At 44.1% G+C, this 132,549-nt stretch overlaps 3 protein-coding genes and 1 long non-coding RNA gene across 6 annotated transcripts; 3 read left to right on the forward strand and 1 right to left on the reverse strand.

Moving 5' to 3' along the window:
* The first annotated feature begins 26,262 nt into the window (after positions 1-26,262).
* LOC102969051 (cytochrome P450 2E1) lies at positions 26,263-35,367 on the forward strand. Its single transcript, XM_007079713.3, has 9 exons — positions 26,263-26,448; positions 27,387-27,546; positions 30,544-30,693; positions 31,116-31,276; positions 31,706-31,882; positions 32,906-33,047; positions 33,298-33,485; positions 33,918-34,059; positions 34,927-35,367. The coding sequence occupies exons 1-9, from the start codon at positions 26,272-26,274 to the stop codon at positions 35,115-35,117; spliced, it is 1,488 nt and encodes a 495-aa protein (XP_007079775.1). The 5' UTR covers positions 26,263-26,271; the 3' UTR covers positions 35,118-35,367.
* Positions 35,368-74,267: 38,900 nt separating this feature from the next.
* Positions 74,268-86,802, forward strand: LOC102955686 (zinc finger protein 883). Of its 2 annotated transcripts, none has more exons than XM_042960769.1 (5): positions 74,268-74,357; positions 75,550-75,706; positions 82,159-82,285; positions 82,520-82,612; positions 84,474-86,802. In XM_042960769.1, the coding sequence occupies exons 2-5, from the start codon at positions 75,614-75,616 to the stop codon at positions 86,270-86,272; spliced, it is 2,112 nt and encodes a 703-aa protein (XP_042816703.1). In that variant the 5' UTR covers positions 74,268-74,357; positions 75,550-75,613; the 3' UTR covers positions 86,273-86,802. The 2 variants fall into 2 exon arrangements, with proteins under 2 accessions (XP_042816703.1, XP_042816704.1); XM_042960770.1 differs by lacking the exon at positions 74,268-74,357 and adding an exon at positions 74,614-74,759.
* Positions 86,803-89,656: 2,854 nt separating this feature from the next.
* SYCE1 (synaptonemal complex central element protein 1) lies at positions 89,657-98,483 on the reverse strand. 2 transcript variants are annotated; one of them, XM_042960786.1, is made up of 13 exons: positions 98,345-98,483; positions 94,764-94,826; positions 94,075-94,134; positions 93,653-93,727; positions 92,973-93,020; positions 92,661-92,715; positions 91,883-91,972; positions 91,553-91,616; positions 90,678-90,765; positions 90,482-90,605; positions 90,290-90,400; positions 90,047-90,134; positions 89,657-89,803 (listed from the first exon to the last, which is right to left on the reverse strand). In XM_042960786.1, the coding sequence occupies exons 1-13, from the start codon at positions 98,412-98,414 to the stop codon at positions 89,723-89,725; spliced, it is 1,017 nt and encodes a 338-aa protein (XP_042816720.1). In that variant the 5' UTR covers positions 98,415-98,483; the 3' UTR covers positions 89,657-89,722. The 2 variants fall into 2 exon arrangements, with proteins under 2 accessions (XP_042816720.1, XP_042816721.1); XM_042960787.1 differs by having other exon boundaries at positions 90,678-90,744; positions 98,345-98,481.
* Positions 98,484-102,573: 4,090 nt separating this feature from the next.
* Positions 102,574-119,967, forward strand: LOC122231931. Its single transcript, XR_006209225.1, has 3 exons — positions 102,574-102,673; positions 119,078-119,231; positions 119,928-119,967. It is a non-coding gene; the product is annotated as an uncharacterized LOC122231931 (long non-coding RNA).
* Positions 119,968-132,549: the final 12,582 nt, after the last annotated feature.

Raw genomic sequence — 132,549 nt, forward strand, 5'->3', positions numbered from 1 at the left:
TTGAGGGTTTTTTTTTTAAATCAAGAATCGATTCTGAATTTTGTCAAATGCTTTTTCTGCATCTATTGACAGGATTATATGGTTCTTATCCTTTCTCTTATTAATATGATGTATCATGTTGATTGATTTGCAGATTTTAAACCACTCCTGTGACCCAGGAATAAATCCCACTTGATCGTGGCGAATAATTCTTTTAATGTACTATTGGATTCAATTTGCTGGTATCTTGTTGAGAATTTTTGCATTCATATTCATCAGGGATATTGACCTGTAATTCTCCTTTTTATGGGAGTTGTATCTGGTTTTGGAATCAAGGTAATGCTGGCTTTATAGAATGAGTTTGGAAGCTTTCCTTCCATTTCTGTTTTTTGGAACAGTTTGAGAAGAATAGGTATTAACTCTTCTTTAAATGTATGGTAGAATTCCCATGGGAAGCCATCTGGCCCTGGACTTTTGTTTGTTGGGAGATTTTTGATTACTGATTCAATTTTTTTGCTGGTTATAGGTCTGTTCAAACTTTCTATTTCTTCCTGTTGCAGTTTTGGCATTTGTATGTTTCTAGAAATTTATTCATTTTTTTCCAGATTTTTTGGCCCAATTTGTTGGCATATAATTTTTCATAATATTCTCTTGTGATTTATTTCTGAGGTGTTGTGATCTCTCCTCTTTTGTTTGTGATTTTATTTATTCAGTTCCTTTCTCTTTTCTTTTTGAGAACCTGGCTAAAGTTTATCAATTTTGTTAATTCTTTCAAGGAACCAGGTCTTAGTTTCGTTGGTCTGCTCTGCTGGTTTTTTGTTTGTTTGTTTGTTTCCATATAATTAATTTCTGCTCTATTCTTTATTATTTCCCTTTGTCTGCTTTATTTGCTTTTCTAGCTCCTTTAAGTCTAAGGTTACATTATGTATTTGAGCCTTTTCTTGCTTCTTAAGGTAGGCCTGTATTGCAATATACTTCCCTCTTCGGACTGTCCTTGCTGCATTCCAAAGGTTTTGGACTGTAATGTTTTCATTTTCATTTGCTTCCATGTACTTCTTCATTTCTTCTTCAATTTCGTGACTAACCCTTTCACTTTTTAGTAGGATGTTCTTTAACCTCCATGTATTTGTGGTCTTTCCAAATTTTTTCTTGTGGTTGCCTTCAAGTTTCATAGTGTTGTGGTCTGAAAATATGAGATCAAGCATGGCATGATCTCAATTTTTTGTACTTGTTGAGGGCTGATTTGTGGCCCAGTATGTGATCTATTCTGGAGAATGCTGCATTTGCACTCGAAAAGAATGTATATTCTCCTGCTTTAGAGTGGATTGTTGTGAATATATCTGTTAAGTCGATCGGGTCCAGTGTGTCATTCAAAGCCATTATTTCCATGTTGATTTTCTGCTTAGATGATCCGTCCTCTTAAAGCAATGGTTCCCTACTATTGTTACATTATTATCAATGAGTTTATTTATGTTTGTTATTGGTTATATATTTTGTTGGTTATTGATTATATATATTGTTATTGGTTTATATATTTAGGTGCTTTCAAGTTTGGGATATAAATATTTACAATTTTGTTAGATCTTGTTGGAGAGACCCCTTTATTATGATGTAGATTTCTCATCCCTTGGTACAGTGTTTGGTTTAAAATCTAGTTTGTCTGATTTTAAGTATGGCTATTCTTGCTTTTGATGTCCATTAGCATGATAGGTGGTTTTCCATCCCCTCACTTTCAATATGCAGGTATCTTTAGGACTAAAATGAGTCTTTTGTAGGCAGCATATAGAAAGGTCTTGTATTTTTATCCAATCTCTTCCCCTATATTTTTTGATTGGAGCGTTTATTACATTTACATTCAGAGTGATTATTGATAGATATAATTTAGTGTCATTGTATTACCTGTAAAGTTGGCGTTTCTGGTGATGTTCTCTGTTCCTTTCTAGTCTTTGTTGCTTTTGGTCTTTCCCACTCAAAGAGTCCTTTTTAATATTTCTTGCAGGGATGGTTTAGTGGTCATGAACTCCTTTAGTTTTGGTTTGTCTGGGAACTCTTTATCTCTCCTTATATTCTGGATGATATCCTTGCTGGATAAAGTATTCTTGGCTAAAGATTTTTCCCATTCAGCACATTGAATATATCGTGCTACGCCCTTCAGGCCTGCTAAGTTCCTGTGGGCAGATCTTCTGTGAACCTGATCTGTCTTCCCTTGTAGGTTAAGGAATTTTTTCCCTTGCTGCTTTCAGGATTCTTTCCACGTCTGTGAATTTTGTGAATTTGACTATGATGTATCTTGGTGATGGCCCGCTTTTGTTGAATTTAATGCTGGTTCTCTGCTTTTTGGATTTAGATGTCTGTGCCCTTTCCCAAATTAGGGAAGTTTTCAGCTACAGTTTGCTCAAATAAATCTTCTGCCCACCTTTCCCTCTCTCCTTCTGGGTCTCCTGTAGTATGAATGTTATTATGCTTTAAGGAGTTGCTGAGTTCCCTAGGTCTGCCCTCATGATCCAATACCTTTGGTTCTCTCTTTTTTTCAGCTTTATTATTTTCCATAATTTTATCTTCTATATCACTATTTGCTGCTCTGCTTTGTCCATCCTTGTTGTCATGGCATTCTTTCAGGTTAGTATCTTGGTTATAGCATTTTTAAAAAAATTTCAATCTGACTAATTAGTAAGGGATTCTCTAGTGTCTTCTATGCTTCTCATAGCCCAGGTAATATCATTATGATTGTTGTTTTAAATTATGGTTCAGGCATCTTATATCCATTCTGATTAAATTCCTGGCCCTTACTTCTTCCTATTCTTTCTTTTGGGGTGAATTCATCCATCTTGTCATTTTGTCTAGGTCACTGTGTGTGTGTGTGTGTGTGTGTGTGTGTGATTGTTAGGAAAGCCTGATATATTTCCTGATCCTGAGAGTAATGGCTATATTAAGAAGACGTCCTACATTGTCCAGGGTGTGGTGCTTCAAGAGATGTTTCAGAGCATGCACTCTGCTGCTGTGTTTTGCCTTTCCTTCCCTCAGGTCTATTCGCTGTAGAGTTTCTCCTTGTCTGCAGTGGGGGGTGTTTGGACCTTGTCCAGTATGTGGCAATTTTTAAATAAGTGTGTTTTGGTCTTCTTGTTAAAAGAAGCTAGATCCATGGGGCGCCTGGGTGGCTCAGTCAGTTGGACGGCCAACTTTGGCTCAGGTCATGATCTCATGGTTCACGAGTTAGAGCCTCACATTGGACTCTGTGCTTACAGCTCAGAGCCTGAAGCCTGCTTCAGATTCTGTGTTTCCGTCTCTCTCTCTGCCCCTCCCCTGCTCATGCTCTGTCTCTTTCTTTGTCAAAAATAAATTTAAAAAATATTTAAAAATATTTTTTAATAAAAAAGAATCTAGATCCTATTTCCCCTATAGCTGAAGTTTTGCTGTACTCTATGATCAGTAGCCTAAGCGTGTGGAAGGGATTTGTGGTAGTCTTCCGGGGGAGGGGCCTGCTGCATTGATTCATCAGGTGCACTTGCCCTAGTGGAGATGCACCTGCAGGGCTCAAGGGTGCAGGGCTTGGTGTAATTAGTCCCAGCCTCCACTTGGGGTCGCTGTGTTGCTCACTGAAGGTGGTCAGTGTTGATGGTCTGGTGGGGGTGGGGGGAGGTTGATGTTGCCCTGCTTTCTCCTCCCTGGAATGGGGAGCTTGCTCCCACCACTCTTCAGGAAGCTCTCAGAGAAGGGCAAACAATCTCCCCACTTTTGTCCCCAGCTTCTGTCAGACCCCTGCCTTCTTCTGTCTGTGTCTAAATTATCTGCCTACCAGGCAGCCCAGTGCTCCTGTGCTTTATCTCAAGGGTTGGGCTGGGTTTAAGAACTCCAAATTCTAGGGACCCTCACTGATCCTCTGGGGGAGGGTCTTATGGTGCTGTGGCCTATGCTGGTTTGTCCTAGAAAACCAGTTGCACCCCCATGAAGCAGTCTGGAGTTTATGGTAAAGTGCAGCAAAAAGTTGGACCAAAGTTCTCTGCCTTTGGAGGATGTCTCTGTTCTTGTGCTAATGAACAGGGAAATACGTGGGTGCTTGCCATCTCTTTTGTCCCCAGGGGGGCTGTGCCACCTCTCTCAAATGCACCCCAAGTAGGGGAACTATTTCTCCCCATGCAACCCTGGGAATCCTCAGACCACACTGTCCTAACCTGGGCCTCTGCCCTTCTTCCCCAGCAGAGCACTGCTAAGCCTGCCAGGCTCCAGCCCGGTGATGGCATGGACTTCTAAAACTTCAGACTTTGAGCTCTGCTGCTTATAAAAACTTGTGCTATTTGCCTCTCTCCCTTTCCCAGAAAGTGGTTTTCGGGAAGAGTTTTTCTTGTGCAATCCCCTGCATGTGTTTTCACTCTTTCTCCCTCACTTTCTCTCTTGTTCCTCTCTCTGTGATCAGGGATCCCTCCCCTCTGTAGCACCCGCAGCTCTTTTCTCTCCCAAATCAACTCTGCAGCCCCTACCTTCTATAAGGTGGCTACTTTTCTACCTCTAGTTGTATGGTTTTTTTCTTTCAGATATATTTCCTGGGTGTTCAGAAGGATTTATAATTAGCTGTGTTCAAGGGACAAGGCAAGCTTAGGGCCCTCCTATTACTCCCCCATCTGAATTCCTCCCACTCAATATCAAGACTCACATTTAAAGTATAGTAAATAAGATAGTATGGGATTGGTGCAAGAAAAGACAGATAAACCAATAGAGACACACAAGGTTCAGAAGCAACCTATACCTGTATGAAACCTTGATTATTATGTGTGCTTACCTTATGCTCCAGCAATTTCACTTTAGATATATAAACAACAGAAATGTGCACACATGTGCATGAAAAGACAAGTGCTATAATTTTCATAGTATCATGGCTTGCAGTAGCTAACAAGTGGAATAAAAAAATATCACTTGGGGTAGAACGTATATATCATGCTATAGTCACAAAATGGATTCTTGTGCAGCAATGAAGAAGAATGAGCTTCTTGTGCAAATAACATGTGTGAATTGCACAAACATGATGTTGAGTAAGAGAAGCAAGACACAAAAGAATACATACTGTATAATTGTATTAATGTTAAACAAAAGTACAAAAATAGACAAAATTAATCTAATCTATGGTATTAGAAGTTAGAATAAAGTTACCTTTGCCTGGGGGAGGAGTTAGTGGCTGAAGAGGGTCAGGAACCCTTCTGAGGTGTGGGCAACACTCATTTCTTTTGTTTTATTATTATTATTATTAATTATTTTAATTTACATCCAAGTTAGTTAGCATACAGTGCAACAGTGATTTCAGGAGTAGATTCCTTAATGCCCCTTACCCATTTAGCCCATCCCCCCTCCCACAACCCCTCCAGGAAACCTGTGTTTGTTCTCCATATTTAAGAGTCTCTTATGTTTTGTCCTCCTCCCTGTTTTTATATTATATTTGCTTCCCTTCCCTTGTGTTCATCTGTTCTGTGTCTTAAAGCTCTCATATGAGTGAAGTCATATGATATTTCTCTTTCTCTGGCTGACTAATTTCGCTTAGATACCCTCTAGTTCCATCCATGTAGCTGCAAATGGCAAAATTTCATTCTTTTTGATTGCCGAGTAATACTCCATTGTATATATACACCACATCTTCTTTATCCATTCATCCATCGATGGACATTTGGGCTCTTTCCATACTTTGGCTATTGTTGATAGTGCTGCTATCAACATGGGGGTGCATGTGCTCCTTCGAAACAGCCTACTTGTATCCCTTGGATAAATACCTAGTAGTGCAATTGCTGGGTTGTAAGGTGGTTCTATTTTTCATTTTTGAGGAACCTCCATACTGTTTTCCAGAGTGGCTGCACCAGTTTGCATTCCCACTAACAATGCAAAAGAGATCCTCTTTCTCCACATCCTTGCCAACATTTGTTGTTGCCTGAGTTGTTAATGTTAGCCATTCTGACAGGTGTGAGGTGGTATCTCCTTGTGGTTTTGATTTGTATTTCCCTGATGATGAGTGATGTTGAGCATGTTTTCATGTGTCAGTTGGCCATCTGGATGTCTTCTTTGGAGAAGTGTCTATTCATGTCTTTTTCCCATTTCTTCACTGGATTACTTGTTTTTTGGGTGTTGAGTTTGATAAGTTCTTTATAGATTTTGGATACTAACCCTTTATCTGATATGTCATCTGCAAATATCTTCTCCCATTCCATTGGTTGCCTTTTAGTTTTGCTGATTGTTTCCCTTGCTGTGCAGAAGCTTTTTATTTTGATGAGGTCCTAATAGTTCATTTTTGCTTTGTGTCCCTTCCCTCTGGAGACATGTTGAATAAGAAGTTGTGGCGGCCAGGGTCAAAGAGGTTATTGCCTGCTTTCTCCTCAAGGATTCTGGTGGCTTCCTGTCTTAAATTTAGGTCTTTCATCCATTTTGAGTTTGTTTTTGTGTGTGGTGTAAGAAAATGGTCCAGGTTCATTTTTCTGCACGTCCCTGTCCAATTTTCTCAGCACCACCTGTTGAAGAGACTGTTTTGATCCCACTGGATATTCTTTCTTGCTTTGTCAAAGAATAGTTGGCCATACATTTGTGGGTCCATTTCTGGGTTCTCTAATCTGTTCTATTGATCTGAGTGTCTGTTCTTGTGCCAGTACCATACTGTCTTGATGATTACAGCTTTAAATATAGCTTGAAGTCCGAGATTGTGATGCTTCCTGCTTTGGTTTTCTTTTTCAAGATTGCTTTGGCTCTTTGGGGTCTTTTCTGGTTCCATACAAATTTTAGGATTGTTTGTTCTAGCTCTGTGAAGAATGCTGGTGTTATTTTGATAGGGATTGCATTGAATAGATTGCTTTGGGCAGTATCAACATTTTAACAATATTTGTTCTTTCTATCCAGGAGCATGGATTATTTTTCCATTCTTTGTGTTTTCTTCAATTTCCTTCATAAGGTTTCTATAGTTTTTAGTGTATAGATTTTTCACCTCTTTGGTTAGATTTATTCCTAGGTATTTTATGGGTTTTGGTGCGATTGTAAATGGGATTGGTTCCTTGATTTACCTTTCTGTTGTTTTATTGTTGGTGTATAGGAAAGCAACCAATGTCTGGTATTTATTTTATATCCTGCCAATTTGATGAACTCATGGATCAGCTCTAGCAGTTTTTTGGTGGAATCTTTTGGGTTTTCCATATACAGTATCATGTCATCTGCAGAGAGTGAAAGTTTGACCTCCTTCTTGCCAGTTTGGAAGCCTTTTATTTCTTTGTGTTGTCTGATTGCTGAGGCTGACTTCCAACACTATGTTGAATAACAGTGGTGAGAGTGGACATCCCTGTCTTGTCCCTCACCTTATGGGGAATGTTCTCAGTTTTTCCCCATTGAGGATGATATTAGCATTGGTTTTTCATATATGGCTTTTATGATCTTGAAGTATGATCCTTCTATCCCTACTTTCTTAAGAGTTTTTATCAAGAAAGGATGCTGTATTTTGTCAAATGCTTTCTCTTCATCTATTGTAAACTCTGGCATTTTAGATAGAGATTTACTTCTGAGGCCATTAACAAAACTGCGGCCTTTCTGTTTATAAATCCTCTGAATACAATAGATATATTGAAAGCCTTGCAACTTGCACATGATTTAAGTCCAGAAAATGATATGCCAATTTTCTAAGAGTGTCTTAATGAATATTATCATTGCTATTACTATTACCATCATTGCCACTGCTACCATCACTATCACCATCACCACCGCAATCATCATCACTACCATCATTACCATGAACATCATCATCACTGTCCTCACCATTGCCACCATCATCATCACCATCATCATCAACATAATCACTATTATCATCACCACCACTAACACCACCATCATCACCATCAACATTATCATCATCACCATCACCATCACCATTTGCATTGTTGCTGTTATCATCACCATCATAGGAAAGAAAGTGGTGATGTGGTTGCACTCTGGTCCTCCTTTTTCACTTAGACTCAGAGGACCTTTATAACTCTTGTCTCCATCTCTTAACTACACTCTTCCTCCATGCTTGTTTTTATTCTTTGAACCCATTGATCCTCTCTCCTCTTTTCTTTCATCAGTCCTTTATGCTGTGTCTTCACTTCATCTTTCCCCTTTACTCAGGGCCATTTGCACAGTCTCCATGTTCTTCATTGAAGAGTCCCTTGCAGGTATCACCTATGAGGCAGTGCTCTCTGTGCAGGCAGCACTCTGCTTCTCCCTCATGCCCATACCCCAAACCCAGAGATCTTAGTGTAATTGTTTTAGGGAGTTCTGGACATCAGTGTTTTTTGAAAGCTCTCTTGGTGATTTTGATGTGCAGCCAGGATTGAAAACACTGAGTTTGGAAAAATTTAATTGCAACTGCATGTAGTTAAGTTCCAGACAACTCTATCTTCTAAATTAGAAAATGCAGGTTGTAGAGCTAAAACATTATATAACCATGGGATGTCTCAGCTCCCTGCCATTTAACCAGGGACCTCTCAACTCTCCTCCTGGATGACATTTAAAAGTAAGGAAGGCCAGAGAGCTTCAGTCCCCAATGTTCCTATGTGCACTTTTACTGTAAGGATATTTTAACTCAGGTGACATTTTCTCATAAATATGCGCTTTACAAACAGAATTGTGCCAACATTGATGACTCTTCATTAAAATTCAGTTACTATGATCTAATATGTTGGCCATATTCCTATGTAGAGTAAACTATGTCTAATTTTTTTCTATTTAATTTTACTTAAATGTTTTTCATCTATATTAGTTTCTCCATTTAAATTACCCAATGAAGATTTGATTTATCAATTAGTTTTTTTGTTCATACCTATTATTTTTATCTCATCGCTTCTACCAATGTGAGTTTTTCTTAGTGGTCAATATTTCTCCAAATCTTATCTTCATGTTTCCATTATTTCTCAGCTGAATTTATGAGAGAACTGAGAGTTATTTTGTGAGCCAGAGATGGAAGGGAGAAGGCAGGCTGTCGGCAAGGTGGGTCAGCACTTAGAGGTCATGCTGTGGGTGGTGGGTGGCACTGCTATGACAAGTTCATTACCCATATTTCCTCTGCTCCCATGTTTGAAAGTGGGTGCTTAGTTGTGATCCTGCCTTGGGTGGAGAGGTGTGAAGTTGAAAGAAGATTGTGTGTTGCCTGACAGGGCAGTTGTTTCTTGTGACATGTGTGAGTCCCTTCCAAAAACCGTCCATCCCTGAGTCAGGCTTCAGGTGTACACAAACCCCACCCATGACCCTTTGGTCTCATAAGTTACTATCAACCACGTTGGGTTTAATGCCTTATATAGGAAGCCTGGGTAGTTACATTAACACCAAAAAACAAAATTGGCTCTAAGACAGAAGGTGTTATCAATGCATCCAAAAAAATATTCTCAAGATGCATAAAATAATAACTGATAGACCTTTGGGGGAGATGTGGAAGGTTTTAACAGTCCTCTGTCCAACACGACATCAAGTAAACAAACAAACACAGTTTTTTAAAAGTAGGAAAGACATTCGAATAATCCTACCATTATAGAACATGCAACTTTTTAAGCATTAGCTGGACATTAATGTAGATGGGCCTCTTCTAGGCCAGTGATTCTCAGACTATCTGTAGTGAAGAGTTTGTTTATTTTATGGTTTCTGTTGTTTTCCAATCCAGTACAGGCCAATATTTTTAAAAGAAAAATAAAAAAGAATTACTAGAAAAAGGTTCATGTGCTTAGCACAGTGACGTCAATGTGGATGAGTTTATACTTCCTTTCTGTTTCTGTAAGTTCTCATCGCAGATGGCACTGGTCTGTGCACCACATGGTAAGCAGCATTGTACTAAGCTGCAAGGTTAGTTATTTGTCCTGGGACAATTTATATCTATATGGGGAAAACAAATTTTATACTTAACCCTTACCATACACAAAAATCAATTCCACATAGATTTAAGATGTAAATATGAAACGCAAAATTTTTAAAATGGGCAACTATCTTTCTGATCTTTCTGGGATAAGGAGAGATTTTTTTAAATCCCCAAAAGTGCTAACCCCAAAATAAAAGATTGATAGTTTTAAAACAGTTGTTAATAAAAAAATATCATATCATGTGAAAAGGTAGCCCAAAGAGTGGGAAAAAAATCATTGCAACACAGAAAACTAAAAAAGGAACATTAACCAGAAGATATAAAGCATTTCAACAGTGAGAGAAAGGCAGAAACCCCAGTAGGAGAGGAGAACTGAATATACAAGTAGGCACTTTATAGAAGAGGAGACAACTTTGATGAATAAACGTGTATAAAGAGATTCTCTGCTTTATTCACAATCAGGGAAATGTAAATTGGGACCACACGTAAATACCACTTTGTACCTGCTAGACAAGCAAAAATTAAGCAATCTATTTGTATTAATCGTTGGAGAGGTAGTGAATCAGCAGGACCACTTAGACACACTGGTAAGAGTGTAAATGGCCTCAAATACGTGAGAAATAATATGGTATTATGTTGCCATGTAATTAATCAGCCTAGAGATATCCTTGCAAGGTGTTCCAGGAGGCATGCATGAACATGTTCTGAGCAGCACTCTGCAACAGCAAAACTAGAAAATAATCTGATAGGATAGTGGATAAGTCATGCTGTCAGTGCAGCCACATCTCACAATGGGCACAGAGAGTTGATGGTGAATAAAAAATTTAGGCCTCAGAGAATATAAATACTATGAAATATCTTTTAGAAAGTCAACAATAAGAAGAATTAAACCATATATAAATGTAAGAAAAAACCACAGAGAATATTAGAAGCAAAGTCAGGACAGTGGTTGCTTCTGGAGGTAGACCGTCAGGTGTGAGCGAAGTGTACCGGTAGCTGAAGTTGGAATTGGGGGTTGAGGTTTTTGGGTTAGGAATGGGTTGTTCAGTGTTCGTGATATTATTACACCCTATAACATGCAAAAGAAATACCTCACACATTCTTTTTGATGTGTCAAATATGACATTGAAGATAATAAGACAAAGTTACTTCAGAGATCTTTTGTCCTTGCTCTTCTCCTCTGCTGCTGTCTGGTGGGCACCACAGCTGCTGTCCCTCCCTCTGCATCCACAGTCTTCCACAGACATCCTGCCCCTTGGGAGACCCTTCTCTTGCCAAGCTCCCCAACCGCTGGTGTGTTGGCGTCTCTTTTTGGGGTCCTGGTGAGCTGAAACTACCCAAATGGAATTCAAGGGGGCTTCTTCCACCCAGCAGGACTGACGCTTTTGCATGTCAGTTAACAGTGTAGCTTGCTCCCAGAACCTTGAACAGCAGCTCACAGATGTAGGCAGGCAGAGCCAAGGGACAGATAAGAGAACACACATATATTGTCCCCAGTCCCTTTGATGTGGAAAGCAATCCTGGGCCAAGCCAGCTTGCTCTTTGGACATTGTGATGTTGTGTGTTCTCTACTTTTGTTTACTTGGAGAAGATTTTGGCTTTTGTGAAGGTCATTATTTCTAATCAAGAGTTCATTAGACATTACATACTTAGCTGCCCTAATTTTTATTTTGGTGTTCTCAACCCTTTTACCCTACAAAATAAGAGGAAATTTCCAGCAGATATTTCTTTTATTTTTTTTAAGATTAAAAAAAATTTTTAAGTAATCTCTCCACCCAATGTTGGGCTCAAACTTACAACCCGAGATCAAGAGTCACATGCTCCACTGACAGAGTCAGCCAGGTGCCCCTTCAGGAGAGATTTTTTAAATCAACTCTTCTGAGAACATTTTCAACTCCATTCCTACTCCATTCCCTTCCTGCATATCCACTGCCTTTATGCTGCCCAGAGAAGTGATATTCTTCTCCCTTTCCCTCTATGGTCTAAGGATTTATGGCCACTGTGTTGCCCTAAAGAACTTCTGAGATGGTTTACTTCTTTCCTGTGAGTGTGAAGGAAGAAAAAAATCAGGACACCGAGTCAGCCTGACAGAAGGTGTTTTTTCCCCATGATCTGCTACTAAAGAGAATGACTCAATGGAAGGCAGTCAAGGAGCAATGGCCTGACAAGCATCTTGAGAAGGAGGGCTCAGTGGATAGTCAAAGTGTCCCCTCATGTAGTCCATCCTCTCTGCATTAAATCTGGCTGAGTGTAGGAGATTTTTGCATGTCCAGGAGAAGAGATCCAAGATGGAAGATATGACGTTGAAGTAACAGGTGAACAGACTAGTGAAGCACATATTTGAGGGCAAATAATCACTTGATAAGGTGGCTATAAATATTAATGCAATTGCTAAAATTTAACTTATAAAATAGAAGAAAATGTATTTGAACCAATTTAAAACTAATATTCTGAAACTAAAATTCCTGAGAGTTGGGGTGGTGGTGTATTGTATGGAGGTAGAAATATGCTAAAGGTCTCTTTCGGATCAGAAGAAAAGATATTGATTTTTGAAGTTTATCAGTAACTATACATCTAAATATACTTTCGGACTTAAGGGTGACCACGAGAACAACAACAACAGGACACAGACATGCCAAAGTGTCAGGGGAGATCAGGATCAAGCTAAATGTGACCAACCCAGCAAACAGTAGGGAAAGGGCCAATACCTCATGATGCCACATTTACCAGCAATCATGATAAACACGATGTCAGTTCTCCTGTTAAAAGGAAAAAAAGCCTTTCAGATTGTGTCAAGATGTAGAATATATCCCAGGCTTTCATCAAGAACAAAATGACACAGAGATACTTCAAATGCTGGAATGCGCAGAAGAAAACCCAGGATGCAGTGGTTACCGAAGGGACAAAAAAGTGTTTGTGCTGCTAAGAGGCACAATTTGTTAGAAGACAAATTGTCAAGTCTTAATGTGCATTAAATATGTCAAAGTAGGGGCGCCTGGGTGGCTCAGTTGGTTGAGCATCTGACTTCGGCTCAGGTCATGATCTCGCAGTTTGTGAGTTCGGGCCCCGTGTCGGGCTCTGTCCTGACAGCTCGGAACCTGGAGCCTGATTCGGATTCTGTGCTTCCCTCTCTCTGCCCCTTCCCCACTCATGCTCTGTCTCTCTCTGTCTCTCAAAGATGAATGAACGTTACAAAAAAACAAAACAAACAAAACAAAACAAATATGTCAAAGTAAACTTTTTTAAATAAAGGAAAATTTAATGAAACATGATTATAGTAGGAGAAATCAACATCCTTTGCTTAGTAATGACAAGGTCACATAGACTTTTTTTAAAAACAGGTTTTAAATTACACAATTCAAAAGTAATTAACAAAGACAAAAATATAAGATAAATGTTTTGTAATTGCTAAAAAAGACCTTTAGATGGAGAAAGTCTTTATTAGCAAGATCTAAAATCCAAAAGCAATAAAGGAAAGGTTTGAAAATGTCAACTATATAAGAACCTAAATTTCCATATGGCAAATCAAACAAGAGACTGGAAAAAATTATTTCCAACACATAAAACAGAAAAAGAACTAATGTTTATTTCATATATAAAGAGTCCTAAAAATCTGATAATAAATATGTAAGGGGTGCCTGGGTGACTCAGTTGGTTAAACGTCTGACTCTTGATTTCAGCTCAGGTCATGATCCTATGGTTCATGGGATTGAGCCCCACATTGGGTTCTGTGCTGACAGCATGGAGCCTGTTGGGGATTCTCTCCCTCCGTCTCTCTGCCCCTCTCCAGCTGGTGCTGTCTCCTACTCTCTCAAAATAAACAAACAAACAAACAAAAAGAAATGTGTAAAATCCCATTATAAAAGGGGAAGTATATATAAATAGTTATTTCATTTTATAGAGAATTCAAATAGCTAACAAATGTATGAAAAGCTGGTGGTTTTTTTATTGATCAGAGAAATGCAACTCACAGTAATGTGACATTTCTCACTAATTGGTAACTGACAGCATCCAGTGTCAGGAGAAGATGTGTAGAAACTGGCCTTCTATACTACTATGGGGGGATTTTAGCATAGTTCAGCCTTTTCACAGAGCAATTTTATATACCTGTTGATATCTTTTTTTTTAAATTATTATTATTTTTTTTAACGTTTATTTATTTTTGAGACAGACAGAGACAGAGCATGAATGGGGGAGGGGCAGAGAGAGAGAGGGAGACACAGAATGGGAAGCAGGCTCCAGGCTCTGAGCCATCAGCCCAGAGCCCGACGCGGGGCTCGAACTCGTGGACCGTGAGATCGTGACCTGAGCTGAAGTCGGATGCTTAACCGACTGAGCCACCCAGGCGCCCCTACACCTGTTGATATCTTAAGTCTGCATACCCGTTGATCTAACAGCCCCACTCTCACAAAACTAACTGATGGACATGCATGCATGTCTGAACAAAAATGCCTCTATAAGAGTATCACTGCATCACTATTTGTCGTTTTATTTTATTTTATTTTATTTTATTTTATTTTATTTGAGAGAGTGAGCAAACGTGTGAGCAGGGCAGGGGCAGAGGAAGAGGGAGAGAGAGAATCTCAAGCAAGCTTCACTCTCAGCGCAGAGCCCAACATGGGGCTCAATGCTATGACCCTGATCATGACCAGGGCCAAAATCAAGAGTGGGATGCTCATCTGACAGAGCCACCCTGGTGTCCCAAGGTGGTAGAGACATTTGAACAATGTTTATTCTTCCAACCAAGAGTATGAAATGCTTTTTTAAGGTTTATTTTGAGAGAGAGACTGAGCACGAATGGGGAAGGGGCAGAGAGGGAGGGAATTGGAGAGAAACCCAAGCAGTCTCCACAGTGTCAGTGTGGAGCCTGATGTAGGGCTTGAAGTCACAAACTGTGAGATTATGGTCTGAGCCAAAATCAAGAGTTGGGCACTCAACCAACGGAGCCACTCAGGCGCTTTTCCATTTCTTTCAGTCCTCTTCAAGTTCTTCCCTAAGTGTTCTGTAGTTTTCAGAGTACAGATCTTTTACCTCTTTAGTTAGGTTTATTCCTAGGTACCTTATGGTTTTTGGTGCAATTGAAGATGGGATTTATTCCTTGATTTCTTTTTCTGCTGCTTTGTTATTGGTGTGTAGAAATAAAACAGATTTCTGCGCATTGATTTTATATCCTGCACCTTTGCTGAATCCATGTATTAGTTTCAGCAATTTTTTGGTGGAGTCTTTTGGGTTTTCTACATAGAGTATCATGTTGTCTGCAAATAGTGAAAGTTTAACTTCTTCCTTTCTAATTTGGATGCCTTTTTATTTCTTTTTGTTGTCTGGTTGCTGAGCCAAAGACTTCCAATACTTTGTTAAATAGTAATTGTGAGACTGCACATCCTTGTCTTGTTCCTGACTAGGGGAAAGGCTCTCAGTTTTTCTCCATTGAGGATGATATTAGCTGTGGGCCTTTCATATATGGCCTTATGATGTTGATGTATGTTCTGTCTATCCCTACTTTGTTGAGAGTTTTATCAATTGATGTTGTATTTTGTCAAATGCCTTTTCTGCATCTATTGACAGGATCATATGGTTCTTATCCCTTCTCTTATTAAAGTGATGTATCACGTTGATTGATTTGTGTATTTTAAACCACTCCTGCAGCTCAGGAATTAATCCCACTTGATCGTGGTGAATAATTCTTTTAAGTACTGTTGGATTCAATTTGTTAGTATCTTGTTGAGAATTTTTGCGTTCATGTTCATCAGGGATATCAGCCTATAATTCTCCTTTTTAGTGGGGTCTTTGTCTGGTTTTGGAATCAAGGTAATGCTGGCTTCATAGAATGACTTTGGAAGCATTCCTTCCATCTCTATGTTTTGGAACACTGTGAGAATAGGTATTAACTCTTCTTTTAATGTCCGGTAGAATTCCCATGGGAAGCCATCTGTCCCAGGACTCTTGTTTTGGGGAGATTTTTGATTACAGATCCAATTTCTTTACTGGTTATAGGTCTGTTCAATTTTTCTATTTCTTCCTGTTTCAGTTTTGGTAGTTTGTGAGTTTCTAGAAATTTGTCCATTTCTTCCAGATTGCCCAGTTTGTTTCTATGTAATTTTTCATAGTATTGTCTTATAATTGTTTGCATTTCTGTGGTGTTGGTTGTGGTCTCTCTTCTTTCATTCATTAAAATAATTTTTTAACGTTTATTTATTATTGAGAGACAGAGAGAGACAGAGCATGAGCAGCGGAGGGGCAGAAGAGAGGGGGAGATACAGAATCTGAAGCAGGCACCAGGTTCTGAGCTGTCAGCACGGAGCCCGACGCGGGGCTCGAACTCACAAACCGCGAGGCCATGACCTGAGCCGAAGTCGGCTGCTTAACTGACTGAGCCACCCAAGCACCCCATATTCGTTTTTCTAAACCCATTTGGGTCCCCTCTCTTTTCTTTTTAATAAGTCTGTCTAGGGGCTTATCAATTTTGTTAATTCTTTCAAAGAACCAGCCCTTAGTTTCATTGATCTGTTTTACTGCGTGTGTGTGTGTGTGTGTGTGTGTGTGTGTTTATTTCTATATCATTTATTCCAGCTCTCATCTTTTTCCAGCTTCCTTCTTCTGCTGGCTTTAGGCTTTATTTGTTGTTCCTTTTCCAGCTTCTGTAGGTGTAAGGTTAAGTTGTGTATTTCGGGTCTTTTTTGCTTCTTGAGGCAGGCCTGTATTGTAATTTATTTCCCTCCTAGGACAGCCCTTGCTGCATCCCAAAGGTTTTGGACTGTCTTGTTTTCATTTTCATTTGCTTCCATGTACTTTTTTATTTCTTCTTTAATTTTCTGGTTAACCCATTCATTCTTTAGTAGGATGTTCTTTAACCTCCATGTATTTGAGGGCTTTGCAAAGTTTTTCTTGTGGTTGACCTCAAGTTTCATAGTGTAATCTGAAAATATGCATGGTATGATCTTGATCCTTTTGTACTTGTTGAGGGCTGATTTGTGACTCAGTATATGATCTCTTCTGGAGAATGTCCCATGTACACTTGAAAAGAATGTATATTCTGCTACTTTAGGATGAGATGTTCTGAATATATCTGTTAAGTACATCAGGTCAAGTGTGTCATTCAAAGCCATTGTTTCCTTGTTGATTTTCTGCTTAGATTATCTGTGTATTGCTGTAAGTGGGGTGTTAAAGTCCCCTACTATTATTATATTATTATCAATGAGTTTCTTTATGTTTGTTAACAATTGATATATATATTTGGGTTCTTCCAAGTTGGGGGAATAAATATGTACAATTGTTAGATCTTTGTTGGATAGACCCTTTTATTATGATACAGTGCCCTTTTTCATCTCTTGGTATAGACTTTGGTTTACAATCTAGTTTATCTGATATAAGTATGGCTACTCTGGCTTTCTTTTGATGTGCATTAGTTTGACAGGTGGTTCTGCATCCACTCACTTTCTCTTTTTTTCTCTTTCTTTCTTTCTTTCTTTCTTCCTGTGCTTTATTATTATTATGTTTTAAATTAATTTATTTAAATTCAAGTTAGTTAATATACATAGTATTATTGGTTTCAGAAGAAACCCAATGATTCATCACTTACATATAACATCCAGTGCGCATCCCGACAAGTGCCTACCCAACTACCCTCCAGCAACCCTCAGTTTGTTCTCTGGATTTCAGAGTCTCTTATGGTTTGCCTCCCTCTATTTTTATTTTATTTTTCCTTCCCTTTTACTACGTTCATCTATTTTGTTTACTAAATTCCACATATGAGTGAAATGATATGGTATTTGTCTTTGTATGATGGACTTATTTCGCTTAGCATAATACACTCTAATTCCCTTGGGGCACCTGCTGGCTCAGTTGGTTGAGCGCCTGACTCTGGCCCAGGCCATGATCTCATGGTCTGTGAGTTTGACCCTGGCATCGGGCTCTGTGCTGACAGCTCAGAACCTGGAGCCTACTTCTGATTCTGTGTCTCCCTCTCTCTCTCTGCTCCTCTGCCACTCATGCTCTGTCTCTCTCTCTCTCTTTCAAAAACAATATAAACATTAACAAAATTAAAAAATACACTCTAATTCTATCCATGTTGTTACAAGTGGCAAGATTTTATTCTTTCTCATCGCCAAGTAGTATTCCATTGCGTGTGTGTGTGTGTGTGTGTGTGTGTGTGAGTGTGTGTATGTATACCACATATTCTTTATCCATTCCTCATTTGATGGACATTTAGGCTCTTTCCATAATTTGGGAATTTAGCAGTTGGTAGCACTGCTAAAACATTGGGGGTGCATGTATACCTTCAAATCAGATGTTTTGTATCCTTTGGATAAATACCTAGTAGTGCAATTTCTGGATCATAGGGTAGTTCTATTTTTCATTTTTTGGGGGAACCTCCATACTGTTTTCCAGAGTAGCTGCATCAGTTTGCATTCCCACCAGCAGTGCAAGAGGGTTCCTCTTTCTCTGCGTCCTTGCAAATCTGTTATTTCCTGAATTGTTAATTTTAGATATTCTGACATGTATGAGGTAGCATTTAATTGTGGTTGTGATTTGTATTTCTCTGATAATGAGTGATGTTAAGCATCTTTTCATGTGTCTCTTAGCCATCTGGATATCTTTCTTGGAAAAGTGTCTATTCATGTCTTCTGCCTATTTCTTCACTGGATTTTTTTTGGGGGGAGGATGTTGAGTTTGATAAGTTCTTTATAGATTTTGGATACTAGCCCACTATCTGATGTGTCATTTCCAAATATCCTTTCCCATTCTCTCGGTGCTTTTTAGTTTTTTGATTGTCTCCTTTGCTGTGCAGAATATTTTACCTTGGTGAGGTCCCAGTAGTTCATGCTTGCTTTTATTTCCCTTGCCTCTGGAGACATATCTAGTAGGAAGTTGCTGTGGACAAGTTCATTAGGTTGCTGCCTGTGTTCTCCCCTAGGATTTTGATGGTTTCCTGTCTCACATTTAGGTCTTTCATCCATTTTGAATTTATTTTTGTGTATGGTGTAAGCAAGTGGTCCAGTTTCTTTCTTCTGCATGTTGGTGTCCAGTTTTTCCAGCACCATTTGCTGAAGAGACTGCTTTTTTCCCTCCCATTGCATACTCTTTCCTGATTTGTCAAAGTTTGGTTGGTCATACATTTGTGTGTCCATTTCTGGGTTCTCTATTCTGTTCCTTGATCCATGTATCTGTTTTTGTGCCAGTACCATACTGTCTTGATGATTACAGTCTGTAATACATCTTGAAGTCTGGAATTGTGATGCCCCCAGCTTTGGTTTTCTTTTTCAACATTTTCACTATTTGGGATATTTTGTGGTCCCATACCAATTTTTGGATTGTTTGTTCTAGCTCTGTGAAGAATGCTGGTATTGTTTAGACAGGGATTGCATTGAATGTGTAGATTGCCTTGGGCAGTATCGACATTTTAATAGTGTTTGTTCTTCCAGCCCATGAACATGGAACGTTTTTCCAGTTTTTTGCGTCTTCTTCAATTTCTTTCATAAGTTTTCTATAGTTTTCAGCATACAGATCTATGACTTCTTTGGTTTGGTTTATTTCTAGGTATCTGATGGTTTTTTGTGCAACTGTAAATGGGATCAACCTCTTGGTTTCTCTTTCGGCTGCTTCATTATTGGTGTATAGAAATGCAACCGATTTCTGTGCATTGATTTTATATTCTGCGACTTTGATGAACTCGCGTATCAGTTCTAGCAATTTTTTGGTGGAGTCTTTTGGGTTTTCCATGTAGAGTATCATGTCATCTGCAAAAGGTGAAAGTTTGACTTCTTTTTTGCCAGTTTGCATGCTATTTATTTCTTTTTGTTCTCTGATTGCTGAGGCCAGGATTTCCTGGCCTGTTGTGTTGAACAACAGTAGTGAAAGTGGGCATCCCTGTCGTGGTCCTGACCTTAGGGGGAAAATATCTCAGTATTTCCCCCATTGAAGCTGATATTAGCTGTGGGTCTTTACTATATGGCTTTCATGATGTTGACATATGTTCCTTTTATCCCTACTTTCTTGGGGTGTTTATCAAGAAGTGTGCTTTATTTTGCAAATGCTTTTTCTACATCTATTGATAGGATCATATGGCTCTTATCCTTTCTTTCATTAATGTGATGTATCATGTTGATTGATTTGGAGGTATTGAACCACACCTGCAGCCCAGGAATTAATCCCACTTGATCATGGTGAATAATTCTTTTAATGTACTGTTGGATCCAATTTGCTAGTATCTTGTTGAGAATTTTTGCATCCATGTTCATCAGAGATATTGGCCTGTAATTCTCCTTTTTAGAGGGGTCTTTGTTTTGTTTTGGAATCAAGGTAACTCTGGCTTCATAGAATGAGTTTGGAAGTTTTCCTCCATCTCTATTTTTTGGAATAGTTTGAGAATAATAGGTCTTAACTCTTCTTTAAATGTCTGGTAGAATTCCCATGGGAAACCGTCTGGCCCAGAACTCTTACTTGTTCGTAAAATTTTGATTACTGACTCAGTTTCTTTGCTGGTTATAAATCCATCTTCCCACTTTCAATCTGCAAGCATGTTTAGGTCTAAAATGAGTCTCTTGTAGCCAGCATATAGATAGAGCTTGTTGTTTTTTTTTAATTCGTTATGATATCCTATGTCTTTTCATTGGAGCAGTTAGTCCATTGACATTCAGAGTGATTATTGAAAAGTATGAATTTATTGCCATTGTGTAGTCCATAGAGTTAGTGTTTCTGGTGATGTTTTCTTGTCTTTTCTAGTCTTTGTTGCTTTGGTATTTTTTTCCTCCACTCAAAGTGTCCCCCCTTAAAAGTTCTTGCAGGGTGGTTTAGTGGTCACAAACTCTCTTAGATTTTATTTGTCTGGGAAACTCTTTATCTCTTCTATTCTGAATGACAGTCTTGCTGGGTAAATAATTCTTGGCTGCATATTTTCCCGTTCTGCACATTGAATACTTCCTGCCACTCCTTTCTGGCCTTCCAGATTTCTACACAGAAAAGTTTTAACCCCCTCGCGTTGCACATACTATTAATTGATAATCTAACATCTATTCCCAATTACTTCCTTCTTTGCACATATCTATTTATAAAGTCTGGAAAAAGTAAATACTCACTCTCAAATCTCTCTTACAGATAGGTGTGCCCATGTACTAACCAGTAATAAAACAATTTCAGGTTTCCTGGCAGTTTCTTGGAAAATTCCTAAATAAGTCTGACAAAGGGGATAGGAATGGTAGAGTAAGAACCTCCAAATCTGCTTCTCTATAAAAACAATGAGGAACAAGGAAAATTTGTCAAAATCAAGAATAAACATAACATCAGAGACCTATGGGACATCATCAAGATATCTATATATGCATGATGGACATCCCAGAAGTAGAGAAAAAATAAAGGAACAAGAAAACTATTGGAAGAAGAAGTAGCTGAAAACTCCCAAATTTCATGAAAAATATTCATCTACATATTCAAGAAGCTTAACAAACTCCAAGTTAAATAAATTGAAGGAGGGCCACACCCAGATACTCATATTCAAACTGTTAGAAGACAAAGACAAAGGGGGAAACCTTGAAACACCAAGAGAAAAGGGAGTCCCTATATATGAACAGTCTTCAATAAAAATAACAGTTGACTTCTCATCAGACACCATAGAGCTAGAAGGCAGTGAGATGATATATTCAAAATTCATAAAGAAAAATACTGACAATTAAGAGTTCTATATACAGAAAAGCAATTCTTCAAAAAAAGAGAGACTGAGACATTCTCAGATACACAAAAATTGAGACAATTCATTACTAGCAGGCCTGTCTTGCAAGAAATACTAAAGGGCATCCTTCAGGATAAAATGAAAGGACACTAGACAGTAATTCATTCCACGTGACAAAATAGAGAGCAACACTAAAAGTAACCACATAGATGAATAGAAAAGGCAGCATAAATGTATTTTCACTTGTAACTCTTCTACCTTATTTAAAAGACAACTGCATGAATCAATAAGTACAAAATCGTATTGATAAGCTATAATGTATAATAGTGTCATTTGTATGACAAAAAAAATAAGAGGAGGAGAGGAAAAAGCTATATTTGGGTGAATCTGTATATGATTGAAATTGTTTGTATTAAATACAAACTAGATTGTTTTAAGTTAAGACGTTCATTGTAAACTCTAGAGCAAGCAATAAAATAACCCATAGCATAGTATAATATTACACTTAACATAATTATAAAATAATATATTATATTACATAAATATATTATAATTTAATATAATTTATTTGAATATATAAGTAAAAATGAAATTAAAGTATTAAACTTGTAAATATTGATTTAACACACCCACAGAAAATAACAGAGGAAGAGAGAACCAAAAAAGACATAAGACACACAGAAAACTAATAACAAAATAACAGATGTAAATCCTACCATATCAGTGATGATATTAAATATAAATGAACTACACACTCCAAACAAAGGCAATGATTGTCATAATGGATTTTTCAAAATGGCCATCTTACATTTATCTATAAGACACATACTTTATTTTATGTTTTTTTAGAAATTTAATTTTTTTGAAGTTTATCTATTTATTTTGAGAGAGTGTGTGTGTGAACAGGGGAGGGGTAGAGAGAGAGGGAGAGAGAGAATTCCAAGCAAGCTCTGCAATGTCAGCACAGAGCCTGATGCGGGGCTCGAACTCACAGACCACGAGATCATGACCTGAGCCGAATTTGGACACTCAACTGACTGAGCCACCCAGGCGCCCTATCTTAAACTTTCTGAGGAACCTCTACATTATTTTCCACAGTGGCTGCACCAGTTTGCATTCCCACCAATAATGGACAGAGTTCCCCTTTCTCCACATCCTTGCCAACATCTGTTGTTTCTTGTGTTGTTCATTTTAGGCAGGCAGCCTTTTTAAAAAGAAGACTGGGCTATTTTCCTAGGACTTTATTTCACGTTCCTGCCTCTAATTCTGCAAGAAGTGTCGAAGGTGTGGCTCCCACCTGGAGCGAAACGCCATGGCAGCACACAGGAAGCTGTTTAAAGTTCACTTTACCCAAAAGATTTGTTCACATTTCCCTTTTAAATGTATGCATGGGATTGATACACAGAATTAATACGTGCAAAAGAAATCATTTAAAAAGTATAGCAAAAATCAGAAACAACAAGAAAGAATTAGCAGCAAATTTTCTTTCTTAATGGGGTTTAAAATAGGAAAGCTACCTCCATGACGAGAGTCTGAGACTCTCACTCTTTGCTTTATCCAATTCTGCATTGCTTGAATATGTTACAAAGAACATGCTTTACTTTCCTAATTAAAATGGTCTCTCTCTCTTTTTTATTTTAGAGAGAGAGAGAGCAACTGGGAAGAGGGGCAGAAGGAGAGAATCTGAAGCAGGATCCACACTCAGTGTGGAGCCTAACATGGGGCTCGATACCACAACACTGGTATTTCAGCTCATGTCCTGAGCTGAAATCAAGAGTCCGATACTCAACCCACTGAGCCACCCAGGTGCCTCTAAAATGGTCTATTAATCTTTACACACAATTGTTTAACTTCAATAAAGTGTCTCCATATTGTTTCCTGACAGGTAAATTCCTGATAATTTCCTGACAGTTGATGTTATTTGGGTGCCAACAGCCCAAGTGGACTGACGACCTAGAGCAGGGGGACCTGGCCCCAACCACAACTGCACCCCTGTGAGGTCCAGACTTCCCAGCACCTGCCCTCAGCCTCCCTTCCTGGCAAGATGCACAGGCACAGCTGTTCTCAGCCAGTGGGAGCCAGGAGGCCTGCTCTACCGCACACACAGCCTGTTCTCACCCCAGCTTGAATGAGAGCCTGAGAGGAAGCTGACTCTGCCCCCTCCTCCAGCAGCAGCAAGTGGGACAAGCAAACAGGAGAAATGTTGTGTGAACTCAGTGGGTGTCTGACCCAGCTGGGCCTTAGGGCAGATTAAGAGGGTAGAGGGTCCAGACAGCTCAGTTTCCATCCTGAGGGGTGGACCTGCCCCCACACTAGCTCTTGGAAGGGATAGCAAGGCCAAGGGAAACTCACACAGGGTCTACCGTCCAACCCACAGTGTCAGTTCCCACACAGGGTCTACAGTCCAATCAGCCTTGTCGGTTCCCCCACAGGGTCCACGACTCAACCAGCCTGGTCTGTTCCAGCTCAAGGGGCACAGCACAGCTGAGAGGAAGAAAGACAACCTCACCCCCCAAATGCTGCCAGAGACTCACACCCTTTCCCAACACAGAGTTAACAAGTAAAACACAAGTTACATGGCTGCGGTTCTAAATACAGAACAATCAGGGGCGCCTGGGTGGCTTAGTTGGTTAGACGTCTGACTTTGGCTCAGGGCGTGATCTCATGGTTGGTGAGTTCAAGCCCCCTGTTGGGCTCTGTACCGACAGCTCAGACCCTGGATCCTGCTTTGGATTCTGTGTCTCCCTCTCTCTCTGCCCTCCCCACCCCCCCACACACACTCTCTCTCTCTCAAAGATAAATAAGCATTAAAAATGAAAAAAAAAATACAGAACAATCAATAGATTGCCCACATGGCTAATAATTTGAGAGAAAGAAAATGGATTAGAATTAGGTATATAAGGTACATCCTCATTTTCATATAAATGAAAGTATAGAAGATGGTTTTCATTTTTTTCATCTTTTATCCTACTTTCCATTATACAAAAAATTCATTACCAACATAAAAGTATAAAATTACAATTAAGATCTTCCCTATATCTTCAGTTAGAGGACAGAATGAAAAGCATTCTCTTAATTCTAAACACACATGTGTGCACAAAAGCTCAGTGAAATGCCTAGAAACAGCCCAATAGGCAGGTGGAAGTTCCCTGTGAAGGACTAATGGTGACCAGAGGAGCAGTGGAGCCCTGCAACATTCATGGATAAACAGACAAGACATTGCAAGAGTATAAAATCTGCTCAAGTTAATTCATTGATTTGAAACAAATCCAGTAAAAATCCTAATGTAATTGTTTTTATTTCTCCTTGTGATACATTTATTTCCCAAGCTGCTGCTTCTTCTTCTTCTTCTTCTTCTTCTTCTTCTTCTTTTAAGATTTACATCCAAATTAGTTAGCATATAGTGAAACAATGACTTCAGGAGTAGATTCCTTAATGCCCCTTACCCATTTAGCCCATACCCCTTCCCACAACCCTTCCAGCAACCCTCAGTTTGTTCTCCATATTTATGAGTCTCTTCTGTTTTGTCCCCCTCCCTGTTTTTATATTATTTTTGTTTCCCTTCTTATATGTTCACCTGTTTTCTCTCTTAAAGTCCTCATATGAGTGAAGTCATATGATTTTTGTCTTTGTCTAATTTCACTTAGCATAATACCCTCCAGTTCCATCCTGTAGTTGCAAATGGCAAGATTTCATTATTTTGATTGTCGAGTAATACTCCATTGTATATATAAACCACATCTTATTTTATCCACTCATCCATTGATGGACATTTGGGCTCTTTCCATACTTTGGTTATTGTTGATAGTGCTGCTATAAACATGGGGGTGCCTGTGTCCCTTCGAAACAGCACACCTGTATCTGGTGGATAAATGCCTAGTAGTGCAGTTGCTGGGTGGTAGGGTAGTTCTATTTGTAGTTTTTTTGAGGAACCTCCATACTGTTTTCCAGAGTGGCTGCACCAGCTTGCATTGCCACCAGCAATGCAAAAGAGATCCTCTTTCTCCGCATCCTCGCCAACATCTGTTGTTGCCTGAGTTGTTAATGTGAGCCTAATGTAATTTTTTTTAGAATTTGATAAAAATTATTCTAAAGAATAATTATTCTAAAGAATAATTTTCCCTTAATTTTCTACAAAAAATACACTTTTATAATAGATATTAACTTTTTCAAAATTGGTAAATTCTTTTTCTTTCTTTTTTCTTCTTCTGAATTTTCCAGTTGCTTTGACCAAGTGGAGTGGAATTCAGCTCTTGAATTTCCCTGTTCTAGTCCTCATGAGTTTCACTGCTAGTGATTCAGGTACTACTGGAGGCTGCTCAGGCGAACCTGATCAGATGTTCAGAGACTTGCGTTATGAGATCTAGCATTTGGCCATGGAGACAGCACATAATTGATGCAGCACATAGATCCTGCCCCCAAACAACACGTGTAAACTTAACTTGAACCCTCCTGTCCAAACCAGTGTCCATGGTCTGACCTATGGGCTGGTGATATTCCCCTGGATGTTGTGTCGGCTGACTTTGGTGCAGATGCCAGCATTCAGTGTTGACAGACCCTGGGGATCATAAAGTGGGTACTGGGATGGAGCTTCTTGGATGCAACTGCTACAGGAATCAGCCTTTGAAATGATGGCCAACAGTAGTTAATTATAAATTAATATCTTGAGCCCAAGGAAAAGGAAGGTGGCATTGGTTGGATGGTTACCCTCCTTCCTGAGGGTGTGTTATAAAAGCTTTGTTTTTTTTCCAGATCATTCTCACAAGTCAGTAGTGACCCCAAAGTCACCATGGCTGCCCTGGGCATCACAGTTGCCCTGTTGGTGTGGATGGCCACCCTAATGCTTATCTCTGTCTGGAAGCAGATCTACAGCAGCTGGAAACTACCCCCTGGCCCTTTCCCACTGCCCATTATTGGGAATCTTCTCCAGTTGGATTTCAAGAATGTTCCCAAATCTTTAACCAAGGTAGGAAAAATATCATTGATTTGGGGGAGGAGAATTCACGGATTAGACATAATATGTGTGCACTCAATTAATTGTCAGACAGGTTGCTATTCAATACAAGCCTGTTATGAATGAACTGACTGAACAGTAGTATCCAAGAGTGACATTAAAAATATTTAGCTGGTGGTACAGCATGGGCGTGGAGCCCTTGAGTGGGCATTGGCCATGGTCATCCCCAGAGGCCTCTGCTTGAGCCCAGTGTTAACTGCTCTGTCACTGGATGTCTTGGTGAGGCCAGTGTGGCTGGGGTTGCTGCTGCTGTTTGCCACTGCAAAGCACGGAGAAGCCATATATTCATACCAGGTACACACTGTAGATGCCAGACAACAGGGTGAATAGTGGTCAACCTGTGTGGCACCTCCACCTACAGTTGTTGTGAACAGTGAATGAGCTAAAGAATCTAAAAACTGAATGAGTTGCTAAATCTGTTACATGAGTTCATAAAAGAATGCCCAAGAGCCTAGTGTTTGCAATAGGGAGATGTTGACAGTGGTTTGTGCACCATGGAGGACGGACTTGTGGAGGTCAGGACAGTGCTGGCTCAGGGTCCTCCAGTAGCACCCTGGGGTCCAGAACTTAGACTGGGGATAGCAGACAGTGGGGGTGATGGCACAGATGTGGTCAAAGGGGCCACAGGGGAGGAGCAGGAGTCAGCCCACCAAGTTAACTGTGTTCAGGCACATGTGTCCAGGTGCCTAGGTGTGCTGGAACCTCCCTCCCTGCAGAAGAAAGCCTCTGTGGGGAGAGTCTTTCCAAACTGGGCTGGACAAAGACTGTCTTTTCCCAGATCCCTCTGTCTTCTCTTGGTGAATAACAATTTTGGGGGTCAGTTTAAAGCCTGTCCGACTTCTTCCATAAGTTCCCAGTGGCCTCACTTATCTGCTTGCTGGTCTCTGCAGTTGGCAGAGCGGTACGGGCCTGTGTTCACCTTGTACCTGGGCTCCCAGCGCACCGTGGTTCTGCATGGCTATAAGGCAGTGAAGGAAGTCCTGCTCGACTACAAGAATGAATTTTCTGGCAGAGGAGAAATCTATGCCTTTGCGGCACACAAGGAAAAAGGTGAGCCCCACTTCTCAGAGCACCCCCATGGTGGGGGACCAGCCAGGTCCTGAAATACCAGTGATGACAGCCACATAGTAAATAGTACAAGATAGAAAGGTAAAGAGACCCTCGGACAATTCAGGTGCTCATCACATACTGTATTGAAAGCTACCATGACAGACTTGCTCTAGAAAATGTAGGACCGCAAGCACCCACGCACTGGTGAGCAGGACAGATGTGTGCTTGCAGAGAAATGCCACAAAGGAAAATGCCTCCAGCAGTTGAGCTGTGCCTTCCTCCTGCACACGTTGTAGCCTCCCGGGTGTAGCCTCAGTCCAGAGAGCCTCCACTCACAGCCCCACCTGCTCCTGGGTGTCGAGGCTCCACCCTCCAAGGTCCCTCACCTAAGATGAGGCACTGACACCACGGAGCAATCTGCTGGTCTGTGGGGCTTAGCTCAGCTGCGGTTCGAATTCTCCAATGAGGAGGCCTCTGACACCCCACCTGGGATGTTCTTGGACCAGGAAGGGTGCTGAGCGCACCCCAGCTCACAAAGGGACCTCCACATGATCCTGTCTTGCCAGCCTCACCTCTCTTTCTTCAGCAGCCCATGTCTCCAGCGCCCTGGGTTCCCCGTATCTAGAACAAACGCTGTCACCTCCTGTTGGGGTCTGGGGACCTGCCTGATTTTTATCTGAGTGATGTCCAGACTGTTGACTCCAATCCCCACTTCCTGTGTCTCCTGGGACATCCTGGAGATCATGGGGGCACCTGCTCACATCCCTGTGAGCTCCCTGCCTGCCCCTGCTTGCTCCTCTGGACTCGCGTGCTTATTCCTTTCTACTTGCTCACTGTCATTTAATGAGATTCTAAAGCAGATTAGAAATGAAGCCATGTCCCATCTACCCTACAAAACCCTGCAGGCCCTAGTTTCTCCTGGCTTAGCTTTGGTGACAAACCTCTAGAAAACCTGTATCCATTTTATGTAGAAATTTCAAATCAATGTGCTTCCTGTTGTGTGCGCTGTTCTCATGGTGCTGTCCCCTTATTCCTTTATACATTCCCAAGGTCATACCCTGTCACTATCAGTGGCATTTGACTTTCTCTCTTGGATGTTGTGGATTTTGCTTCTTTGGGGTTGTCAAAAGCAAAGTTAACTAGTCAGTGTTTGTCATTAACACCACAGGAGCTTTGCTGCCCCACGAGAACAGCAGTTGTGGGTCAAGGAGCTCTGTCTAGCTCCAGGGAGACCTTATCTGCCACCCCTGGTCCAAGTCATGTGTCCCTGAATGCAGCCAGGCCAGGGCCACTTCCCATTCCATGGGCTGGACTCAAAGGGGGCTTCATCCCCTCCTGATAGTGGCTCCTAAGTCATATTTTCACATGTACCATGTGGCCCAGGCTCTGTACATGGCATACATCTGGTTCCCCAGGGATAACAACGCAAATGTTAATTATCAGCATAATAGTGAGCACAAGGTGTATGTTAATGAAAAAAATTTTTTTTTCATTTCAGTAAATGTTTATAAACCTGTGATGGAGAATTGTTATTGTATCCATTTCAGCCTGTTTTGGACCCCAAAGTCTTGGCTCCTCTGGAATCTCTCCTTCTGTCTATCTCTGTCTTTGTCTCTGTCTCCGTCTCTCTGTACCATTTAAAACAAAATTTTTTAACGTTTATCTATTACTGAGAGACAAAGAGACACAGAGCATGAGCAGGGGTAGAGAGAGGGGAGGCACAGAAACTGAAGTAGGCCCCACGCTCTGAGCTGTCAGCACAGAGCCTGACGTGGGGCTGGAACTCACGAACTGTGAGATCATGACCTGAGCCAAAGGTGGTCGCCTAACCAACTGAGCCACCCAGGTGCACCTCTCTCTGCCATTTTAAAATTATCTACCTCCTTGACTGTCTGTCCTCAGTTGCCATGTCAGAGCCATTGGCTGGGGGAGGGGGCGAGGGGATGTCCACTGGGCACTCCCTCTTCCTGCTTTCTCTGCAGCTTCCTGGGTCCTCAGGACTGGGGACCCAGCTCACAGCTCTGTCTTCTGGCCTCCTGAACACACATACTCTGGTCCCCTCACTTGTCTGCCCTGCATCCTGGGTCAGCGAGTCTGCTGCTGCCACTGGAAGGTTGAGGCTGCCCTCCCCCTGAGGCTGTCAGTGGTCCCACAGACACGTGGGAGTGTGGTCACGTGTGCCCTGAATTCCCTCTGGGCTCTGAGCTGTGTCCCTGGTATCCACCCAGCAGCCTCTGCAGCGTCCAGCAGGGATCGAGAGCTCAGCATGCACAGACTTGATCCCAGGACCCCCAAACTCCATCCCAGCTGTGTTTTTAACCAAATCTAACCCTAATGTCTAAGTAGGGCCTTGGGTGCCGTGCACTCTCTGTGCACCCACACCTAGTAGGGGGCCATGCTGTCTGTCAGTCCACCTGTCCTTCCCCACCTCATGCTTCCCTGCAAGGTGGAACTGAGACCCTCAGTCTGGTCTGTGCTTCGTCATCTCACTCCTCCCTGTCCCTCCCGTGCAGCCACACTTCCTTCTAGAACATACCTTGCCTTGGCCTTCCTCAGATCTCTTCCCTCCAAGGGGAACATGAGTGAGGTCTTCCCAGATCCAATGGTGGGCAGAGTCTGGGAGCTGAATGACAGCTCAGGTTTTAGTGAGGACACTTTCTGAGAAGCCACAAAGCTGCAAGTTAAGGTATTTGCAGTGTGGAGGTTAAAAATCAGTGGAAACAGGACAGCTTCTTGGGAATTTTGTGAACAGAGGGAAAAGGGGTGGGGGCTCATCTTGCTGTGCAGCTGAGGCTCTGTGTCCCCTGGGGAGGTCTCCAGGCAAAGTGGAAGGAGAAGGCACACTGATGGTAAGAAGGGCGCCCCTGGGAGGGGACATGCAGTAGGGAAAGGAGCAGTGGGGAGTAGCCGAGAAGGCTTCTCCGAAGCTGGGCAGCCTGGGCTGTCACCCTGCCTTCGGCATGTATTGTGACTGGGTGCTTGTCCCCTCTGCCCTAGGAATTACGTTCAACAATGGGCCGAGCTGGAAGGACACCCGGCGCCTGTCTCTGAGCATCCTCCGGGACTATGGCATGGGGAAGCTTGCCAATGAGGAGCGGATCCAGAGGGAGGTGCCCTTCCTGACGGAGGCATTCCGGAAGACCCAGGGTGTGTGTGGGCCAGGTCCTTGTGTGCACTGCCTGGGGCGGGGCGCAGGGGCTGGATTGGTGCGCACTGCCTGGGGCAGGGGAGGGGGTCAGGGCCAGGTTGTCAGGCTCACTGAGTGGGGCTGGGGGGGGGCAGGGCTGGGTCCTCGTGCGCACTGTCTGGGTGGGTTGTTGGGCCCCAGAGTCATCAGCAGCCGCTGACCCCGACAGGGTGGCGTTACCCTCAGGACCCTCTGGCAGCTAGGGGTCCTCTCCACCTCAGGTGGAGCAAGGGCGCCAAAAAGAAGGGGACCCCCAGTAGCTCTCACAAGGCTTTCAGAGTTTGGGCTGTGTTCAGGGCCACTGCTCCCAGGTGCTGGAAAGCCTTAGTGGGGGGGGGGTAGGTTGGGGTGTAGGGTCCCTGACAGCTCACCTGTGGTCCAGGACAGCCCTTCGACCCCACCTTTGTTCTGGGCTACGCCCCCTGCAACGTCATCTCGGACATCCTCTTCCACAAGCGCTTTGACTACACGGACCAAACCGGGCTGAGGATACAGAAGCTGTTCAACGAGAACTTCCACCTGCTCAGCACCAGCTGGCTCCAAGTGAGGCCCCCCCACCCCCTAGTCTGTACCTGCCCTCTGAGTTTGGCACAGGACAAGGTGGGGGTTGGGGGATGGGCGGGGGCCCCAGGCGCTTGCGCCTGGATGTTGCTTCTGGAGACCTCCCCGAGGCCCCAAGTTCCCCTCGCTGACCATGGGACACCTACGGTATTACACTTTAAAACAGTACCACACTAACACGTGACTTCACACACCCGAAGTTGTGGCACCAAAAAGTTACTGCGAGCCAAAATGTTCTAAATAACACAGCTTGATGGCCATCAATTCAAGTTGGAAAAGTTTTTAGCCCAGGACACAAAACCATGTTGCATTTGCAAGAAAGAATAGTAAGATAACTCTCTCTCTGTCTGTCTCTCTCCCTCTCTGTCTCTCTGTATCTCTCTGTCTCTCTCTCTGTCTCTCTCCCCCTAGTTATATAACATTTTCCCAAGCTATATGCGCTACCTGCCTGGAAACCATAGAAAAGTAATAAAAAATGTGTATGAAATAAAAAGTTATACTGCAGCAAGAGTGAAGGAGCACGAGGAGTCGCTGGACCCCAACTGCCCCCGGGACTTCACTGACAGCCTGCTCCTGGAGATGCGGAAGGTACCGCAGACACCGCGAGTAGGGAAGCTCTTCTGCTCCTTGCTAGGGGCTGAGACTGCTGGGGGGCGGGGCGACTTGGCTGCAACCCACACTGCCTCCGCTGGGCATGGGTGCTTCTGGCTCTACACCACTCTGGCTTCGTATGACTACCACACCTGCTCCCACGGGTGTGGAGATAGGGCCAGCCTGCCTGGCTGGCCTCAAACACCATAGGAGGTCTGCAGTGCTGGCCAGCAAGAGGGGTTTCTTGGGAGAGCCATCAGTGGCTGTGGGGCTGGTGTGTGGGCCCTTCCTGTGGCCCCCTCCAGGCTGTACTTCGTAACCATTTCTGACTTTGATGACTGTGTCTCATTTGCTGTGAAGGCCTCCACACTCCTCCTTAGCACATAACCCCCAAATTGTACATGAGTTCAAGGGTTTCCAAGCCTCGCCAGCATTACCTACCTGAAGGCCCTCCAGGCCCCCTAGGCCCCCCACTGAGATGGTGATGTTTCTCCTCCCTCCTTTGACGTCTCTTGGGGCTCTAGAACAGCATGTGAATTCTGGAACTGATTTCCCTGGAAGCTGATCTATCACTGGGGTCCTCACTGCCCCACCTTGGTGTCTCGCTTCTTGGTGACTTCCTGCCTCCTGGGAATCAATGGTGCTGACTGTGGGCTTGGAGAAGGCCAAGAGCAACCCCTGTGACTCTTGGGTTGTTAGCAGAGGCCCCACAGTTCAGCTCTGGGCTGCTGGAGGTCACGGCTCCGCACGGGGGAGAGCCTTACTCCCCAGGACAGTCCTCAGCTCTGTGGAAGGAGCACAAGACTCAGCACCCTGGGCAAGGGGCACAATATTGCCAATGGCCAGTTTTGTGGGAGCCTTGGTGCTGCTAACTGTGTGGTGGAGACGATCACGTTTCCACGGGATAGCCTCACACATACCTGCCTCCTTCCCTGGGAGCTGGCAGGCTTGTCAGGCTCTTTTCTCATCCACCTGAAGACACCCTCTTATAGAGTCCCTGGCTGTCTCTAATATCTGCAGGAAAGATACACCAAAGAGCCTTGGTTCACCTTTGACAACATTGCTGCCACCATAGCTGACCTGTTTTTTGCGGGTACAGAGACCACCAGCACCACTCTGAGATATGGGCTCCTGATTCTCATGAAATACCCAGAGATCGAAGGTATGCCAAGTAGTGGGCAAAGATTTCAGGGCCATGCAGCTGGATTAACTGGATTAGCTATGATCAGCTAGAGGCTAACATGCGAGAAGCTTAAACAGACTCACAGAGCTTGGTCGTCTTGGCACTTGTGGTGCCCAGGATGCCCTGGAGCACTGCTGACAGTGCTCCATAAGCATCTGCCAGATGGGTGGGGGCATGGGTGCTGAGCCAGCCTGGAGTCGATCCCTTACATCTGTTCATGTTGTGGCAGAGAAACTGCATGAAGAAATCGACAGGGTGATTGGGCCAAGCCGAATCCCTGCCATCAAGGACCGGTTAGAGATGCCTTATATGGATGCCGTGGTGCATGAGATTCAGCGATTCATCGACCTCTTGCCCTCCAACCTGCCCCATGAAGCAATCCAGGACACAATGTTCAGAGGATACGTCATCCCCAAGGTCAGATGTGAGCCTGGCGTGCACACGCTGAGCACCACCCTGCCAGCACATCAGCCAGCCTCCAAAGGGCGGGATCCCTCGGGCGGACATGGCTGAATGGTGGGGGCCGGGCCAGCATTCCCACCTGCAGAGTGCTGCTTCCCAGAAGTCCTCACATGGGCCTGGTGACCAAGAAATGGAGAAAATCTGGAAAGGGGACCCTGGGACAGTGCCTCGGGTTTGTGGTATTTCCCCACCCAGAAACCAACAATGGTATAATCTTGCCCAGGGCTCCTCCTCTGATGAGATTACAGCTCTTGTCACCATTTACACTTGACTCCTGACTGCCTTCCATATAGTCCTTAAGCAAACAACTTCCCCACCTGGAGGTCCCAGTAGGAAGCTCATGTTCTATTAACTTGATGGACTGACACAGGCCTTTGCTCCTTCTAGGGTACAGTCGTGGTCCCAACGCTGGACTCCCTCTTGTTTGACAACCAAGAGTTCCCTGATCCAGAGAAGTTTATGCCAGAGCACTTTCTGAATGAAAGTGGAAAGTTCAAATATAGTGATTATTTCAAGGTATTTTCTGCAGGTAAGAAGAGTGCAGACGTAGCCCCTTCCCCGGGGAGCTGTCCTGGTTTTTGCTCTCTGCCGAGGCCATGCACCTTCACTGGGCCTGCCTTCTGGCCACATGTCCCAGATGTGTCTGTCCCTGGTTTGTGCTCTTTGCCGTGGCCATGCACTTGCACCAGGGCCTGGCTTCTGGTCACAACATGTCCCAGAGGTGTCTGTCCTTGTTCACAGAGCCCAAATGACATTCTCTTACTGGAGGTCCTGGGAATGAGATGATTTATTATTTCTGCAAAGCAGATACTTCATTCAGTGCTGAAACCCTTATGTATTTAATAGGACTTAGTGAACGTCTTTCAAAACTCTAGTACCTAATTCTCCATAATTTTAAACAAGCGTTAATAAGCAAAATCTAATGTTTGATTACCTGGACTCATCATGGGACCATCTGGCCCTCTCTTGGGCCCCGGCCTCATTCTCCAGGGTCTTTCCCTAGGGGTTGGTGGGAGGGAAGATCATATAACCAGCTCAGTAACACCCAGCGTTAGAGTGTTTGGCTTCCAGCTGTGGCCCTGCTTCTTTCCTGTAGGATGTCAGGGTGAGCACTGGACAGACATCTCTCTCCCAACCTAACGTATGCTTATGCTGCTGAGTCCTGGTGACGGAAGCTGTATGAAGGCTGGTCCCGGAATATGTCTATCACAGATATTCTTATACTGAAATGTGTTGTGTGCTTCCTTTCAACAGGCAGAGAGGGGGTCAGTTTTGCTTTAGGGTGACAGTTTAGCCACAACTCCTCCCCCCGACCCCCTCTGCTGCCTCGCCTGTAGCAGTGCTGCTGTGTCTTGAGGCTGCCTCGGAGTCTCAGCAGCACTGTTGTCACTTGCAGGAAAGCGGGTGTGTGTTGGAGAAGGCCTGGCTCGCATGGAGTTGTTCCTGTTCTTGTCCGCCATTTTGCAGCACTTTAACCTGAAGCCTCTCGTTGACCCCAAGGATATCGATCTCAGTCCCAGCACAATTGGGTTTGCCAAAATCCCACCCCGTTACAAGCTCTGTGTCATTCCCCGTTCGGGTGTGTGAGGCACACATGCCCTGAAGACCCCTGTCCTAGGCTCTTTGATGCAAGCCTGGAGTCTTCCTGCTCTCCCAAATCCCCTTGGATGCCTCCAGGAGGACTCTCCCCAGACGGTCTCATCAAGGGTAGTCAGGGCTTCACGGGGAATAAATTGGCTCAGAGATGCCGCTTTCCAGAGTCACATTCATCAGACAGAATTTGACAGCCAAGTCCAAAACAGATCGTGTAAGACTAATTAAACAAATTGAAACAATTGTTGACCTAGTTGAATCTATATTCGAGTCCCTGGAAACAAGGGTGAGTGAGACCATTGTAGTGTAAACACCTCTTCTGGGAAAGCAGAGCTACCCAGTCACCAGGGTTCACACAAAACAATACAAATGCTATTGTGTACTTTGAAAAGGGGGAAGTAATATACCTTTGAAGGCCTGTTAGCCACGTCTAAAATATATCCCCTACCATCTGTCCCTAGGACATGAAGGTATCCCTCTGGACTCACTTGTCAGCATCCTTCTGGGCTATATTTTAAGATTAAAATATGATTGAAAAGTCAACATAGACATCTGTTATCATCTCTTAACGTTAAAATGTGACTTTGTACCTGGAAGAAAAAACTCTAGGCACATGGGGACCTTGCATGAAATGAGGCAGAAATGAGGAAATCATTAATCAGCTCAGTGCATTAAACAATGTTGTGAAACAGAAGAGGAATTTGGAACAAGAGCTTTTTGCCCCCACCCCACTGACACACACCAAAGGTCCCTTTGTGCTCAACCTTCAGGCCCTGACTGACTGTCTGTGGGTGTGCTAGAAGCCCCTCCACGAAATAGAGGATGAGGGCTGCACAGGGTGGGTGTGCCGAGCCTTTGGAACACCGTGTGGCACATAGAAATCCTGCCTAAGTGTTCCTGAATAAAACGAGTAATGTTTCAAAGCCAGCACTGTAGCATCCTTCAATCTCTCTCTGGCTAACCCTCCTGCCTGCCTCTTGTAAGGGTCCTGTGACTGTGGGGAATAAGTTTAAGAATTCTCTGAGCTTGCACCAATGGGCTAACAAGGCTTAGGGTGGAAAGCCACCACAGGGCAAAAGTGCCCAGCTTAGAACGAAGCATAGAGTGGAAAGCCACCTCCACAGGACAAAAGCGTCCAAGAACAGGTAGAGGCAGAAAGCCGCTGCAGCAGGATGAAAGCACACAGAATTCATCATTAGGTAAAACAAAGCATAGGGCGGAAAGCCACTATGGGGTGAAAGCGCCCAGAGCTAATTAGCAAGAAAAATACCTTGTGGACTCTGAGGTAGCATGCTCTAGCTGCCTTAGCCCCTAGAAAAGTTAAGATAAATAGACACAGTGCCTGGTGCCTGCAGTAAACGGCTGTCTGCTCAGAGCGGGGGTTTTGATTTGTCTTGACCCAAACCCCTAGAACTGCATACTTTTGAAGCCCCCTTTCTCACACACACACACGAGTTAATGATCACTGTTTTATTGTCTCTTTCTGCATGTCCATCACATATGTGAGCCTTCTGATCCTAATAAACATGGAGAAAGGACTCTTTCTCAGGGCTCTTGTCCCCTCCCAGACATTAGCCTCTCTTGTATTCAATTCTGCACCTGCTCTCTTGATGGACAAGAGAGAAGTCTAGACTCAAAGTCTGCGACATGTGACAATACTGGGCCCACGCAGATAACCCAAGCTAATCTCCCTGTTTCAGGACTCTTAACTTAATCACACATCCAAAGTCCCTTCACCACATAAGGTAGCATAACCACTGATTCTGGGATTAGGATGTGCATGCCACCTTATCCCCCATGAGGCACTAACAAATCCCAACATTGACAGATTGGCAAGTCATAATCCGAGGAGGACCAGCTGCCCCATTCTGAAAGGTGCCTGTCATTTTCATTACAACACCTACCTGGTGAGTGACACTGCTTCCAGCAGAAAAATAAAAGAAAATGTCTTTTAATTTGCTTTGGGGATTTAAATTTTAGAAAATGCCCTAGGAAAGTTCTAAAGTACTCAAAACTGATGAAAACGCATTGGAATGGAGAGTGGGGGCCTTTTTAGTGTAAATGTTTAACTGATCCAGACAGTGGCGTTAGGTTATTAGCTTGGTTATAAACAGGAGGTAATCCCACCTTGATAATTAGTCTGAGCTTGAGAAACTCTCCAGTGATATGAACCACATTTGGCAAAAATGGAAAGAGCGAGGGTGGAGTGCATGAGGGAGGGGAGGAATGTCTTGGTCTGTCCTGTGTGCTGTAACAAAGTACCATAGACTGGGGTCTATTCCATATCCTTTTTAAAAAAAGTTTATTTATTTATTTATTTATTTATTTATTATTTATTTATTTTCAGAGAGACAGAGACAGTGCAAGTAAGGGAGGGGCAGAGAGAGGGAGAGAAAAAGAGAGAATCCCAAGCAGGCTCTGTGCTGCCAGCACAGAGCCCGATGTGGGGCCTGAACCCACAAACTGTGAGATCATGACCTGAGCTGAAATCAAATGTTGGACGCTTAATTGACTGAACCAGCTAGGTGCTCCAAGTATTCTATGTCATTTATTTCTGCTCTCATCTTTATTTTTTCCCTTCTTCTGCTGGCTTTGGGCTTTATTTGCAACTCCTTTTCTAACCCCTTTTGGTGTAAGGTTAGACTGTGTATTTGGGACCTTTCTTCTTGAGATAGGCTTGAATGGCAATGTATTTTCCTGCTAGGACTGCCTTTGCCTTTGCTGCATCCCAATGGGTTTGGACTGTCGTGTTTTCATTTTCATTTGCTCCATGTACTTTTCAAACCTCTTCTTTAATTTCCTGATTAACCCATTCATTCTTTACTAGGATGTTCTTTAACCTCCATGTATGTGAGGGCTTTGCAAAGTTTTTCTTGTGGTTGATTTCAAGTTTCATTGTGTTGTGTTCTGAAAATATGCATGGCACGATCTCAGTCCTTTTGTACCTGTTGAAGGCTGATTTGTGCCCCAATATGTGATCTGTTATGGAGAATGTTCCATTTGCACCCGAGAGGAATGTGTATTCTGCTGCTTTGGGATGAAATGTTCCGAATTTACCTGTAAGTCCATCTGGTCCAATGCATCATTCAGAGTCTTTGTTTCCTTGTTGATTTTCTACCTAGTTGATGTATCTATTTCTGTCAGTGGAGTAGTAAAGTCTCCTACAACTATGGTATTGTCATCAGCGAGTTTGCTTATGTTTGTGATTAATTGATGTATATATTTGGGTGCCCCAATTTGGAGGCACAGATATTTACATTGTTAGCTCTTCTTGATGGATAGACCCCTTGATTATGATATAATGCCTTCTTCATCTCTTGTTACAGTCTTTGGTTTACAATCTAGTTTGCATGATATAAGTATGGCTACTCCAGCTTTGTTTTGATGTGCATTAGCATGATAGATGGTTCTCCATCCCCTCACTTTCAATCTGCAGGTGTCTTCAGGTCAAAAACGAGTCTCTCATAGGAGTATATAGATAGATCTTGGGTTTTTAAAATCCATTCTGATGCTCTATGCCTTTGATTGGACATTTAGTCTGCTTACATTCCGTGATTATTGAAAGATATGAATTTAGTGTCATTGTGTTATCTGTAGATTTTGTGTTCTGGTGATGTTCTCTGGTCCTTTGGTCTTTGCTCCTTTCTGCTCACAGGGGACCCTTAGAATCACTTGCGGGGCTGGTTTAGTGCTCTTGAACTTCTTTAGTTTTTGTTTGTCTGGGAAAGTCTGTATCTCTCCTTATTTTCCACGTGACAGCCTTGCTGGTTGAAGGATTCTTGGCTGCATATTTTTTTAATCCAGAACATTGAATATTTCCTGCCAATCCCTTCCGGTCTGTCAAGTTTCAGTGGACAGGTCTGCTAAACTTATGTGTCTCCCCTTGTAGGATGAAGACCTTTTGTCCCTAGCTGCTTTCAAAATACTCTATCTTTGTATTTTGCAAGTGTCACTATGATATGTCATGGTGTTGACCTGTTTGTGTTGACTTTGAAGGGAGTTCTCTGTGCCTCTTGGATTTGCATGCCTGTTTCCTTCCCTGAATTAGGGCAGTTCTCAACTATAATTTGCTCAAATAAACCCTCTGCCTCTTTTTCTTGCTCTTCTTGTCCTGAGACTCCTATGATATGGATATTGTTTTGTTTCGTGGCATCATCTAGTTCTCTAATTCTCCCCTCTTGATCTAGTAATTTCCTTTCCCCCTTCTCTCAGCTTCACTCTTTTCCATAATTTTATCTTCTGTGTCACCTATTCTCTCCTCTGCTTCTTCAATCCTCACTGTCATTGCATCCGGCTTATTTTTGCACCTCAGATATAGCATTTTAAAATTCATCTTGACTCGTTTGTAGGTTGTTGATCTCTGCAGCAAGGGTTTCTCTGGTGTTTCTATGCTTTTTCCAAGCCCAGCTATTAGTCTTATAACTGTTGTTCTAAATTCTTGTTCAGATATATTGCTTATATCTGTTTTGGGCAAGTCTCTGGCTGTTATTTCTCCTTGACCTTTCTCTGCCTTGTCATTTTTGGCTAAATTTCTGTCTTTTTCATGTTTTAAAAGCTTGTTATGTGTCCTGCACCTGGGAGTATTACTCTATTAAAAAGGGGTCATACACTGTCCAGGACCTGGCCCTCCAGGAAGTGTTTTTTTTGTGTGTATTCTGCATGCACTCTGTGGTTGTGTTTTGGCTGCTCCTTCCCACTGGTTATTCTTCTGCAGAGCTCCTCCTTGCTTGCTTTGGTGGAGTTTTTGGACCTTTAAGTGGTGTACTTTGATACGTTTGTTGAAGTAACCCTGAACAAAAGGGAGGAGAAGCTTGATCTCATAAAAAGAGAAAAAGGGAAGGGAAGAAAAGAAAAGAAAACCAAACTGAGACTCAAGAAACTAGAAGGCTAATTCCAGAGAAAGAGAAAGGAAAATAAAGAAGAAGAAAGAGAAAAGATGGAAAAAGCATAAAGTATATATATATATATATATATATATATATATATATATATATATACAGAGAGAGAGAGAGAGAGAGAGACCAAAAAGAAATCAGAAACTATGAGCCTGATTTCAAAAAAGGAAAAGAGGGTGGAAGAAAAGAAACCAAGAAATAGTTGTCATCTGTTGGTGCCTGGGACCAGTGGCTGTGCTGGTCTGGAGCAGAGGCTGGCTACATTGGGTCAGTCAGTCTTGCTCCAGTAAATAAGCAGTTGCCAGGCACGGAGGGGTGGGGTTTGGTATAAGCATGTCCTGATTCCCTTGGGGGCCACTGTCAATCTCTCCTTCCTGGACTGGGGCTCTCAACCCACGCTATTCAGCAGCTCTTCACAGAGTTGTGAGGATGGTCAGCTTGCCCTGTGCCACAATTCTCCTGCATCTTCGACTTGGCTCTTGGGTGGAAATCAAAACCTAATGTTTTCAAGGATTGGTACCATATGGATCCAAGAGTAGAGCTTCTCTACCCTACTGATGAAAGGCCTTTGGCTGGCATCTGCAGGGTCTTTTGTCCTTGGGAAGCAATAACCCCTCTTCCCAAAGCACTCTAGGAAGTTCTCTCCCAGTGTGCTCCAGAGATCACTATCCCTTGCTATGCACTCTGGGGCCGGCTCCCTCCTTCCCAGAAGCATGGGCCACGGCTCTGCTCTGGAGAAAGTTAAGCACTTTCAAAGCCTCTGAGTTTCAGCTCCAAAGGCTGATTACAAAAAGAACCCACACTCTCTGTATTTCTTGCTCCCCATTCCGTAGTCCAGAGAGGTTTTCCTCTTGTGCTAACTGGAAGCTGCCCTTTCACAGCCCCTCTCTCTGCTGGTCCCTTTTGTCTCTGCACAGAAGGGGTTCCCTCCCCTCCGTGGCTGTGCCAGCTTATCTCCCCATATCACATACATGTGCCTCAATCCTGCCAGGCTGTCTCCTTCCAACTGTGGAGATCATTCTGTCGATCCACGGATCGATTTCCTGGGTGTTGTAAGTAATCTGACCTCAATACAGCTGTGTTTGAGAGAAGGAACATCCCAGTCCCCCTACTTCTCCACTATCTTAACTCCTCCTGGATGTAATTCTTAGCTGTGTTCTGCTGTAGGTAGGATGGTTTTTGCCCCTGACCTTCTTTCAGGATTTTGTCTTATTTTTTGATTGTCTGCAGTTTGAATATGATATGCCTAGGTGTAGTGTTTTGGGCATTTATTGAATACTTGGTGTTTTCTGAGATATCTGTTTGGTGTCTGACATTAATTTGGGGAGATCCTCAGTTGTTATTGTTCCCATGTTTCTTCTGGTCCCCTCTCCTTCTGGTCTTCCCATTACATGTATGTTACATGTTTTGTAGTCATCCTACAGAATTGGGTATTCTGATACTTTTTTTTCAGCCTTTGTTCTCTTTGCTTTTTGTTTTTGATGATTCTGTTGATATATTATCTAGCTCATAGATTCTTTCTTCAGCTGTGTCCAGTCTACCAATGAGTCCATCAAAGACATTTTTCATTTCTGTTATAGTGATGTGTGTATATAGCATTTCTTTTCTGGTTCTTTCTTAGGATTTCTATCTCTTTGCTTACATTGCCCACCTACCCCTGCATGCTTTCTACTTCATCCCTTAGGACCCTTAGCATATTAATTATAGTTGTTGTAAATTCCTGTTCTGACAATTCCAATATCCTTCCCTATCTGGTTCTGATGCTGCTCTGCGTCTTTAGATTGTGTTTTTTGCCTTTTGGTATGCCTTGTAACTTTTCTTGATTGCTGAAAATGATGCATCATGTAAAAGGAACTGCAGTAAATAGGCCTTTGGGGATGTGGCAGTGAGGTGAGGGGGAGGGGACGTATTCCACAGCCTACTGTCAGGTCTTAGTCATCAGTGGGCCTGTACCTCAGGACTGTGACTGTCACAAGGTTTTCTAAGCTCTCCCCCTTCCCCCAGTTGGGACGGGGTGTCTAAAGGAGGCTGGAGTTGGTTATTTCTCTTCCTGGGTCAGTGAAACTCTGGGTAATGAGGTAGCGCTTAGGGCAGGTCCTTTTAAGAAAACAGTGCTCTGGTGTGTTTCACACGATTTTTTCCCCCTCCCCTTTTTCCTTTTTTTTTCTCTGATATTTACTGTGGGAATCTGGCCAAGGCCCTGGAGTCCGACCTCACGACACTTCAGGGATATACCTGTGAGTAGGTGTGTTGCCTGTACTGCCCAGTTCAGGTTTCCTGCCCCTTCAGCTCGTGGGTCTGCTCCTGCAAGCCGGGCTCTGTGTCTGCCTGTCTGCCTCTCGGCCTTGGGGGCACAACTTTCCCTCTGCCCTTCGCTCTCTCAAGGATCAAGAACGGTGCAGTGGCCTTCTGGTTTGAGTTCTGCACGTAAGGGCCTAGGAGGGAACCACTTCCACCCAAAAGCAAGACAAAGCTGAACAGAGTGAGAAAGCAAAAGGTTTGTCAATTGTGTTGATCTTTCAAAGACCCAACTTGGTTTTATGGATTTTCCCTATCGTTTTTCTATTCTTTATGCAGTTTATCTTTAATCCATATTATTTCTGTCTTTCTGCTAACATTGATTTTAGTGTGTTCTTGTTTGTCTAGGTCCTTAAGGTTTAAATATAGGTTGCTGATTTGAAGTCCTTTTTTTTATGGAAGTGTTATAGCTATATACTTCCCTCTGTAAGTAGTGTCCCATAAGTTATGGTATGTGGTTTACTTTATCTATCTATCTATCTATCTAATTATTTATTTACTTATTTTGGTGTCAAGATATTTTCTAATCTCTCAGTGGCTTCTTTGACCCATTGGTGGTTTAATTTCCACATACTTATGGATTTTCTGATTTTCCTTCTGGTATTGATTTCTAGTTTCATCACACATAATCAGAAAAGACACCCTGTATGATTTCAAACTACTTAAGTTGTATGATTTCACTATTTTAAAAATTATTCAGACTTGTTTTGTGATGTAACATGAGTCTCTCTTCTTGAGAAAAATGGGTATTCTGCTATTGTTGGGCATGTTCTTGTGTCTGTTCTATCCAACTGGCCCACAGTGTTGTTGAAGGTCCTCTGCTTCCTTATTGATGGACTGTCTGGTTGTTCTTCCCTTTACTGAAAGTGAGGTGTTGGTGACGACTATGACTATTGCTAGATCGGTGCGTTTCTCCCTTGAACTCTGCCAGTGTTTGCTTCATATGTGTAGGAACTCTGATGATAGTGCATATGGCTATGCATAATGTTATATCTTCTTGGCCAGTTGACCCTTGTATCATTCTAGAATGTTCTTCTCTGTCTCTTATAACAATATTTGACATAGTGCCTATGTTGTCACTTATTAGTATAGCCGCACTTGCTCTCCCTGGGGCACTATTTGCCCCAGGTGTCTTTTCGCCATGCTTTCACTGTCAGTCTGTATGTCCTTAGATCTGATGTGAGTTTCTTGCGGACAACGTGGAGCTGGATCCTTTAGATTGTGAAGTTTCGCCCATTTACACTGAAGTGATCCCTGATAGGGAGGACTTACCACAGCTGCTTTGTTCATTGTGTTTCTGTATGTCTTCTCGCTTTTCTGGCCTTCCCTTCCTGTCTTACTGCTCTCCTTTGTATTTACTTGACATTTTTTGTAGTGACATGCTTTGATGCCCTTTTGTTTCCTTTTGTGTTGATCCTACACACAATTATTGTGTGTGTGCTTACCACGGGCATTACATAAAATATCTTAAAGTTATAACAACCAAAACAATATCAGCTCCAGTTGGCCATCCATGGGGAAAAATGCTCTGGCACCTGCTTTAATTCTCAGACCTGCAGTTTCCTCAACATTTTTGTGGGTGACTCCCATGCCTTGGGTTATGGAAGGTTCAAGGAAGTATACATGTATACATCAGTCAATGGTATTATCCTCCTGCATATCAAAAGGTTTTGAAAGTGGTATCCTCGAGACATGGAAGGAAAACGAGCTCCTGGAGTGTAGTGAGGAAAAGTGAATGCCTGAGGGTGGTACTGAGGAAGGACTATTTCACAGAGAAGAGCACCACCCACGGGGAGCACTGGCCCTGGGGCATGGTCTGCTCAGGCAGCTAGAATTAGACAAGGCATGCATGGGGCAGGGCATCAACATGGCTTGGGAGCTGCTGCAAATTAGCACAGGTACTAGAGAGTTACTTTACAAGAAGCATACAAGTTGCTCTCAGGACAGATTTAGTAACACCTAAAATATATCGTTAATTGGAGAGGAGGGCTGTGAGGTTGTGCAAGGGTGAACTAAGAGGAAGCAGATGATCTGTGTCCTCACTGGCCCAGAGCAGAGCCGACCCACTTCAAGGTGCTACAGCCCCACTGGGGAAGGAGTCCCGTTATCCCCAAGAAACTGGGGGAAAGTGACTGGACAGGCCCGATTCAGAAATCACAAGTGTTCCCACTGGGAGTGAGGCCATCCACTGGGGGGATTTCCTGCCTCACAGATGATCATGTACGAAAACGAAGGGTTTTGATTAGACGTAGCTTGCGCCATCAAAGGACCAGGGAGGAGTGAGAGTGAGAAAGACTCTGTGTGTGTTGTAAGTGCACAAGCATTTGCGTGTGTGTGTGTGTGTGTGTGTGTGATGAACCAGGCATGTACGTGTGTAGGACATGAAGCACACACTGTGTGGCATGCAGGCGTCTGTACAGATGTTGTGATGGGAAGCAGGGGTGTGTGCAGGTGGGAGTGTGGGGCCAGGCTGATGGGCCAGGTGCTGTCTAAAGCCTCCTGACAATTGGACCCAGGTGGAGTCTTGAGCCTTTGGCTCTTACCTGCATGGCCTTGGAGACCCGAGCTGCAGTGTGGTAGAAGTCGATTGGTGACCCCGGAGAGCCCTGATGGGAGTGGGTCACAGAAGACCGCCACATGGGAGGTGGACCCACCAGGCCATTGTGGCCCAAGGACCCATTGGGGCCACCTGACCCTGGGCCCTCATGCAATCCCCGGCTTACCTGCCAACCTACGCATGTGAATTTTCTGCTGACACTTTCCCAAGGGAAGGGCCTATGGACTTTCCACACCTAGTAGTGATTTCTCTCAGGGACTGTGGTCTGAAATGAGGCTAACCGGCTGGCATTGTGCTGTCCACGCTGGGCACACCAGGCATTCTTGGCACACATGCTTCGCTTTGACTGGGGTCAGTTATGACCTGATGTGATTTCTCAGGAGTCCAGACATCCTGGCTCAGGACTCCCATTGAAGGAAGCTTTCCGCAGCTGAAGCAGAACCGCCGGGTGCTCCAGCCGCTGGGTGAGCCAAGACAAGAATCCTGCTACTTAGGTGGTGGGGACCTGAGTGTTTGGGGCCGGAGCAGTGGGGGAGCCTGGTTTGGGAGGGAACTCCCTCCGGGTTTTGGGACAGAGAAACAGACTCCCTCCATAGCTCCTTGGGCGCTGGAAGATAAAGGCCAGGACTGGGCTGGGTGAGGACGTTTCCTGTGGCCCGAGCCTGGGGGCAAGAGCGCCTGAGCCCGGGGGCAAGCCAGAGCGCCTGGGGCTTTAGGTTGGTGCCTGGCCCTTAGACGCCAAGGAACTGGGGATTGCCGCTGGGGCATCGGCCTGGGGTTGTGACAGTTCCCTGTTTGAGCAGCGGAAGGTCTGGGACGGGGCTCTGGGGACCGGGACCGCGCAGACGGAGCGGGCTTCATCTCCTCCTCCGACCCAGGGACGTGCCCACGACGGAGCGCTCTCAGCCAGCTTGCCGGGTCCTCCAACCCGGTCGTCGTGCAGAGCGGGGCGGGGCGCTCGAGGTCAGCCTGCCGCCGCCTGTGGGCGGTCCCCGGGCGCCCTCCCGGTCCGGGCGGGGCCTCCTGCGCCCCCGTCGAGAGTCGCGGTTCATCCATGTCGTGTGGGAGAGAAAAGGAGACGCGCTCAAAGTCGTCCGCAGCAGGCTGTGGAGACAGATGCTAAGTGTCCCGCCGCTTAAATTCCCGGGCTCCGGACCACTTACTAGCACAGCAACGTGTTGGTGCAAGTGAGAGCGGGTTAGGAAACCACCGACCGCGCCGCTTTAGTCAACAGAGGTACACGCACCCCTCCGAATTCCCTCGCACCCTCGACACTGGACGCCGAGCACCCCGGGCCCCCGTGGACCCCTGTCCCATTCTGCCGGCACCTCCCGCGCCAGGAGCCGCGCTGCGCACCTGCACCTGCCAGGCTCGCCTCAGCTTCCAGCACACGCCAGCGGATGGTGCCGTCAGCCGCGGTTTTGCAAACCCTCTCAGAGTCCTTGACAGTTCTTTCTGCCAAGCGCAAATATTGATCTATAGTCCACTTGTATTTGCAGAGTGCGCACGGGTCAGGGCAGAGCACGCCCCCACCGCGGCCTTGAGAGAGCAGCCGTGTCCACGTGCCCAGGTCCCAGGCGCAGAAACACGGAACTGTCTCTAAGTTTCCGTGTGAGGTCCCTAAATCATGCCAACGCTTTTTTTTTTTCTTTTTTTTTTTAAAGCGGGGCAGAAGATGAAAAGCAGCGAATTTCTGTTGTGGAAAGAAAAGTAAACTTGTTCCAAAACAGATGTACTGGAGTTATTTTACAGGGCAATGGATATGGCGACATCACCCAAAGTCAAGTGGGGGAAAAGAGGAACCGAGGGTGGAGGCTGGACCACACTGTGACCTCCACACAGCACCGAGGCCCCGCTGGGCGGGACACTTCTCTCGTGACTGTGACCGGAATCGCCAACAAGTCCCACCTGAGGGCAGCAGGGAGGTCATTACACAGTTTCCTCTGTGTGATCCCAGTGCGGTTCACCTGCCTGGGGAGGGAAGGAGGGAAGTAACACCACTCCCTCCTCTCCCTGAACTTCTGACCAGTTTCCACATAAGCGGTGGTCAGGGGGCCTCAAAATCTGTCCCTGGCAGGCACCTGAGGACAGTGATGCCCCCCTGCCCCCCCTGCTGCTGCCAAGTGCCTTTGGGGAGAAGTTTGCCGTCAAGGGCAGCCTCCTGCATCTGCACTGACCCAGGAAAGAGAGCAGGGCCCAGGTTTCCTGGAAAACATACTTAGTTCTGCTTCTTGGGATGAAGGGATAGGCCTGAGGCCAATGGTCCAGTCTACCTAGTGCAGGGGCAGCCTTCCAGAGGAGCACGTCCATTAGCTGTGCAGCTGCCTCGCTTCAAATCCATGCTTCCAAATTCACTAATGGTGTAGCCCTGAGCAAGCTACTGGATCACTCTCTGCCTCTGTTGGACATCTGTGAAAGGACAATAGCAGCTGCCTGCCAGAATTATTGTGCGATCAATGAGAGGATTGAGAAAAACTCTGAACACGGTCCACAAAGACAACATGGAGGCTCCTGGGAGCCACACTCTGTTTTGTGCCCTGAAGATTTCCCTTTTGGTTAGAATGGTATTTGGCACAGAGTAGGGACCTGATACATACCTGTTGAATAAATGATCAGTATTCCCCTTTTCCTCTGGTTTAAGCAGGCACCTGCTTCAGCTGGAGTCAGAGAACCTACAGAAAGCCCAACTTGGAGAAACTCTAATTGCTGGTGCCACACGGCAAGGAACTGCCCTAAGATTTCCCATCATACAGAGTGGCTTTTGATGAACGAGTACAAGGTTGGAGAGCACCTTTCAAGGACAGAGCCCTGGACTCTTACTCTGTACCAGGGCCCCATGAGTGTGTTCTCACACTGTGGGCTCCAAGGTTCCATGTGCACGAGTACCATTCACATAGAGACACCCTATTATTTTGAAAGCATTTCAGATACCATCCTCACTTGGACTCCAGAGGTGGACAACACTTCAGTAAAAAGAGGGGGGCTTCAGGACAACCCCTGATATTATCCCATAATGCATGCTGTCTGACGGGAGCCAGTTCCTGCCAACCCAGACTCAGCATCATTCGTTGTCTGTGTGTGTCGGTGGTCAACAGCGGGGGCTGGGCTGCTGCAGGAGACTGGAGCCAGCCCCTGATGCACAGCCAAAGGGAAGGCAGGAGCTGAGTCCTGAGGTTTCTTCACAAGATGCTGGAGCAGCTCTGTTGAAAGCATCTTTTCAAGGAATATCTATCTATTAATCATCTAGCTATGAAGAAAATCCGGAAAGGGGCACCTGGGTGGCTCAGTGGGTTAAGCGTCCAAGTCTTGATTTTGGCTCAGGTCATGATCTCAAGGTTCATGAGTTCCAGCCCCATGTCAGGCTATGTGCTGACAGCGCAGAGCCTGCTTAGGGATTCTCTGTTTCCCTCTAGTTGTGGTCTTCCCATGCTCTCTGTCTCAAAATAAATACACATAAAAAAACAAAGAAAATCCAGAAAGCTATTCCAACAAATCTGTGCAAAGCAATACAGCAAAAACAGAAGCTATTAAAAAAAGATAGACATATCTGATTGTATTAAAGTTTCACATTTTTGTAGCGCAAATTTCACTACAAGCATAAAGAAACAACACCGGGAAGTTTGCACATATACACTCACGTGAGAGGCAAATACTTAATGCCTTTACATGCGGAGAACACATACAATCTGTAGAAAAAAGACTAGAGAAAGGTGGACAAAGAAAATGAACAGGTAGTCAATAAATAAGAAAATTCAAATTATTAGATTTTAAAGATAGTAAACCGGCAGAACCAACAATGTCACTTTGGGAGCGTGTCCTGTGGAAATAAAAATAAAGCTCACCTACTCTAGTGGGCACATGGGACGTGCCAACAAGAGTGTGCAGATGGAGACACTGCAGTGACTGAAGACCCACCGAAGCAGGGATGTGGGGAAGCAGGGAGCACATGCAGGGCCGGGAGAACGGGGGTGCTCTAGCCTTCTAGAAAGTAATCTGGCAGAACCTTCTCCAGGGAAAATGATACACACCCTTTGATCCAATTATTCCTGTTTCGGGAACCACAGGAATAGAAACAACAGAATATTACAATATATGTGAAATAACCCTCAAGACAGCATCCTTTACTGTGGGTAAAAAGCAAACAAAAACACCTGGAATCAACACAAAGGCACCTTCAGGGGAATGACTTATCAAGTGTGGTGTATGTTGATGTGTGATGCCAAAATGAGCAAACCTTTTGGAATCTCTAAAAAGAAGAAAGAGCTTTATTCCTTGAGCCCAAGTGAGGATGGCTGCCTGGGAATGTGCTCTTCACAGAGAGGAGGAGGGTGCGGGGGAAGGACATCCGGTCCAGGGTTGTCCGGGGTTGGATGCATTGTTTACAGAAAAGGTCACAAGCCATCAGACAAAGGACATTTCAGAAAGCTGCAGACCTCATCTTCAGCCTCTAATGTGTGCTGGGCTGTAGGACTTTAATTTTGTGGGAACAAGGGAGGTTTCTTCCTTTTGCTTATCTTTGTGTGTGGGATGTTCCTTCTTGGTTATATTTTAAACAAAGCAGATATACAAAGTGTGCTGGGGCAGAAATAGACCCACGCGTGGAGTTTTTGCAGAGTCATTTTGACCCTGGTCAATGTTCAAGTATAGCTTTCCTGGGAGCCCAGGAGCAGGGCCCACAAACATTAAAGTTGAGAATTTCCTTTATATTATCATGTATCACATCTTGGAATATTATGCAGCATTTAAAAGGTATGACCAGAATTGGGGTGCCTAGGTGGCTCAGTTGGTTCAGCATCTGACTCTTGATTTGGGCTCAGGTCATGATCCCAGAGTCATGGGATCAAGCCCCACGTCTGGCCCCACACTGAGCACGGAGCCTGCTTAGGATTCTTTCTCTCTCTCCCTGTGCCCCTTTCCCCGCTCATGCATTCTCTCTCTCTGTCTGTCTTTCTCTCTTTCTTAAAAAGAAAGGAATGGGGCACCTGGGTGGCTCAGTCGGTTAAGCGTCCGACTTCGGCTCAGGTCATGATCTCCTGGTCCGTGAGTTCGAGCCCTGCGTCGGGCTCTGTGCTGACAGCTCAGAGCCTGGAGCCTGCTTCGAATTCTGTGTCTCCCTCTCTCTCTGACCCTCCCCCATTCATGCTCTGTCTCTCTCTGTCTCAAAAATAAATAAAACATTAAAAAAAAAAAAAAGAAAGGAATGACCAGAATCTACGTCTACTGATTTCTAGGAGGATGCCCAAGAAATATTGGTGAGGGAATAAAAATCAAGTAGGCTAGTGGTATAGCAGGGCCCTGTTTTGTATAGTCCAGTGGCACTGGATCCCCCCCACCCCCCGCCCACTTCTGTGTTTCTGTATGTGCAGCCAACAGGCGCAATGTGTGTCTGGCTGCTGACCCCGGGGAGTTTGCAAGGGTGAGTTCGGAGGAGAGGTAGTAACTTTCCTCACATACCTTTGCATCGTTCCCACACTTAAAATGAGGATTTAGCTTAAAAAAACAAACTTTAATTTATAATGCCATAAGTGAGTAAATGGCAATTATTTTTCATGTAAAACGTTGTCTTAACTATCCTGACATCAAATCTGACAAACTGATATATGCTTGGGGGATATTCCCAGTAAGTAAACGTGTTTATTGTTTGGGTAGATGAAGATGTTGTTGCTGTTTTGAAAACTGACTACATCATGAAGATCTTGAAAAGTCAGTAAGGTAAATACCCCATTAGAAAAATGGGCAAATGACAGTTCAAACATTACAAATGGACCATTAACCTAAAAATACTAATCTCGTGCAATCTTGTTGATAACCAAATAGATGCCAGTTAAAATGAGGAAGCAGCCTGCCATGGGATGGAAGCAGGAAGAGGTTAGGGAAGGGTGAGAGGTCCTGAGACAGAGGATGCAGGGGGTTGTAAAGTGCGCTGCGTCTGTCCAGCGGGAGGCAGGAAGAAGCTGGACCCCATCCTGGGGCCAAAGTGAAGTGAACACCAGCCCATTGTCCTGAACTCCACGGTCTCTGTCCAAACACAGTGACCTGTCAAAGTTAATGTACAATCTCCACTTGCGACATGACAGAAGGAAAGGTCAGTGTGGTGAGAGTGCAGGAGAGGCTGGGAGCTGATGGTGCAGGTGAGTGTACAGAAGAGGTGGGAAGGGCATCGCAAGCAGGGGGAAGGGCAGGGGGAGATGCCCTTGAGGCTACATCACACGTGCTGTCCTTGTAGCTGAGAGCTGGGAGGCCCCGTAGGGCAGGCTAGGAGGGTCTTGGAAGTCTTTCTAAGGGTTTTGGATTTTACCCTCTGCCCTCTTCCAATCTCCGAGGGGGCTCTTTCCTGCCTGCTCCTGTGTCTTCAGATCTCCAACAGGGTTTTTCAGCAGGGGAATGACCTGGCCTGATCTGTGCCTTTAAAAGAGATTCTGAAAAAAATTAAAAAAAAAAAAAAGAGATTCTGACTGCTGTGTCTTAAATGGATTGAACAGGCTGGTGCAGGGGCCCAGTGGGAAGGGAGAAGAAGGTGCTGCAGGTGGAGGAACCACCGATGCCCAAGATGGAGGAGATAGAGTGGGATGTGGTTGGGAAGAAGAGGGAGTCAGGGGATCCAGTTAAAGACCCTCTTCCACCTGCCAGCGCTGTGTGAGCTAGAGCAGGACTCAGTCTGTGGCCACCAAGAGACACCCAGATTTTCCCTTGTGGATTAGGTGTGTGTGGGGGGGGGGGACAAAAAAGGGACAAAGATGAACCCTGTTGGGGACGGTGTAGAGTCTGAGTAAAGTGGCTTTAAGGATGCCAAACCCATTACATTTCTAAACGTGGTGCGGGAGCATGTGGGTCTCCTGTACGCTTGATCTGCAATCACAACCAACCGTCTTCAACAGCAGATGCCAACAGTGGCTGACGTTCTGAGTGCCAGCTCCACAGCCCACACAGGGGAGTGACATGGCTCTGTTGGGTCTGCCCACCCTCCTGGTGGCTTGTGCGGCTTTCCTGATGTTCGACTCTGTGTGGAGAAGACGAGGCACTCACAGGCTTTTGCTCCCACCTGGCCCTCGTCCCCTTCCCATCATTGGGAATATCCTGCAGGTGAAACTGTGGGACATGCCACCTCTCTATCCAGGGTAAGACCCCTGAGGTATGGCCAGCTGTACTCTGGGTTGCTACAGGTACTGGGCTGAGATTTCTCAGCTAGTGTTGGGGACGTTTTTGTCTCTTTCAGTTGTGCTAGAGTATCCTACTTTTTGTTTATTTGATCCTCTTGAAAAGACCACGAAGGGTGGCCCCTCCAAACTGGCTCCACTCTTAACTAGTGGTGGTGTCTTAAGTCATTCACCTGGCTCTCTAAGCCCTCTTTAATGGTCTCTCACATGAGAGGGCCCTGACAGCTTTGATTCTGACTGACATGTGACCTTAAAATATGGGGCATCTGTGGAGTGAGGAGTATGTCCATGGCACGGTGTGATCATTGCTAAAAGTGCACCACATTGTCATGACCCAAAGTGCCCACCACCTATCCAGCTTTCTGGCTGCACCTGTGAGATCTCAAGGTCAGCTCCGCTGAGACCTGCTATATCCCTGTCCTTTGTCAGTCCAGTGCCTGTAGACTCAGACACAAAGATCAAGGGCATCTACTCAGGAAGGGTGATCAGGGTCCTCAGACAGGGGTGGATTTTGACCTGAGTGAGGGAGGGGGAGGTAGGTGGATGTGTCCTAGACTGCCTTGTGGTCTAGAAGCTTATGCAGGGCCCTCATGGAGTCCCCTGGCTCTGGTCATGAAGAGACTGACTGTGGGCATTCAGTGGTGCCCAGCGGAGTGTCTCCACTCTCTGCCACCCACCTGGGCACCTTCTTGTCCCAGCGTGGCCGGGATTCCAGTCATGTGCTTCTTTCCCTGGCATCAGGTCTGCTCCCCTCTCTCCCTGCCCAGAGTCTGTGCCTCTGCAGGGCCATGCTTTGAGGACACAGGTGGCCCTACTCCCTGGTCCCTGACCTCTTGGGCCCCTTCGTGCCATCTGCAGCCCCAGGATGTCCCCTCCTGCCCTTCTCCCACCCTCCTAGAGGACTCTTTCCTGCCTGCTCCTATTTTTTCAAATCTCCGACAATATCCCCTCCAACTCCCATGACGTGCTCACTCCTATTTCTCTGAGAAACACGGCCATCAGAGAGAATGTTCTGCAGCTCCCAGGCCAGCAGCCCAGGACTCCACAGCACTTGCAAGCTCATGGGCACTTTGCACTCATGTGCGCAAAGCTGTGCCTCTGCTCCCACCACCTCTCCCAGCTTCCCTGTGTCAAGAAGGGCTAGATGTGTTCCCATAGCTGCTCCAACCAGAGGCCAAGAATCATCCCAACCACCCTCTCCCACCATGTCCCAGCCACCAGCAAACCCCTCACTCTACCTTGAGAAGACACTGGGAATCCAGCCTTCTCTCGGTATCTTGGTGAATCCACCAGCTTCCTGCCCACAGATGCCCCTCCTTCCACTCTGTCCATGCTCCACACAGGGAGACCCTGGGAGGCCCACTCCCTCAGCAGCCAGCTCCCCTGTCTGACTTACAGAGGAGACCTCACGGGACCTGCCCTCTCACCCTCCACCCCGCTTCTCATGCCCTCCTGCCCTTGGCTGCCCATGGTGGCCACTGGCCTCCTCACCCCTTCCCAACCTGGGCACTCTCAGTTCTCAGGGCTTTGAGGGTCCCTCTGCAGGGACTGCTCCCACAGATATCCCCCTTGCCTGCATCCCCTCCTTTCTTGGTGTTCAAATGCTGCCTTCCCAAGGAGACCCTCCCCAGCGACCTTCTCTCAAGGACCAGATCACCTCCCAGCTTGCTGCCCCTCCTCACTGGTGTGTCCTGTCCCCCACCCCAGGCGGGTGTGGCCCCCAATCTGTAGCCCCGAGTCTTGGCTGGGACACATTGAAGGGGAGGGAGCTGGCCAGGCGTTGGGGCTGCTGAGAGGGACTGTCTTCACCTCTACTGTTCCTGTGCCTCTGGGACCCAGGACAGGGGCTCAGGTGCCCCGTGCCACTCTCCCCACCTGGTTGAGCAATATGGCCCCATGTACTCGCTGCATCCCATTGTTGTGCTACATGGACACCAGGCCCTGAAGGATGCCCTGTGCAGTCAGGCGGTCAGCTTCGGAGGCAGAGGGAGGTTCCCCATCCTGGATGCTGCCCTCAGAGGCTGTGGTATGTCTCCCTCCAGAGCACTGGCCAGCCTGCTTCCCTTCGGGCCTCACATGTGCCCATTTCTGTGGTTCACAGGCCTTCCTGGGGCTGGAGAGCTGGGGGTGTGGCAGGGACCTCACTTACTCCATCACGGCCTTGCCCCCACCCCCCTACGGCACCCAAACCTGCCTGCTTTTTCTCTCCCTCTGTTCTCCTCCATGTCTTGGTCCAGAATAGGTGGCTTTTTGAGGAGAAGGGGGTTGTAGGGTGGAAGAGTGTCACATGGGTGATTTGTGCAAGTTACTCAGACTCTCCGAGCGACAGGTCTTCGTTTTTAGAAGGGCTAAAATGTCTACTTTCTTGCAGAGTTGCTGTGCTGATGGACGGTAGGTACTGCTGGGTTTTCTTGGGCCAAAGTGTTCATTTCTCGAGAAGCCCTGCAGTGCACAAGAGGAGGGGGGAGCGCACTCCTTTTGTGTTTCATGGGAGCACCACCTTGGAGTGAGCAAGGGGGAGTGTGGGTATTTTCTGAGTCCCCATACCCCGAGGAGTGTCCTCCCTTTGCCCTCATAGCCATCGGGTGGCTTGTGAGTAGAAGACTTGAACTGGACATCCAGCTGCTGCATTTTGTGTCCTAGGTCGGGGCCTTGGTGTCCATTCTGTCCCACTGCTGTCTCTGTTTCTATAATAGGAGAGATTTCCTTGACCTCTCTCAGGTCACCGGCTCAGTCTTAAGCCCCGTCTCGATTGCTCAGGGAACCCTTGAACCACTTTGCACAACAGTTGATATGACCTTTTGTGGCGTTAGTATGAAGTCACAAATGTACAGTTCAGGGGGGGACTACACAGCAAACGCACATGTGCAACCACCACTCGGATCAAGGAACAAGAACCTCAGCACTGCGTAAGCCCTCTCTTGCCCTCTCTGTGATCATTTCTCTCTGCCTTTCCCCAGAGGTACCACATGTTCTGATATCTAATGGCAGCGTGTTATTTTCCTGGTTTTGAACTATGGAGACGTGGCATCATACAGCAGGTTCTCTGTAGGACATGGTCTCTGCCCTTCAAAAGTGTGCTTCTGGCTGCATCCACGTTGTGCTTGACGCACTCGTCCATTTCTGTTCCTGTGTAGCACTCCACTGTTTGGGTATCACTTACCTTTTCTGCTGATGGTGGACATCTGGGCTGTTTTCAGTTTGGGGTCATGACGGATGATGCTACCAGGGACACACCTGAGCGCATCTCCTGTGTTGATTAAGCACTATCTACTAAGGCAGAAAATACACAAGCTGTGATAAGTCATATTATCCCTATGTCTGTATCCAAACAATGAAGATTAGGGGCCCTGTGACTGTTGGAATCATATTACCTCTGCCCAAAATATGTCCTTTAATATTTATTTAATGCAGTCTTCTCTTGACAAATTCTTTCAGATTACAGTGGCCTCAACATGCCTTAAATTCTTCTTCATTTTTTAAAAATGTTTATTTATTTTTTAGACAGAGAGAGAGAGAGACAGAACAAGAGCGGGGGAGGGACAGAGAGAGAGGGAGACACAGAATCCAAAGCAGGCTCCAGGCTCTGAGCTGTCAGCACAGAGCCTGACGCGGGGCTCAAACCCACCAACTGCGAGATCATGACCTGAACTGAAGTCAGACACCTAACCGACTGCACCCTCCAGGCGCCCCACATTCTTCTTCATTTTTGAAAATTGTTTCAAATGATACAGAAATCTCGGTCAGTGGTGATTGTCCTTTAAAGATGTCATTCTTCGTGTCTGACGTGCATTCTATCTGTTGCAAAATTACAGTTCATAGTGTCATCCTTTTGAGGGTGATGTGTATTTCGCCCCCACCCCCACCCCTGGCTGCTTGTAGGGTTATTTCTTTTTATCATCATCAATTTTATTCAGAGGTGACTAAATTTGGTTTTGTGTGTATTTATCCTGTTTCTGCATTTTAAAGAGTAAGTGTTGGTTTGAGAAAGTTGTGCCATCATTCAGCCAAGCATTTCCTCCATGATATTCTTTCCCTGCTACCCTCAGATCATACATGTTATCCGAATACTTCCTTAAATTCTTTCGGGATTTCGAATCCTTCAACTTCTGCTGTTCGGCCTAGACTTCTTCTAGGCTGTCAGCTCACAAGTCCTGTCTTTGGTTGTGTGTAAACACTGAGTGTTTCACTTCAGTTATTCTGTTTTTCAATTTGAAAAGCTTGATGTGGTTCTTCGATTAGTTTTCAGATCTCTGACAAACTCTTAATGTTTTTAAGTCTGACCTGTTCAGCAGTTGTAATGTCCCTGATGTTGCCACTGGATGGAGCCCCAGGCAGCTGATTTCTGTGACCTGCGCTCTCTAGGTTGTTACTAATGTTGTATTAGGTTCCAGACACTTTATGCAAAAACTTGTGGCGGTAGTTTCAGGTTTTAACAACAGCACCTTCCACCGAGAGGATTTCCTGCTTCCTCGGGGCAGGTGAGGAAGAGCACCACCAGTGTTCTAGGGCCTCACTGGCAGCTGGTCAGAAGCTGGGCTGCCGACCCCGCTGGGCTGGTCCGTCTCCAGCAGACCCTCAGTGCCGGATGCAGCCCCAGTCCTTTACTGCAGATGCCCTCCTTGGCAGGCTTGACTCTTGCTTCTGGGACCTTCCCAGTGTTTAGTAGCTCTGCTGGGGTTTTGTGACTCACCTGTGCTTCTGTGGGAAAGCAAGCCCAAGTTCCTTGTTCCCTTCTTGGCTCTGGTTCTCATGAACCATATGTACATTTATGCAGCATCTCAGCAGAACAGATTGATCAGAATCACCTAGCCCGTCACTGTGAGAAGACGCGACATCAATTTTTAACTCTTACCAACTCTTCTGTCCCGATTGCTTCTTTTTTTATCTCTGCTTATTATTTTGCTTGTGGTGCCAAGATCTTGTCGAATCAGTCTGGAGACATTAATCTGAACACTTCAAGTTATCGGAAATATCTTTGTTTCCCCGTTAATGGATATGGGTAGCTGGCGTGAGCTCACCTGCTCTTATGCAGGTGTTTTTTGGCAAGCCTGTGGTGAAGTTGGTGGGACTCACGTCTGATCTGTGCGGCCGGAAGTGAGATGCCTCCTGGTGGGGCTTTTGTGTAGGACACAGGGAGAGAAGCAGCCCATCAGGTTGGGGCAGGAGCCAAACTGGGCTGTGTCGGAAGGTGAAGTCCTTCAGATGAGCTCCCTCCAGGGAAGAACTGATAGTCAATGGACTTTTGAAAATCGACTTTCTAACATTAGCCCCAGGTAGATGCTGCTGCTTGTCTGTAGAAGGGGAAAAGTTCCTGACGTTCTGATCCTCTGAAAGCAGTTCTCAAGGAAGTCCCCGTACTATCAAGTGCCCATCACGTGCCAGGGCCCCTCTGCCTGCCCTCTGGTGACCAGACTCCTGTCCTTGGCTTCTCCCTCAGGACTTGCGTCCAGCCATGGCAAAGCGGTGGAAGCAAATGTGTCGTTTTCCTCTCATGACCCTGTGGAACTTTGGGACGGGGAGGAGGAGCATCGAGGGCCGTGTCCGGGAGGAAGCCCAGCACCTGGTGCGGGTCCTCACACAGACAGAGGGTGGGTTTGCATCTGGTGGGAAGTTAGGGTTACCTCCCTATGCTTCCTTGAGCCCCGGCACCACCCTGCTGGAACCATCTTCCCTCATTTTTATTTGGAAAGTGGAGACCACTCATGAAAGTTTTCCTTGAGTTTTGTAATCGTCCCTCCTACCAGCTGAGCCCATGGACCCTGCCTGCATCCTGGCTGGCTCTCCCTGCAACACGATCTGCTTCATCCTCTTTAAGGAGCACGTCAGCTATCAAGACGAGGAGTTCCTGAATCGGATTGGGTTGTTGAATGAAAACGTTTCCATATTAAGCTCTTTCTGGGCCCAGGTAAAGCCAGTTGTCTCTGCTTGTTGGATTACCTGCCACTGGTGCCAGGGGTGAGCCCGCGTGCAGAGTCCTACTGTGGGCAACAGGGAAGCAGCGGCCCAGGGTGCACCTGAGATGGTGGAGGGCAGCTGTGGAAAAGTGATAGGGCCACTTACGTAACACGGCTGACAGCCCGTTGGAGAGGCAGTCAGGCTGCCCTCTGCCAACACGTCTCTTCTGACGTGCCGACAGAGGCTGCAGCCCACTCGGGGTCCTGCAGCCAGAAATGGGAAGGGGCTGCAGAGGGTAGGGTCCCCCTTAACAGAGATGCTTCAACGCCTCACAACCTGTCTTCGCTTTTGAGTCCTGGAGGCGGAAGGAAGGGTGTGGCTTTTCCCTACAATTTGTGGCCATTGCTCAGTCACTATCTTCCTGGGAGACACCAGACTATTTTTAAAACACTCAGAATATAAGAAATTTCATTTTGGAGAGAGTAGTACAGCATCAAGGGACTCTGGAGTCTGAGCGGCCCTGGGACTACGTCGACTGCTTCCTCAACATTTTGGAGGAGGTGCGTGTGGCAGACCCCCCCGTGCTCCATGGGCGGCTGCGTGGCCCTCAGAGCATAGATGTTGCCTGGGCTCCATGCACACAGGTCCAGGTCTGACGCCCCCTGTCTGGAAGACCCCAGGCCTCCATGGTGTGTTTCCCCACCACTGGGCTGACATGTGGAGTGCGTACCTTTCCCTCATTAACTGCCTGATGGTTCAGTGTTTACTCAGCACTTGCTAGGCAAAGTGACCTGACTGAGACCATCCCTCCTGCCCCCCAGGAGCCCATGGACCATCACAGAACTGCAGGTAAAGTGGCTGGTATTCAGGGTGACGGTTGGAACCATTGCTACTTTGGGAGCACAGGTCACCTGTCTCTAATCCCTGGACAGAGCCCACCAGGGGACAATGAATAAGGGCCTGGTGGGACATTAAGCCCATGTATGCTAACACGTGTGTGTGTGTGTGTGTGTGTGTGTGTGTGTGTTTATGCACAAGTGGGCCCTGTTTTTACCTTTTCTTCAAGACCACGTCCAAAGCACAACATCTTAAAGTATATTTTCCACTATGCAAGATGTTACAACTATTAACCTCTTTGCTGATTACAAATTAGGGATCAAGTGAAAGTCACTTAGGCAAAAAATAAGGCATAAAATAACCATTCATATACGCCATAAACATTCCACCTCCTAAGGACTTATTATCCTTTCTAACCCATATCTGTGTGTGTCTAATAGAGGACTTATGATGAAATCATGTAACTGATTACTCCACTATCTACAGGGAAACCGACCCATATTCTGAATTTAATGTTGAGAACCTAGCAGCTGTTGGCTCTAACCTGTTCAGCGCTGGCCCGGAGACGGACAGCAGCACACTGTGGCTGGCCCTGCCAATCCGGCGGAAGCACCCAGAGGTGGAAGGTGAGTGAGGCGCTCCTGGGTGGGGGCGGACACAGCCCTCCTGGTGCTTCAGCACAGCTAGTTCTTCTCATGTTCTGGCTTTCCCTGATTTCCAAGGTAACTGACACAGGCCTATCCTATGAAAATTGGAAAGTATAGAAAATGATGAAGACAAATTTTAAAAATTCACTAGTAGTCCTATCATTCAGATAAAAGTTTACACCTCCATTTGCATGGTCTCCTGCCTCCCCTCTTTCTGTGTGTGTATGCACGTGTTGCACACAATTGGAATTTCACAGCACTGAACTTTATTTTTCCACCTAGTAGTAAATTATGGACTCGTTTACACATCATTAGGTGTTCTTACAAAATATTATTTCAAATTAGCATGCAATTTTTTACACTGAGGGATACCATAATTTATTTATTATTTTGAGAGTTTTAATTGTTTTACATTTTTTGCTATCACACATAATTTGAAAAGGATCATTGTACCAAAAATTTATAAGTGCACTTGATTGTGGATTTCGGTTAAATTTTTAGAAACTGACTTGCTATGTTAACAGCAAAGAATAACTTAAATAAGTTTTGATCATTGTTCCCAAACTTTGACGTGTCTTTGGAGACCCCTGCACATACTGTCCTACACAAGCAGGCAACAAATAAACTGGGATGTTTCATGACAACGGAGATGAAATATCACAAGTAAGTTTTTGAACAGTGAAAGAGGAAGGGATTGGTTTCTGAATCTCACACACGAGGGAGGCTTGTGACAGAGCCGGCATACATGTGTTGCACACTGGCTGTGTGGCTCAGGACAAGCAGGTGTGCTCTCAGTTCAGTTCCCTTCCCCCTTGGTACAAAGCAACACCAAGCAAAAGCTGAGGGCCTATCTGCAGCACTTCTGTGGTTCTGTGGAGCTAGTTCATGAAACTGACATAGTTATCACTTGAAAGACTTAGGTAATCAACACTTTATTGACTTAGGAAGTTTTGTTCCAAAAAGCAGTGTGTGGTTATAGTAAAACAGTCTTGGTTGCAATCCTGGCTCCACAATCAGATAGCTTCCATCCGGATACTCGATGTCTCTGAATTGTAGTTGTTTCCTCTAAAAAACAGGAACATTAAGCCCTGCCTTAGACACCTGTATGGCTCAGTCGGCTGGGCCTCCGACTTTGGCTCAGGTCATGATCTCGTGGTTTGTGGATGTGAGCCCCACATTGGACTCTGTGCTGACAGCTCGGAGCCTGGAGCCTGCTTTGGATTCTGTGTCTCCCTCTATCTTTGCCTCTCTCTCAAAAACAAATGAACCTTTAAAAAATTAACAACAACAACAACAACAACAACAACAACAACAAAACCTGCCCTAGACATGGGTAAGGAAGGTTTCTAGCTGGCTGTCTGGTACAAAGAGGCACTTTGCAAGCATTTCCCTCCATTTCTTGTAAGTGTTCAGAAAAATGGTTGCTGGAGACATCTTAGATGGTCTCTGGAGTCAGACTTCTCTGCATTATCATCGTGCAAAGATCTGTGTGGGACTGAAGGGTTGTAACTTTGCCCTCTTAGTTCTTGTGAACAACACGGAAAGATCCAGACACTAACAGAACCGCTGTGTGGAGAACTTACAGCACATGTGCACTACAGGCCATTTCGGTCAAACCACAGCTGCAGACACAGCACAACATACTGAAGGGATGCTTTCCTTTGCGAGTTTGTAGGATCCAGTTTCTGTCCCCAACAGCCCAGTTTGGGTTGACATTTCTGGATGGCTCACAAGTGCCACTGTTTCTCATGCAGGTAGAGTCCACAAGGAAATCGACAGAGTGGTTTCCCCTGCATGAGCGACAGTGCCCGGATGCTCTACACAGACGCCGTGGTGCGTGAGGTCCAGAGATACATTAATCTTGTCCCGTCCAATCTGCCTCATGCCGTGACTCAGGACACCCAGTTCAGACAGTGTTTCACTCGTAAGGTCAGTCATCTTTTTCCTTTAAAAAGTTTAAATTATGACAGTTAAGTGTAGCAGCGTTCTCGCACAAAGAGACAGGTCACCGAGACTTTTCTTTCCAGGAAGCACCTTTATTCATCGTGCCGGCAGGGGTTCAGTGAGTTCATACCCCAAAAACTGAGCCCCGAGTGCAGCGGGGTGTGGCCTTTTGTACAATTTTTGCTCCTTTGCCTCCCATATATGGTAAGGTACACTCTGAATGGGCGGTCTTGTTACAGAGTCATGAGGGATGTCACGTGCGGGCATGTAGCCAGGTTGCCTTCCCTTGTCTTGAGGTTTTTCACCACATTCCTTAGGGAGGGGCTCTGCCACATAAGTGCCTGAGTGTTTAATTTTAAGGGAAGTATATGTCTATTAACCCCATTGGCTAACTCTGGGTAAGTAAAATTTTTACCAAAAAGTCATTTGTTTTCTTTTTTTTTATATTAAAGTTTATTTATTTATTTTGAGAAAGGGAGAGAGAAAGCAGTGCATGCATATGAGCAGGGGAAAGGCAGAGAGAGAGGGAGAGAGAGAATTCCAAGCAGGCTCCACACCATCAGCACATGAAGCTGATGCAGGGCTCTATCCCACGAACCGTGAGATCATGACTTGAGCTGAAATCAAGAGTCGGATACTTAATGGACAGAGCTACCCAAGCACCCCTGTTTGTTCCCTTAAGAGGCATTTTAGGGGGCTCCTGGGTGGCTCAGTTGGTTAAGCCTCTGACTTCGGTTCAGGTTTTGATCTCACAGTTCATGAGTTCAAGCCCTGCGTTGGGCTCTGTGCTGACAGCTCAGAGCCTGGAGCCTGTTTCAGAGTCTGTGTCTCCCTCTCTCTCTCTGCCCCTCTCCCACTCATGCTCGCTCGCTCTCTCTCTCTCTCTCTCTCTCTCACTCTCAAAAATAATGAAAAAACCTAAATTTTTTTAAATTAAAAAAAGGCATTTTAGTAATCATGGTAAAAAAATAAACCTTTATACCTTAAGAAAGGTAGGAGAAAAAATATTTAGGACAGTTTTTATTCCAGAGATTCATAATTTCCATTATAATTTGCACTTTAAGCAGTCGTTAAATAAAACCCTACTAGAAATACTTGTGAGATAGACCTAAGGAAAATAAAAGGAATCTTGGAAAAGAGGAAGGAAAGACTGAAGTCTAACAAGTGATTAAATTAGAAGGTAGAGAAAGAGTAAGAGTGCAAATTCTAAAAGGGCATAAAGAGGTCATAATACCAAAAGCAGAAACTAATGATAGAAAAAAATAAGATCTAGGTTTTGGGGAAAACTATCAAAATAGCAAACCTCTAGAGAGACTGATTAAGAAAAAAAGAGTTTGAGGGAATAAATTAAATAATCAACTAAAAAACGAGAAATTTAAACAAATTTTTTAATGCTTATTTATTTTTGAGAGAAAGAGAGACAGACAGACAGACAGACAGAATCCAAAGCAGGCTCCAGGCTCTGAGCTGTTAGCACAGAGCCTGACACAGGGCTCGAATTCACAAACAGTGAGATTGTCACCTGAGCCGAAGTTGGACGCCCAACCGGCTGAACCACCCAGGCGCCCCCCAAAACAGAAATTCTTATAGAAATTGGAATATATTTGCATTTAAACAACAGTAAGATATAAAAGGAAAATCGCATGGGCAGCAAGAAGAGAATTAGAAAGAAAATGTATGCTGTGGAATTCCTTATCTTTTTATGATTAGGAACAGATGTAATGTTTTAGTGAGAAAATTTATGGTTCTAAAGGCATATGATAGAAAAGATGGGTTAGGTACATCAGCAATGGTCAAACACAAAATGCACTTTAAAGAAGGCCCATTTAAAATAGACTCAAAAACTATAAGAAATACATCCCTAGGAATTAATCTAACAAAAGCTATGCAAGACAATTTTGGAGAAAATTAACAAGGTATTGAAGGGCACAAAGAAGACCTAAGTAAATGGAGACATTCTGAACATGTTAGTAGAGAAAAACCAACACCAGGATGACATTTTCCCCATATTAATCTATAAATTCATTTCAATTCAAATACGATTTTGAACTGTGTTTCCATGGGGCACAACCAGAAGGTCTTAGATTCATAAAGAATGGAAACATGCCCCCAAAAGGGTGAAAACATGAACCCTAATTTCTGTAAACGTGAGTGTGTTTACCTGCACAGGGAATCTGAGAACCAAGTGCAGGCTTTCCTGGATGCCACCGGCGTCACTGTAGCCTGTCTGTCCCAGCGCTGTGACACCGGGCCCTTACATATGGCCAGAACCAGAATCAGAGTTGAAAGGTCAGGGCAGGATTTTGAGTTCAGGGTCAGGGGTTAAATTAGGGTCATAGGTGAGGGTCAGAGTATAGGGTTGAGGATAAGATTAAGGTCCAGTTTTAAGGATCTAGAGTGCACATTAAGAGCTAGGGTTTCTTCCCACACTTGCTCTCAAGAGGTGCTCTTTGAAGCCATGTTTCTCCAGGACCCAGACTCCCTGCTGTGTAGCCAAGTTAGGAAACCCTCGTTCACAGCAGACTCACAGTGTGAGTTGACTGAGCACTGACTCACATAAGGTGGTTTACAAGGACAAACTGAGAAAATGCCCTTATATGGGCCTGATGAGTGTATGACTTCAACCTTGTCACGCCTCCCTTCCATCCGTTACTCCTGTTAAATGTGCAAAAATATTCACCTACTGCTTTGGCATCATCTCATGGCATGTTCTCCCGGGGGCCAGCACAAGGAAGGAAACAGGCATATTTTCTGCTTAATAAAAGTGTCTCAGAGAGTGAAAACGGATAGCCCAGTTACACAGTTTTCCAGTTGCCAAGCCTATTGAAGAACAAGAGTGTTCTTACCCCTCCATGCTGCCCAGAGCTCTTCTCCTGTCCCATCTCACATGCCGACTGAGTCTGCCCCACGTCCGGTCTCAACACATTATCGCCACGCTCACTTGAATCCAGCTAGCGGATGAGAAAGCAGCATTGAGAACCACAGGGGTTGGCAGCCATGCCTTCTATTCATTTTCCCTTCTCTGTAAGTGGACACACCAAACCCCAAGGAAGTCCTCTGGGAAACATCCGACTGAAATCCAAGGAACAAGAGCGAACATAATTGGTGGACAACTGGCTAGTCTCTGTCCCGAGCTCGGAGCTGGGAGACCTCACAGAGCCTCACACGTGCTGAAGAAGGCTGCCCTGCCCTGTCTCCCTGTGAAAATGCCCTTGGTGCGAGCTGCTTCCCCAGTGCTCTGGGGACACAGGGATACCTGGTGCGGGTCACCAGCTCTGCACAGCACACCAGATGCCAGCCCCGTGCTCTGCTGTTGAAGCAGGAAGTTGACCCACTCCGCTGTGTGTCCACCTTGGTCACGAGGCCCAGGTGCCAGGCAGCAATGCTCATGTTCTGACTCTCAGCTTCTGCCCTAACTCCTCTCTCCTCTAGGGCCAAAAATACTCGTCAGGGCAGGACTTGGCATGGACATGACCCATGCCTTCTGCTGTCCTGCCTTCCCTGTTCCTCTTTGGCGTCCCTCACTGACTCAGGAACACCTCTCTTCCCACCCAAGATCTCACTGGTAATGAGATGTTTCCTCCAGGGGCGAGCAGATGAAGGAGCACAGCAATGGTGATGGAGAGTTGGGGCAGACTGGGAGAGCCAGGGAAGGAGCATTCCCACGGACAGTGTCAGATGCAGCAGGCTCATCAAGGCAGGAGAGAGCTGACAAGAGGCTGCTTCCAGCACATGGTGGCAGTGACACGTCTTTGCCAGAGCAGACTCAGGGGAACGAAGGGGTGAGTCAGGCCACAGTAGCCAAGGACCATGCGGAGTGCCCAAGTCAAAGCGGTCTGGACCGCTCTTCCGCTGAGTGTTGGTAGTAATGGGGAATGCGTCCAACTGAGTCCAGTATGGTACGCGAGACGTTAACATCAATGTAGTTGATAAAGCAGCAGCAGGACTTGAGAGGGCTGACTCCCATTTTAAAAGAAGTTCTGTGGGTAAAATGCTGTCAAAAAGCATCACATGCCACAGAGAAGTCATTCAGGAAAGGAAGAGTTAATCAGTGCAGCATTACCTGATTTTTAAGAAACTGCCATGGCCACCTCAACCTTCAGCAGCCACCACCCTGATGAGCCAAAAACACTGAGGCATGACCCTCCACCCGTGAAAAGATTACAACCTGATTAACATTCAGATGATGCTTAGCATTTTTTAGCAGTAAAATATTTTACAATTAAGTATGTACATTGCTTTTCTGAGATAATGCTATTGCACACTTAATATTGTGTAGTGTAAACATAACTTCTACATGCACTGGGAGACAAAAAATTCATCTGACTCACTTTATTGTGATACTCACTTTATTGAGTGGTTGGGAACAGAACCCACAATATATCTAAGGTGGGCCTGTATGTGGATCATCTTCCATATGCCAGGAGTGATATGTACACAGCTTCTGTCTTCACAATTTTGTACAGTATACATTCTTTATATATATATATATATATATATATATATATATATATACATATATATATATTTAAATATTTATTTATAAAAAATTTTTAATGTTTTTTTATTCTTGAGAAAGAGAGAGACAGAGTGTGAGCAGGGGAGGGGCAGAGAGAGAGGGAGACACAGACTGTGAAGCAGGGTCCAGGCTCTGAGCTGTCAGCACAAAGCCCGCTGCAAGGCTCAAACCCACAAGCTCTGAGGTTGTGACCTGAGCCGAAGTCAGATGCTGAACTGCCTGAGCCACCCAGGCACCCTTGTATAGTGTATGTTCTCCTTTCCAACTTAGAAAAATCCAGAACATGAGGTTCCAAGAGCTAAGTGTGCTTCTCAGCATCACACAATTGATGATGAGTTACTCACACAGGGATCCTTCTCAGAGGAAATGGTCATACTGTGAATCTCAACACATTCCATAGGAGAGTAAGGCCTTGCTCCGTGACTCCTGCATCCAGTGCCGTGGGAGGTCAATGTAGAAGAGGCACTGCCAGGACATTAAATAGTTCATTCATCTAACTGTTTTTGAAGTTGCAGCAGAATCAATTCTGAGGAGCCTGATGAACTTATTTTTTAAAACTGGGGTAGAATAGAAAAGAAAACATTAGAACATACCACAATTAGTAAAGGGTAAGATTCACTTTGTGAACTTTTTGTTTCAGTTGTGTGAGGGTATATAGGGATTTACTGGGTTGGAAGTAAAATGTATGTCCTATTATGGGCTGAATTCTCAAAAAGTCTGAAAACCACAAGTTACTCTTATTCACTCATCTCGCCTTGGAAGGTGTTCCGCAAGTTGCCTCCTGTATGTTGTAGTTACACATCTGCCTGCTAGAGAGAAGGTGCTGCCTTGATGAATCCCGTTAAGTGCATGTGTGTGTGTGTGTGTGTGTGTGTGTGTGTGTGTGCATGTTGTATTACTGCTGCCCACTTCTCCGTGACAGAGCCTGGAGCCTCAGGTGCCTGGAGTGCAGGGGCCACCAGAGCCGATTAAGATGCCCAACTGAAAGTGCAGGCTCCACCCTTAACAGTACCTTCCTATTCTCTTCTTTCCAGAACTCTTTCTTCCATCACGTCACCTCAACTCTCTCAATGCTTCTCTCCATGATACCTAAACCCTTCTCTCCTCCCTGTCTCATCCTTGTGCATGTGGTTGAAAGGGAGTATTGGGATTCCAAAAATTCCAGGCTATGATCAGAAACCTCCCAAAGTCTTCATTGCTGTCTTGCTCCATGACTGTCTCTTCGTCCTCTCTTTTGGCTCTTGTACTCTCTCTTCCCTGCTTCATTGACAGATCAGCTTCTCCTGAAGCCTGCTCTTTCCATGACTCAGGAGGTCCTTGGAGAAAGAGCTCAGAGCAAAGGGGCTACCAACGGGATGCAGAGGAAATGATGATAAAGTAGGAGTAGGAGCTGACCCTTTTACTTTAACAAGTCTGGAGCAGGCACTTTCCCGGCAGATTGTGTATTTGTGTCTCAGATATGTGTTTTTGCTGCCGCTTTGGAAACACAAAATATTTATACGTTTTCTTCTGTAAGTCTTCCTTTGCCACCTGTGTTAGAGGATGGAAAAGGGACCCCTTTGCTTGCTTTGGGAATATAGACCTCTCCTTCTCCAGGCTGAGTCCATGCTAAGTGTGCTGAAACAGAGCTGCTAAACATCCCGTGCCCACACATCCTACCCAGAGCACTACTTTAGGTCAATGCATTCCTTCCACGTCCTGCGTGGGAGAGCCGGTGCCCACCTGGAACGGGCTCCAGGTGGGATGCGGTGGCGGCACCACCCCCGCCTGTCTGAGTCACCTGCAGCATCTCACATGCCACCCTGCATCGATCAGCACAGGAAGGACAGTGAGTGAGAAATAAGTTCTGTTCCATCCAGTCACGGAGATAAATGAGACACAACACCATCAGACCAGGTGGGCCTAATGACTGCCTTAGCTTTCCAGACCACAGTGAGGGCACATGGAGACCCGTGGCGGTGAAATGGCAGAAGCGTGATCCAAGAGAGGAGGCTTCGGACATGTGGGGCAGAGTCCTGCAGAGGATGGGGGCAGGTGGGGGACTCCGATGTCCTGCAGGTGTCACAGGAGAAACCAGACTTCCTTGCAGTTTATATCCCGTATGTGACTCAGGCTCTATCAAGCAGAGATGTACTCAAACATAAGTGGTAGTTTTCAGTGGGGCAATTGGGTCTTCTGAGAAACACACGGGAAGTGCTACCCTCCTGGTGATGTTATTGATTCTGGTGGGTGATTGCGTTAGGATTGTTGGCTTGGGGACCACTCTTTGCTGAGAAGAGGTCAGTGTTCTGGCTAGGGTTCCCGTATTTGTTTTGACTTGACTTGAGTAGCAGTTGTTGTCTTGCTTGGGTTTCTTGCTGTCTTTGTTTTGTATTCCCCTCTATCCCCAGAAGAGCTGAGATACTAGCTTGTGTACACCGTTTATTTGGGAAATGATTGCAAAAAGCAACAATGAGGAAGTGCAGAAAATAAGAGAGGAGTGGAGGGAAAGACAGTTAAGGGTATCCTGCTGAGCTGCTGACCGCTGTGAACAAGCTGACATTCATCCTGTTGGGTACTCTGTAAAAAGCTAGGTCATATGTGTCTCAGCTGACCCACTGAGTCATGAGAAGCTATGGCTTGAAAGTTGGCCATGAACTCCTTGAACTCCCCACGAATGGAGTGACTGATCTCCCTTAGCTTTGGGAAAATTCCCAAGGCTGAATCATGGAGAGACAAGGTGGAGACGGGCTAGGGCTCTATCTGTGTGAGAGGGACTATCCTCCACCTCCATAGCTGGGCTGAAGGATGTAGCCAAGGACACCAATGGATCTCCTGTACTTCATGGAGTCCCCTCTTGCTTAAATTTTCAAGGCAGCGGCTGGCAGCAAAATCTAAAATACAACATCATAGTGTAAAAAGCCACAGTTCCTTCTGGTTCAAGTAGCTCCAGGCTCTAACTGACTTTTATTATGTCCTCTACAGACCTTGTAAATTTTAAATTAATGTCTCTAAAAGCTCACATTTTGGACTATATGACATTCAAGGGAAATATAGTCCCAGAAGGCATGTATTTACCAATACTGTAGCAAAAAGTTTATGTAATATTTCTTTTTATTTTCTCTGTATGATCTACTAAATTGTGTAATGTATCATGGTGGGTTTTTTTCAATTGCTTGATGAATTCTGTAATATAAACAGACCTTCTAAGTTATTGTCAGGTGTATTTTTCAGCATTTGCTATAATTTTACCCACTTCGTGAACATGTGTATTGCTATTATACAATTAAAAAAATTTTTTTAAGTATAATACCCCGGTCATGATAGTATCTGCAAAACTTCCAAAGCACATAAATAATAATGACTCATTCACATAATACTGACAATTGTTTGAGCTTAGTTTTGTTTGTTAAACTATGTGTCATTACTCTGTGACAACTGCAAAGTTCACAAGTGACTGAACATCCAGGTTTGAAAATTATGTGATTCTTAGAGGGACTTCCAGCACTATAGGGGGACCATTGATCTGCTCCCCAGCCAAACTGAAAATTATAAAACAAAACAAAAGAAAACAATAACCATTTGAAATCTGAGGAATCAGTTCCAAGGATATATGGCAAATGAAGAAATGTTAACTGGCTAGGAACTCAGTGAACTACAATTAAGATAAACAGAAAGAAATCCAGTAAAAATGCTGAACATGAATGGCAGGGAAGAAATCTTAAGAGGAGGAGGATAGACAAATGAAGACCTTTTTACTTAAAAAGGAAACTTTTTATCACGTGAAGAAAACCCAGTAAGATTAACAATGTACTTCTCAGCAGAAACAAGAGAAGTCCGAAGGAATGGAAATAACGTATTCAAATTGCCCAAAGGAAAACACTGTCAACCAAAAAGCCTATATCCATCAAAACTATTTTTAAAAAATGAAGATGAAAAAAAGACATGCCTAGATAAACAAAACTGAGGAAATTTGTTGCTATCCGACTTGCCTGACAAGAAATATTAAGAGACGCTATTCAAGATGAAAGTAAATGACCCCAGAGAGTAATTTGAATATATGCCCTCCAAAAGTAGGGGGAGGTACCAAGAAAGGTAATTAGATAACTATAAAAGAGAGTATAAATGAAAAATTTTTTACTTTCTTCTTTTATCTGATTTGAAAGAACTGTATAAAAAGGTAGGTATATAATGTCTTATTGGGCCTGTAATATATGAAAATATCTTTGCTTATAATAGTACAATGGAGGTGAGTGGGAGAGGATATGTATTATGATAACAAATAACTCCAGATGGTAACTTGAGACTATAAGAATAAATGAAGAGAACCATGAGTGATAAATAAGTTTAATACCTAAAAGTGTATTAAGTGTATCCTTGCTCTTCTTTTCTCAACTTCTTTAAAAAAACATCAAATTATGTAATAGAAGAATTATAATAAATTTTGTTTAGTTTGTAGAATTTTTAGATGTAACATGTATTAAATAATACTTTAAGAAAGGGTGAGGTGCATATAGAGATATATAGAAATCATGCTTTTATATGTAACTACAACTAAGTATGAATCTAGATCTGATCCTGATAATTTGAGAAGTATATAGTAAGCCAAAGAGCAATCACTAAGGAAATAACAAATATATAAGGAAAAAAAATCATAAATGAAACTTACATAGAAAATATTAACTTTTGCAAAAGAAAGCAGTAAGGAGGGATAGAGAAATGAAAAGATGTGAAACATAGAAAAAAACTAAAATTGCAAAAAAAAGTCCAAGTATATCAATAATACATTAAATGTGAATGGATTAAATAATCAATCATAAAATAGAGCGTATCAGACTGGATAAAGAACAAAATCTCATATCTGTGTTGTATACAAGAGCCAGACTTGAGATTCAAAGATAAAAATGGATTAAAAATAGAAGGATGGGAAAATAAATGAAATTCAAACAAAAATATACAAGAATGCTATACTAAAGTGGTTATGCCGCTGCTAGACAAAATTGACTTTAAAACAAAAACTAGTTATTAGAGCTAAAGAGGGACATTTTTTAATGGAAAACTGTCAATTCATCAAGAAGATAGAGCAGTTATAAACATATATGCACCTAATGACAGAATACCAAAATACATGTAAGAAAACCTGACAGTAATAAAGGGAGAAATAGACAATAAAATGACAATAGTTAAAGACTTCAATACCTCATGTTAATAATGGATAGAACAACTAAGCAAAAGAAAAACTAAAAACTAGAAGATTCAAATAACAGTATAAACCAATTAGACTTAACCATCATATCTGGAACAATCCATTCATCAACAGCCAAATATGCATGCTTCTCAACTTCCCATAAACATTCTTCAAGAAAACCCATATACTAATCCATAAAACAAACTAGAATACATGTAAAATGATGGAAATAATACAAAACATAATCACAAATACAATCACAATCACAAATAATACAAAACAAAATCACGATCGAGTGGTTTTCATAATTAAAAACAGAACGTAGTTAGGGAAACTCACAAATATGTTGAAAATGAACAACCCCCAAAATTACATTTGTCAAAGAAGAAATCAAAAGGGAAATTAGAAAGTACACTGAAATAATTGACAATTAACACACAACTTACCAAAACTCATGGGAGGCAAGTAAAGCAGTGCTTGGGGGTCAATTTATTCCACAAATGTCTCTATGACAAAAGAAAAGAGATTCTGAATCAATAATGGAAACTTCCACCTTAAGACTCTTGAAAAAGAAGAAAAAAACAGGGGTAGGAGAGGGGAAAAAAAAAGAGAGAGAAAGTGACCTAAAGCAAGTAAGGGAAGGAAATAAAGATTGGAACAGAAAGAAATGAAACAGAGAATAGAAAAACAAGAGAAAAAAATCAGTGAAATCAAAATCAGGTTCTTTGAAAAGGTCAACAAAACTTACGAACATTAAGTAAATTGACCAAGAAATAGATAAGAGTCAAATTGCTAAAATCTGAAATGAAAGATTGGACATTACTACAGACCTTACAGAAATTAAACAGTTTTAAAAGGAATTATATGAACGACTGTACATACATTAGATAATTTAGATGACATGGATAAATTCCTAAAATACCAAAACTGACTCAAGAAAAAAATGTGAACAAGTGAAGAGATTGAATTAGTAACTTAAAAGTTCACATCAAGAAAAGCCCAGGTCCAGAACTTCACTGATGAAGGAACAAACATTTGAATGTTTGGCAGGGATTTAAAGGATCTCCAACTATCACACGCATAGGTGTTAAATAGAGGAATATGGGATCCAGGGGACTGAGGAAGGGAGGTGAGGGATCCCAGAATCTGAGAAAAGAAGAGAATAGGAAATAAAGACTGAGGTTCCTGGGTCTACACAGTACAGCCGATGAGGGGCAATTGCAGGATGAGAAAAAGATACATAAATTTGAAAAGATGAGGTCATATTTTAGGAAAAGGGAAAACCACAGATAGGTCAGATAGGTCATGGGCCAGACAGTCAACCCCCACCCCTACCTCTAAAGTACACATCAACCCAATTACAAAAGCCAGTTTTATCCCTGTTTCTACAGATGCTGCATCGACAGCAGAAAGCCGAGTGTTGGATTTGTTTATAGCGTGACAGAAACCAGGGAAGGGAAGCCCATGTTGAAGCCCAACCCTCAGGAAAATAAATAAGATTTTGATGAGTAGATTCATGAATGGAAAAATCGTTGGAGTCTCTGAGCAAGTAATTACCAGACACTGGAAGTGTAAATCTGCACTGTTTTGGAGGGGATCCACTCTATGACCCAATGATTTCATTCCTGTATATACACTAGAGCAGGTTTCCCAATAGTGCAATATCATCCTTTGATGGCTTAGAAGTTATTTTAATGGGTGAGAATAGCATCTATTGATGAAACTGGTACATGCCTTCTGCACTAAGAGGGCATTTGAACTAGGGGCGCCTGGGTGGCTCAGTCGGTTGAATGTCTGACTCTTGATTTCGGCTCAGGTCATGATCTTACAGTTTCATGAGTTTGAGCCCCATGTTGGCCTCCGTGCTGACAGTGTGGAGCCTGCTTGGGATTCTCTGTCTCCCCCTCTCTCTGTCTATCCCCCACTTGTGCTGACTTTGTCTCTCTCAAAATAAATAAACACACTTAAAATTTAAAAAGAAGGCATTTGAACTAGCATCTATTTAATACGTTCATTGAGAGTTGCAGGTACATGTTTACATAACTACCCCGTGATATTTCTGCCTCTGCATCCATTTTGTGTGCCCAAGGGGCATGCTGGAACCTCAGACTGACAGTAGCCCTTCCCTAGATAACAGTCTGCAGAGTCAGGAACAAATGCAAATTCCTCATATAATCTTCCCCAGTACCCCTTGTGAGCAACAGTTCCCCTCCCTCCCACGACCTTCACCTTGTACATCCCTTAGGTAAGACCCCCATGGACCATAGCAAAACTGTACTCTTTCTGGTTTGAATTGACCCATTTGGCCTTATCCTTGGAACCCCAAAGCACATCAAAGGGGGACCATAATGAAGATGCGGTCCAGGTTCCACTGCACTCACTCTGCCTGCACCCTGTCTTGACCTCTCGCCTTGTGGCCCCTTGAAGCATGAGGTATAGTTCCTCCTGAACCTGTGCGCAATAAACTTCTCCATTTCCCTTTCCCCCGTGGTCTTTCGTTGAAGACTGACTCAATCCCAAACTCCAGGATCTACTTTACAAATATTAATTTAACACTTGCCATATCTGTTTGTTAAGTACTTTAATAAAATGCAGATATTGTGGTAGTTCACTATTCATGCTTTAGTATGCTTGTGGGAAAAAAAACCCAGTGGCTTCTATAACCATTACCATAACATAGCTAGCAATTAAAGCTAACATTTCATGTGATGTAATGTTTCCTCCACATTAGACTTTTCCTATTTAGAGACGACATCTCTATCATTTGGTAAAATCAGGATGTGGGGCACCTGGGTGGCTCAGTTGGTTAAGAGTCTGACTTCAGCTCAGGTCAAGATCTCATGGTGTGTCTGTGTGCTGACAGCTTGCAGCCTGGAACCTGTTTCGAATTCTGTGTCTCTTCTCTCTCTGCTCCTCTCCCGCTCACTCTCTCTCTCTCTCTCTCTCTCTCTCTCTCTCTGAAAAACAAGTAAACATTAAAAAAAAAAACCTTTTTTTAAATGTCTTTCAAAGGAGTTAAAAAAAAGTCAGGAATTAATAAGGGACGAGAATCCCACGTTTGGCCACGTGGGTGGACCCCAACTCTCATCCATCACCTCACCTCCCAAAGCTCCTAATGGACAGAGCGCAGAGGTTTGTGGGAAATGTAGTCTCTCCGTTGCACAGACGTCTTCCCGCAGGGGACTCTGGGAGTCTTCCGGGCTCCTTCTGCGCACGTGCGGCCCCCGCCCCCTTCCGCCAGGAACTTCCGCTCCTGGCTCCTCTTTCGCCGCCTCCCCGAGGGCCCTAGGCTGGGGTCTGTGTCGGTCCCTGAAGGTTGGTGCGAGGGTGAAAGGGGAGCCCTGCGCCACTCGGGGACTGGGCGGGCGAGGGGGAGGGGTCGTCCCCTTGGTGGGAGCGGGAAGGTGGGTTGGTGACCGACGGCGAGGCGGGATCCGGCTCGGGCTGTGCTTTCAGTGGTTGCTTGGTCAGGAGAAGGCGCGCTGTAGAAGGCGCGGCGTGTGCCTCCGGGAGCTTGGCGAACTGGGTGGTCGAGTCCAAGAGGCAGCGAGGGCGGGGGTGGGTCTGCAGACGGTCAGCGAGCGTCGGGGGCTGCGGTCGGCGTCCTCGTTCCAGCGGTGTCCCCAACCGTGGTGGCGTTCGGTTTGCTCACCTGTAACGTGAGCGTATTGATGAGCAGTGAGATGTCCGCGATTCCCGGAGAGATCATCGTGAAAGGTGTGCGCACCCGGGTCTAAGGGTGAGGCAGTTGTTGTATTTGCGGGGTTTCTTGGCGTCTCCACAGCAGGCGGTGGCAGGGGTCAGTTCCCCCCCCCCCCCCGCCCCCGCCCTGCACTGTGTAGCCTGACCTTTTTGGTGATTTGTGTTGGTTGCCGGCTAAGCCGTGCGTCCCTAGCAGGCTAGCCCCAGGTGTCTTCACAAGATGATAGTGTTCCCGGAAGGTAACCGCTAGTGGAAAAGTCCTCTTCATCCTGTGTCTGGGTCACAGGTGCTGAGCTGAGCTCCCTTTGACCAAAGCAAGTCGAATGGCAAAGCCCACGCCGGTGTTGAGGAAATGGTTACAGGGAAGCAGGTCATTGAGAACCATTACGGGAACAGTGTGCCACACAAGAAATGTACCTTAGGTTCTTTTCCTATAAAATCACAGGCCAAAAATGTTGAGTTGCAAGATGTATACTTTCCGTGAAGATAAGGTGTTTAAGCTACAGGTGTCCCCGTGGAAACGCAAATATGAAGCCCTGTGTGTATGTCTCTATTAATAGGAGCGTAGTTAAACCGCCGTGGTTTAAATAAGCATCTTCAGAATTTTAAGTTAATTCTTACTAGTAACTGTTGATAAAATCAGTAGGACATGGGTGTTTTCAGTAACCAAGGATAAACTGCATGTGCAGTTAATGGGCTTGGGGGTTCCCCTGCAATAGGGTGTTTCCTGCTGTTTCTCAAGGTGTGAGGTTCTGTTGTCTCACAGCAGGTGACCCCCCCCCCCCTTGTTAATTGTCTTTTCTAGCTGTGTGTAGAGAGCCTCACACAAGAGAATCCAGGACCTAGGAGCAAGTCACAGCAGTCCTGTCATGACTCTGGTCCATTGGCCCTCTCTCCCAGCTGTCCTCCCACAGTCCTCGGTGCGTTTCCAAGAGCAGCAGAACATGCAGAATTCATCTCTGGTGAGTGGTTTGTTTGCTTGCTCCTCAGCTTGTGTTACATCGTGCTTCGTGAGCTTTACGAAGGGCAGTTCATAAATTAAAATAGAAAAGTAGAAATAAGTGAAACTCAGCTTCTGGGAAAAATACCTAAACGTGGAAATGGTGGCATGTAGGTATGGACGGGTTCTATGACCTGAGAGTCCTCCAAGGTGAGTGCAGATTCGTCCCTGATTTCTCTTTCTGATGTCGTGGAGAAAAGATAGGCACATTTGTTGTCTTTTCAGAATGGCCCCTTAGAGGAAAGTGTGCCGCATTCTCATGGGACACGAAAGCTTGCAGGCACGGAAGTCCGAAACGGTGCCTTTGTCGGTCACGGAGATGGTGTCGTGGACAGCGTTTCACTGGCAACCTGGAAATCAACATGTCCAGCATTCTGCAGCGGTGTCGGTCACCTGGGGCTGGAACACGGCTTGCTCACTAAGGGTTTTCTGGCGTTGCGAAAGTAGCGTCCCAGACAGCTTTTGGAAGGCCCTACTTGATCCTCGGCTAAAACTTGGGATGTCTGGGGGACTGAATTGACTGCGGGTCCTTCAAATAAGTCTCCCCACGTTTCTGTCAGCTAGTCTGTCTGTGTAGGTTGTGGGGCCGACTGTTCACAGTTGTATTTTTCTGACAAATATTTCCACTGCTGGTCTGCATCTTAACCTACTCAGTGTGGTCCCAGTTCACGTCTTCTAAGTGAGGAAATAACCTACAACCTGCATTATCCACCTAGATTATAGTTAGACTCAGTGTACTGTGGACGTCGCCTCACGTGAACCTTCTGCCGTGGTGACACTGCTCTCCAGGATCTTCTCCTGGACATTTTTGTCCGTTAGCTCCTGTGGCGGCCTGCCTGATGATTTCTTCTGCTTCCCTGAATTCTTCTCCTGAACATCGCTCTCCAAGTGTTCAAATCTGGCCCCCATATTCACACGATGCGGTTTTCCTCGACTTGTCTGGCCCTCTGTGGTTTGATAGTCTTGAGCATTTCCCTCCAGCTTGGACCTCTTCCCCATCCTTTAGACCATAGGTCCAACTCCCCCGTGAATGCGTTTTTTTGTGGTTGTCCAGAAGGCACCTCACACGGAGCGAGTCCCACCTGAAATCCGTGTCGTCTTTTCTTCCCTTACGTGTGATATACCGTCCATTCACCAGTGACTCTAATGCGATTTCTCCTGGATGCCTCCTCCTCTCTCAGGTATAATCTCCTCTTACATGAAGACCCATGTGTTTGTTTTGTTAGTTTATCCAAAATCTGCATTGGTGCTCACAGACAAATGTAGTAACTGTCTGTTTTACATTGGAATTGTCCTTCTTGGAAAAATCTGAAGGATGTATATGCCTGGTGATTGGGTTGGGTCCCTCTTGAGCTGTGCTACTAGCCAACATGTGTGGTGACAGCTTCAGGAGTCCGGTTGGAGAACGTATTCAGGAATCAGTGATACACGTTCAAACAAGTGTTAAGATGAAGATAGGCAAAGTATGAAACAAGGAGCTCAGATTTTTACAATTTTTACCTTTTATTTTTATAAATTTGTCAGTGATTCTATCTGTATTTTTTATTATCGTATAATTGAAATTGCTAGTTCAAAAATGAACTGTCATGTTTTCAACCCTGTTAAAGGATATTTAATTTTTCTGTTCCAGCTAATCATTTAAAAGAAATGAGTAAGGAAAAATGGATGTTTGCATCAACCATAAATAGAATTTTGGACTACAATTTGGTGAAAAGTTGGTTAACTTTTTTTATTTTGATAACATATACATAACCTGGAGCACCTGAGTGGCTCAGTCGGTTAGGCATCTGACTCTTGATTTTGGCTCAGGTCATGATCTCACAGGTCATGATCTCACAGTTCATGGGTTCGAGCCCCATGTCAGGCTCTGCACTGACAGCATGGAGCCTGTTTAGGATTCTCTCCTTCCCTCCCTCTGTGCCCCTCCCCTGCTTGTGCTCACTCCCTCTCTCAAAATAAATAAATAAACAGTAAAAAAAAAAAAAAATATCTATATATATATATATATAGATATATATATATCTATATATATATATATCACCTCGAATTGGCCGTATTGGCCATTTTAATTAAAAATGTCAGTTCAGTGGCATTAGTTTTAATCATCTTGTGCAACTGTCTCCAGAATTTTTTCATGTTTCCCAAATGAAGCTCTGCTCATTAAATACCAAGTACCTGTCCCCTCTAATTCAGCCCTTGGCAACCATGATTTTATTTTCTATGTCCATGAAGTTGACTATTCTAGGGAGCTTCTATAGGTGAAGTCAGGCAATATTCATCTTTTCATGACTGACTCATTTTACTTAGTGTATTGTCTTCAGGGTTCAGTTGTGTCACAGGATGCCATGGTTATAACATGTTTGTTACTCCCTTGAGGTTGAGTTTAATTAGTCTTGACTCTCCAAGCATTTCTTACATTTTTTTCTGTAAAAATTGGAAGAGGCAACTTCTTCAGCCTTAAACAGTAACAGATAAAATGAGAAATCCTTTGAAAGTTTTTCAGTCCTACAGGTTCCCAAATTTATAGTATCTCCCAATTTTCTTTCATTCCTGTTTGCACACTGAAGTCTTTTTTTCCACCTGAGCTTATCACTTTTCCTATAGTATTTAACTAAAGGCAGCGACTAGTGCCTGATACTTACTACTAATACTCTGTTTTCCCACCTCTTTTTCTAAAGCTTTAAATCCATATGGTAATCATCCCTCATGTTACTTCAGTAACATTAGGTACATAAGTACCGGTGATCATAAGTAACACTGATCTGCTATTTAGCCCCTGGTATCATGGATCACCTTCGTCCCAGTTGCTTTGCACTGCTTGTTTCTGTTTGGTGGTTATGCCGATTCATTACCAGTTGGGTCCACAACAAAGGTTTCATTCTTTCTTATGCTACCTGTCCATCACGGATCAGTTTTGCTTTTTATCCTTTTTGTCTCATTCAGTATCCCAGACAGAGGAGCACTTTTTTTTACTGTAACATTGTTGGTCCTGTGACAGAGGGAGGACATGGTGATCTATGCATGGCTCTTCCAGCTTCTGCTTGGAAGTGACATGTGTCACTTCCATTCACTTGTTCTTGTTCAGTGCCGGGTAAATGGAAGAATATAGATCTGTTTATGTGAGTTCCACCTCCAAGGGATATTAATCCTTTTGCAGAGAAGGGCACCACAGGGAGTACTGTGGACTGTATTGTATTCTCCCAGAATTTGTATATTCAAGGCCAGCCCTAACTGCCAATGTGACTGCATTTGGAGATCAAGCCTTTAGAAAGTAATTATTGTTAAATGAGGTCCTAATGTTGGGGCCCTAATCTGATAGGATTGGTGGCCTTACGAAAAGAGGAAGAGGAGAGATTTTTATTCCTCCACCATGAGAAAACACAGCAGGAGAGTGACCATCTGCAAGCCAGGAAGATGGTCTATACCAGGCACAGAACTGGCTGACGCCTGATCTTGGATGTCTCAGCCTCCAGAAATCTGAGAAAAATTTGCTTACAAAAAAATTTTTTTTAATGTTTATTTATTTTTGAAAGAGACAGAGTGTGAGCGGGGCGGGGGGCTAAGAGAGAGAGAGAGGGAGTCACAGAATCCGAAGCAGACTCCAGGCTCGGAGCTGTCAGCACAGGGACCAACGTGGGGCCCGAACGCACGAGCCATGAGATCGTGACCTGAGCCGAAGTTGGAAGCTTAACCAACTGAGCCACCCAGTTGCCCCAAGAAATTTGCTTTTGAATCCATCTAGTCTAGGGTATTTGTTATGTCAGCCAGAGCTGACTGATAAGGGAGAGACACTAAATTTTGGTGAACAGAAGTATAACCTACCACGGTCTCTGTCTATTCTTACTTAATCTTCTCTATGAACTTTTAAATTAGCTTGTCTGTATCTAAGGATGTGTTGTTTATTAGGATAATATTACATGAATTTCCTGATTATTAACTTACTGAGAATTGATATCTTTTTGATGTAGATCTTCCTACTTGTGAATATGGTGTCTTTCATTTATTAGTTCTTGTAGCCTTCATATTTTTTTCTCGCATAGCTTTGTATGTTTTCTGTTAATGTATTGATATGTATTCTGCTTTTTGTTGTTGTTATAGTATGAATGTTTTTGTAGGTATGAAGACATTATTTTTATAACCTACAGTTTATAGAATTTTCTTATAGAAAATTCTTGTCTTTGTGACGCCTGGTGGTGATTAAGTGTCCAGTTCTTGATTTTGGCTCAGGTCATGATCTCACAGTTGGTGGGGTAGAGTCGGGCCTGCTGGTGTGCTCTCCTTGTCTCTCTGTCTGTCTTTCTGTCTCTCTGTGTGTCTGTCTCTCTCTCTGTCTCTCTCTGCCCCCTCCTGATTGTGTGTGCACTTTCACTCTCTCTTTCTCTGTCTCAAACTTAAAACAGAAAATTATTTTCTTTCTATAGAATAGTTCTCATAGGATTCTTTTGAGTTTTCTACGTATAAATTATATTTAAATTATGACCATTTTTACAACTATTTATCTCTTTTCAATTGCATTGACTGTTACCACTTGTAAATTGTTGAATAATTGTGGTGGGAGAGCACCTTTATACTCCAGTATTTCCTCATGAAGTGTGATGCTGCCTCTGGGGTAAGACATACACATTTAATCATTTTAAGGAAGAATCCTCTAAATCCCCTTTGGTTAATGGTTATTATTACAAATGGGAGAATATTTTGTAGATACCTGCTTAGTGTCTATTTGAATCATCATAGGACTTTTCAGAAACGTGAATATGATGACGTGTATTAATAGAGTCCTTAGTATGGAGGTTATTTCTATTCCTGGAATAATCTCTAGAAATTTTCTCTGTGTCGTGGTGTGTCTCTCTTTCTCTGACAGTCAGCATTGGTGTGTCCTAAGACACGGCACCTGTTCCTTTCTCCTTTCAAAGTCTCAGGTTCTCTGTGAGCCTTTCCATTCACTCTGATGGCTTCAGCTACTACTAAAATTCTGCTGCTTCCCCATTGTTTATTTTCAGCTTGGATCTCTCCTGAGCTCTAGATCATGTATCCAGTTGCCAGTATGACATCCCTGCATACGCACACACTTCAGACAAGCTGTGTCCAAAATCTATGTCTCTTGTGCACACTCTGTGCCCTATTTTATTTCATCTTATAGCACCAGTATGTATCTAGCTGGTCATGCAGACAGCCGGGTTCTGTCTTCACCCTTCTCAGAACAAATTAGAACCAACTTGTGTTCCTGCTTTCTTTTCGTTTTTGCTTTGTAGGATTAGTACCCTATTCTGTAATTTTATTGCTCTGTATCCTGTAACCCCAAGTTTGTCCTCTGTCACTCTCTTCTAAGCTCTTTCCCATCCTGCTTCTAGGGGAGGACTGTTAAAAAGAAAATCTGGCCGTGTAACTTATCTCTTCTTACTGGCCCCTCATTATTGACACCCTGTGGTTTAGGAAGTAGGAGGTACTCACACTGGGGAGGACAGAAGCAACCCTTTGGGATAAGGAGGAAATATTCAAATATTCAAATATTTGAATATTGAAATATTCAAAACAACGGTGAGTGCATCAAATTTGTTGTGTTGGAATTAGGTCAGATATTTAAATGCAGAACTATAGGGGTGCCTGGGTGGCTTGTCGGTTAAGTGTCTGACTTCAGCTCAGGTCATGATCTCGCAGTCTGTGAGTTCGAGCCCTGCGTCAGGCTCTGTGCTGACAGCTCAGAGCCTGGAGCCTGCTTTGGATTCTGTGTCTCCCTCTCTCCCAGCCCCTCCCCCACTTGCACTCTGTCTCCCTCTCTCTCTCAAAAACAATTTTTTTTTTAAATGCAAACTATAATCTGTTCCTTAAATACCTTTACTGCCTTTATGTCTCGTCACAGCCTAGGAGCAACCATTTGGACATGGTGCTGTTTGTACTTCCATTAATGTAGCATGTGTACCTGTTGCCCTCGTGACTTCTACTGTAGTCTCATAATTATGAGAATATGTTGTTGACATTAAACAGCTAATGTGTTTGGCTCTTCAGGGAAGTGTGATTGGATGGCACAAGGGCAGCTGTTTTCTTCTTTCTTACTCTTGTCTACATTAAACACGTCTAACCTAGTTTATCTAGTGCATTACTGCAGGTGTATGTTTACACTAAGGCCTCCATACCAGGTCACACACACCTTTGAGGAGCACAGTTATCTTTTCGTCTCTAGTAGCAAGGACGGTTCCAGATTGACAAGGGAAACTTTATGATTGTACTTTTAGGGATTAAAGAGTTAACATGGGTAGGATAGTTCTACTGTGGATTCGTTTTAGCCCACGGTATAGAGTACAAAGCATGGTGTATCCTGTGTAAGACAAAACACACAAAAAAGAATGAACTCCCAGACTTGTTCTTCTGATCCCAGCTGATCCCTTGAATTGAGACACATGTCATTCATTACAGGGGTTGGTGTCGTTTGAGGATGTGGCTGTGAACTTCACCTGGGAGGAGTGGCAGGACCTGGATGATGCCCAGCGGACCCTGTACAGGGTCGTGATGCTGGAGACCTACAGTAGCCTGGTGTCACTGGGTGAGTGAAAGTGTCTTAGTGTCCTAGCACTGCTTTCTTCATTGGTAAACGTGCAGACTGTTTATGAGGTTAAATGCTACTTAGGTTTAAGATTCGAGGCCCAGAAGAACGTGGGTGTTCACCTCTCTAATCAGAGGTTCAGATCGGCCCTTCATTGCACGACTCTGGACGCTGTGCTCCTGTCATTCTTTCAAACGGTTTGGTAAAAGCCCCCCCTTTATTTCTGATCAACAGGGCACTGCATTCCCAAACCTGAGGTGATCGTCAAGTTGGAGCAAGGAGCAGAGCCATGGACAGTAGAGGAACCCCTAGAGCAGAGCCTCCCAGGTCTGTCAGTGCATACTGGGCAGGGGTCTGGGAAGGGGAGAGCATAGCAGATGTTGGGCGTGCTGGGTTGTTTTTTACCCGTGCTTTTCCTAGGCTCAGACATGCTCTATTTAGTCTCCAAAGATGCTTCTTATGTATAAACCACCCCCGTCTTTTTTTCTATTTTCTTAGTCTTACCCAAAATCCAGTCTTTACCTGCCTCCTCTTAGAATGTTTTCCTTTGTTAGCCACTGTCTGTAGGTTGTAAGATGCCCTCCTTTCCTCCATCCTCACGCACTAGTTTTTTTCAGACATTTATTTATATACTCGTTATTCTTTCAAAGGTGTTAAGCAAGCGCTAGTCATTTTGTAATTATGGGGATAACGACAGTAATCAAACAAATGCACTCCTTTCTAGGTGGTTACCAGTTATTGAGTCAGCATGAAACACATATACGACACACGAAGTACCTGTGAAGTAGTGGGATAACCAGCACAGATGTCACGGTGACAGAACATGGGGTGTGCCATTTTAGTAAGGAAGCCCAGGGAAAGTGGTTGTGGGGTGATTAATTATTAAGACTGTACTTTGGGATAGCTTAAGTTTAAGGTGGCGATTTACCAAATTTGACAGTATAACATATAGGTGGATATAATATCTGGAGTAGAAATTGGACATCACTATTACAAGGTACAAGTTAGAAATATTGTTAAAGGCACAGGATTAGAGGAGGTTGCCCAGGGAGTTGTTAAGAAAAGAAGGGGAGCCCAGGACCAAGCGTTGTCAGCCACGGCATCACAGGTGGCAGGAAGGTGTGGAGAACCACGCACCGTGTGGAAAGGGGCAGTCCATGGCATGGGAGGAGAATCTGGAGAACGTGTGTCCTCGAGGCCAGTGGAGCCCGGGGTTTCAGGGTGCAGTTGCTTACGCTAAATCATTCTGAAACAATGACCCATACACGGACTGCATTTTCGCTGAAACTAGGACACAGGCAAAACTCCAGAGTGCAAAACACAAGCCTTTAGAAACTGCACATTGTCAAGTAGGGCTGCATATACCAGGAAGTGGGGTGGGGATGCCAGGGTTTTTGATCTAAGAAGGAGCCAGAAAGAGGTGTTCCAATGATGGTGGGCACAGCCTGGGTTGCAGAGCTTAAACCCTTTAGACCAGCAGGGAGAGGTAGCCCAGTGTGGAGGGTTGGAGCTCTCTGTACCGGTTATGGTTGTGAGAAGCGAAGTATGCAGGGTTTAATTAGGAATTAGCCAAAAGCGGTCTCTGGCTGGCATGGAGAAGGAGAGATGATGCCTTTGAAAAACCCCACGGATGCCCAGGGAAAGGTGAAAAAGTAAAGAAATGTGGGAACAAATCCTTGTTCCTAAGCAACATCCCTGCTGAGATGACAGAAGAATGGCTCTGTACTGCATCCTAAAGTGGTGGATCCAGGAAGACCTTGTCATCTTCAAAGCTGAGTGATGAGAAAAGGCCCAGCCCAAGTGACCTACAGTTATTGTGAGCGAAAGCGGGAAATGGAACAGGAACACAAATGGCAGATGAAGAGAAGTCAGCTGAACACTAAGACTAGGGAATAGGTGAATATTGTGACCAATGGTTTCCTCATGGATTCAAAAAGGAAAAAAAAAAGATAAAGCAAAACCAACAAATAAATAAAACCATGATCTGACATTAGAGAATCTGTTGGTGTAACTTGTTACATTATTTCATTAGAAAGAAAAATCATATACTTATCATAATCATACCCATTTTAACTCTGTAAAATTCTTATCCTACACGATGGAAAGAAACTTCTCCATTTTTACATGAACATTCCGTAAGAAATGTTTAGGTGTGGTTCATACATATGGTTACTTTGTCTCATTTTAGATGTCCAGACTGCAGGTGACCTGATGGAGACTGGCCAGGAGTATCAGAGCAGACTTTTGTGGCAAGTTGGATTGGCCAACTATGAAACGTCAACGAAGGAGAGAACCAGTTTGGGAAAAACACTTAATTTGAGTGCAGCCAACGTTTCTAAACTGATTATAAATAACGGAAGCTACTCAGGAGTGAAGCCAGAGTTGTTTAATGTGTGTCAGAACACGTTTCTCCCTGGTGAGCCTGGTGGGATGCGTGTTGGAGAGAATGCCGAGGAATGTCATACAACGGGGAGCCCCCTCAGGTGTGCCGACTGTCCTGGTTGTCATCCGAGGAATCAGACTTTGCGGCAGCCTCTTGAATTTAGTGGGCAAGGGAAAGACTTCAACAAGGGGGCAACACTCTGTACCTATAGGAGAGCTCACATGGGAGAGACTGCCTGTAGGTATAATGAACATCGGGAAGCCTGTGGTAAGTCAGCTGTCACTGCCCAAGAGAGAACTCACATAGGGGAGAATCACTGTGGATGTAACAAATGGAGGAACACTTTTTGTGAGAAACCAACACAGTTGCATCTTGGTCTAGCCGATTTCGAGGAGCAACACCATAAACATGATCAAAGTGGGGGTAATTTCAGCAAGAAATCACACCTCGCTCAGCTTTCGAGAACTCCGTTAGAAGAGAAAACTTTTGAATGTGATGTATGTGCTAAAACTTTCTACAAGAGGTCTAATCTCAGTAAACATCGGAAAATACACACAGGAGAGAAACCCTATAAATGTAGCGAGTGTGAGAAGACCTTCATTAGTAAAACAGTTCTTAAAGTACATCGGAGAACTCATACAGGGGAGAAGCCCTATGCATGTGTCGAATGTGAGAAATCTTTCTGCCATAAGTCACACCTGACTGTTCATCAGAGAATCCACACAGGGGAAAAACCGTATGAATGTTATGAAAGTGGGAAATCCTTCCCTGTGAAAACAAAACTCACCGTACATCTGAGAACACACACAGGGGAGAAGCCCTATGAATGTAATGAATGTAGGAAATCCTTTTACCAGAAGTCAGCCCTCACCATACATCAGAAGATTCACAATAGGGAGACACATCATGAATGCAACGACTGTGGTAAGACATTCCATAAGAAGTCAGTTCTCACTGCACATCAGAGAACTCATACAGGAGAGAGACCTTATGAATGTAAACAATGTGGGAAATGCTTTGGCCATCGCCCAGCTCTCACTGTACATCAGAGAACTCACACAAGAGACAAACCCTATAAATGTAACGAATGTGGGAAATCCTTTTGTGTGAAGCCAAAACTCACTGTGCATCTGAGACTTCACACAGGTGAGAAGCCCTTTGAATGTCAGGAGTGTGGGAAAACTTTCTACCAGAAGTCAAAACTCACTGTACACCAGAGAACTCACACTGGTGAGAAACCTTATGAATGTAATGAATGTCGGAAAACCTTTTGTGAGAAGTCAACCCTCAATAGGCATCAGAGAACTCACAGGGGAGAGAAACCTTATGGATGTAAAGAATGTAGGAAAACTTTCTACCAGAAATCAGCCCTCACTGTTCATCAGAGAACTCACACAGGAGAGAAACCCTATGAATGTAATGATTGTGGAAAAACCTTCTGTCAGAAATCACACCTCAGCAAACATTTGAGAACTCACACAGGGGAGAAGTCATGTGTGGCAGAGACTGGCTGTATGTATACCAAAACTCACTTTCTCTTTGTGTTGGGCACACAGTTAGCCTACATTTCTCAGCCTCCCTTTGTTGTGGGTGGGACCATGTAACTGAGTTCTGGCCAAGAGAATATGAACACACATGATGAACATTACTTCTAAGCCTGGCCACAAAAAAACCAAAAACCAAAAAAACAACATGCATTTGCTGAGTTTTTTTATTCCCTGTGCTCCTGAAGTGCAGATGACACACAGGTTTGTCTTCAAAGCCATAGAGTGAAGATTGCAACCATGACCTCAGGCAGAAAGAATTGATTGTGGAGGGCAGAAATCTTTCCATCTCTACCTCAGAAATCCTCACTTGTACTTTACCTGAGTGAGAACCCTTCTATGTGTGACCTGACTACAGCACTACCAGTCCATTGTAGCCAGTTCACTTTATGAATTTGTGAATTTGTGGCAGGCTTCTGTTGAAGTTACCAGTCCTTGTGTAGGAAACTCACAGAGGAAAGAACCTGTGTTTTCATCTTTCAACCCTAAGTCAGAAATCATAGGAAGAAATAATGCAGTAAATGTAGGAATACCTTTATTGGTCAGAGATAGCTCATTGAACAGTGAGAATAAAGTAAAACTTATAAATACCTATTGTGTCCAAATTTTCAACTGAATGTCTGACTTTGTGTCTATCAGAGAATTTCTCATTAAGGGAAAACTATCAGGTTAGGTAATGTGGATGAAAATTTCAGATAGAAATGGTACTGTATTGAAAAAAATTTTTGAACTAGACGACCATTGGTTCTCTGCTGCGGGTGATTTTGCGTACAAGGGGATATTTGGCAACACTAATGGTACTAGCATGGTGTCAATTCTGCCTTTTTCTATACAAGGTAGTTATAGGGCCCATGAAAATTCTAAGGGGTAGAGAAATAGGCTCCACCTTCGATGTAAGAGCACCTTAAATAGTATGTGGGATGGGACATAGTAGTGTGGCCATCTTTAGAAAATGCAATAGGACACTGTCCACTTTATGACCACCGAGTTCACATTGCTCACACATGGAATCTGTACTATAAAATTAAAGGACCTCAATTTATAGAGCTGTTTAGCTCAAAATGTAGGACCTCATCATCTGTATCTGGTCTACATGCACATAGTCTTTTTGGACACAGTCCCTTGTCTGTGACTTAGTCTGAAAACCTAGGACCTGATGTGACTAGTTATGTGCCCTGCACACACTCAACACACAATGGTAGCACAGAGATGAGGGATTCACCGATGGTCCATTCGAGGGAGAGGAACTGGGAGGCACTTAGCCTCCCATACACAGAAACTGAAATCTGGCAGGGCACACCATCAGTTCCTTAATTAGGATGCAGCGGTTCTGGGAATGACGTTAGGGCTCTGGATTCTGCACTCCGTCACCTCTCTTCTGCATGACCTAGGCCTGATTTATTCATTTTGCTGTCTAGTTTCTTCAGTTCTGGTTCCTGCCCAGAGGGCTCTTCTCATTTGAACTGTTTCTAAAACTTGTGATTCAAATTGATTTCATGCCTTTAAGAAAGTTTTTGGATTTCTGATAAATTATAATGTAGTCCACTAGGTGAAAGCCACCCCTATATTTCTGGAACAGGATCCACTCCACCTCGAACTGAGAGATGTGGGGACAGTGCTACTATTTATCATCTCTCGTAAGGGTTTACAAGGCACACTCTTTAGAGTCTCAAGAAAAGGGTCTTAGAGCAACACCCTTGGTCTGAGTTTCGCTCTGAGGCTCCATTTTGCCAGTAGCATCCCGATTGTGACCTGTAGCCTGCATTCATTTCATACTTCAGGGATCTTTGTTCCTGACTGGAGACGCTGGGAAGGAGGAACAGTTTTATTTTCACACCTAGGTAGTCCTGGCTCCTCGGTGTTTTGTCTAGATTGTTCTCTAAAACTGAACGATTTCTTTTAGCTCCTCTGTCTCTACCTATACCTATGGTAAGTGACTCTACCAGCTATGGATTTTTTTCTTTTTGTCTCAGCTAGAAGCCCACCCTTGGTTGCTCTACTGTGTGATGCTGGGGCTACATTTCTCTTATTCCAGCTGACACAATCTCTGGGTTTCCAAAGAAAGGGCGTGGAGGGCGACTGCAAGACAGCAGGAAGGAGGATCTTTTTCCTTGGCAGCTATCCATGTGGTTGTGAGCAGGGGTGGGGAAGGTCCTGGTCCTGTTTCTCTGTCTAGAACTTTAGTACAGTGAATAGTATTTGAACATACCCTAAAGTGCTTTAAACATTTCACTGGTAAGTATTAAAGAAGGTACCTTCTATTCCTAGATTTTACATTTTTTTTTTATTTAAATAGGTGTTGGATTTTGTCAAAGGCCTTTTGTGCTTCTGTTGAAGTAAGCATGTGTCTTTTTATTTAATTTAAAAAAAAATTTTAATCTTTATTTCTGAGAGAGTGAGAGAGACAAAAGGAGAGCAGGGGAGGAACAGAGAGAGAGGGAGACCCCAAATCCAAAGCAGGCTCCAGACTCTGAGCCGTCAGCACAGAGCCCGACGTAGGGCTCGAGCCCACGAACCATGAGATCATGACCTGAACCAAAGCTGGACACTTAACCGACTGAGCCATCCAGGCGCCTCTCATGTGTCTTTTTTTATTGTGAATCACCTGAAGCTGCAAAATTAGCTGAACTGCTGCTATTCAAGGTGATTATTTCCATTGCTACTCAGGGGAATGTACTAATTTCCAGGCAATGCAGGAGTTGTTCTGATAAGGTGTAACCAATTCATTTATGACACAGGTCTGTTTAACTCCATGTCAGAAAACTGGGAGATTTATGCCTGGTGTCTCTAACTGACGGAGTAATTTCCCACCATGTCACATTCCCCCGTTCTTCCACAGAAACAGTGCTCTCCAGGCAGCCTGTTTGGATCTCTGCAATCCCACCATGTTAGTGTCCTACCTGGATGTGGGAGTCTTTCAAGACCAGGAATCTCTTCCTACTTCAGTCACTGTATTTTGGCTCAGGAGCACTGCTGCCCTTTATTGGGTGAGTGCATTTTCATGGAGTCTTAGGTGATTGACTCCCAGCACACAGGATCTCTAAGACACTATGTTCTCGTGACAGGTGTCGGTTACATATTTTGTGCCCAGGAAGGCACAAACTACACTTGGCCTCCAATTATGTTTTTTTTTTTCTCAGCTAATCAGTGGAGACTGTGGGCAAGGGACTGACTGACTCCATCCCCGCTGTTGAGATTTCTGGGATTCGGTTTACTTCAGGCCTGAATGAGGAATTAAAGAAACAATCACACTGTGGCTTTGCAGACCTGCATCCTTCTGCCTGGGAACCCAGAACAGTGTGTTAAGTCCTAGAAAGGAGCAGACCAGAGACTATGAGGGTAGGGAGGCCTGCTGTGGCCCTCTGGCTGAGGCCAAGGCTTGACACAGTGTCAGGGGCCAGACAAGCCCTACCCCCTCTGCATAAACTCAGCTGAGGCAGTTGGTACTGAAATAGTGCCTTTATTTCCCGAAGTTCATGGAATATGCTCCAAGGCAAAGAGAGTCCTTGCCTAGGAGGGCATACTACGGCCTTGCTTGGTGGGCAGCCCTGGGTCTTTCTCCTTGCTGACTCCTAGGAGCTTAGGATTGGCCTGTGGGAGGTCAGAGTCTGAGGAGGGAAATGTCCATGTATCCCTGTGCCCACACCCTCCCTGGGACCTGCCTCTTCCCACTCCACACTGCCAGCCCCTGCATTTTTGTCTTCTTTGTGCCCTGTGGGAGCACCCTTCCCCAAAGACCATCCTCTGAGGACTCTCGATCCCCTTCTTTGCCTTCCTGCACCCAGCTCCTTGCATGAGCTGTTTCTGCTCCCTGCCACCCAACCCAGGGCTCACAAGTTCTCCTGGGCCAGCCCCTTCATCTTGTGTGCTTTGGGCTTGAGCAGCGATCTGCACCCCAAGCGTTTCCAGCTCTTCCTTAAGCCTGGACAGACAGAGGTAGGGTAGGAGTGTGGGGAGGGGGAAGGGGAGGAGAAAGGACAAGAGGCTGTGAAGAGACCAGGAGACAGGCTGAAAAGGGAGCAGAGATGCCTCAGCCACTTTCCCCTAGAGGACTGGGGGGAGGGCCTCCACACGCACCTCTGCCTCTTTTGCTGTAGCTGCTGGCACTTCTGCTGCAGCTGTTCATGGCGCTGGGCAGCAGCCTCTAGGAGCTCCTGGGCCTTCCTGTTCTCCTCTTCAAACATATGTCTGAGGGGGGTGGGCATCAGCACTGGCATCTCCCTCCCTCCACCCCAGTCCCTGTCCCTGTCCCTGTCCTGCTCGTCTTACACTGCAGCTGCTGCCTCCTGGCTGCGGAGAAAGAGCCCCTCAGCAGTGGTCGAGCAACCGTCAGCCCCAAACTGGGAACACAGACGATGCTTCACGTCCTCCAGCTTTGCCTCCACGAGCTTCTCTGCGGCAGGAAGGGACAGATAAGCAGGGCAGTGCAAGGCAAATCAGGGCCTCCCCAATCTCCAGGCCTCACCTTCCCTGAGCAATTGCTCCTTGCTGCTGTCCAGGGTGCCAATCTCCTGGGCCATCTGCTCTGGTCTCTGAGTAGGTAGAAAGGAGGCCTGTGCATGTGTTTCAGCCTACCCCCATGCACCTCAGACAAGCCTACCTGGATCTGGTCTTTACTCAGCCTGCCTCCCTTCCTACTACTCGGGCCCTCTGGGCACACAGGGCACGTTCCAGCCTCAGGGCCTTTGTACTGGCCATCCTCTCCACCTGGAACTGTCTCACCCCAGATACCTGTGATGCTGTGCTTGAGAGGCTCACCAGGTGGTTAACGTTCGGTAATCTTGGAAGCTTTGATGTGAGGCAAGCATTTATTACAGGGGATCCTAAAAGCATCACTAACCAGAAGTGTTCCCTGGAGAATCATTTACTAGCCCTGCATTGCCGTTTCTCTTCCCCTTACGTGGCCTCTTCAATGAACCTCTCTCTCTATCCCAACGTCTGTTCTCTCTGCCCCTTTCACTTGGTATCTAGGATCCCCAGGGGGCAAACACCAGTCTGCTTGGTTCCCCGCTGTCTGCCCTGTGGCAGTCATGGCTGCAAACACATCCATGGATCTTCTCTATGGATAACCTTTCCTGACTTCATCAGGGCTCCTCCTGGTCACTGCAGGGCCCTGGGGGAGCAGCAGAGAGGGCGGACAGGACCAGTGAAGAGGATGACACCGGGTGGCAGTGAGGGTGGGGATGAGGCACTGAGTTGAGGGCCATTTTGACGTTAGGCCACCAAGGCTGGCTCAAAAGCCGGCGAGAGGAAGGAGGCCTGAGGCGTGACCTTCAGTTTGGGGCCTGGGACTCTTAGGGAAGATGTGTAAGGTGGGAGGAATGGCTGTGAGTGACTCACGTGGAACTCCCAGAGGTCCTTGTGCTGGCCCATCAGATCCTCCAGCTGTTCCTCAAAATCCAACCTGGGGGCCGGCCACACAAGATGAGGGACCATTGGCTGAGACACCCCTCCCCAGCCAGGCCCAGGCCAGGGGTCTTCATGTACACACCATGGGAGGCTTGCCCATGTTCTTTGCTTGGCAGGGAGCACCTTCCCCACCTTGACCTTCCAAACCTCAGGTCAGCCAGCTCCTCTTCTAACCCCCATCCCTGATATTACCTGCACCTACAACCCATCCTCGCACACTGCCCCCTCACCCCCCACCTGGCCCGGAGCACTGGGATTCACCTCAGTTGCCTCTGTTTGTTCTTCTCGTCCTTGATCTGGGAGTTCAGGGCAGAAATTCGCTCCTTGCACTCCTGCAGCATGGTCTGCTTCCTGCGAAGAGGCAAAGCAGCCCTCAGTCATGTTCTCTGAATGTCTCCCCAGGATGGGGCTGGGTGGAGCTTCTGCCTCCTCTTGGGGTGTGTTGTAGCCTTCTAAATTGAGGTCCTTCTCTGGTAACTTCATGGGTTGGGGCATGAGCATGTGCCCCCTGGGAATAGTGTAGTCACCGGGGCATGGTCAACTGCGAACACACACACACACACACACACACACACACACACACACACACCTCATCCCAATTTCCCCACACAGTTCCAGTCTTGGTATGCCAGGGCTCAGTGACTCTGGTCACAAAATAAGCTAAACCAATGTTCAGGAAGTGGAGAGATGGATTCACAAATACTGAGGTGGATGAAGGGTCCCGATGAATAGAGAGAGACGCAATGGCTTGATGCCTCAATGAAGGCACAGATGAGTGGACAGACAGCCAAGGGTCTATTTTGGGAAGAGTGACAGGCACAGAAGAAAAAACAGCCAAAGGAATTTGGTATTCTAGCAAACGAATGATTATCCCAGTGAGTGAGAGTGTTCTTAACACTACTGCCTACTGTTGGGTCCGACCTCTCCGTTTTAAAAACGGAGGAAATGAGAGCTCTGGGTCCATGACTGAGTTTCCCTCTTTCTCTCCTCCCCCACAATGAAGGGGAAAGAAGAGCAAGGCCCAGCTGGAAGGTCTTACCTCTGTGCCTCACTTTCCTTCTCTTGGCAGTGGAGTCTGAGGATCCTTAGGGTCTCTGCAGGGATAGGAACGAAGGGCCCCAGGAGAACCCATTAAAGCATCAGGCCTGGGCATAGTTAATATGGTCAGATCACGTGGAGTCTCGTGGGCACCGGATTGGGCTTTGTAATTTGCTTCAAGTCTGGTGGAAGCCACAGGAGGGATGCGAGTGGATTCAGGTTTCAAAAGGATTCAGCTGCTGTGGACAGACTGTCACACTGCCTCTGCAGGGTGACAAAGGCAAAAGCCTGGACACAGAATAACTACAATTACCTTGCTTTTTGTTCAAGGTCTCTTTCAGACGTACTTCCTCTCCACTCACTGGAAAACACAGTAACATGTTCAGGCATCAGGTACCACCCACTGCACCCTCAGAGAGCATACCTGCCCACAGTCACACAGGCGGTTTGGTACAACTGTACCCCAATCCCAACTGTGGACCCCTTGAGTTGAGCCCCCTCCCATCTTGTGCCCACACTCCCGGATGTGGCAGCAAAGGGCCCTGATGTTGATAAAGGGTTGAATGTGAGGGTCCTGCAGAATGCCAGTGCACTTTACATGGACGGGAGAGAAGGACACATCATATGAACTGGGATATGGGCTATGAAGAAACACATCAAGCAGTAAGGGGAATGTGATCAGGTGGGGACAAGGTGCTGTCTTTAGATGGGATGACCAGGGTAGGTTTCTCTAAGAAGGGGACATTCAAGCTAAGAGTTGATGGTGATGATGTATGGCAATAGAAACCAGTGGTATCTGGGGCAGAAGAGTCTAGCAAAGGCCCTGAGGTGGGAGTATGCTTGGACAGTACAGAGTGGGAGACTGGTAGGACCTGATGCCGCAGAGGGGGCAGGAGCCCTTGGCCGAAGCAAGAATGCTAAGGGTCCAGAATATTGAGTTCAGGAAGGCATGACACTGGGGACCTCTGGGTAATCGACCCCCTGCATGCTTACATGAGTCCATTTCCTTCTGCAGGGCCTCCCAAACAGTCCGGGCCTCTCCCAGCTCCTCACTGGCTTTCTTTTTTGCTGTGCCAAAAAAAAACAAAACAAAACAAGAAACCAGACAACGTGTAAGGGCAACATCCAACTACACCATTCCTTGCAAATAGTGACATTTCACATTTGTCTTCAAGCAAACTGGGCAGGGGGTGGGGAGGACACATTTTACAGGGCAAGAAATGAGGCTTCCAGAGCCCAGCCCTTCTTGTTGGTCTCAGTTGGCAGCAGGGCCAGGTTCATGGACATGTGACTACAGCAGCTGCCTTTAGAAAAACCCACCCTTGGTTTGACCTGCTGCTGTGGTCCTGAAATACATACTTAGTAATCCTGTAACCAGGGGCCCTGCAAATCATGTAGCTTGTCCCTGAGCTCACCTTGCTGAACCTCATTAATCCGATTAATCAGGGCCTCAACCCTGGGCTCTAGGCTTCCCGCTGTAGGGAGGAAAGGAGGTTGAATGGAGATGACAGGGCAGGCAGAGGGAGTTGGGGGCCCTACAGGGACTCTCATTCTGGATAGAGGATACAAGGGAAAAAACAGAGATACTGAGTCAGGCTGTAGTCATCGCAATCAAGAAAAATAGAGGGGCAAGGAATTAATTAAAGCACGAAGGAGTGGGGCATGCTCTTCAGATATGGGAAGACCTCTTGAAGGCCTTAAATCAAGGGGAGGGCAGTTCCTGGGTGGGGTGGTAGGTAGTCAGTGAAAAGGCCTTCCCTGAAGTGGGAACATGGCTAGAAGAAGCCATGTGAGCAAGCAGAGAGCAGCAGAGGTAAGGTGGAGGGAAAGGAGGTGAAGGTGAAAACCTGGATTTAACTGAGTGTGGTGGGGACCACATGGGTGGCTAGCAAGGGGGCTTGGGGGAAACGTTTTGCCTTGTATCCCCTTATACTTTCATTTCAAATCCTTGGGCTATATTTTTACTTCAAAGAAGTTTTAAAAAGTAGGAAAGAGCCAATGGGTTAATTTCCAAAGGTTGTGAATTGTGAGTCCTGGAACTTAATCCACTTCCGCCTTTTCCCAAAGCTCAGGCTGTGCCTCAGTTACAGAGAAGACATGTGACCTTTCTGCAACTTCTTCATCATTTCCATCAAGTCTTCAATTTTCTGTGAGGACTTGGCCTGCCCTGTGGAGACACAACCAAACGCTTCATAATCCCAAAGGAGAGGGCCCAAGGAAGGGTCCAATAACTTTGGTATGGGGCTGAGGGGGGCTCAGATCTCCAGCCAGAGTGGTGCTCTTGCCCCTTGTCTTGAGGTAGACACTGAATTCGAGAGGAGTCAGGCTATTTCACGGTCAACTTTTCCTAAAGTGTGAAATCATACCACAGAGTTTCCCTTAATAAAACTCAGGGCAAGGGGAGGGGTGAACTTTCCCTGCCTGTACTATTCAAGACTGGGTCAAACCTCATGATGTAATAATGAAAGGAAAAGAAAGGAGGGGCAAAAAACAAAACAAAACTGGAAACAAGGGGTCAAAAGTCACTGTAACTGGCAGATGGCTAATTAACTAGAAAGTTCTAGAGTCTTATTAAAAAAAAAACCACAATGAATAGTAAGAAAATTTAATAAGACACCATGTCATTTGCACATAAATACGAGCTATTTTATATAATCAATTACTCTGAAGCTTGTCAGTAGAATATTTCATATTCACTTGTTTATAACCAATATAGGCACTTATTTTTAATTCCTTAATGAACTAGATGTTGGCGATTATTAATGGTACTAACGTCACAAGAGAGAGAAATGGACATTATGAGCCACTTGATGTAAAAATACAATATAGGATTCTTGCCAAAAACGAAGTCAGAGTAATGCCTTTTAATTCTCTTAATCTAAATACTAATTTAGGGAAAATACAGGAACACAGGACACATGGGGATGCAATTAGCAACATCCAGACTGGGAACTTTACAGGAAAAAATCAGGATTTTTAACAAATTTTGGGGGGGGGGAGGAAAAAAGGAAGATCCTTACAGATGAAAGGGGATTAAAAAGACATATACTCAATACTCAAAAACGGACTGTATTTAGATCCTGATTCGACAAGTGCACTTTAAAAAATATTGGTGACATAATCAGAGAAATTTGAAAACTGGGTTTTTGGTGACACAGGAACTATTGTAGCTGTTATTCAGATAGGACAGTACTACTGTGGTTAGTTTTCTGGAAAGAGTACAGTACTATATTTTAGAGATGTTAGAGATACATATGGAAATATTTATGGATGATATGCTATGATGCCTGTGCTGCTTCAAAATGAAATAGTGGAGTGGGTGAGGATAAAAAGGAAACAAGGTTGGCCAAAAGCTTATAACTGTCAAAGTGGAAAAGATGGGCTCATGGGGGTAATTTTATACTTTGTTTTTGCCTTTTGTGTATGCTTAAATTTTTCCATAATAAAAAGTTTTTAAAAAGCAACCAGTCAGGGGTGCCTGGCTGGCACATAGAGCATGTGACTCTTGCTCTCAGGGTTACAATTTTGAGCCCCATGTTGGGTGCAGAGAGTACTTAGAATAAAATCTTTAAAAAAAAAACAATGAGTCAATATAAAGAAGGTAAACAATCACTGCTTTCAAAGAGTGGAAGAAAGGAGGGGACAGTTAAGCAAAAATTTTACAAATGGCCCATAAATATTTGACAAGATATACGATATCAGTCATGATTAATGAGATGAAAACAGCACATCGTACCTATCTGGTTGGTAAAGATGAGTAAGTCTGACAATGGCCAGTGAGATGATGTGGGGAAATTCACATACAGATAGGCTGGAAACTGATGTGACCTTTCAGAGGACAGTTTTAGTACATCAGCATTTTGAAGGCATAATTCCAGTTCTAAGAATTTATGTATGAGACATGCTCATCTAAGTATGCAAAAGGCATGTTAAAAGACACGGAAGCAGTATTTGTCATGTCAAAAGTGGGAAACGGCTTGGATGCCCATCAGCCGAAAAGTACGATCCATCCGCACAACAAAATACTGTGCAGCCATTGAAAAGGAGGTAGATTCATTATGCATTAAACATGGAAGGAGACCCTAGACAGATGAAAAGTCAGTAAAAAATTGTGCATATAGACTCCCAATTGGCTACGAAAAGAGGCGAAATATATGCCAGTCTACAAACATATGCATACCACGTCCAGATAATTTGTGGCCAGAATCACCAAAGTATTTTCAGCAGTAGTTACCTCTGGAGGGTAGGACTAGGAAGGAGGATGTTTGTCTTTCACCATACACACTTCTGCATATGGCTGTATTTTTTAAAGCTAACTGGCCCAAGTGACCCCAAACTGATTTTTACAGTTTGTTTGGGCAACCAATTCCCCAGGTATTATTAATAGCCTAGGCAGTGAGCTGCACTGTTTTTACCCTCTATTGCCTATGTAGTGCCCGCCATAAGGCAAAGCACAGCCTGGCAAGAAATACCTGTTGAATTAACAAAAAATCCGATCCCCCATTTGCTAACATTTCTGAACCTTGAGACTGAGTTGCAGACACAAGACCTCAGACACAAGGACCAGAAGTCCCCGGTGTGAAGCGCAAAGGGCAAGGACACTCTCCTATGTAGTAAGCACCGTACAACGCATGTTGAAATACTCTGGTCTGATGTGATGGTGCCAGGAGATGGGGCTTTGGGGAGGTGATTGGGTCATGATGGCGGAGTCCTGACGAATGGGAGCAGTGCCTTTATAAAAGCGACCCCAGACAACTCCCCGGCCCTGCCCCCTCCCCCCGGGGGGATGCAGCCAGAGGATGGTCACGCAGGCACCGGGAGCTGGTCCTCAACAGACGCCCTATCTGCCGATGCCTTGGTCCCAGACTTCCAGCCTCCGGAGTCACGAGAAGCAAAGTTCAGTGGTCACGGGGCGATCCAGGTTAGGGTACTGCATTATAGCAGCGCAAACTCAGCCACTGGTGAAGTGACTAAACCACCCACGTGGACTAGCTTATGGGAGGCACCTGAAACAGCCACACCGGAAGGCTCCTTTGGCGCAGCCTCGGCCATCGGAGGCGTTTAATACAAGGGGTGCATATGCATCCGTCCCACTTTCCTCTTCATGCCTGGCTGCCACGCTCTGCTCCAGGCGAGCCTTGCGTGCGAAGGTTCGCTACTCACTCCTCTCCTCTGCGGGACAGACACCCCGGAGCCGCGCCGGGTCCCAAGGCTGCACCAGTGTAGGTGGGTCTGAAGGGAGCGAGGGCAGGCTCAGCCCCTCGAGGGAGGGGAGTGTTCCAGGAGCGCACCGCGCGGCCGGGTGGCGCCACCCCTGCCCCCGGAGCTGGGAGCTCACTCAGGTCGGCGTCAGGGAGAAAAAAAACGCGGACGCTGCGTGCCGCCGGCCTGGGCCCAGCCTCGGAAAAGAATGCCCGGGTAAGAACCGTTCTGGGGCAGCAGGGACGCCCAGACGTGGCTGCGAGGACAGAGGAAGGGGGCTCACTCAGGAGCTGCGCGCAGAGAGCCGCTCGGCCCAACAGAAAGGGTGTCCCCGGGGCTACTTCACACAGCCGAGGCCGACCTGCCGGCGGTGACCCTGCGTTTCCTCGGCGGCGGGAGGAGCGGGGGCTGGGGGGGCCGCCGCGTGTCCCCGCCCCACCTCCCACGGCCGCCCTTGCCAGGGGCGTCGGGGCCCAGCACTACCTCCTGCCTTCTCAGCCGGGTCCGTGGCTCCCACCCGCTCGGCGCTCGGAGGCCCCAGCCGCCCCGCCATTCCCTCCGCTCGCAGACTCTCTCCGTGTTGGCGCCTCGGTTGGGATTGGGCCAAACCTGCGCGGGGGGGCGGGGCGCCCGCGGCACGCCTGCGCACTGCGCTCCAGGCGCCGTGAGCCTCGAGCTGAGGCGGGGCTCAAAGGCTGAACACAGGTGCTAGTGCGCATGTTTAAAGTCTCTGGGGCCGCAAACTCAGAGCAGGGGAGGTGCGGGTGGGGGTACGCGGTCTTCCACGCTGGCGTTTGGCAGTTGAGGAGTCGGTGACTGCGCATGTGCAGACACCTCCAGCGGGGCCTCCTCGACTTGACGGAGCTTGCGGAGGTTAGGTGGAGAGCACCTTTGCCGTGTGTTGGGCCCAGGTTTCGATTCTTGTCTCTGCTGGTATTCCTTGCTGCACACCTGGGGGTGTAACCGCAGGAATGTAACCTCTAACTAGGCAGCATGGAATTTCTTGGAGTCTAGAGTAGGAAATTTACTCCTAGATCCTCGGGAGAGCGAGCTTGTCTCAACACTGCATTTGTCAATAAGTTTCTTGTTTTTCGTCTTATTCACTCTCTGTGCCTGTAAAAAGCTGTCCTTTGTTTAGTTCTGCGGAGCTGTCCTCTATTTGCTACACGGGGTGCTGCGTGATTTGTGAATCAGTTAGTAAAGCCAATTAGATACTTAAATTTACTTTTGTTAACACCTCCCCATAATAAGGGACAAGTGAAATGGAGGAGAAACAAGTTTAATAACACGGATTCCTCCTGTATACATGGAAGAAACCCAGGGAAACTGAGTAGTTCCCTGAAATGGCTTACCACCACCTTACCTGCTATTATGGGCTAAAGATACTCTGTTTTGAGGAGCAAACAAGGGAAATGAGGGTATGGTGGTAACGGTGTCTTTCCCATTGATAAAAGTTTCTACAAATTTAGAGTCCTCCTTCTCTTCCTAGCACAAATGGCGATTTTCCTTTTAAATGTAAATGTTCCTTACCTAAAGACAACTTCTACTCAGTCCTCAGAAGTCCTTTTGCGTCTGCTGTCCGTTAAAATTAATCACACCTGTCAACCTTAAAAATAAAGCTACCGTTTATTTTACCGGCAAAAGACAGGTTTATTTGGGAACAGTAGAGAATTGCCACTGTGACAAGCAAACTACCGCAAAAGCACCCGTGAGTCCTGAGAAGGAAGGAAGGAGAGGAGGTTCTTTTATAGAGGAGGCAGGGCGTCGGGAAGGGGGGCTGTTGTAAACTAAAAGTCTGTTGGCATAAACTGGGGGGCGGGGGGGGGGCGCTGGAAGAGTAGTGGCTTCTCATTGGCTGGGCAGTGAGTGTCTCATTGGCTGGGCTGTTGCTGGGGCAGGAAGAGGCCTTCTTTCCTCCTGCTGGGACAGTGAAGTGTATCTACCTGCAAGGTGTCTCTTTTCCTGTTGCTAGAGTCTTAAGAGTGCCCCCTTCCAAACCTTAGGACTTAATTTCAGTGAGGTTTCTTATTATTAATTTTCCCAGGCTCGAACAATGCTTATCCCAAAGAGCCGTGCTCACTCCTCCTCCTGTGGAGTTGGCTTTGCATCCTCATGGACAGGACCCTCCTGGAAGGTGGTGCTGAGTCCTCAGCTTCAGGATGAGGTGGAGCTGTGGGAGGGAAAAGTGAGTAAGATGGAGCAGAGGCTTCCTATGTGTAGTGAATGGTGAAGAGTGTGGTCTTTGGAGGAGCTGGTGGAGGAAAGGCTTGATGTGGAAACCTGAGTTTCTGTTTATTTTAGTGTGTGTGGCACAAGATTTTGTGTATGGTGTAACATACTGCCTTCTGTTTCTTGTGACTCATTTTCTCAGCAGTATTTGTTGAGGAGACTGTCCTCTCTGTGTAATTGACCATATTCTGCTGCAATGATCCTTGTACCTGGTTTCATCTCAACACCGTCAAGACTGTTTTGTTTACTATAGCTTTGTACAGCTTTGTTCTTTCTCAAGATGGGTTTGGCTATTCAGGGCCCTCCGTGGTTTCATACACATTTCAGGATTGTTTTTTTCTTGTTTGTTTGTTTTGAAAAATGCCTTTAGAATTTTGGTCATGATTACACTGAATCTAGATTGCTTTAGGTTGAATGAACAATTTAAAAAAAAATTTACAATCTACGAAGGTGAAATAACTTTCCATTTACTGGTCTCTTCTTCAATTTCTTTATCAACATCATATCGTTTTGATGCTATAGGATTTTCACCTCTTTGTTAAATTTTTCCCTAGATATTTTATTATTTTGGAGGAAACTGTTAGTTTTCTTGATTTTTCTTGGTGAAGGTTTGTCATGAGTATGTAAGGATTAAGAATGTCCTGTCCCCTCAAGGTCCTTCTACTGGATTAGCAGTCAAATTGATATGACACAGATTAACGAGAGAAGATAAAATTTAATTTTGTGTATATGGGGAATCCAGAGAGACATGGGAATTCTGAAGTCACTTGGGCAGAATGAAGCATATATGTCATCCTGAGCTAAAGACAAGGAGGTATGGGTCAGGTACCTCAAAGGGAAGGAATGCAGTTCACAGGAAGATGAAAAAGAGTAAGTGTTTGGTAAAAAATGTTTTCCTGTCCTCTCAGACGGAATGAGACATAGAGGACTTTAACCAAACAGACCTTGCTAGTTTCTTCCCTGTCTACCATACCTGGTTCATATCATGGTGAATAACTCTGTTCCTGGAGCAGGTCCTCTATCTAAATTCTTTTAGGCAGCTGTGTGGGAGGTAAAGAGCTTTTTCTGATTCTGCTTGGTTTTGATTAATTTATTTTTGAGAGAGAGTGGGGGAGAGGAGGAGGAGGAGGAGTCAGAGAGAGAGAGAGAGAGAGAGAGAGAGAGAATCTTAAGCAGGCTCCATACTAAGTAGCATGGAGACTGATGTGGGGCTCGATGTCACAACTGTGAGTTTTTGACCTGAGTTGACATCAAGAGTCAGATGCTTCTGAGCCACCCAGGTGCCCCTTGATTGCTTTTTAAGTGAAAATAGTCTTCATGCCAAAGTGACTCACCTTGGGATCTGCCTTTGGACCCTACAAGTATATATAATCACAAGTGATTTCAGTATCTTGATTTTGTGTCCTGCAATTTCCCTGAAGTCATGTAAAAAGTGTGTCATTGTTGCTGCTGCTGGGGTGATATGTAACATTGGGAATTTAGAAAATGGTACTGTTTCTACTCAGGTCATCCTCAATAACCAAAACATAGGGAACACTAATGTAAGCCTCACTCTATGGCCTTTAGTAACACATATCCTCTTACAAGGGTCCTTAATTTCACTTTGGGTGAATGGCATGTTGGCAGGCCTTGTCCCCTATCATGAAGTTTCATGTTTTTTCCTTATTTTCTGGTGTGGTACTGATGTCATTGTTTTGAGACATAATTTAGTTTGCATTATTTTGAAATGTACTAGAAAACTGCTGTAGCAGTGGAAATACTCATAACTTGACACTCAACTTCACCAGCTGTCATTGTTTTACTGTCTCTGACAGTTCACACAAAAAGCTTGTATGTTTTACCCCCAAAGAGGAAAACTCTCCCTGAGAACTATGTCGTAATTTCCAAATGAGGAAATCATTATGGTTTCCTCATATCATTGAACCCACAGGCCACTTCAGCTGTCACCACCTGTTCAAAAAGTGTGAAAGAGTCTTCTTCCAGTATGACCAGGTTTCTTTTTTTCTGTACTTTTCTTAAGACTTTCCCTCATTTTGATAACCTTAGTGGATTGAAAGATCACAGGGGACTGAAATCTGGGTGGCCTTTTCTGTATGGCCTCTTTAACTTGGTATGTTTTCAGTTTTCATTCATGTTGTAATATATTTCAGTTGACATTCATTGTGCTTCAAATACATAACATACTATCAGCCATTTAGTGGGAAGAGTAGGGCGACCCTAAGCTTGTCTCATCACTTGAATATAACTAGATAAATATAAAATCATTTGAAACACCCAAGAAATCCATCAGAAGTCTTAGAGAACAAAGCTACACATCTACAAACCAGAAAAGCAACCCATGGAAGCTTCTTGTAACAAGCAGGCCAAAACACACCTAAGATCTAAGTTCCTGTAGATACTTTATTTTATTTTTTAAATTATTTTCTTTGATTTTTATATTTTAATTTTGTTTAATGTTGCTTGTTTTTCTTTCTCTCCAAAATGACAAAACGGAGGAATTCACCTTAAAGAAAGAACAGGAATAAATGATGGCCAGAGATTTAATCAATGCGGATATAAATAAGATGTCTGAACTAAATTGAGGTATGTATGTATGTATGTATGTATGTATGTATGTATGTATGTATGTTTATTCTGAGAGAGAGACAGAGAGAGAGAGAGGATCCCAAGAAGGCTCTGCACTGACAGTGCATAGCCCAATGTGGGGCTCAAACTCATGAACTGTGAGATCATGAGCTGAGCTGGAGTCACTTAACCAACTGAGGTACCCAGGCACCCTGAACTAGAATTTGAAACCACAATTATAAGGATATTAGCTGGGCTTGAAAAAAGCATAGAAGACACTAGAGAATCCCTTACTGCAGAGATAAAATAACTAAAATCTAGTGAGGCCAAAATTAAAAATGCTATAACTGAAATGCAATCCCAAATGGAGGCCATAAAAACAAGGATGGATGAAATCAGTAAATCAGTGTAGTAAATCAGTGATACAGAAGATAAAATTATGGAAAATGATGAAGCTGAAAAGAAGAGGGAAAGAAAGGTCATGGACCATGAAGGCTGACTTGGGGAACTCAGTGGCATATTAAAACAGAATAATATTCATATCATAGGAGTCCCAGAATGAAGAGAGAAAGAGGGCTAAAAGGTTTATGTGCACAAATTATATCTGAAAACGTCCCTAATATGCAGAAAGACATAGACATCCAAGTCCAAGAAGCAGAGAACTCCCATTAAATTCAACAAAAGCCAATCATTGCCACGGTATATCATAGTCAAATTCCCAAAATGTGCAGACAAGGAAAGAATCCTGAAAGCAGCAAAGGAATAAAGTCCTTAACCTACAAGGGATGACATCAGGTTTGCAGCAGATCTCCACAGAAACATGGCAGACCAGAGAAGAGTGGCAGGATATAGCCAACATGCTGAATGGGAAAAATAGGCACCAAGAATCCTTTATCCAGCATGAAAATAAGGAGAGATAAAGAGTTTCCCAGACAAAGAAAAACTAAAGGAGTTCGTGACCATTGAACTAGCCCTGCAAGAGATTTTCATGGGGACTCTTTGAGTGGAGGTAAAAAATGACCAAAGCAACAAAGACTGGGAAAGACCAGAGAATATCACTAGAAACACCAACTGTACAGGCAACAACATTGCATTAAATTCATATCTATTAATAATCAATCTAAATGTAAGTGGACTAAATGCTCCAAGCAAAAGGCATAGGGTATCAGAATGGATGAGAAAAGCAAGATCCATCTACGCTGCCTACAAGTGACTCATCGAGACCTAAAGACACCTGCAGATTGAAAGTGAGGGGATGGATGGGGCACCTGGGTGGCTCAGTTGGTCAAGCGTCCTACTCTTGGTTTCAGCTTGGCTCATGATCTCACAGTGCAGAGCCTGCTTGAGATTGTGTCTCTCTCTGAAAATAAATAAATAAACTTTAAAAAATAAAAAAAAGAAAATGTACCAATTGTAAATATTTATTCCCCAATATGAAAGCATCCAAATATATAAATTAATTACTAACAAGCATAAAGAAACTCATTGACGATAATACAATAATAGTAGGGGACTTTAGCATGCCACATACAGCAGTGGACAGATCATCTAAACAGAAACTCAACAAGGAAACAAGAGTTCTAAATGACACTGAATCAGATGGACTTAACAGATATATTGAGAACATATCATCCTAAAGCAGCAGAATACAATTCTTTTTGAGTGCCCGGGAAACGTTCTCCAGAATAGATCACATACCGGGTCACAAATCTGCTCTCAACAAGTACAAAAAGATTGTGATCATACCGTGTATATTTTCAGATCACAACGCTATGGCACTTGAGGTCAACCACAAGAAAAAATTTGGAAAACCCTCAAATACATGGAGCTTAAAGAATATCCTAGTAAGGAATGAATGGGTTAGCCAGAAAATTAAAGAAGAAATAAAAAGGTACATGGAAGCAAATGAAAATGAAAACATGACAGTCCAAAACCTTTGGGATGCAGTGAGGGCTGTCCTAGGAGGGAAATCTATTGCAATACAGCTCTACCTCAAGAAGCAAAACAGGCCCCAAGTACACAACTTAACCTTACACCTAAAGGAGCTAGAAAAGGAGCAAGAAATAAAGCGTAGCAACAACAACAACAACAACAACAACAACAACAACAAAACAAACAAAGCCTAAAGTCCGCAGAAGAAGGGAGCTGGAACAAAGATTAGAGCTGGAATAAATGATATAGAAATAAACACACACACACACACACACACACACACACACACACACACACAGACAAAATGGATCTGTGAAACTAAGAGCTGTAAAATGGATCTGTGAAACTAAGAGCTGATTCTTTGAAATAATTAACAAAATTGTTAAGTTCCTATGCAGACTTATCGTAAAGAAGAGAGAGGGGACCCACATAGATTTGAAAAAAATGAATGAAAGAAAAGAGACCACAACCAAGGACCCAAATAGATAAAATCATGTATAAAAGAGGAGAGATCACAACCAAGACCACAGAAGTGCAAACAATTATAAGAGAATACTATGAAAATTATATGGTAACAAACTGTGCAATCTGGAAGAAATGGACCAATTCCTAGAAACACATACACTACCCAAAATGAAACAGGAAGAAATAGAAAATTTGAAAAGACCCATAATCAACAAAGAAATTGATCAGTAATCAAAAATCTCTCAACAAACGGATGAGTCCAGAGCCAGATGGATTCCCAGGGGGAATTCTACCAGACATTTAAAGAAGAGTTAGTATCTATTCTTCTCAAACTGTTCCAAAAAATAGAAATGGGAGGAAAACTTCCAAACTCATTCTATGAAGCTAGCATTACCTTGAGGAGAATTGCAGGCCAGTTTCCCTGATGAACATGGATGCAAAAATTCTCAACAAGATACTATCAGATTGAATTCAACAGTACGTTAAAACAATTATTCACCATAATCAAGTAGGATTTATTCCTGGGATGCAGGGCTGATTCAATAGTAGCAACTTAATCAACATTATCCACCACAATAAGAGAAAAGATGAGCACCATATGATCCTGTCAGTAGATGCAGAAAAAGCATTTGACAAAATACAGCATTGTTTCTTGATAAAAAAACCCTCAACAAAGTAGGGGTAGGTGGAACATACCTGAACATCATAAAGGCCATATATGAAGGACCCACAGCTAATATCATTTCCAGTGGGGAAAAATGAGAGCCTTTCCATTATGGTCAGGAACAAGAAAAGGATGTGCCCTCTCACCATTACTATTTAGCACGGTACTGGGAGTTGGCCTCACTAATGAAACAACAACAACAACAAAAATAAAAGGCGTCCATGTTTGCAAGGAAGAGGTCAAACTTCCACTATTTGCAGAGGGCGTGATACTCTGTGTAAAACCTGAAAGACCACAAAAAAAAAAAATTGCCAGAACTAATACATGAATTCAACAAAGTATTAGGATATAAAATGGACATGCAGAAATCCGTTGCATTTCTCTGCACCAATAGCGAAGCAGGAGAAAGAGAAGTCAAGGAATTGATTTCATTTACAATTGCACCAAAAACTGTAAGATAATAAGGAATAAACCTAACCAAGGAAGTAAAAGATGTGTACCTGAAAACGATAGAACATTTATGAAAGAAATTGAAGAGGACACAAAGAAATGGAAAAGCATCCCATGCTCATGGATTGGATGAAAATATATTGTTAAAATGTCTATACTACCCAAAGCAAACTACACATTTAATACAATCCCTATCAAAATACCACCAGCATTTTTTGCAGAGCTGGAACAAAGCTTCCTAAAATTTGTATGGAGCTACGGAATACCCTGAATAGCCAAAGTAATCCTGAGAAAGAAAAACAGAACTGGAGGCATCGCAATTCCAGATTTCAAGCTATTTTGCAAAGCGGTAGACATTAAGACAGTAGGGTGCTGGAACAAAAAACAGACACATGGATCAATGGAATAGAATAGAAAACCCAGAAATGGACGCACAACTCTATGGTCAACTAATCTTGGTCAGAGCAGGAAAGGATATCCAATGGGCAGACGACAATCTCTTCAACAAGTGGTGTTAGGAAAACTGGACAGCAATGTGCAGAAGAATGAACCTGGATCGCTTTATTACACCATGCACAAAAATAAATTCAAAGTGGATGAAAGAACTAAACGTGAGACCGAAAACCATCAAAATCCCAGAGGAGAACACAGGACGCAACGTCTTTGACCTCAGCCTCAGCAACTTCTTACTAGACACGTTGCTAAAGGCAAGGGAAACAAAAGCAAACATGAACTATTGGGACTTCATCAAGATAAGAAGCTCCCGCACAGTGAGGGAAACAATCAACAAAACTAAAAAGCAGCCTAGGGAATGGGAAAATATGTTTGCAAAAGACATATCTGATATTAGCATCCAAAATCTATAGAGAACTTACCAAATGCAACACCAAAAAACAAATAATCCGGTGAAGAAATGGGCAAAAGACAGGAATAGTCACTTTTCCAAAGAAGACACCCAATGGCTAACAGACACATGAAAAGATGCTCAACATCACTCATCATCAAAGAAGTACAAATCACAACCACCATGAGATATCACCTCACACCTGTCAGAATGGCTGAAATTAACAACACAGGAAACGACAGGTGTTGGCAAGGATGTAGAGAAAGGGGATCCCTCTTTCCCCCAAAGAGGAACTGTTGGTGGGAATGCAAACTGGTGCAGCCACTCTGGGGAACAGTATGGATATTCCTCCAAAAGTTAAAAATAGAACTTCCTTATGTCCCAGCAATTGCTCTACTAGGTATTTACCCAAAGGACACAAAAATTCAGATTTGAGGGATTACATACACCCCCATGTTTATAGCAGCATTATAACCAATAACCAAACAACATACAAAACCCAAATGTCATTGACTGATGAATGGATAAAGAAGATGTGTATATGTACAATGGAATATTACTCAGAGATCAAAAGGAATGAAACCTTTCCATTTGCATGATGTGGATGGAGATACACTGTATTGTGCTAAGCGAGACGGGTCAGTCAGAGAAAGACAAATACCATATAATTTCACTCATATATGTAGTTTAAGAAATAAAACAGATGAATATATGGGAGGGGGTAACAAGAGGATAGAGGGAAACAAACCACAGGAGACTCTTGGCTATGGAAAAGAAACTGAGGATTGACAGAAGGAGGTGGGTGTGAGAAGGACTGGACGAGTGATGGGTATTAAGCACCGCATTTGTGAGGATCACAGGATGTTGTAAGGAAGTGATGAATCATGGAATTCCACTCCTGAAACTAATATTGCACTGTTGGCCAAATAAAATTAGAATAAGTACAAAATAATAAATAAAAAGGAAAAATAATATTAATCGTGTAAAAGAATTTAAGCACACAGTTGTGTAAGATTAAGGAAATTGAGAACACTGTAGAAATTTAAACACAATGCACCTGCAGAAGTTTTTAATTTTGAGAGTAAATCTGCATTTATTACATATTGAAAATTTATACTCCTTTCTCCTTATCTGGACAAGGTTAGGTTTTGGCAGGGGTTAGGCTTAGGGTTAGGGTTAGGGTTAGTGGTTAGAATTAGGAAAAGGGTTAGGGTTAGGGGCTAGGGTTAGGGGTTAGGGGTTAGAGTTAGGTTTAGTATTAGGGCTAAGGTAAAGGTTAGGGATAGCAGTTGGGTTAGGTTTGGGTTTAGGATTAGGGATAGGGTTAGGGTCAGGATTAGGCATAGAGTAGAGGAAACAAAGGAGGGTGCCAGCAAGAATTAGAGTTTGGTTTCCACGGGTTAGGGTTAGGGTCAGCGTTAGGGTTACAGTGCCACTGCAGTCGGGCTTTGGAAATGATATGTTGAAGTTCTACGTTCCAAGTTCCATGCTGAGTATTTATGCATCAATTCCTGAACCCGTGTTTGTGCTTTTGACAGAATTTGGAATTGGGTCATTATGGGAAGAACCTAAGCTAGGATTAGTGTTGGGTTTAAGGAAGTTGCCAGGGCTGAAGCGACTCCAGTCTCGTGATTTCCATCGAGCGCTGAAGTGAGGACCCATGCGATGGTGTGCGTTAAGTGTAGGTTTAGGTTTGATGCTGGCTTAGGTTTCAGGGAGGGTTCCGGTTAGGGATAGGGTTAGGGTTAGGGTTAGGTCCCAGGCGGCTCCAGGCGCCGAACCCACAGTAGGGCAGTGGTCTCCCCGAAGGGCTGAGTTGAGGGCACAAGGGAGGGTGCCTGTCAGGATCAGTCTTTGGCTGCCAAGGCCACACAAGTCGATGGGCCCCTGGTCAAGGAGGCTTCAGGAATCCTCTCAGCAGCTGCAGCTGGGCCTGGCAAACGACATGGTGAGCTTCCATGTTCCATGCCGTGTGAGCCTGCACCGCTTCTGGACCCCAAGCGTGTGGGGTTGTGAGACTTTGGTCTTGGGTCCCCATTGGGAGAGAGCTTTAGCTAGGGTTAGGGTTCGGCCCAGCGATGTCGCCAGTGATGAAGTGACTGCACTCTCGTGATCTCCTTCGAGGGTTGAAGTGAGGGCCTATGCGACGGGGTGGCTCAATTGTAGGGTTAGGGTTAGAGGCTGGCGTAGGTTTCGGTGGAAAGTTCCGGTTTGGGGTAGGGTTAGGGTTACGGTTAGGTTTAGGACCCAGGAGGCTCCAGGCGCTGAACTCACAGCAGGGCAGTGGTCCTCCCGAAGGACTGAGTAGTGGGCACAAGGGAGGGTGCCGGTCAGGATCCATCTTTGGCTGCCAAGGCCACACAAGTCTATTGGCCAATGGTCGGGGAGGCCTCAGGAATCCTCTCAGGCAGCTGAGCCTGGCCTGGGAAATGACATGGTGAGCTTCCAGGTTCCATGCCGAGTGAGCCTGCACCGCTTCTGGACCCCAGCGCATGGGGTTGTCAGACGTTGGTATTGGCTCCCCATGGGGAGGGAGCCTTGGCTAGGGTTAGGGTTTGTTCAAGGGACGTCACCACTGCCAAATCGTCTCCAGTCTCGTGATCTCCCTCGAGGGCTGAAGTGAGGGCTAATGTGATGGGGCGGATCAAGTGTCGGGTTAGCGTTCGAGGCCGGCTTAGGTTTTGGTGGAGGGTTCCGGTTCAGGGTGGGTTTAGGTTTAGGGTTAGGTCTCAGGAGGCTCGAGGTGCTGAACTACAGCAGGGCAGTGGTCTCCCTGAAGGGCTCAGTTGAGGGCAGAAGGGACGGTGCTGTTCCGGATCAGTCTTTGGCTGCCAAGGCCACACAAGTCGATGGGCCCCTGGTTGGGGAGGCCTCATGAATCCTCTCTGCCAGCTGCAGCAGGACCTGGGAAACGACATGGTGAGCTTCCAGGTTCCATGCCGAGTGAGAGTGCACCGCTTCTGGACCCAAGGCGCGTGGGGTTTCAGACTTTGGTATTTTGTCCCCATGGGGAGAGAAGCTTAGCTAGGGTTAGGTTTCAGTCCAGGGATGTCACCAGGGCCAAAGCGACTCCAGTCTTGAGATCTCCCTCGAGGGCTGAAGTGAGGGCACATGCGACGGTGCGGCTCAAGTGTAGGATTAGTTTTTGAGGCCGGCCTAGGTTTTTGTGGAGGTTTCTGGATCAGGGTAGGGTTAGGGGTAGGGTTAGGTCCCAGGAGGCTCCAGGCACTGAACACACAGCAGGACAGTGGTCTCCCGAAGGGCTGAGTTGAGGGCACAAGGGAGGGTGCCGGTCAGGATCAGTCTTGGGCTGCCAAGGCCACACAAGTTGATGGGCCCCTTTTCGGCGAGGCCTCAGGAATCCTCTCGGGCAGCTGAGGCCGGGCATGGGAAATGACATGGTGAGCTTCGAATCCATGCAGAGTGAGCCTGCACCGCTTTTGCACCCCAGGTGCCTCGTTTTGTTAGACTTTGGGATTGGCCCCCATGGGGAGAGAGCCTTAGCTTGGGCTAGGGTTTGGTCAAGGGATGTCGCCAGGGCTGAAGTGACTCTGGTCTCGTGATCTCCCTCGAGGGCTGAAGTGAGGGCTCATGCAACGGTGCGGCTCAAGTGTAGGTTTAGGGTTAAAGATAGGGTTAAGTTTCGCTTGAGCATTCTGATTAGGGTTAGGGATAGGGTTAGAGTCAGGTCCCAGGAGACTCCAGGAGCTGAACCCACAGGAGTTCAGTTGTCTCCCCGAAGGGCCGAGTTGAGGGCACCAGGGAGGCTGCCAGTTAGAATTAGTCTTCGCCTTCCCCGGTCAGACAACTGTATCGGGGTCTGGTCAGGTAGTCCTCAGGATCGTCTTGGGCAGCCGCAGTCGGGCCTGGGGAACGACATGGTCATGTTCCAGTTTTTATGCTGAGTGATCCTCCATCACTTCTGCACCCCAGGTGCATGGTGTTTTCAGACTTCGGTATTGGGTCCCCATCGGGTGAGAAGGTTAGGTTTCAGAAGACTCCAGGCACTAAACCGCATTAGTGCAGTTCTGTCCCCGAATGGTGAGTTGAGGGCACAGGGGAGGGTGCCAGTAAGGATTAGCCTTTGGGTTCTAACACCAGACAACTGTATGTGCCACTGGTTTGTTAGGCCTCAGGTATCGTCTCGGGTAGGTGTAGTCGGGCCTTTTGCAAGGACATGATTTTCCAGGTTCTAAGTCTAGTGATATGCACTGCGTCTGGTCTCCAGGCGAGTGGTGTTGTCATACTTTGGTTTGGGGTCCCCATGGGGAGAGAACCTTAGCTAGGGTTAGGTTTCTGTCCAGGGACGAAGTCAGTGCCAAAGTGATTCCTGTCTAGTGATCTCCTTCGAGGGCTGAAGTGAGGCCCATGCGACGATGAGGGTCAAGTGTAGGGTTAGGGTTGGAGATAGGGTTAGGTTTCGTTGAGGGTTTTGGTTAGGGGTAGGGTTAGGGTTAGGTCCCAGGAGGCTACGGGTGTGAACCCACAGTACTGCAGTTGTCTCCCCAAAGGGCACAAGGGAGGGCACAAGGGAGAGTGCTGTTTCAGATTAGTACTGGGTCCAAGGCCGGACAATTTTAGGGGCCTCTGTTCGGTTAGGTCTCAGGAGTCCTCTCAGGTAGGTGCAGCCCTGCCTTGGAAACGATATGGTGATGTTCCAGGTTCTATGTCGAGTGATCCTGTGCTGCTTCTAGACCCATGTGCCTGGTGTTGTCAGACTTTGGTATTGGGTCGCCATGGGGAGAGAGAGTTAGCTAGTGTTAGTGTTCAGTCCAGGGATGTCGCCAGGGCCGAAGCGACTCTGGTCTCGTGATCTCCCTTGAAGGCTGAAGTGAGGGCCCATGTGACGGGGCGGCTCAAGTGGAGGGTTAGGGTTCGAGGCCGGCTTAGGTTTCAGTGGAGGGTGCCGGTTCAGGGTAGGGTTAGGTTTAGGGTTAGGGCCTACGAGGCTCCAGGCGCTGAACCCATAGCAGTGCAGTTCTCTCCCCGAATGGCTGAGTTTAGTGCACAAGGGAAGGTGCTGGTCAGGATTAGTATTTGGTTTACAAGGCCACAGAACTTTATGGGCCACTGGTTGAATAGGCCTCAGGAATCTTCTCCGGCAGCTGCAGCCAGGCCTTTGTAATGACATGGTGATGTTTCAGGTTCTATGACGAGTGATCCTGCACCAGTTCTGGACCACAGGCGTGTGGTGTTGTCAGATTTTTGTATTGTTCCCCATAGGGAGAGAGCCTTAGCTAGGGTTAGGGTTTTGTCCAGGGACGTCGCCAGGGCCAAAGCGACTCCAGTCTCGTGATCTCCCTCGAGGGCTGAAGTGAGGGTAATGTGATGGTTCGGGTCAAGTGTAGGGTTTGGGCTCGAGATAGGTTTAGGTTTCGGTTGAGGGTTCTGGTTTGGTTTAGGTTTAAGTTCAGGGTTCGGTCCCAGAGGGCTCCACACGCTGAACCCACAGCAGTGCAGTTGTCTCCCTGAAGGGTTGAGTTGAGGGCATAAGGAGGGTGCTGATCAGCATTAGTCTTTGTGTTCAAAGATCAGACAACTGTATGGGACATTGGTAGGGTGGGCCTCAGGAATCTTCTTGGGCAGGTGCAGCAGGGCCTTGGTAACAACATGGTGATGTTCCATTTCTATGCCTAGTGATTCTGCACCACTCCTGGACCCCAGGTGCGTGGTGTTGTCAGACTTTGGCATTAGGTCCCCATGGAGAGAGAGCCTTAGCTAGAATTAGGTTTTGGTCCACGGATGTCACCAGGGCTGAAGCGACACCAGTTTTGTGAGTTCCATGGAGGGCTGTAGTGAGGGTACATCCCTGACTGTGTGTCTGCTGTATATGTGGTTAGAAAGATAGGGTTAAGTGTAGTGTGAGGGTTGTGTTTAAAGTTGTGTTTAGAACTGTGAAGTTGTGTTTAAAATCTGGTTAGATTGTAGGATTAGGGTTAGGTGTTAGCATTAGTGTTAGGGTTTGCGTTAGGGTTAGTGATTAGGTGAGGTCTAGGTCTAGGATTTTGGTTAGCATTACGGGTTAGGGGATTGGATTAGGGGTTAGCGTTAGGGTTAGTGTTAGAGTTTTATTGTTAGGGTTAGGGTTAGTTTTAGGTTTTATTATTTTAGGTTTAGCGTGTAGAGTTAGAACATTAGGGTTAGAGTTTTAGGGTTAGAGTTATAGGGTTAGGGTTAGAGGGTTAGGGTCAAGGTTAGTTCCTGTTACGTTTACTTTTATGGTTCCGTAGGGTTAGGGTTGAGTTTAGACGTATGGATAGTTGCAGGGTTTAGTACTAGGGAATGGTTAGAGTTAGCTGTTAGGTTAGTTGTTGGGATTTGGGTTAATGTTAAGGTTAGGGCTAGGGCAAGAAGTAGGTTATGTTGCACTCCCACTTGGAGCGGGAGGATGTTCATGCGTGGACACCACTCTCCATCTGTGTGGGAGGGATTGCCTTTATTTTATTGCCCCTGTGTCTCTGCACTGGAGGTTCTTCTTACCTCGCCCCATTACAGCTGGCTCTGGAGTGTTTCATACCTTCACCCTGCCCTCTCTCGGTATGGTAGGATTTTACATACTGCCTCATCCGTTTTTGGTCCAAGGCGTGCATAGTTTTAATCTTTATATCATTTATTTCTCCTCTGATTTTAATTATTTTCTTCATTCTGCTGTTTAAGGGTTTTGTTTGTTGTCTTTTGTCTGGCTTTTATAGTTATAAGGTTATGGATTGGGGTTTACTTCAGGGTTTTTTTTTTTTTTTTCTTGAGGCAGACCGGTATTGCTGTAAACTTCCCTGTTAGAACCAGTTTTCCTGCTTTACAGAAATTTGTATTGTTGTGTTGTTATTTTCATTTGTTTCCATGTTATGTTGGATTTTTTCTTTGATTTCTTGGTTGAGCCATTGATTGTTTGGTAGCATGTTATTTACCTTCCATGTTTTTGTGCCTTTTCCAGATTTTTCTTTTCTTGTTGTAGTCTTCTACTTTCATAGCATTGTGGTCTGAAAAGACACACGGTATGACGTTGATCAGTTTGATTTTGTTTTGGCTTGTTTTCTGACCTAATATTTTATTGAGTGTGGGGAATGTTCCATGTGCACGTGAAAATAATGTGTATTATGCTGTTTTAGGATGGGATGTCTAAAATATATCGGTTAAGCCCATCTGGTCTACTCTATCATTCAAAGTCACTACTTTCTTGTTGATTTTCTGATGGAATGATCTCTCCATTGATGTCATTGGGGTGTTAAAGTGTCCTCCTATGATTGTATGACTATCAATTCTTTACTTTAGTTTTGGACTGTTTTGTGTCTTTGGATGCTCTCAGGTTGAACGCATATGTGTTTATAATTGTTCTATCTTTTTGTTGGATTGTGCCTTTTATTAGTATAGTGTCCTTCTTTGTCTCTTGTTACAGTTTTATTTTTAAATCTATTTTTTCTGATATAGGTATGGCTACTGCAGTTTTCTTTTTGATACTTTAGTTCTATAACTAGTCTATAACTGATCTTGCTGGGCATGCAATGCCACCATTTCTGTCCTCATTTCCAGCAGCCTCCTTTCATTCAACGAATACAGTTCCTTAACTCTGCTCTTTTCTAGATTGAACTCTAGTTTGGTATCTGTCCGGACTTTGACCACTTCATCCGTTACTTGTTGTTTTAACCGATGTAGTTCGAGGTTTATTTTCTCATTTTCTGCTCTGAGGGCTGAAAATTCACTCTTCTCCAAAATAACCATATCTTTTTTCACATTAGCAATCTGAGACATTATTTGCTGAACAGTGATCTCCTGCTGCATCTTCGTGACCATATCCTTGTAGACGATATCCATATTGGCATCGGTTATTATTAGGTTTGTACCTAACCACTTCTGCATATAGAAGTCTATATTAAGTTGATAGTTCTTTACTCCTCTCCTCTCCGTGTTGTAGCTATGTAGTGTTCCTAGTCTTTTGTAGGTAGAAAATAGATGGGTCCTATATTGTATTCATTCTATCACCCAGTGCTTTTTATTATGAAGAGAGAGAGCACAGGCATGGTAGGGCGGGGTGGGGGGAATGGGGGAAGAGAGAGACAAAGAGAGAGAGAGGGAGAGAGAGAATGAAAATGAGAATGAATCCTCACCAAGTTCCATGCTCAGTGAAGAGCCCAATTGGGGCTCAATCGCATGATCCTGGGATCATAGCCTGAGCTGAAATCAAGAGTCGAAATCTCAAGCGATTGAGCCATCCAGTTACCCCTATCTGTCACCCAGTGCCTTGATTTGAGCATTTATTCTGTTACCATTCAAAGTAATTGATAGACATGTATTTGTCCTATTATTACTTGATGTTGGTTGTTTCTGAATCTTTCTGATCCTTTCTTCTCTCTCTTTTTTTGGTTTGCTGGGTTTCTTCACAATTTCACAGTTGAAATTGCTTGTCTTTATACTCTGCATATGTATTAGTAGTGTTTGGTTGCGGTTATTATTAGGTTTGTACCTAACCACTTCTGCATATAGAAGTCTATATTAAGTTTATAGTTGTTTAAGTTTGAACCAGTTCTTTACTCCTCTCCTCCCCGTGTTGTAGCTATGTAGTGTTCCTATTTCAAAACCTTTCATATCGTGAATACCTTGACTGATGTTTTACAGATATACTCATTTTTATGGCTTTTGCGTTTCTCACTTTAATATTGTCACTTTAGGTGTTTCTTTTCCACTTAAAGAGTCCCCTTTAACATTTCTTGCAGGGGTGGTTTGTTGGTTGTGAACTCTCTTAGTATTTATTTGGGAACCTCTTGATCTCTCCTCCCATTTGAATGAAGTTTGCTGGATAGACTGTCTTTGGCTGCAGATGTTTTCCATTCAGCACCTTTACCATACCATGCTGGTCACTTACGGTTTCAAAGTTTCTTCTGAAAAACATCCAGTGATAACCTTATGGGGTTTCCCTTGTAGGTAAATGTCATCTTTTGTTTTCCTGCTGTGAAAATTTTTCTTTATCACGACATTTTGTGTTTTAATTACTATATGGCTTGGTGTGGATCTGCTTCTGTTGAATATATTGGGGGTTCTTTGTGCTTCCTGCTTGTGGATCTGTTTCCTTCCCCGCATTAGGGAAGTTTTCATCTATTGTGTCTTCAAATAAATTTTCTGGTTCTATTTCTCAGAGTTCTGAGAATGAGAAGTAGGACAGAAAAGAACTATTGAAGGCTCTCTGATGAGCCACTGGATTTGCATGCGTGGAGGATAGATTTGGGACTCAAATGAACAACCTACCTTTGACTTCAAAGAACTAGAAAAAAACAACAATCTATGTCCAATGTTCTCAAAAGGGAGAAAGTAATCCATATGAGAGTGCAAACCAATGAAACTGAGACCATGAAGTCAATAGAAAATATGAAGAAGACCAACAGTGGGTTTTCAGAAGAGTGAAACCAAATTGTCAAGACTATACATAAACTATGATAAGACAAAGAGAAGACCCAATTCAAAAGAATTATAAATAAAAGAGAAGACATTACGCCTTATACCAAAGAAACATAAAGGAGACAAAGAGGCGACTATGGCCAAATTAGATGCCAGCAAACTGCCTGCCTAGAAGAAATGGATAGGTTCTTAGAAACACACAACCTACCAAGACTGTACCAGGAAGAAATAGAAGGTTTGCACAGACCCATTAAAGGAAGACTGTATCAATACAAGAAGATAACCAATGCAAGTAAATTGAAGTTCTCCCAGGGAAGAAAAGCCCAGGACAGGTGGATTCACTGGTGAAGTTGACCAAACGTTTGTAGAAGAACTAATAGCAGTCATCTCACTGATTCAAAAGGAATGAACACCACCAAACTCATTTCATCAGACTGGAATTACCCTGGTAGGAAGCCAGAAAAGGATACTACCTGAACAGAAATCTATAGGCCAGTATCTCTGTGGTGGAATTAGATGAATAATTCCCAATAATGTACAGGCAAACCAAATTCAGCAGCTCATTAAAGGGATCACTGACCGTGATGAAGGGTTTTTTCCCTGTAAAGGAAGGATGTTTCAGAAATGCAAATTAATAAATGTGACCCCTCACATGATTGAATGAAAGAAAAATCAACCAGAAACAAGACTCTTAACTATAAATAGCAAACGGAGGGTTACTAGAAGGGAGGTGGGCAGGGGGATGGGTTAAATGGATGATGGGCTAAGGAGGGCGCTAGTAGTGAGGATCACTGAGTGTTGTATGTAAGTGATGGATGACTACATTCTATACCTGAAACTAACATTACACTGTATGTTAACCAACTGGAATTTAAATAAAAACTTGAAAAAATAAACACTAAAGAAATACATAAATAAATTTAAACTAAAATAAATAAATAACATTTAAAAAAATAAAAGGTAAACTCGTGTGATGATGTCAATAGACACAGAAAAAAAGTTCTGAGAAAATTCGGTATCCATTTGTGCTAAAAAACTCTTTAAAATTCAGTGTAGCAGGAACATCTCAACATAAGAAAGGCCATGTATGTGAAGCCCACAGCTAATATCATACTCAATAGTGAAATTGTGAAAGATTTTCCACTAAAATCGGGCACAAGACAAGGATGCCCTAGATATGTGAAGGGGATTGGGTGATGCAGGCTTCTGGTTATGCAATGAATAAATCACAGATAGAAGATATAGCATAGGGGACATAGAGAATGGTACTGGAGTAGTGATGCATGGTGACAGATGATAGCTACACCTGTGTTAGCATAGCAGAATGTATACATTTGTCCAATCACTCTGTTGTTCATCTGAAACTAATGTAACATAGTATGTCAGCTATTCCCAAATACCATGTTTTTTAAAAATAATGTAAAGGACTGAAATAAAAAGCTTAATGTAATAGAACCTGTTAATATCTAATCAAGAAATGCAGTAAAGTTCTGAAATAGAAAGTCACCATATCAAATTCTGTAGCATTCCTATATACTAACCCAATTATCTGAGAAGAAGTAAAGAAAACAATCCCATTTACAATAGCATCAAAAACAATAAAATTTATAGGAATAAATTTAGCCAAGGAAGTGAAAGATCTCTCTACAGAATACTATAAAACCTGTGTGCAGGAATGGAAGAAATTCAATTTGGGTGAAAGAAACAGGAGAACACACAAGTCAGTGAAAAGCCATCCCATGTCCAACTTTTGGAGGAATTAATATAGATACAATGTCCATATTATCCAAAGCCATCTAGAGATTCAGTGCAATCTCTATCAAGACTCCGATGCAATTTTTATGCAATTAGAAAATCATATCCTAAAATGTATTTGGAACCACAAAAAGACCCCAAGTAGCCAACGCAAGAAAGAACAAAACAGGAGGCATCACACTTCTTGATTTCAGGCTTCATTCTAACACAAAGAAATCAGTTATGTCACTGGCATAAGCACACACATAAGACAATGGAACAGAAATTGAGAGCCCAAACTAAACCCATGCATGCACAGTCACCTCGTATTTGACAAGGGAGTCAAGAATACACAGTGGAGAAGAGTAGTCTCTTGAATAACTGGTGCTGGGAAAATTGGATATTCACATGTATAAGAATCAAGCTTAGTACTGTATGTTACACCACTCCCTAGAGAGTGAAAGGAAGAAAAGAGATGTGGTTAGAGAGAAACAGAGACAAAGAGGAAGTACAAGGAGGAAAGTAGAGACCTGGTCCAGGTATGTGGATGGGGTTAGATGCACCAGGGGAGAGGGGATGTATGAGGTGGCTCTGAGTGCTGGGGCAGAAAGGGCTTGTATTATGGGCAACAGAGTTCCATGACCCCAAGACTCCAACATCCCTGGCTCCAAGCTCTGCAGAGGCCATTGCAATTGAAAAGATGGGTATCCCTCATTTCTTCTGGAATTGTGAGACTCAGCCTCATGTTCTGTCATGGGGAGGGATGTCTTGAGGGAGAGTGTGCTCCTCTTTGGCAGGTAAACTCCAGAGCCTGCCCTGTGGGGAGGTGTCCTGGGGCCATCTTCCTCACTGCCCCAGGCCCTGTTGGATTTCCCCCCCTCCCCCCACCAGCTGGCCTTCCTCATGTTCTGAACCCAGGCATCAGGCATTGTGTTGCCCCCAGGTGCTGCAGTCTGGACCTGGCAGAGGTGGACTGCTGATATTGATAAAAAAATATTTGACAATAAGGTCCATATCCTCCCTCTGGGACTAGCGGTGTGCATCCAAATCGTGGGTTGTCATCCTCCTGTCCACAACCAATCTGAGGATTCCAGAAGGTAGGTGAACCCTTTAAAACACCATAGTCTTCTCTTACATCAAATTCAAAGACATTTTCTTGTCACAGCTTTCTTTTAATTCTGAAGAGATGGTAATTAGCAACTGAAGGCATAATGGTCCTATAGGAAATTGACCTATATGATTGATGGACATTATTTCACCCATCCTTATCCCTAAAGCACATTTCGTTGGAAATATTAGCCAAGGATACACACTGTAAATTCACAACAGATGTGTAGCTCCCTGTAAGTTGCATTCTGACCTTGTCACATATGTGCCATCAAAGATATTATTAGTGACTTTTCAGATAAGCTCTCCACATCAAGATGGTCATGTTAGAGAATCTGGTATAAATGGAATTTCACAGATTCTAAATGAGGAATGATTTTTCATTTTTAATGTTTCTTTTTTTCTTTTTTTGAGAGAGCCCGAGCTGGGGAGGGGGGAGAGAGTGGGAGACACCGAATCTGAGGCAGGCTCCAGGCTCTGAGCTCTCAGGACAGCCTGACACGGGGCTCAAACTCATGGACTGCAAGATCATGACTTGAGTCGAAGTCGAACGCTTAACCGACTAAGCCACCCACACGCCCCAGGAATGATAGTTTATTGGCAAAGAAGGAGAAATTAAAGATAGTGTAAAGGATGTCTAATTAAAAAAAAAATTTTTTTTTAACATTTATTTATTTTTGAGACAGAGAGTGACAGAGCATGAACAGAGGAGGGGCAGAGAGAGAGGGAGACAGAATCGGAAGCAGGCTCCAGGCTCTGAGCCATCAGTCCAGAGCCCAACGCGGGACTTGAACTCACGGACCATGAGATCGTGACCTGAGCTGAAGTCGGATGCTCAACCGACTGAGCCACCCAGGCGCCCCAAGGATGTCTATTTTTAATTGAAATATTGTTCACACATTTGTTGTATTAGTTTTAGGCATGCATTGCAGTCATTCCATATGTCTATAAATTATGTTGTACTTCAGCACAAGTGTAGCTATCATGTGAAAGCATGCAACAGTATTACTACAGGATTGACTCCATTCCATTGGCTGTCCCTTGTATCCCTAGGACTCATTCATTCCATAGCTGGATGCCGGTATCTCTCTCTCAAAGGTGTCCATTCTTTACCTAACCTAAGTATGTTGGTGGTAAACACAATTACCTCTTGTTCAGCATGTGTAAATTGGCAGTCTATTTTTCTGTGAACATTGCTTAAAACATTACAAATTATGTCATTACGTTAATAAATCCGGTTTCATTCTTCACTCACAAGAAGGGAGAAGGAAAAGATTTCTTTGTGTCCCAGGCCCTGTCACTAAAACCCTTCCCAATGTGGAGAACAGGCTTAGTTGCCCAGAGCACCTTCGGTCTCTCAGCTGAGCAACCAGGACCTTCAACATTGAAGGAATTCCCATGGTGGCCAGCAGAGAGAGCTCGAGCACCACAGACCCGGAGGGGCGGGTTCCTCTGCCGGGCAGTGATGGCCAGCAGAGGGCGCACCATCGGCTTTTCTGACCCAGGACACCTGAGAGCAGGAAGGGCTTCTGTTGCTCCCAGAGGACGCAGGGCCTCTGCCGCTGCCTCAGGACAGAGAGCAGAACTGCTTTTCCAGCGGGTTCTGCCGCCCGACCCAGGGGAGACCTTGGGAGATTTGCAGCAACTTGGCATCTGCTGAGTCGCCAGAGAGAAGCTGCCTTGTTGTACTGAGTGCTGAGGAGGGGGCGCTGGGTGGCTTCCCTGGGCAAGCTGGTTGCTGAGCAGCACAGGCCCTTGCATTTTCTGGGCTTTTCCCGTGTTTCATTCCTCCCCTTCCCGGACAGTATTTGAACACGACGCATGTTACTAAAGGACTCGTGGATTGCGGGGTCCCACGACATCACCTCATAGATGCAGTTGATGGTTTGTTCCAGATTCAGGCTTGTTTCCGGGAAGAAACCCTGACAGAAATTCAGAAGAACGGGAGCTGCATTCAGTTAGGACATGAATACATGAAATGCTCATCTCAGGACCTTCTAGAAGAATGAGCTGGGACCCACTTTCTGAGTCCTGCTGGAACCAGAGACCGAGGTAAGGGCACAAACTGTCCCCCACATCATACATGCTTTTAAAAATTTTCATGGTTATTTTTCCAACCTAGTGAAGTGATTGAAAACTACAGAAAACCTGGTAGGTAAGTCTCATTAACCTTATGTTATCTTTTAATTTAAATTCCAGTGAGTGAAGACACAGTGTAATATTACTTTCAGGTGTCTCATATAGAGCAACCCTTCCACACGTCACCCGGTGCTCATCCCAGGTGCACTTGTTAATCCCCAGCAGCTGTTTCACCCATTCCCTCGCTGTGGAACCCTCAGTTTGTTTCCTAGTTAAGAGTCTGTTTGTCACTGTCTCCTCCCCCGCCCCCCTTTGTTTTGTTTCATTTCCATGTATTAGTAAAATCATCGGGTATTTGTCTTTCTCTGACAGGCTTATTTCACCCAGCATAACATTCTCTCTCTCCATGCGCCTCCTGGCAAATGACAAGATTTCATGTTTTTATGGGTAAATAATATTACACTCCATATACTACATCTCAGTTTATTCATCAGTTGATGGATGCTTGGGCAGTTTCCGTAATTTGGCTGTTGTAGAAAATGCTGCTGTAAACATCACAGTGCATGTATCCCTTTGAAGAATTATTTTTGTATTATTTGTGTAAATACCTCGTAGTGAAATTGCTGGATCGTAAGGTAGTTCTATTTCCAGTTTTTTTGTGTGTGTGTGACAAATCTCCATGATGTTTTCCAGAGTGGCTGCACCAGTTTGCATTCCTACCCACAGTGCAAGAGGGTTCTTCTTTCCCCACATCCTTGGCAACACTTACTGTTTCATCATTCATTGATTTTAGTCATTCTGCAGATGTGATGTGTTATCTCATTGTACTTTTGAATTGTATTTCCCTGAAGATCAGTATCGTTGAGCATCTTTTCATGTGTCTCTTGGCCATGTGTATGTCTTCCTTGGGAAAATGTCTATTTGTGTCTTCTGCCCATTTTTAATCGGATTTCTCCTGTTTTGGGTGCTGTATAACTGTATATATTTTGGACACTAACCCTTTACCAGATGTCATTTGCAAATATCATTCTGTAGGTGTTTTAGTTTTGTTGATTATTTCCTTAGTGACGGAAGCTTTTTATTTTTATGAAGTCCCATTATTTTTGCTTGTGTTTCCCTTACCTCAGGAGATATATCTACAAAGACGTTTGTACAGCCAATGTCAAAGAGATACTGCCTGTGTTAATTACCCTCTGGGATTTTTATGGTTTCAGGTTTCACACATAGGTCTTTATCCATGTTGGATTTATTTTTGTGTATGTTGTAAGACAGTGGTCCGTTGTTGGTCTTGTTTTGTTTGGCAGGTTGCTGTCCAGTTTTTCCAAAACTATATGTTGAGGAGACTTTTTTTTTAAGTTTATGTATGTATTTTTGAGAGAGAGAGCAAGAGAGCATGCAAAAGAGGGGCAGAGAGAAATGGAGAGAGAGAATCCCACGCATGCTCTGCACTGCCCTGAGATCATGACCTGAGCTGAATCCACAATCACACGCTTTGGTGACTGAGCCACCCATGTGTCCCAAGACTATCTTTTTTTTTTCCATTGGATATTCTTTCCTGCTTTGTTGAGAATCAATTGACCATATAGGTGTGAGTTCATTTCTGGGTTTCCATTCTATTCATCTATGCCTTTGTGTTGTTGTTGTTGTTGTTGTTGTTGTTGTTGTTGTTTTGCCAGTACCATACTGTTCTGATCAGTACAGCTTTGTAATATAACCTAAATTCTGGAATTGTGATGTCTCCAGCTTTGCTTCTCTTCTTCAAGTTTGTTTTGGCTGTTTGGGGACTTTTGTCATTCCATACAAATTTTGAGATTATTTGTTCTATTTCTGTGACAAATGTTTTTGTTAGTGTGATAGGGATTTCATTACATGTGTAGACTGTTTTGAGGAGTGTAGACATTTTAACAGTATTTTGTGCTTCCCATCCATGAACATGAAATGTATTTCCATTTCTTTGTGTCCTCTTTCATTTCTTTCGTCAGTGTTTCATAGCCTTTAGAGTACAGGTCTTTCACCTCTTTGGTTAGGTTTATTCCTGGTATCTTGTGGTATTTGTGAAGCTGTCAATGGGATTGATCCCTTACTTCCTCTTTCTGTTAATTCATTATTCGTCTATAGAAATGCAATACATTTATGTACATTGATTTCTGTATATTGTGATTTGTCGAATTCATATATCAATTCTAGCAATTTTTATGGGAGTCTTTCATGTTTTTTATAGAGAGCATCATGTCAGTTCCAAATAGTGAAAGCTCTACTTCTTCCTTGCTGATTTGGATGCCTCTTATTTCTTTTTGTTGTCTGAGTGCTGTGGCTAGGGCTTCCCGTACTATGTGGAATAATAGTGGTGAGAGGGGTCATCCCTGTCTTGTCCCTGACCTTGGAGGAAAAACTTTCAATTTTTCCCCATTGAGGATGAGATTAGCTGTGGGTTTTCCCTAGATGGCCTTTATTATGTGCAGGTAGGTTGAGTCTCAATGTACTTTGCTGAGGGTTTTTATCATGAATGGATGTGACATTTTGTCAAATGGTTTTCCTGCATTTGTTGAAAGCATCATATTGTTCTTATCCTTTCTTCTATTACTGTGGTGCATCATGATGATTGATCTGTGAATGTGGAACCACCCTTGCAGCCCAGGAATATATCCCACTTGATTATGGTAAATGATTCTATTAATGTATTGTTGACTTTAATTTGAAGGTATTTTAATGAGAATTTCGGTATACATAGTTATCAGGCTATTGGTCTGCAGTTTTATTTAAAAATTTTTAAACATTTTTTTAAATGTTTCTTTCTTTCCTTAGATAGAGTACATAAAAGCAAGGGAGGGGCAGAGAGACAGGGAGAGAGGGAATCCTGGCCATGCCCCACACTGTCATGGCAGGGTCCAACGTGGGACTCGAACCCATGCACCGCAGATAATGTCCTAATGTGAAATTAAGAGTTGGACAGTAAACCGACCGAGCCACACAGGTGTTGCTGCAGTTTTTGGTTTTAGTGAAGGCTTTATCTGGTTTTGGTATCAGGGTAATGATGGCCTCATAAGATGAATTTGTAAGTTTTCCTTCTTTTTTATTTTTTGTAATAATTCGAGGAGAATACATATTACCTCTTCCTTAAATGTATGTTAGAATTCTTCCTTAAATGTATGGTAGAATTCATCAGTGAAGCCATCTGGCCCTGAACTCTTGTGTTGGGGGGATATTTTTTTTAATTACTGATTTGATTTCTTTCTGTTTTCATATGTTATGTATCTTCCTGTCTCAGTTTTGGTGGTTTGTGTGTTTCTAGGAATTTGTCCATTTTTCTCAGAGTGTCCAATTTGTTGCATATAGTTTTTTATAATATTATCTTCTAACTGTATTTTTGTGGTGTTGACTGTTATTTCTCCTTTCTTATTTGTGATTTTATTTATTTGAGTCCTTTCTCTCTTCTTTGTGAAAAGTCTGCCTAGGAGGTTTTCAAGTTGATTACTCCTTTCAAAGAACAAGCCCCTGGTTTCATTGATTTGGTCTAGTGTCTTTTTGGTTTCTATATTCCATATTTCTGCCTTAATCTCTATTTTATTTCCTCCCTTCTGTTCTTTTTCTCATTCCTTTAGTTGTAAGTTAGGATTGTTTGAGATTTTTCTTGCTCTTTAAGGTAGGCTTGTATTGCTATATACTTCCATCATAGACTGCTTTTGCCGCATTCCAAAGGTTTTTACCAGCGTATTTTCATTTTCATTTGTTTCAGTGTATTTTCTCATTGATTTACTGTTTGACCCATTCATTTAGTAGCATGTTATTTAACCTCCCTTTGTTTGTGGCCTTCCCCCCCTCCCCCCTTTTTGTGGTTGACTTCAAGTTCCTAGCTTTGTGGTCAGAAACAATGCTTGGTCTGATCTCTGTCTTTGGGTACCTCTTGAGGCCTGATTTGTGACCTAGAATGTGATCAATTCTGGAGAACGCCCAAGGTATGCTTGAAAAGAATGTGTACTCTGCCATTTTAGTATGGAGTGTTCTGAATATATCTGTTAAACCCATCTGGTCCAGTGTGTCATTCAAAGTCATTGTTTCCTTGTTGGTTTTCTGTTTACAGGTTGTGTCCATTGATGTGAGTGATGTGTTAAAGTCCTCTACTATCATTATATTATTATAGATGAGTTCCTTTATGGTTGTTGTTAAATGTTTTATATACTTGGTGATCGCATGTTGGGTGCATAAAAATTTACAATCATTGGATATTCTTGTTTGGCTGTCTCCTTTAGTATGAGATAGTGTCCGTCTTCATCTCTTGTTATAGCTTTATTTTTTTTTTAATTTAAGTCTTAGTTGACATACAGTGCATTCTTGGATTCAGGAGTAGAATTCGGTGATTCATCCCTTACATACAACGCCCAGTGCTCATCACAACAAGTGCTCTCCTTAATACTCGTCCCCCATCGAGCCCAGCGCTGACCCATCTCCCTCCATCAACCTTCAGTTTTTTTCTCTAACATTAAGAGACTCATGTGGTTTGTTACCACTCTTCTCTTTTCCTGCCCCCTTCCCATGTTTTCATCTGTTTTGTTTCTTAAATTCCACATGAGTGAAATTATATATTTGTCTTTCTCTGATTGACATATTTCACTTAGCATAATACATTCTAGCTCCATCCACATCATTGCAAATGGCAAGATTTCATTCTTCTTGAAGCTGAGTTACATTTCGTTGTATATACATATGTATGTATATATGAACATTCACATATGTACATATGTATAGACACACACACACATACACACACACACACCACAATTTCTTTATACCTTCTCAGTTTATGGATACTTGGGTTTTCTCCATAATTTGGCTACTGTTGATAATGCTGCTATAAATATTGGGTGCATGCAATGTCACTATTAGGTATTTACCCAAAGGGTACCAAAATAGAGTCTCGGTTTTAAAGTTTATTTTGCCTGATATAAGTATTGCTACTGGCTTTCTTTTGACATTATTGGCATGATAAATGTTTCTTCATTCCCTCACTTTAAATCTGCAGGTGACTTAAGTCCAAATAAGGCTTTGTAGGCAGCATCTAGATAGGTCTTGTTTCTGTTTGCTTGTTTATTTGTTTGTTGTGTCCATTCTGATGCCCTATCCAATGTCTTTTGATTGGAGCATTTAGTCCATTTACATTCAGAGTGATTATTTGTAGGTATATATTTAGTCCCATTCTACTAGTTGTTTTGCCATCGTTTCTTGATGTTTTCTCTGATCCTTTCTTGTCTGTAACACTTTTAGTCTTTCATTTCCACTCAAAGAGCCCGATTTAAATATTCTTTTCTTTTGACTGGTAGTATATTTCTTTACTTGTTTTTAATATTTCTTCGTTTTTAAATTTAAGCCCAAGTTAGTTACCTTATAGTGGAATACAGTTTCAGCAGTAGAATTTAGTGATCCATCAAGTACAAAATATACCCAATACTCATCCCAAGTGCCGCCCCTAATGCCCATCACCCATTTAGCCCATACCCCTATTCAGTAACCCTCCTGGAACCCTGAGTTTCTTCTCTGTATTTAAGAGTCTCTTATCGTTTGACTCCCTCTCTGTTTGTATCTTATTTTTCCTTTTGTTTCACTATGTTCATCAGTTTTATTAAATTCCACAGATGAGAGAAATCATAGGATGTGTGTCTTCCTCTGACATATTTTGCTTAGCGTAATAAAATCCGGTTCCATCCACGTTGTTGCAAATCGCAAGATTTCATTCTTTTTGATCGCCAAGTAATTTTCCATTGTATGAATATACCACATCTTCTTTATCCATTCATCTGTCAATGGTCATTTGGGCTCTTTGCATAATTTAGCTATTGTTGATAATGCTGCTATAAACATTGGAGTGCATGTGCCACTTCGAGTCAGCGTTAGTGTATCCTTTGGATAAATACCTAGTAGTGCAATTGCTGGGTCCTAGTGTAGTTCTATTTTTAGTTTTTGTGCCGAATCCATACTATTTTCCAGAGTGGCTACACCACTTTTCATTCCCACCAGCATTGCAAAAGGGTTCCCTTTCCCTGCATCCTTGCCAACATCTGTCGTTTCCTAGGATGTTAATTTTAGCCATTCTGATAGGTGTAAGGGGATATCTCATTGTGGTTTTGATTTGTATTTCAGTGATGATGAGTGAGATTGAGCATCTTTTCATGTGTGACCAATCTGGATGTTATCTTTCTTAAAGTGTCTCTTCATGTCTTTTGCCCATTTCTTCACTGGATTATTTGGTTTTTGGGTGTTGAGTATGATAAGTTCTTTATAGATTTTGGATACTATCCCTATATCTGATATGTCATCTGCAAATATCTTCTCCCATTTCATTCAGTTGTCTTTTAGCTGATTGTGTGATTGTGTTTTAGCTGATTGTGTCCTCTGCTGTGCAGAAGCTTTTTATCTTGAGGTCCCAATAGTTCATTTTTTTTTTATTGCCCTTGCTTCTGGAGATATGACAAGCAAGAAGTTGCTGCGGCCAGGATCAAGAAGGTAGATTGCCTGTTTTCTCCTCTAGGATTTTGATGGTTCCTGTCTTACATTTAGATCTTTCATCCATTTTGAGGTGTGTGTGTGTGTGTGTGTGGTGTAAGAACATAGTCCAGGTTCATTCTTCTCACTGTCCAGTTTTCCCAGTACCATTTGCTGAAGAGACTCTTTTTTTCCATTGGATATTCTTACCTGCGTTGTCAAAGATTACTCGGCCATATGTTTGAGGGTCCATTTCTGGGTTCCTTATTCGATTCCATTGATGTCTGTGTCCGTTTTGGTGTCTGTACCATACTGTCTTGATGATTGCGGCTTTCTAATACACCATAAAGTCCAGAATTGTAATGTCTCCAGCTTTGTTTTCTTTTTCAACATGACTTTGGCTATTTGGGGTCTTTTCTGGCTCCTTACAAATTTTAGGGTTGTTTGTTCTAGCTCTGTGAAGAATGCTGGTGTTATTTTGATAGTGATTGCATTGAATGTGTCGATTGCTTTGGGTAGCATTGACATTTTAACAACATTTGTTCTTCTAATCCATGAGCATGGGATGTTTTTCCATTTCTTTGTGTTTCTTCAATTTCTTTCATAGACGTTGTATGGTTTGTTCCTTTATTTTTTTTAATGTTTGTTTATTTTTGAGAGAGAGAGAGAGAGTGAGAGAGCAAGAGAGAGCACATGAGCAGGGGAGGGGCAGAGAGAGAAAGAGAGAGAGAGGGAGACACAGACTCCGAAGCAGACTCCAGGCTCCGAGTTGTCAGCACAGAGCCCATTGCAGGACTTGAACCCACAAATGTGGGATCATGACCTGAGCCGAATTCAGCGCTTAACTGACTGGGCCACCCAGGTGCCCCTCTATTGTTTTAAGTGTACTGATCTTTTACCTCTTTGGTTAGGTTTATCCCTGGGCATTTTATGGTTTTCAGCGCAGTTGTAAAGTACATCAATCCTTGATTTCTCTCTGCTGATTCATTATTGGTGTATAGAAATGTAATCAGCTTCTGTATATTGATTTTATATCCTGAGACTTTCCTGGATTCCTGTACCAGTCCTAGCAGTTTTTTGGTGGAGTCTTTTGGATTTTCCATGGAAAGTATCATGTCTGTGAAGAGGGACAGTTTGACCCCTCCTTGCCAATTTGGACACGTTGTATACATTTTTGTTGTCTGATTGCTGAGGCTAGGACTTCCAACAGTATGTTGAATAACAGTGGTGAGAGTGGACATCCCAGTCGTGTTCCTGACCTTAGGGGGAAAGCTCTCAGTTTTTCCTCATTGAAGATGATATTAGCTGTGGGACTTTCATATCTGGACATACTGATATTGAGGCAAGATTCTTCTATCCCTCCTTTCATGAGGGTTTTTTTTTTCTATCAAGAAAGGATGCTGCATTTTGTCAAATGCTTTTTTCTGCATCTATTGAGAGGATCATGTGGTTGTTATCCTTTCTTTTATCAATGTGATGTATCACATCAGTTGATTTGCAGATATTGAATCGGTTGTGCATCCCAGGGATAAATCCAATTCATTGTGGTGAATAATTATTTTTATGTATTGTTGGATCCGGTTTGCTAATTTTTGTTGATATTTTTTGCATCCATGGTCATCAGGGAAATTGGTCTGTAGTTTTCCTTTTTAGTGGGGTCTTTGTCCAGTTTGGACTCAAGGCCATGCTGGCCTCATAGAATGAGTTTGGAAGTGTTCCTTCCATTTCTCTGGCCATGACCTTATCTTGTTCTTTCATTTGGGATGCATTCCCCTTGTCTTGGAATTTTGGCTGAGTATTTGCCTTCTCTGTGTTACAAAAGCTCATTATGTTACCTGCCTGTGAGATGAATGGCTTTATGAAGAAGAGGTCATCTAGTGTCCAGGGCCTGACACATCAGGGAGTGTCTGTGGTGTGTGTTGCATGAGCTGTTTTATGTTCTGGCTGCACTATCCTTCAGGCCAGTTTTATGGGCAATATATGGTCCTTGGCCAGAGTGTGCTGAGTTTTATCTAGGTCTGCTCCGATCTGCTTGTTAAATGAGACTTGAAATGACTGCCACTCGAAGTGAAGCCCTGCAGAACTGTCTGGTCAAGAGAGGTGGTGTGGTCATGGGCTTCTGCTGGTCTTCTGGGGAAGGGGACACCCCCACTGGGACTGAGGCAAGCTTGACCTAGAAGGCCAGTCTCACCAGAGCACAAGGAGGTGGTGTTTGGTCTAAGCAGTTAGGTAGCCAGTGTAGGAATTGCCTTGTTTCCAGCAGGTGGCTCTGTGTTTATGCTGTGGGGAAGAGGAGGAAAATGGCGCCACCCAGCTCCTCTGTCCTAGCTCCTTTGTCCCCTCGTTGTGAACACTGCCTCTCAGGGATGCTCTCCATGATGAGTGTATAATCTCCCCACTGTGTGCACCAGGCGATGTACAGATCACTGTTTTCATGCCATCTGCCTGCAAGTGGTTTGCTGCCTTCTCTCAAGGGGTAGGCCAGTGCCCTCAGGGCTGTATCCCAGCCAAGCCTGCTAAATTTTGAAACTGCATATTCTCGGGGTGCCTGGGTGGCTTGGTTAAGTGTCTGACTCTTGATCTTGGCTCAGATCATGACCTCGTGATCGTGGGATTCTCTCTCTCCCTCTATTCCTGCCCCTCCCTTGCATGTGCTCTCTTTCTGTCTCTCTCAAAATAAATAAACTTAAATTTAGTGCCATGGCATACCTTATTTAGGCAAGATTGCCTCTCTGAGGGGAATGGCAGGGGTCTATCAGCTAAATTTCCAGCACTGCCTAGGAAATTCTTTGCTGACTGGTTAAAGGTTACATTCCTGCAGGAATGAAATTAGGTTTAGTGACATGGGGCCTTAACATAAGTAACTCCATGATGGTTCTGTGAGTTTTCTTAACATTCCAAACCCAAATTTTTACACATCCATTTTTTTAATTAAAAATATAGCCCTAAATAATATTTTAGCCATCTACTGCCGGCCCGATGATCATATCCTGTGAAACTGTGACCATCTCCTAATCATAGATGAAGATCAACTCTGTGGGTCTAAGATCTTTGTGACTCTAAGTTACTTTGATCTATGTTACTAAGATCTTTGTGAGTCTAGGTTACTGCTGACCTTCTGAAATCTTTGACCCAGGGACCCCCAGCCAGGTTGCTGAGCGATCACTTAGGCACAGAAGCACCCTTTCCAAGTCACCTCTTCCTAAAGCGTTGTCTTTCCCTTTTGTACTTCTGGGTCTTACCCTTTTGCAGATCACATGCTGTGATGGACATCCCCTCATGAAAACCTGTCGAAGTGGACCTGAGGAAGTAGCTTGCCTGTGACTGCCACTTCTTGTCACATCTTTTCCTTCTGAACCCTCTTGAACACCCTATCGTTCTTCCAGCCTTTGAATATCTCTTTGATTTGGAAATATTTCATTCTCTTGTATTCCTGCTAAAAATATGCATGAAAATATTAAAGCAAGGGTTCTTTACAATAAGTGAGACAGTCACAATGATCCATCTGGCCGTGTGTACATTTTTTTTTTTGACAATGTTCAGGCATGATGTGAAGTACATCCTGTAAAATCTGAGTATCATTCATTATCTAGGATACCCACCTTTATGGAAAGCCATTCAATGACATGCTCGTTCAAGATCAGAAAAGCACTTCATTTACATACCACATAATACAGTGGTATATACATACGTTATTATCTTAAAGTACGTAAAGTAGATGTTTCTATGAATTGTATATCATGCATTCAGTTTTCTGTACCATGAATGCTTTTATTTAAATTTTGATCCAGCAATTCTGCTTCGAGGAACTTTTCATGTATATGCCTACCCACATGCAAATTGATAGATGCCCAGAGTTTTTCATGATATTGTTAAATAGAAAAGATTAAAAACTGCCCATCTGTGATAGAGTAGGTAAATAAATTATGATACGGCCATACAGCAATACTATGCATCGGTAAAAAGACAGGAGGAGCTATGAAAGGATCATATGGTCCTTTTCTTTTAACTTTTTTCTTTATTTTCTTTTATTTTATTTTATTTTATTTTATTTTTCTTTGTTTTGTTTTGTTTTGTTTTGTTTTGTTTTGTTTTGCTTTGTTTCATTTCGTTTCGTTTATCTGCTGGCTGTGGCTTGGACTTCCAGTAATATGTTTATTAAAAGAGGTAAGAGTAAACATCCTTGTCTTCTTCCTGACCTTATAGGAAAAGCTCTCAGCTTTTATCCATTAAGGTTGATTATAGCTGCGGGGTTTTCATAGAAAACATTTATTACGTTGATGTATGTTCCCTGTAAACCTACTTTAGGGAGTTATAATCATGAATGGATGTTGTACTATGCCAAATGCTTTTTCTTCATGTATTGAAATGACTGTATGGTTCTTTTCTTTTAATGTTTATTAATTTTGAGACAGAGCATGAGCAGGGGAAGGGCAGAGAGAGAGTGGGACACACAGAATTCATGGAGAATTTGATGGAGGCTCTTGGCTCTGAGCCTTCAGCACAGAGTCCGATGTGGGACTTGAACTCACGAAACATGGGGTCATGACCTGAGCTGAGTCGGGCTGTTAAAGGATTGAGCCACCTAGGTGCCTCGATCATATGGTTCTTATCCTTTCTCCTGTTGATATATTGTATCACATTGATTGATTTGCGAATATTGAACCACCCTTGCAGCTTGGGAATAAATCCCACTTAATGGTGGAATATATTTACAGTTGTTATATCTTCTTTTTGGATTGTACCCTTTAC

This window comes from Panthera tigris, chromosome D2 (genome assembly GCF_018350195.1).
Source record: "Panthera tigris isolate Pti1 chromosome D2, P.tigris_Pti1_mat1.1, whole genome shotgun sequence".
NCBI lineage: Eukaryota > Metazoa > Chordata > Mammalia > Carnivora > Felidae > Panthera > Panthera tigris.

Coding starts and splice junctions, on each gene's coding strand:
- LOC102955686 (XM_042960769.1), top strand. CDS start 75,614: ATGACTCTGGTCCATTGGCCCTCTCTCCCAGCTGTCCTCCCACAGTCC. Junction 75,707..82,158: donor ACATGCAGAATTCATCTCTG/GTGAGTGGTTTG, acceptor CATTCATTACAG/GGGTTGGTGTCGTTTGAGGA. Junction 82,613..84,473: donor CCTAGAGCAGAGCCTCCCAG/GTCTGTCAGTGC, acceptor GTCTCATTTTAG/ATGTCCAGACTGCAGGTGAC.
- LOC102969051 (XM_007079713.3), top strand. CDS start 26,272: ATGGCTGCCCTGGGCATCACAGTTGCCCTGTTGGTGTGGATGGCCACC. Junction 30,694..31,115: donor GGCATTCCGGAAGACCCAGG/GTGTGTGTGGGC, acceptor CCTGTGGTCCAG/GACAGCCCTTCGACCCCACC. Junction 31,883..32,905: donor TGCTCCTGGAGATGCGGAAG/GTACCGCAGACA, acceptor TAATATCTGCAG/GAAAGATACACCAAAGAGCC.
- SYCE1 (XM_042960786.1), bottom strand. CDS start 98,414: ATGGCGGGGCGGCTGGGGCCTCCGAGCGCCGAGCGGGTGGGAGCCACG. Junction 94,827..98,344: donor CCCGGCTGAGAAGGCAGGAG/GTAGTGCTGGGC, acceptor GTGTCTCCACAG/GGCAGGCCAAGTCCTCACAG. Junction 90,766..91,552: donor AGGACCTCTGGGAGTTCCAC/GTGAGTCACTCA, acceptor ACACATGCACAG/GCCTCCTTTCTACCTACTCA.